The 105,674-nt window shown below is 37.9% G+C and overlaps 8 protein-coding genes across 9 annotated transcripts; 6 read left to right on the forward strand and 2 right to left on the reverse strand.

The window, feature by feature from the left end:
• The first annotated feature begins 2,265 nt into the window (after positions 1–2,265).
• On the forward strand, positions 2,266–6,161 carry LOC115921832 (tripartite motif-containing protein 45-like). The gene is made up of 2 exons (XM_030980071.1): positions 2,266–2,898; positions 4,995–6,161. Exons 1-2 carry the CDS (start codon positions 2,266–2,268, stop codon positions 6,159–6,161), a joined length of 1,800 nt encoding a protein of 599 aa, XP_030835931.1.
• A 5,669-nt stretch (positions 6,162–11,830) lies between these two features.
• Positions 11,831–16,412, forward strand: LOC105441987 (E3 ubiquitin-protein ligase Midline-1-like). The gene is made up of 2 exons (XM_030980072.1): positions 11,831–12,793; positions 15,159–16,412. The coding sequence occupies exons 1-2, from the start codon at positions 12,158–12,160 to the stop codon at positions 16,410–16,412; spliced, it is 1,890 nt and encodes a 629-aa protein (XP_030835932.1). The 5' UTR covers positions 11,831–12,157.
• A 6,764-nt stretch (positions 16,413–23,176) lies between these two features.
• Positions 23,177–26,897, forward strand: LOC763812 (E3 ubiquitin-protein ligase TRIM71-like). The gene is made up of 2 exons (XM_030980074.1): positions 23,177–24,020; positions 25,644–26,897. The coding sequence occupies exons 1-2, from the start codon at positions 23,385–23,387 to the stop codon at positions 26,895–26,897; spliced, it is 1,890 nt and encodes a 629-aa protein (XP_030835934.1). The 5' UTR covers positions 23,177–23,384.
• A 5,176-nt stretch (positions 26,898–32,073) lies between these two features.
• LOC105441986 (tripartite motif-containing protein 45-like) lies at positions 32,074–36,041 on the forward strand. Its single transcript, XM_011673665.2, has 2 exons — positions 32,074–32,914; positions 34,538–36,041. The coding sequence occupies exons 1-2, from the start codon at positions 32,279–32,281 to the stop codon at positions 35,795–35,797; spliced, it is 1,896 nt and encodes a 631-aa protein (XP_011671967.2). The 5' UTR covers positions 32,074–32,278; the 3' UTR covers positions 35,798–36,041.
• A 5,258-nt stretch (positions 36,042–41,299) lies between these two features.
• LOC755798 (synaptotagmin-5) lies at positions 41,300–49,632 on the forward strand. Its single transcript, XM_001191878.4, has 7 exons — positions 41,300–41,445; positions 44,288–45,046; positions 45,932–46,279; positions 46,856–47,011; positions 47,865–48,005; positions 48,723–48,861; positions 49,105–49,632. Exons 1-7 carry the CDS (start codon positions 41,410–41,412, stop codon positions 49,425–49,427), a joined length of 1,902 nt encoding a protein of 633 aa, XP_001191878.3. The 5' UTR covers positions 41,300–41,409; the 3' UTR covers positions 49,428–49,632.
• A 2,486-nt stretch (positions 49,633–52,118) lies between these two features.
• Positions 52,119–58,154, reverse strand: LOC100888917 (C-type mannose receptor 2-like). The gene is made up of 4 exons (XM_030980039.1): positions 57,978–58,154; positions 56,149–56,439; positions 53,596–53,724; positions 52,119–52,928 (listed from the first exon to the last, which is right to left on the reverse strand). The coding sequence occupies exons 1-4, from the start codon at positions 58,117–58,119 to the stop codon at positions 52,657–52,659; spliced, it is 834 nt and encodes a 277-aa protein (XP_030835899.1). The 5' UTR covers positions 58,120–58,154; the 3' UTR covers positions 52,119–52,656.
• Positions 58,155–68,958: 10,804 nt separating this feature from the next.
• Positions 68,959–70,086, reverse strand: LOC574595 (kappa-type opioid receptor-like). Its single transcript, XM_774911.2, has one exon. The coding sequence runs from the start codon at positions 70,084–70,086 to the stop codon at positions 68,959–68,961; it is 1,128 nt and encodes a 375-aa protein (XP_780004.2).
• Positions 70,087–74,713: 4,627 nt separating this feature from the next.
• LOC590057 (phosphatidate cytidylyltransferase 2) lies at positions 74,714–102,452 on the forward strand. 2 transcript variants are annotated; one of them, XM_030979329.1, is made up of 13 exons: positions 74,714–74,892; positions 88,534–88,652; positions 90,768–90,864; positions 91,705–91,884; positions 92,638–92,698; positions 94,392–94,450; positions 95,428–95,566; positions 96,401–96,501; positions 97,289–97,336; positions 98,546–98,650; positions 99,356–99,490; positions 100,350–100,453; positions 102,047–102,452. In XM_030979329.1, the coding sequence occupies exons 1-13, from the start codon at positions 74,797–74,799 to the stop codon at positions 102,162–102,164; spliced, it is 1,362 nt and encodes a 453-aa protein (XP_030835189.1). In that variant the 5' UTR covers positions 74,714–74,796; the 3' UTR covers positions 102,165–102,452. The 2 variants fall into 2 exon arrangements, with proteins under 2 accessions (XP_030835189.1, XP_030835190.1); XM_030979330.1 differs by lacking the exons at positions 74,714–74,892; positions 88,534–88,652 and adding an exon at positions 88,863–88,891.
• The last annotated feature ends 3,222 nt before the right edge of the window (positions 102,453–105,674 follow it).

Raw genomic sequence — 105,674 nt, forward strand, 5'->3', positions numbered from 1 at the left:
AAAAGTTCCTATTATTATCTAAGGTAAACAAGAGACATCCATGCCAAATTCAAAATTGAAACAAACAATACACCATGTTCGACGTAATCAAGGGCATACATGTACTTGTTCTGTTCACATTCAATAAACACACAGGCAATGTCCTCTATTAACCGGTATGTTGGCTCAGTCAGTAGAGCGTCCGCCTCACAACCGGGAGGTCGTGGGTTTGAACCCCGGCCGCATCATACCAAAAGACGAAAAAAAAAGACGGGTACTACCTTGTTTGTTCAACAATAAGGGATAGAGCAACGTCGATCTGGCGCTGCTCAGTGGCTGCCGGGCTCAAAAAGAATTTCCATTTTCTTTTTAACTTAAAGGTGAAATTCAAAGAAGATCACAAATATATCAACTAATGTATCACTAGAAACTGGTAAGCTAACAGATGGCCATCGTACAAGTTTTAGGTCAACTACATATCGGGTGATTTATAAAAATACAAATACAAGCAGTCTGCCCAAGCAGACGACATCCTATAGAGAATGAACATAATTGCAAAGCTATTATTTCTCAAATTATAATGAGTTAAGTGTAAATAAATGTAATGGCATGTTAAACCATTCAAAAGGGGATATGACCCGATTCTGATAACTAAAATCTGATGCTTGTAAATACACAGGGTAGGGGTTAATTAACAATCAAAGAAACCCGACTTTCAAATTGAAAACCCCCCGGAATGATATTAAGGACGGCATTTGTTCCCTCTTGAAACGCCGAACATACCCCGGTGTGTGCAGCTGAATATACAATGGCGTCTTATTTTGTTTACAAGCGACATATTCCTTTATTTTTGTATCGCTGCATTTGTCATGAAAATAAAACCATGCGCGGGGTTTAGAGTGAGGCAATAGATTATACATTTAGCCTGATGGTAGTGAAGTAAGAGAAAGAACTCAAGAGAAGATGAAAACACAGGCAATGAAAATGTGTGAGATGTCATGGAACATCGTCTGCTTGTGCAAGTCATGTCCATACTGTGATGTCACACATCTCAGCAGCGTTCGGAGAGCTCTTCAGGTGCTATGCCGGGGCTGTATTTAAGCGTTTTATAATTTATAATTATCAATACTTCGAATTTTTCGAAGCATTGAATTTCGATAACCTTGTCGAATCAAAGTTTCAACTTTGCAATAATGAAAATAAAGTTAGTTTTTAAAATCAATGAATATCTACTTTGGAGTAGACTTCAAAAGATTAATATTATTATTAGTACCACGTAGTACTTGGGGCGGTATCTGTCGTCTCCTAATCCCCATTTATAAGTATTGTTTCAAACAGGTAGTATATTGTATAGCAATTTGAAATTGAACGCTCTTAAACGATGTTCCCTTGTATAAATCAAATGGTTTTTAAACACGGAAGACTAATATTTGATATCACTTTTCTAGATATCAGCTCTTTGAGACAGACATGATTCACATTATCATTGTTAGAAGCCTAATCTACAAGATTTTGTATACAATGATTACGAGAGGAAGTGGAAAATATTTTGTTCAAGCGAATTTCGCATTGTAATAAGTGTCGCCAAGTAGGTTTACATACGTTAAGAGAGATTTTGACAGTGAAAGAGAAGAGAATGAGAGGCTGATGGAAGAAGATAAAAGAATAGTGGACAAAGAAGGATGAACTGTAAGTGTGGTTAACGACCTTTACCCTTCCAAACAAAGTGATAACAGCAATTAAAACCTAGGATTCTAATAAAGTGGATCTCCAACACAATGTATCCACTACTAAAACTAAACAAGTCGCCCTCTATAGATCAAAGTGATGAATACATGTACACCATTAAAGTTCAAAGGTGCATACGCTGGGAAAACCCACTTCTATTCATAGGAGTAGGACGCACAAACTGCATTATTTTCACAGACGATCTACTTCTTAATCAGTGTGAGCATACAGCATTGGAATCACATTTGTATTGATGTATACACTAGAATAGAGACTCAATACTTTTGATCAACGTTATTCGCACATCTTTTGACACAATTTTGTAATCAATGTGAAAAGTTGGTATAGAACTGCATGCAGGAAGCACTTGTTACGTAGACTCGGGATATTGGTACAATCTACTACATCATCACTGCATATAGTTTGTGCTTTTATTAACTGACTGTTGACTTTGAGTACACATTAGCGGATCACACTTTTAAGTTATATTGGACATCAATTGGATATAGGCGAATGCACTTGCGTTTGTAATTAGCCAGAAATCCTATATTTGTACAAATGGCTGAGAAGACTGAGAAAGAAAAAGCTCCAAGCTTTTCACAGGACCTGACGTGTCCACTGTGTCTTGGTATCTTCGACGAGGCAACCATCCTGACTTCATGTGGACACACCTTCTGCCGGAAATGTCTCAGGAACTATGACCTGTCCCATCAGAATCTTGATCACATGATCTGTCCTCTCTGCAGGGAGACCACCAAGTTATCTGCGAACCGTGTTGATGATTTCCTTACCAATGTGACGGTCAACGGACTTGTAGACAATTACCACGTCATGTGTGGAGGGGTGAACGCTGTCCTTGAGATTCGTTCAAAATGCACTGCTTGCAAGCTTCAGAAAGATGCCGTCTCATTCTGCTGTACATGTAATAACTACATTTGTGATAAGTGTCTAGAGTGTCATCAAAACCTTAAAGTCTTTGAAGGTCACGAGATTGTATCCATAGAGGACATCTTTAACGGGAAGGTCAGCATTGGTCATCTATCGGAAAAGTGCTGCATCCACAAACAAGAGAACAAAGAGATGTTTTGTGAGGATTGTAAGGTCCATGTCTGTTTCAAGTGCGTGATCGTCGGTCATCAAAATCACCACATCGAGAATCAGGCTGACTTCGAGCAGAAGTTACGTCTTAAAGTAAGTGGGGTCATTTAAAATATAATTGCGTTTGGCTAAGGCCTGTCAAGTTTATAGACTCATATAATTCTGATAGGGGAAGGTACCATATAGGTGCCGGAAAGGAGGGGGAGGGGGGTTGATGTCCCCGCATTATTCTTGTCAGGGACAAAATTGATTTCAGCTAGTCCTCTGCCCCCCCCCCCCTTCCACTCGCAAGGAAAAATAAAAAATAAAAATAACATTAAATTCCTTTGCATCAAAATGAGCTATCAAGCGCACCGAAAAGTAATTTTCAGGAGCCTAAAACCAACACTTTCTCAAGGCGGACGCTACATAAACTCCCTCGAATAATAAGGCCAAAAAAAAAATCATTTGGTTGTCCTCGACCGCCCGCTCGTCATTTTCCGGCCGCTCGCATTTTTAAAAAAAAATTTAATTTTTTTTTTTTGGGGAGCAATCTTAAATGCCAAACATATCATTTTATGCATTTGCAGGGATCAAAATGCGTCCCGTTGCCAATTTTGTCTTTTCAATACGCAATTAGGTATTTATTAAACTTGCCATTTTTATTTTTGGTCAAAATGCCGTTCATTCAAATCAGGTTCTGAGCATTCTTAAACTCATTTTAAAGCCCATCTGTACTAGTTTACAGGAGGGATTAGACCACCCTGCAAGGTCTCTGGACAGGTGGTTATCTCATCAAATCAGCTCTCAGTTAATATAAGATAAAGAGGATCATTGGGGACCAATGGTCACCGATTAGTCATTGTTTGCTACATAGAGGGCGCAAGTAGATATAAGTAGTACAAAGGAGATTTAAAAGGTGCTGCATTTCAAAGCCCAAAATACTTTCTGTGTTGGTCTTGATATTCATTGTACATTAAACTAGTCTTTTACCATATTAAAGTGTTTTATAGACTTTGTTTGTTTAAATGCTTGACAATCCCAATGATTGTTTTTTTTTTATGGAAAAAAAAATATTAAAAAAAAAAAAAAAGGGGGGAAAAAAAAAGACACACAAAAAATGAAGTAAAAAAAAAAAATAAAAAAAAAAATATCCGCCCGCCCGCCCCTACTCCAGAAAATCAATCGAGGACAACCAAACAATTTTTTTTTTGGCCTAAGAGACCCGTAGTTTACTATATGTAAACCCTGTCTACAATATTATAGGCACAGCAACCCAGGGAGCACATTTTCCAATCTATCAACGGGTGTGGTTAAAATAAAATCCCCCCGACAAGGATTGTAAAGTCCACGTATGTCTCAGTTGGTCATCGAAATCAAGAACCAGGCCTAGGCTGACTTCGATTATAGTTGATTAAAGGTGACAGAAGTGACTACCCCCTCACAGGTTTTTGAAGTTTTGTTGTATTAAAAATATTACAGTCCTTAGCAAAACTATAACTCAAGCAATATACTTTTTCACTGACACTCAACTTTTCTAAAATATTTACATGTATAGCTATCGAGCGAGAGGATTTTTGCATTTTGATTTGTCTAAACGCTGCACTCTTGTGCCCTCCAGAGCCCGAAGTCTTTAGTCAGTATTTGCTATACATTTTTGGGGGGTACTTTTTCAAATTTTCCGGTTGACGACCCCCCCCCCCCTACACAAATTAAAGGGGGACGTGTCCCCCGTCTCCCCGGGATCGCCGCCCTTTGGCCTATCTCCATTCTGTTTATCTGATATTACTGCTTTCATACAATTGGACTTATAACAAGGGCTGGATTCCCTTTTAAAGGCCCACTGTAATACTTGTAGCTACTTGCGCTCTCTCTATAAAAAAACAATACCTAATCGGTGCCTGTTGGTCGCCCATGATCCTCTTTTTCTTATGTTAATTGAGAGCTGAGTTGATGAGACAGCCACCTGTCAGTACCCTCGATGGGTGGTCTAATCCCTCCTGTCCACACTAGTACGGACGCGCTTTAAGAAAGGCCTTTTAAAGCAAAAGCAAAAAAAAAAAGTATTCAATTCCTTTGTCCTCGTATGATATATGTTGATGGGGGAGGGGGAGGGGGGGTGGTTCTAACTTTAATTAGAGCATGTAATTATAGCATACATATCACGCTAGAAAATGTTCTTTTCACTTCCTATTATCTGTTTTGCTTAGGTGAACGACCTTGTCCAGCGATGTGCCGCTAAGACGACAGAACTGGAGAAGAACATTCAGAACGTTGAAGTACAACGCCATGAAGTATACACTGCCGTGCAGAAACTACTGGACGATGTCAGTCAAGCCTACAGCATCAAGGCCAAAGAGCTTGAAGATAATCGTCGAAAGCTCATCGAGCAAATCAATGCAGTTAAGCGGAGTTTCGAGGACGACCTCAACGTCTTGACATCCAAGGATCGACAGACGATCAAGAGTATTTGTAGTTCGATAAGACTGGTAGCTAATGACAGACTGGGTCGTCTTGAGACAGACAGTCTGTCTGCTCATACCTTACTCTGTGAGGAGCTGGATGCCATGCTGAAGGAGGTAACTGATCACACTTCTGCGGCAGCAATTACGAAGAAAGCACAGGAGAAGAGATTCAAGCATGCAGATGACACTCGTCTTGACCTCGGGAGCATCTCGGGATCAGATCCCAAGTTGCAAGTCATGCAGTGTGTAGACCTACGGGGAAAGATGTATGGAATGACCCAGTACTCCAATGACAGTGTGGCTATCGGATATGGTGATACACATGGTATAGATACCATTGATTCAGCTGGTAAAAAGCACCAGTATGAAAAAATACCAAGTAACATGACATGTTCGGATCTTGTCTTTCAACAAGACAGGTCGTTATGCATATCGACTGGTAGCACAGAATTAGCACACATATATTCTCCCAATGGATCCCGGAAATCAAACATCCTCGTGAAAAACAATGGCTATGTTTATCTCACACTAAACAGAAGTCCATCGGATGAAATCCTCATCACTACCGGTAAAAAACAAGTCTACATTTATAATCCGACTGGATCCACTCTCAAACAAACTGTTCCAACACCACAAAAGGATACGAGGCAGGTATCTGCTACCAGGTCGGGTTTGATCGTCGCGAGTTCATGTTGTTACACCATTCCAAGCGTGGTGACGGTCTATGATAGGGATGGGAATGCTGGTAAGTCTCTACAAGCTCCAGACGATGTTCACCTGTATGCTGCCGTGGATGAGCACGACAGGGTGTATGTAGCGAGTGTTGATCGTAAGAAGGGTAACGTGGTGATCAGGCTCTATGACCTTGATGGTCTGAACCTGAAGGAGAGCAGGCGCGTAGCCAGAGTTTGATGTTTGGGGGGGCACATACATGTAATCGATCGAGGTCAAAAAAGGGGGTCTACAAAATTTCAACCGATCCTGGAAATTTTAGGGGGGGCACGTGCCCCCCCGTGCCCCCCCGTGGCTACGCGCCTGAAGGAGAGAGCTGAGTTCAATGCACTTAATCTGACGCTCGGTCGTGATTGGTGTTACTTGGTTTCCCTCTCACCTGACATGCTCGCGTTTGCTTGTTACAATAAGTTGTATTTTGTCAAAGTATCACTGTAGTCCAGCTCACACCCTGTATAACCATTCTTTGAAGTGTGTATACCTCTCTACACCAGATTTATAACAGGGGCCTATGTTTCATATTCTAAAGTTCAATATGCGATAACTAATCGAATGAGAAGATGTTTATTCTCTCAATAGATTTTAATTGCCTGAATACAATTGTCATTATCCAATAACATGAAAACTTCCCTCTATCGAAATGGTATGCTATAAACAAGTTAAAAATGCATATGCTTTTTTCATTCTGTACTTGTTTTCTGTTTGATATTGTAACAAATGATCGGTACTGCAAAATCGAACAACAATCATTTTTGAGATTTACTCTAATAAGTTCAAAATTAAAAATGTTAGTATGTCAGAATTTGTTGCTATATTATTTGTGATATTTTCCTTCCACTTGAAACGCAATAAATAGATGCAAGTGATATGATAATATATGTATAACTTGATAATTGAAAACAAATATTGATTTACTTCTTATAAGTGATATTTCTCTTGTGTCGTTATTTTTAATGTATTTTAAAGTTTATTTTGTTTATGTTTATATAACGTGATTTTTATCTTGGTTTCTTTGTATCTCTAATAGAAGAAGAAATAGAGAAATAAATGATACTGACTTTGTAAATACGACCCCTATTGTAACTAAGCTTTTCCGCTTTCGTGGTCATCCTATCAAGTTAATATGTTAACATGCTATTTAGTATTAAGGTTGCAAATTTGCCTAATTGTATATTTTTGATGGTACTGCCATTCAAAGGGCCAGATCAACAAAATTTTTGGGGCTAGTCATTGATGAAAAACTATCTTGGAAAACGCACATTGACAATATCTGCAAAATCATTGCTCGCAACACTGGTATCCTTAGCAAATTAAGACACTTCCTACCCCATTATAATATGTTATCCTTGTATTCTACGCTTATTCTTCCTTACTTGAATTACGGACTTATCGCCTTGGGCAGTGCAGCAACTTCCCAAATTAATAGACTCTCTATATTACAAAAAAGAGCGATTCGTATTATTAATAATGCAGATTTTCGGGCACACACGAATAATCTTTTTCTGAATAATAAAATTAATGGACAGTTAATGTACAAGCTCAACACTTAACAATTACCTTTACCTTTTAATGATATGTTCGTATGAAATGATTAGAATCATAGTTAATTCACTCGCCAGGCGAGCTCTTTTCATCTACCATTAAATAGAACATCTTTTGCACAAAAGGCATTTGTTTTTACAAGTCCAAAACAATACAGTGTAATTCGATACAAATGGTTAAAAGGCGACTTAAAAGCTTCTTCTGAATAGTTACTAACTAGGCTATTGCATTCACCAATCAAATATAATTTATTGTGTGACTTTATGCAACTTTGATTGTTTCTTTTTATAAACATGTATGTATTTATCAATGTTTTGCGTTTAAAAGTGATTTTTGTATTACTGAAGTAGTTATTGTTATTGTTTTTTTTTTTCTCATCAAATAATAATTCATAATAATTACTTTTACAAGGGGCCTACACCCTACAAGGTCTGCTTTGTAGTCGGCCCTCCTTCTCTTTCAATTTCATGTTAATTTTGTAAATGTATTGTATTGTGCAAATTGATCTATATGTATATGTATATGTGTGTGAATATGTTAACATGTACCATCGTTGTAATAAATATGAACAGTTGAAAGATGAAAAATAAATGAATTGAATTGACTTGAGAATTTTTTTTCTTTCTTTTATAATTATATCAATAATAATATTTCTGCTTATACAGCGCTTAATACATCGATAAGTCCTAGTTTCTAAGCGGTTTACAGTTATTAGCCCCGGTCATCGGATTCTGGCTAGCCCGCACACAATATATGCACTTTTTCCACTCCCTGGGGAGCATTCCAGCAAGAGCTACTAGGCTCAAATTGCTAAGCATACTACATTGGCTTTCGCGTCCTTCCGGGTACCCATTTAACCCCTAGGTGGAGAGTGGCAAATGTAGATCAATGTCTTGCCAAAGGACATCAGTGCCGCGGCGGGACTCGAACCGCGGACTTTGTGACGTATCCACTCGACCACGACACCTCTTATGATATCATTTTTACTCTTTATAGGTATGATACATTGAACTTGACTAATATGCCTACATCATATCAAATTCCACTAAGAAACCTTACAGGACCATGGTGAAAATATTGCTACATTCCATTACAAATTATTTCGTATTCATTTTGCACCCAGTCTGGAAATCCATTAAATTGACTGCTTTGGGAACTAATTAATGATATGACAGATGAGTTTGATACAGTATGATGTGGAGAAGAGCAATGCACTGACAAATATTAGGCGAAGGTTTTTTCGTGACTAATTATTCTAAGTTATGTAAGAATATTATGATGCATGATGTAAATGTTAAATGCAGTTCTTTTATAATTAGTAATTTCACTTTGAAAGTTTTTCATGTAAATTCGGCAGGTTGTCTTTTTCATAATAGTTAACACTTCAATTCAATTAAATTCAGTTTAAATAAATTCTATTCAATTCAATTAAATTTATACAGACTATCAATTTGTGACACGGAATTTGGAATATCTTAATCTGCATTTTAAAACGGTAGTAAGTGAATGGGGTATTAAGATAGGATTATGTTTATCATATACATTATATGATGAATTGTAGAAATGATGAGGGTTTTAAACCTGTCTCTGTTCACGCTAGTAGACATTCATGGCAAACCAAGGGGTGAAACCTGAGTAAAAATCAATTCAATGTTTCCCCATTGTTAATAAAACGACATACCAGTTGATATGTTTGCAAGAATATAACATCGTAGACATTCCTTGTGTGCATAGGCGACCTAGCTTGGGGACAATTTTCTTCATATCTTTCTTTTTAAAAAAATTATTTGGTTTTGTTTTTTGTTTTTAGCGTGTTTTGTTTGTTTGTTGTTGTTGTTGTTGTTGTTGTTGTTGTTGTTTGTTTGTTTTTTTTTTTGTTTTTTTTTTTTGGGGGGGGGGGGGTTTGATGACCGCATCTCGACGGAAACTGCACTTACTTTATGTTTTCGATCACAGAACGAAAGTCAATTCTTATGGGTAAAATGGCGCGACTGTTTTGATACATACATGGTCTTTCTACTGTTTTTGTACACAGTTTTGTTAATAAGTACCTTTAAAACACATGTCTCAAAGTTCGTATCTTGTATTTTCCTCTTTTGTTTCTTTTCTTTTTATAAAAAAATAGCTATAAAAAGTATATATATATGCTGTTAAACTAGCCTATATTTACATATACATTATTTGTGTTGAATGTACACGGTATTGTTGATTGACACTGGAAGAGTCATTTAATTGTTGAAAGAGAAAGAGGAAGAGAAAGAGAGAAATACATGTATAAGGAAATAACGGAAGCTTTGCGGAAAAAGATGGGCTGGAGAACAAATGTAGCGACCGTCCTTTACTCTTCTAATTATAGTAATGAAAGCACATGAAACGTCTTGCTCTATTTTCCAGGATTCTACTAAAGTGGATCTCCAACATAATGTATCCATCACTTAAAGCCTAAATAAGTCACCCTCTATATATTAAAAAAGAAATGGATACCACCAATAAGTTCAAAGGTGCATGCTTATAAATACGCTCTGAGGGAAAACCCACTTCTATTCTTAGGATGCACAAACTGCATGATAATAGGGACTTTTAGATTCTGTACGACGAGAACGTGGACTGCCCTTTTAAGGCAATGTGACGTCCTTTTAAGGCACTGGCAGTGACGTCACATTGCCTTAAAAGGGCAGTCCGCGTTCTAGTCGTGCAGAATCTAAAAATCCCTATAGACAGTCAATCTACTCAAGTGTGATTTTACCATTGTAACCACATTGATATTCAAGTACACACTTGGGAAGAGAATGCTTGTGTGTGTGCCTCAGTTGAGATGTCTTATTTCAATTCAAGTATCAAAATGAAGTTATGAGAACAAATATAACTGAAGTATCATATGTTATCAATACAAGACACATCTTTTCTCGCCTGTACAATATTTCACTACTTACCATTTAAGGTGTTTTTAACCATTTCTATGGGAACCTCTTGTCAGGATTTTTTAGCTCTTGATTTACGAGTAGTCTGTGTATTTTTTCTCTTTCAAATACGTACCTTACTTTGAAACGCTTATCATTAAAATCATACATGTACTTATTCCAGAAGACTAATATTTTGTACATACACCGGAATGCGATAGTTATTACAACGTCTACCTCTCTGTCATTGGTAATCATAGGCAAACAAAAGATATCCATGAAAATATCAATATTAAAAACAAACATCACAACCTGTTTGACATCATCAAGGAAAGTTTGTTCAGTTCACATTCAATAAAACACATGGACAATGTCCTCTATAACGTGGAACTAAGGGGCAGTATCTGTTTTCTGCTATTCCCAATTTTTAAAGATTGTTTCAAACAGGTAGTATATAGTACAGCAATTTATAATTTAACTCTCTTAAACGATGTTTCCTTGGATACGTCAAATTCCTTTTGAACCTGGAACACTAATCAATGTTTTTTTTCTTCAGTATACCCCCCAAGACAGCACATGTTGGAGCTTGCTGCTTACGTCACTAACATTAAATCGAGATTTTTTTTTTCTTCTTTCTGTATCATAATCTATTGTAAGAGCTGCGTTCACATAATTGTATAATATTCGAAGATATCTCCTGATATTAATCATCTCGCGGTATCTTAATTATTTTCCTTCATCTTCCTTTTTGTTGGGTGCCATTCGATTAAGGGGCACATACGTGTACACAAAGTGCCACCCCACCCTCCCCCCCCCCCAAAAAAAAGGGTCCCCCCTTCGTAGCTACGCCACTGCTCGTGGATATAGCTCGGCAAATAGCATTGTCTTGATGGCAAGACGTTAAAGGTTGAAATCACAAACATATATATATATACATTTTTCTCACAACGTACGACGTATTCTAAATAAATATGAAGGAAATGTGTTGAGATCATTACAGGCTCCAGTTGTGGTGGGGACGCTCCATAAATATATAGTCGACCATTACATCTATATTGACATGTGCTACGATCGCCTGGATAAGTAGTTTTGTTACACAAACCGAGTATAATATGTGGTCGACATAAAGTTCAAATTCACTGTAGTCAAGGCACAATAAGGTCTGCCCAATCACTATATTTAACATAGTTGACAAGGTGTTCATAAGTAAAACTATATAATAACAGGTACATTGTTAGTGAGGTGATAACAGAAACACTTTGAAGTAATTGCACATATCATAGACTTTGGTTATGTTTGGCCATTATTAAAGTTCAAAGGTCCTTAAACGCTGGGCGCGCTATCTGTGGGAAAACCCACTTCTATTCATAGGATGCACAAACTGCATTATTTTCACAGACGATCTATAGTGTGAGCGTATAGCATTGCAATCACAATTGTATTGCTGTATACACTTGAATTGAGACTCAGTACTTTTGATCAACGTTATTCGCACCTCTTTTGACACCTATTTGTAATGAACGTGAAAAATTGGTATAGAACTGCATGCAGTTAGGACGCACTTGTTTCGTAGACTCAGGATATTGGTACAATCTAGTACATCACTGCATATAGTTGCACTAACATCTGTTTAAGTACACATTAGCTGATCACACATAAGCTTCATTGGACATTGGATATATTTGTAGAATGAGCTCATTTTTGTAATAAGTCGGAAATCACATATTTGTACCAATGGCTGAGAAGACTGAGAAAGAGAAACCTCCAAGCTCTTCAGAGAACCTGACGTGTCCACTATGTCTTAATATCTTCGACGAGGCAACCATTTTGACCTCATGCGGACACACCTTCTGTCGGAAATGTCTCGAGAAGTACGACCTATCCCATCAGGATCTTGATCACATGATCTGTCCTCTCTGTAGGGAGGTCACCAAGTTGTCTGCGAACCGTGTCGGTGATTTCCTCCCCAACGTGGCTGTCAACAGACTCGTAGAAGATTACCACATCGAATGTGGAGGAATGAACGCTGTCCTTGAGATGCGTCCAAAATGCACTGCTTGCATAAGTCAAGGAGAGGCTGTGTCATTCTGCAAAACCTGCAACAGTTATTTGTGTGAGCAGTGTCTGACGAGTCATCAGAGTTTGTCTCTGATGTTTAAGGCCCATGAGATTGTATCCATGCAGGATATCATCAACGGGAAGGTTAGCATTGGTCATCTATCCGAGAAATGCTACATCCACAAACAAGAGAACACAGATATGTTTTGTGAGGATTGTAAGGTCCACGTCTGTTTCAAGTGCGTGATCGTCGGTCATCAAAATCACAAAATCAAGAATCAGACTGACTTTGAACAGGAGTTACGGCTTAAGGTAAACATGGTTTCATGTAAGGTACCGTATAGGTGCCGGGAGCAGGAAGGGGGCAGAGAGGCTGATGCAATAATTCGAGTAGGGGACGTACGGGGGGGGGGGGGGCGGGGAGGACTCGCAAAGGAAAACAGGACAATTTTATGTAATTTCTTAGTATTATAATAAGATAAAAAGTTGAAATGTAAATTTTCAGCATCCTAAAATCAACATCCTCGGTCATTACGCTTCTCGAATATTACTAGACCCAATGTTCTTTATGTTTGTAAACTCCCTTCTACAATATAGGCACCGCAAGCATGGGAGCAGATACACACCCCCCCCCCCCCCTCCTGACTAGAAATATTTTTCAGAAAAAGCCCTGTCAGCAGATTAGTTCTCTAAAATGCAACATTTAAACATTTCAAAACCTAAAGTTACTCACTTATTGGTCCATCCCCTGCTCTACAAATTATAGAGAGAAGTGCAACCTATGATTATACTGTAGACAGCCATCTCTATTAAGAGGAAGCAAAAGCTAGGGGCATATTATTCCCTCTATCTGGGGTTGAGCCAACTTGTCTCTGCCCCCTCCCTCTTACATCTCCAAATATCTTTACAAACAAATAATGAGGTTTGTTATTTCTGCCTCCCATGCCAGACAAACAAATTTGACATCAATAATTTTGCAAAGCAATAGAGGTTCTAAACAACAAAATGTAACCATTCCATATTTCAAAATTCTGTCTTGGTCGCTACGCTCCATCGCACGTACCCTTTCTGATATGTACGAAAAAAGGTCAGTGGGGAGAAGGCATACGATAATTTTATATTATAGCAGACTAGAAAAGCTTTTAAGTGCTCTGAAATACGGTTTTAAATTTCCAAAACGCTATCTTTTTCCTTTTGGTCTTTAGACTTCGTCACGATTTAATAGTCGGAAGGTTTCTTATCATTGCACCCTGTCTACTACATACGCGCTTGAAATGGATAGGGTACGAAGTTCAAAGCTTCTCTCTAGTAAAGGGGGTGAAACAACAATGTTGATACCCCTCTGAGAAAACATGAAGCTCTTCCTGTTGCCTGCTTTTTAATCACTGATATGCAAATCATCTTTTTGAAGTAGGCTGGGCTTTTCCGATGTGTTTCAAACTATACTTGATTACACTTTTCAATTTCACATAAACATTTCCCCCTGGGTCGCCACACTCACTAGCCAAACAATAACATTTCTATCGAGTTATAGATGAACCTTAGTATTATAGAAACTCTTTAATATTAGGTATCTTACGTCTTATGGAAATAATAACCTTGAATATCTTAAATCTGGCTCTACGCATTAAAACATATGTTTAAAGAGAGCTACATTCCAATACTACAAAAAAGAGGAATACAATGTATTTCTGTTTTGTTGTTTTTGAAACTTTTATACATTATTCTTTGTAATTATAAAAAAGGTGTTTGTTGCGGAGGAGGGGATGTATAATGACGGTAGTAAACGTAGCTACATTTCATAGCTAAATTTATCGAAAATCCCCTCGAGGTACCCCCCCCCCCCGCCTCCATACAGTTGAAACTCTTTCGGCACGCCTTGAAGGTACGAAGGGGTACCTGGTATCATCTTCATTTCTTCCTTTTCTCCCTGTTTTTCTGCTTCTCTCATTTCTCTCTGTGTCTTCGTTACTCTCCCCATGTTCGTAGTTTACCATTTAATAGGTAAAAGGATAGTTTACTTCGTACCTTGACGCCATTTTCGAAACGGAAAAAACAAACTCCAGGAAAATCATACTTTGTATATATATGTGAGAAAGGGCCTATAGCGGATTTTTTTTTTTTTTGCCAGCACTTTGCATCAAAGTATCAATACAACATTATTTAGAGGTATAAATGCCATTTTCATAATGATGATAACAATAATAATGATAGTAATAATGTAAATGAAAATCATCCTCATCATCATCATCATTACTATAAATGGTAATAGATGTAGTAGTATCATTATCATTATCATATTACTTTTCTTATAATCATTATTACTATTATAATTAGCATTCGTTTATTTATTATTAATCATTGTCATTATACTACTATTTTTCGCCTAAATCCATTTTGTTTATCTGATATTGCTGCTTCCATGCAAACGAAGTATTTGCAAGGGTTGGATTTCCTTTTCAGGAAGCCGGAAAAACAATGTGTTATATTCCTCATTCCTCATATGACATTTATGATGAGAGGGAGGAGGGGGAGGCGGAGGGGTCTTGGTTCTACATTTTGTGAAAAATCAGGCAACCCTAAACTCCCGTGTTTGATTATCATACCAGCTCTATGTAATTGGTCTACTCATTCTGCAAAATGTTCTTTTCAGTTCTCTATTTTTTGTTCTGTTAAGGTGAACGACCTAGTCCAGCGATGTGCCACTAAGAAATCAGAACTGGAGAAGAACATTCAGAATGTGGAAGTACAACGCCATGAAGTTTACACTGCCGTGCAGAAACTATTGGACGATGTCAGTCAAGCCTACAGCATCAAGGCTAAAGAGCTTGAAGAAAATCATCGAAATCTCATCGAGCAAATTAATGCACTAAAGCGGAGTTTCGAGGACGACCTCGACGTCTTGAAATCCAAGGATCGACAGAAAATCAAGAGTATTTGTAGTTCAAAAACACTGGTAGCTAATGATAGACTGGGTCGTCTTGAGACAGACAGTCTGTCAGCTCATACTTTGCTCTGTGAGGAGCTGGATGCCATGCTAAAGGAGGCTACTGATCACACTTCTGCGTTAGCCATTACGAAGAAAGCACAGGAGAAGAAGTTCAAGCCTGCAGATGATATTCGTCTTGACCTCGGGAGCATCTCAGAATCAGATACCAAGTTGCAAGTCATTCAGTGTGTAGACCTACGGGGAACGATGTATGGAATGACCAAGTACTCTGATGATAGTGTGGCTATTGGATATTGGGATACACTAGATATCATTGATTCAGCTGGTGAAAAGCACCAGTATGCAAACATACTAAGGTATATGACGTTTTATGATCTTGTGTTTCAACGAGACAGGTCGTTATGCATATCGACGGGTCTCACAGAAGCACACATATATTCTCATAATGGATCCAGGAAATTAACCATCCACTTGAAAAGCAATAGCTGTGGTCTTACACTTAACAGTAGTCCATCAGATGAAATTCTCATCGCTCGCAATGAGAAGAAAGTCTACATCTATGACCCGACTGGATCAACTCTCAAGCACACTGTTCCAACAAAGCACAACAAGACGAGCCAGGTATCTGCTACCAGGTCGGGTTTGATCGTCACGAGTTCATGTAACATCAAGCCAAGCGTGGTGATGGTGTATGACAGGGATGGGAATGCTGGTAAGTCTCTACAAGCTCCATACGATGCCTACCTGTATGCTGCCCTGGATGAGCAGGACAGGGTGTATGTAGCGAGTGTTGAACAAGAGAATGGTAACGTGGGGATCAGGCTCTATGACCTTGATGGTTTGAACCTGAAGGAGAGAGTTGAGTTCAATGTACTTAATCTAGAGCTTGATTATACTTGGTGTTACTTGGTTTCCCTCTCTCCAGACATGCTCGCCTTTGCTTGTCACAATAAGTTGTATTTTATCAAAGTATCACTGTAATCCATCTCACACTCTATATTACCATTATTTGAAGTGTGTATACCTCTCTGCTCCATATCTACAACAAGGGCCTATGTTTCATATTCTATGTTTATTGTGTGATAATTAATTAACCGAATGGGAAGATGGTCATTCTCTCCAGAGATTTTAATTACCTGAATACAGCTGTCATTATCCAATAACATGAACATTCCCTCTATCGAAATAGTATGTAACAAATAGGTAAATTATGCATATACTTTTTTAACAAAAGATCGGTACTGCAAAATCAAAGAATAACAACAAATACAGGCATTCTAATAAATTTGAATTTAAGAGGTTCCTACCTCTTGAGAAGCAATAAATAGATGCAAGTGATATGGTAACAAACATGTGTATTTTTATAAATGTAATGCTTCCTGGGAGAAGTTTCAATTATTAAATATATTTGTGGCATTCCACCCAGTAAATAAGATCGATTGATCGATCTTATTTACTGGGTGGAATGCCACAAATATATTTAATAATTGAAACTTCTCCCAGGAAGCATTACATTTATAAAAGTTACTGTCCTATGGCGGGCTAATGAATATTAATGAGTCAGAATTAATCAGGAGAGCTTAGGTATTTGTTTCTAGTTCATCGTGACTGTGCCATGGACCAGTGATGGCCTGGTGGTAGAGTCGCTGCCCGGCAAGCAGTAGATGGCAGGTTCAAATCCCGCTGGTTCCAAGATTTTTTTCTGACTTGTGTTTTTTCAATACAGGTCGATCAATCGACCTTATTGATACAGATCGATCAATCGATCTTATTTACTGGGTGGAATGCCACAAATATATTTAATAATTGAAACTTCTCCCAGGAAGCATTACATTTATAAAAGTTACTGTCCTATGGCGGGCTAATGAATATTAATGAGTCAGAATTAATCAGGAGAGCTTAGGTATTTGTTTCTAGTTCATCGTGACTGTGCCATGGACCAGTGATGGCCTGGTGGTAGAGTCGCTGCCCGGCAAGCAGTAGATGGCAGGTTCAAATCCCGCTGGTTCCAAGATTTTTTCTGACTTGTGTTTTTTCAATACAGGTCGATCAATCGACCTTATTGATACAGATCGATCAATCGATCTTATTTACTGGGTGGAATGCCACAAATATATTTAATAATTGAAACTTCTCCCAGGAAGCATTACATTTATAAAAGTTACTGTCCTATGGCGGGCTAATGAATATTAATGAGTCAGAATTAATCAGGAGAGCTTAGGTATTTGTTTCTAGTTCATCGTGACTGTGCCATGGACCAGTGATGGCCTGGTGGTAGAGTCGCTGCCCGGCAAGCAGTAGATGGCAGGTTCAAATCCCGCTGGTTCCAAGATTTTTTCTGACTTGTGTTTTTTCAATACAGGTCGATCAATCGACCTTATTGATACAGATCGATCAATCGATCTTATTTACTGGGTGGAATGCCACAAATATATTTAATAATTGAAACTTCTCCCAGGAAGCATTACATTTATAAAAGTTACTGTCCTATGGCGGGCTAATGAATATTAATGAGTCAGAATTAATCAGGAGAGCTTAGGTATTTGTTTCTAGTTCATCGTGACTGTGCCATGGACCAGTGATGGCCTGGTGGTAGAGTCGCTGCCCGGCAAGCAGTAGATGGCAGGTTCAAATCCCGCTGGTTCCAAGATTTTTTCTGACTTGTGTTTTTTCAATACAGGTCGATCAATCGACCTTATTGATACAGATCGATCAATCGATCTTATTTACTGGGTGGAATGCCACAAATATATTTAATAATTGAAACTTCTCCCAGGAAGCATTACATTTATAAAAGTTACTGTCCTATGGCGGGCTAATGAATATTAATGAGTCAGAATTAATCAGGAGAGCTTAGGTATTTGTTTCTAGTTCATCGTGACTGTGCCATGGACCAGTGATGGCCTGGTGGTAGAGTCGCTGCCCGGCAAGCAGTAGATGGCAGGTTCAAATCCCGCTGGTTCCAAGATTTTTTCTGACTTGTGTTTTTTCAATACAGGTCGATCAATCGACCTTATTGATACAGATCGATCAATCGATCTTATTTACTGGGTGGAATGCCACAAATATATTTAATAATTGAAACTTCTCCCAGGAAGCATTACATTTATAAAAGTTACTGTCCTATGGCGGGCTAATGAATATTAATGAGTCAGAATTAATCAGGAGAGCTTAGGTATTTGTTTCTAGTTCATCGTGACTGTGCCATGGACCAGTGATGGCCTGGTGGTAGAGTCGCTGCCCGGCAAGCAGTAGATGGCAGGTTCAAATCCCGCTGGTTCCAAGATTTTTTTCTGACTTGTGTTTTTTCAATACAGGTCGATCAATCGACCTTATTGATACAGATCGATCAATCGATCTTATTTACTGGGTGGAATGCCACAAATATATTTAATAATTGAAACTTCTCCCAGGAAGCATTACATTTATAAAAGTTACTGTCCTATGGCGGGCTAATGAATATTAATGAGTCAGAATTAATCAGGAGAGCTTAGGTATTTGTTTCTAGTTCATCGTGACTGTGCCATGGACCAGTGATGGCCTGGTGGTAGAGTCGCTGCCCGGCAAGCAGTAGATGGCAGGTTCAAATCCCGCTGGTTCCAAGATTTTTTCTGACTTGTGTTTTTTCAATACAGGTCGATCAATCGACCTTATTGATACAGATCGATCAATCGATCTTATTTACTGGGTGGAATGCCACAAATATATTTAATAATTGAAACTTCTCCCAGGAAGCATTACATTTATAAAAGTTACTGTCCTATGGCGGGCTAATGAATATTAATGAGTCAGAATTAATCAGGAGAGCTTAGGTATTTGTTTCTAGTTCATCGTGACTGTGCCATGGACCAGTGATGGCCTGGTGGTAGAGTCGCTGCCCGGCAAGCAGTAGATGGCAGGTTCAAATCCCGCTGGTTCCAAGATTTTTTCTGACTTGTGTTTTTTCAATACAGGTCGATCAATCGACCTTATTGATACAGATCGATCAATCGATCTTATTTACTGGGTGGAATGCCACAAATATATTTAATAATTGAAACTTCTCCCAGGAAGCATTACATTTATAAAAGTTACTGTCCTATGGCGGGCTAATGAATATTAATGAGTCAGAATTAATCAGGAGAGCTTAGGTATTTGTTTCTAGTTCATCGTGACTGTGCCATGGACCAGTGATGGCCTGGTGGTAGAGTCGCTGCCCGGCAAGCAGTAGATGGCAGGTTCAAATCCCGCTGGTTCCAAGATTTTTTCTGACTTGTGTTTTTTCAATACAGGTCGATCAATCGACCTTATTGATACAGATCGATCAATCGATCTTATTTACTGGGTGGAATGCCACAAATATATTTAATAATTGAAACATGTGTATGTTTAACTTGAAAATTGATAACAAATATTGATAACTTCTTATGAGTATTATTTCTCTTGTGTCGTTTTTCTCATGTATTTTAACGTTTATTTTGTTTGCACTGATATTTTGTGATTGTTACTGTTATTATTGTGTAACTTTGAAAGAAGAAGATATGAAGAAATAATTAATACTAACTTTGTTAATATGACCCATTGTTAATAAGTTTTTCAGTTTTCATGGTCATCCTGTCAAGTTATTATTATATTTTGTTATTATTTTGTGATATCATTTTACTCTATGTATGTATGTTACATTGAACTTGACTAATACATCATATCAAATTCTAATAAGAAGCCTTAAAGGATCATGGTGAAAATATTGCTACATTCCATTACAAATTCCTTTGTATTCACTTCGTTCCCTGTCTGAAAATTCAGTAAATTGAATGCTGTGGGAACTGATGGTATGAAAAATTAGTTTACTATATTGTTGAGAAGAACAATGTTTTTTAACAAATATTAGGCTTCGCTTAACAGTCGGAAGTTGTGTTGCTTGATTAAGCATTTTAAGTAAATGAAGAATATTACGACATCTTTGCAAAAGTTACTGTTGGTAATTTTACCTTGCATATTTTATCTGTATTTGGTAGTTGTATTTTCCATTTTATCTACCGCTTAAATTGATTTGAATTCAGTTTAACTAAATTTGATTCAATTTAATTATATCTAAACAGACTATCGATTTGTGACATTTAATTTGAAATATCTCATTTTAAACTTAGTAACGGTAGAAAGAGAATAGGGTAAGATAGCATTATGTTTATCATATGATAAGTTGGAGAAAAAAACTCATCCTCTTCTAAGATAATTTTTTCCCAGTGTTTGTGTCATGGTAATGTACCTTCAACTGCCTCCTGACAAAGTTTGGTGCATGGGTTTTCAATGCGGTGACCCAATGTGATCGACTTGGATGCCCTTCTCTAGGGCTCTCGGGAACAAACTCCAAGGGCATTCCCGACACTGACATTTTTTTTTCGTGAAATGCATGGATGGTCTAAGTCTTACCTTGTTTGGTCAATTCTTATGACTTTTTTGGATAGACTTCTGGTCTCTGTACTGTTTTGTTCAAAGTTTTGTAAATATATGATTAACCAAGTCTAAAAGTTCACATTTTGTATTTTAAATGAATTGTTGTCTCTTTTTATTTAGAACTAGATAGTTTGTATACGCTGTAGAGGGAGCTTATTACATGTTTTTTGCTGTTAGTAAGTACAAGGAATTGTTGATGGACACAGGATATTGCTGTAAGATTACTGTACTCGCTGATATCGCCATCTGTAATATATTCCTTCGTTATTGCTACAAGCATAAGCAAATTAAAATAACAAGAGCAGCATATTTTCAGATTATGAAATGATCGACTGCCTGAGTTGTTCATTGTTACTGAGTTGATAATTGCACATATCATAGACTTTCGTAATATTCAGGGGTTTATAGGAAAGTGAACGAGAGGCAAAGATAGAGAAAAGGAGACACGGAGATTAAGAGATTTGTTTCTTTAAAAGAAAACTAGAATATAATAATAAAATAAATGTATACCCTACAAATCTAGCCTATAATTACATGTACATTATTTTGTTGTATGCACACGGTTTGTTGATTGACACTGGAAGAGTCCTTTAATTGTTGACAGAGAAAGAGGAAGAGAAAGAAAGAAATAGAACTGAAAACAGGAAAATAGTGGAGAATGAAGCGGTGAAAATGAGTGTAGTTACCGTCGTTTACTCTTCCAATTATAGTAATGGAAGCACATGAAACGTCTTGCTCTATTGTCCAGGATTCTACTAAAGTGGATCTCCAACATAATGTATCCATCACTTAAAGCCTAAATATGTCGCCTATAGATTTAAAGACAAATGATTACCGTCAATAAGTTCAAAGGTGCATGCTTATACGCTCTGTTGGAAAACCCTCTTTTATTCATAGGATGCACAAACTGCATGATATTGACAGTCAATCGACTCAAGTGTGATTCTACCATTGTAACCACATTGGTATTCAACTTCACACTTGGAAAGAGAATGATTGTGTGTGTGAGTGCCTCAGTTGAGATGTCTAATTTCAATTCGAGCATCAAAATAAAGTTTTGAGAACCAATATAATTGAAGTACTATGTTATCATTAGAAAACACATTTTTTTTCTCGCCTGTACAATATTTTGCTACTTACCATTTAAGGTGCTTTTAACAATTTCTCTAAACTTTTGTCTGTTTTTTTAAAGCTCCTGATTTACGATTAGTATGTGTGTTTTTTCTTTTTTAAATACGTGCTTTACTATGAAATAGTTTTCATTAAAATCATACTTAAAAGTTCATGATGATTAACATTTTATACATAGGCCTACACCAGAATGCGATAGTTCTTACAACATCCACTTCTCTGCCATTTTTTATTCTAAGGTAAACAAGAGATATCCACGCAAAAATCTACACAAATATGGCAACTTATTTGACATAATCAAGGACATTTTGATTAGTTCACATTTAATGAACACATGGACAATGTCCTATATTACCTAATACTGGGGGCAGTATCTGTCGTCTGCTAATCACCATTCGTAAAGATTGTTTTAAACAGATTATTTAACTCTCTTCAACGATGTTCCCTTGTATACGTCGAATGCCTTTTGAACACGGAAGACTAATATTTCAGTGCAATATGGCCTACATATTCTATTTGATATCACTTTTCTTGATATCAGCTCTTTGAGACAGACATGATTCACATCATCATTTGTTAGAAGCCTAATCTAAAATATTTTGTATACAATGTTTACAAAAGGAAGTGGAGAAATATTTTTTACAGGCGAATTTTGCATTGTAATAAGTGGCGCCAAGTAGGTTTTGATACGTCAAGAGAAATGTTGACAGTGAAAGAGAAAAGAATGAGAGACTGATGGAAGAAGATAAAGGAAGAATTGTGGATAAAGAAGGGGTGAAATGTAATTGTGGTTACCGTCCTTTACCCTTCCAAACAAAGTGATAACAGCAAATGAATCTAGGATTATAATAAATTGGATCTCCAAAACAATGTATCCACTACTAGAAACTAAACAAGTCGCCCTCTATAGATCAAAATGATGAATACCGCCACTTAAGTTCAAAGGTGAATACGCTGGACGCGCTCTCTGTGGGAAAACCCACTTCTATTCATAGGATGCACAAACTGCATTATTTTCACAGACGATTTACTTATCAATAAGTGTGCGCGTAGCATTGCAATCACATTTGTATTATACACTAATGAGAGACTCAATACTTTTGAACAATGTTATTCGCACCTCTTTCTACACATATTGTGATCAACGTGAGACATTGGTATAGAACTGCCTGCAGTTAGGACGCACTTGTTACGTAGACTCAGGATATTGGTACAATCTACTATACATCACTGATCACTTCATATAGTTTGTGCTTTCATTAACTGACTGTTGGCTTTAAGTACACATTAGCTGATCACACTTTTAAGCTTCATTGGACAACGGATATATTATGTGTAGAATAAGATCATTTTTGTAATAAGCCCAAAAATCCTATATTCGTACCAATGGCTGAGAAGACTGAGAAAGAGAAACCTACAAGCTCTTCAGAGAACCTGACGTGTCCATTATGTCTTGATATCTTCGACGAGGCAACCATCCTGACTTCATGCGGACACACCTTCTGTCGGAAGTGTCTCAAGAACTATGACTTGTCCCATCAGGATCTCGATCACATGATCTGTCCTCTCTGCAGAGAGGTCACCAAGTTGTCGGCGAACCGTGTCGATGATTTCCTCACCAATGTGACTGTCAACGGACTCGTAGAAGATTACCACGTCGAATGTGGAGGGATGAATGCTGTCCTTCAGATGCGTCCAAAATGCTCTGCGTGCAAACGTCAAGAAGAGGCTGTGTCATTCTGCAAAACCTGCAACAGCTACTTGTGTGAGCAGTGTCTGATCTGTCATCAGGGTTTGTCCTTGATGTTTGAGACCCATGAGATTGTATCCATACAGGATATCATCAACGGGAAGGTCAGCATTAGTCATCTATCCGAGAAGTGCTACATCCACAAACAAGAGAACAAAGATATGTTTTGTGAGGATTGTAAGGTCCACGTCTGTTTCAAGTGCGTGATCGTCGGTCATCAAATTCACAAAATCAAGAATCAGGCTGACTTTGAGCAGGAGTTACGGCTTAAGGTAAACATGGTTTCATTTAGGCAGGGACTTGGGATACTTTAAGGTAACGTAGGTACAAGTGCTCTGAAATGTAAATTTCGCTCATTACGCTCCTCGAATATTACTAGCTGGACCCGGTGTTTTATTATTGTAAACCCCTTTCTACAATATAGGCACCACAAGCATGGCATCAGATACACCCCCCACTTGACAAGAAATATTTTGCAGCAAAAGCCCTGTCAACAGATGAGTTCTCTAAAATGCAGAATTTAAACATTCCAAAACCTCAAGTTACTCAGCTGTTGGTCGCTAACCTGCTCTACAAATTATAGAAAGAATTGCAATCATAATACTTTAGACAGCATGTCTCTATTATTTTGAGGAAGCAAAAGCTGGGGGCATATTATTACCCCTCTCGGGGGTTGAGGCAACTCGTCTCTGCCCCCTTCCGCTCATATTTCCAAATATCTTTACAAACAAATGTGGATTTGTTATTTCTGCCTCCCAAGCCAGACAAACAAATTTGACATTAATAATTTTGCAAAGCAATAGACGTTCTAAACAACAAAATGTAACCATTCCATATTTCAAAATTCTCTCTTGGTCGCTACAATCCATCGCACTTTAATAGATGTACCCATGCAGGCGCGTACGCAGGGGGGGGGGGGGTTAAACCCCCCCCCCCTTTGATTTTTTTTTTATGTGTGTAGGTTGGAGGAAACCCCCCCCCCCCTTTGGTATGTTTTCCTTCCCCCCCCCCCCCCCCCCGCCGCTTATTCAGCGGCGGGCTGAGTCGTTGCGAAATTTTTGGCCCGATTTCAAAATGTTAAACCACCCCCCCCCCTTGAAAAAATCCTGCGTACACCACTGGATGTACCCTTTCTGATCTGTACAGAAGAAGAAAAAAACATTGGGGAGAAGGCATATGATAATTTGATATTATAGCTAGAAAAGCTTTCTTAAAGTCCTCTGAAATACGGTTTCAAATTTCCAAAACGCTATCTTTTTACTCTCGGTCGTTAGACTTCGTCGCAATTTAATAGTCGGAAGGTTTCTTATCATTGTACAAACCCTGTCTACTGCATTTGAGCTTGAAACGGATAGGGTGCGAAGTACAAAGCTTCTCTCTAGTAAACAACAATGAGACAACAATGTTGACACCCCTTTGAGAAAACATGAAGCTCTTTCATGTTGCTCGCTTTTTGATCACTGATATGCAAATCATTTTTTTGAAGTAGGCTGGGATTTTCCGATGTGTTTCAAGCTATACTTGATTACACTTTTCAATTTCACATAAGCATTATCGAGTTATATATGAACTTTGGTATTACAGAAACTCTTTAATATGAGGTATCTTATGTCTTATGGAAATAATAACTTTGAATATTTTAAATATGCTTCTGTGCCTTAAAACATATGCTTAAGAGATCTACATTCCAATACTACCACCAAAAAAAGGGAGGAATACTATGTGTTTTTCTTTTGTTGATGTTGTTGAAACTTAAATGCATTATTCTTTGCAAATATCAAGAAAGGAGAAAAGGTGTTTGTTGCGGAGAAGGGGGTGTATAAAGGCGTTAGTAAACGTGGCTACATTTCATAGCTAAATGTTCTTTTCACTTCTCTGTTTTTTGTTTTGTTTAGGTGAACGACCTTGTCCAGCGATGTGCCACTAAGAAATCAGAACTGGAGAAGAACATTCAAAATGTGGAAGTACAACGCCATGAAGTATACATTGCCGTGCAGAAACTTCTGGACGATGTCAGTCAAGCCTACAGCATCAAGGCTAAAGAGCTTGAAGAAAATCATCGAAATCTCATCGAGCAAATCAATGCACTAAAGCGGGGTTTCGAGGACGACCTCGACGTCTTGAAATCCAAGGATCGACAGAAAATCAAGAGTATTTGTAGTTCAAAAACACTGGTAGCTAATGATAGACTGGGTCGTCTTGACACAGACAGTCTGTCAGCTCATACTTTGCTCTGTGAGGAGCTGGATGCCATGCTAAAGGAGGCTACTGATCACACTTCTGCGACAGCCATTACGAAGAAAGCACAGGAGAAGAAGTTCAAGCCTGCAGATGATATTCGTCTTGACCTCGGGAGCATCTCAGAATCAGATACCAAGTTGCAAGTCATTCAGTGTGTAGACCTACGGGGAACGATGTATGGAATGACCAAGTACTCTGATGATAGTGTGGCTATTGGATATTGGGATACACTAGATATCATTGATTCAGCTGGTGAAAAGCACCAGTATGCAAACATACTAAGGTATATGACGTTTTATGATCTTGTGTTTCAACGAGACAGGTCGTTATGCATATCGACGGGTCTCACAGAAGCACACATATATTCTCATAATGGATCCAGGAAATTAACCATCCACTTGAAAAGCAATAGCTGTGGTCTTACACTTAACAGTAGTCCATCAGATGAAATTCTCATCGCTCGCAATGAGAAGAAAGTCTACATCTATGACCCGACTGGATCAACTCTCAAGCACACTGTTCCAACAAAGCACAACAAGACGAGCCAGGTATCTGCTACCAGGTCGGGTTTGATCGTCACGAGTTCATGTAACATCAAGCCAAGCGTGGTGATGGTGTATGACAGGGATGGGAATGCTGGTAAGTCTCTACAAGCTCCATACGATGCCTACCTGTATGCTGCCCTGGATGAGCAGGACAGGGTGTATGTAGCGAGTGTTGAACAAGAGAATGGTAACGTGGGGATCAGGCTCTATGACCTTGATGGTTTGAACCTGAAGGAGAGAGTTGAGTTCAATGTACTTAATCTAGAGCTTGATTATACTTGGTGTTACTTGGTTTCCCTCTCTCCAGACATGCTCGCCTTTGCTTGTCACAATAAGTTGTATTTTATCAAAGTATCACTGTAATCCATCTCACACTCTATATTACCATTATTTGAAGTGTGTATACCTCTCTGCTCCATATCTACAACAAGGGCCTATGTTTCATATTCTATGTTTATTGTGTGATAATTAATTAACCGAATGGGAAGATGGTCATTCTCTCCAGAGATTTTAATTACCTGAATACAGCTGTCATTATCCAATAACATGAACATTCCCTCTATCGAAATAGTATGTAACAAATAGGTAAATTATGCATATACTTTTTTAACAAAAGATCGGTACTGCAAAATCAAAGAATAACAACAAATACAGGCATTCTAATAAATTTGAATTTAAGAGGTTCCTACCTCTTGAGAAGCAATAAATAGATGCAAGTGATATGGTAACAAACATGTGTATTTTTATAAATGTAATGCTTCCTGGGAGAAGTTTCAATTATTAAATATATTTGTGGCATTCCACCCAGTAAATAAGATCGATTGATCGATCTTATTTACTGGGTGGAATGCCACAAATATATTTAATAATTGAAACTTCTCCCAGGAAGCATTACATTTATAAAAGTTACTGTCCTATGGCGGGCTAATGAATATTAATGAGTCAGAATTAATCAGGAGAGCTTAGGTATTTGTTTCTAGTTCATCGTGACTGTGCCATGGACCAGTGATGGCCTGGTGGTAGAGTCGCTGCCCGGCAAGCAGTAGATGGCAGGTTCAAATCCCGCTGGTTCCAAGATTTTTTTCTGACTTGTGTTTTTTCAATACAGGTCGATCAATCGACCTTATTGATACAGATCGATCAATCGATCTTATTTACTGGGTGGAATGCCACAAATATATTTAATAATTGAAACTTCTCCCAGGAAGCATTACATTTATAAAAGTTACTGTCCTATGGCGGGCTAATGAATATTAATGAGTCAGAATTAATCAGGAGAGCTTAGGTATTTGTTTCTAGTTCATCGTGACTGTGCCATGGACCAGTGATGGCCTGGTGGTAGAGTCGCTGCCCGGCAAGCAGTAGATGGCAGGTTCAAATCCCGCTGGTTCCAAGATTTTTTCTGACTTGTGTTTTTTCAATACAGGTCGATCAATCGACCTTATTGATACAGATCGATCAATCGATCTTATTTACTGGGTGGAATGCCACAAATATATTTAATAATTGAAACTTCTCCCAGGAAGCATTACATTTATAAAAGTTACTGTCCTATGGCGGGCTAATGAATATTAATGAGTCAGAATTAATCAGGAGAGCTTAGGTATTTGTTTCTAGTTCATCGTGACTGTGCCATGGACCAGTGATGGCCTGGTGGTAGAGTCGCTGCCCGGCAAGCAGTAGATGGCAGGTTCAAATCCCGCTGGTTCCAAGATTTTTTCTGACTTGTGTTTTTTCAATACAGGTCGATCAATCGACCTTATTGATACAGATCGATCAATCGATCTTATTTACTGGGTGGAATGCCACAAATATATTTAATAATTGAAACTTCTCCCAGGAAGCATTACATTTATAAAAGTTACTGTCCTATGGCGGGCTAATGAATATTAATGAGTCAGAATTAATCAGGAGAGCTTAGGTATTTGTTTCTAGTTCATCGTGACTGTGCCATGGACCAGTGATGGCCTGGTGGTAGAGTCGCTGCCCGGCAAGCAGTAGATGGCAGGTTCAAATCCCGCTGGTTCCAAGATTTTTTCTGACTTGTGTTTTTTCAATACAGGTCGATCAATCGACCTTATTGATACAGATCGATCAATCGATCTTATTTACTGGGTGGAATGCCACAAATATATTTAATAATTGAAACATGTGTATGTTTAACTTGAAAATTGATAACAAATATTGATAACTTCTTATGAGTATTATTTCTCTTGTGTCGTTTTTCTCATGTATTTTAACGTTTATTTTGTTTGCACTGATATTTTGTGATTGTTACTGTTATTATTGTGTAACTTTGAAAGAAGAAGATATGAAGAAATAATTAATACTAACTTTGTTAATATGACCCATTGTTAATAAGTTTTTCAGTTTTCATGGTCATCCTGTCAAGTTATTATTATATTTTGTTATTATTTTGTGATATCATTTTACTCTATGTATGTATGTTACATTGAACTTGACTAATACATCATATCAAATTCTAATAAGAAGCCTTAAAGGATCATGGTGAAAATATTGCTACATTCCATTACAAATTCCTTTGTATTCACTTCGTTCCCTGTCTGAAAATTCAGTAAATTGAATGCTGTGGGAACTGATGGTATGAAAAATTAGTTTACTATATTGTTGAGAAGAACAATGTTTTTTAACAAATATTAGGCTTCGCTTAACAGTCGGAAGTTGTGTTGCTTGATTAAGCATTTTAAGTAAATGAAGAATATTACGACATCTTTGCAAAAGTTACTGTTGGTAATTTTACCTTGCATATTTTATCTGTATTTGGTAGTTGTATTTTCCATTTTATCTACCGCTTAAATTGATTTGAATTCAGTTTAACTAAATTTGATTCAATTTAATTATATCTAAACAGACTATCGATTTGTGACATTTAATTTGAAATATCTCATTTTAAACTTAGTAACGGTAGAAAGAGAATAGGGTAAGATAGCATTATGTTTATCATATGATAAGTTGGAGAAAAAAACTCATCCTCTTCTAAGATAATTTTTTCCCAGTGTTTGTGTCATGGTAATGTACCTTCAACTGCCTCCTGACAAAGTTTGGTGCATGGGTTTTCAATGCGGTGACCCAATGTGATCGACTTGGATGCCCTTCTCTAGGGCTCTCGGGAACAAACTCCAAGGGCATTCCCGACACTGACATTTTTTTTTCGTGAAATGCATGGATGGTCTAAGTCTTACCTTGTTTGGTCAATTCTTATGACTTTTTTGGATAGACTTCTGGTCTCTGTACTGTTTTGTTCAAAGTTTTGTAAATATATGATTAACCAAGTCTAAAAGTTCACATTTTGTATTTTAAATGAATTGTTGTCTCTTTTTATTTAGAACTAGATAGTTTGTATACGCTGTAGAGGGAGCTTATTACATGTTTTTTGCTGTTAGTAAGTACAAGGAATTGTTGATGGACACAGGATATTGCTGTAAGATTACTGTACTCGCTGATATCGCCATCTGTAATATATTCCTTCGTTATTGCTACAAGCATAAGCAAATTAAAATAACAAGAGCAGCATATTTTCAGATTATGAAATGATCGACTGCCTGAGTTGTTCATTGTTACTGAGTTGATAATTGCACATATCATAGACTTTCGTAATATTCAGGGGTTTATAGGAAAGTGAACGAGAGGCAAAGATAGAGAAAAGGAGACACGGAGATTAAGAGATTTGTTTCTTTAAAAGAAAACTAGAATATAATAATAAAATAAATGTATACCCTACAAATCTAGCCTATAATTACATGTACATTATTTTGTTGTATGCACACGGTTTGTTGATTGACACTGGAAGAGTCCTTTAATTGTTGACAGAGAAAGAGGAAGAGAAAGAAAGAAATAGAACTGAAAACAGGAAAATAGTGGAGAATGAAGCGGTGAAAATGAGTGTAGTTACCGTCGTTTACTCTTCCAATTATAGTAATGGAAGCACATGAAACGTCTTGCTCTATTGTCCAGGATTCTACTAAAGTGGATCTCCAACATAATGTATCCATCACTTAAAGCCTAAATATGTCGCCTATAGATTTAAAGACAAATGATTACCGTCAATAAGTTCAAAGGTGCATGCTTATACGCTCTGTTGGAAAACCCTCTTCTATTCATAGGATGCACAAACTGCATGATATTGACAGTCAATCGACTCAAGTGTGATTCTACCATTGTAACCACATTGGTATTCAACTTCACACTTGGAAAGAGAATGATTGTGTGTGTGAGTGCCTCAGTTGAGATGTCTAATTTCAATTCGAGCATCAAAATAAAGTTTTGAGAACCAATATAATTGAAGTACTATGTTATCATTAGAAAACACATTTTTTTTCTCGCCTGTACAATATTTTGCTACTTACCATTTAAGGTGCTTTTAACAATTTCTCTAAACTTTTGTCTGTTTTTTTAAAGCTCCTGATTTACGATTAGTATGTGTGTTTTTTCTTTTTTAAATACGTGCTTTACTATGAAATAGTTTTCATTAAAATCATACTTAAAAGTTCATGATGATTAACATTTTATACATAGGCCTACACCAGAATGCGATAGTTCTTACAACATCCACTTCTCTGCCATTTTTTATTCTAAGGTAAACAAGAGATATCCACGCAAAAATCTACACAAATATGGCAACTTATTTGACATAATCAAGGACATTTTGATTAGTTCACATTTAATGAACACATGGACAATGTCCTATATTACCTAATACTGGGGGCAGTATCTGTCGTCTGCTAATCACCATTCGTAAAGATTGTTTTAAACAGATTATTTAACTCTCTTCAACGATGTTCCCTTGTATACGTCGAATGCCTTTTGAACACGGAAGACTAATATTTCAGTGCAATATGGCCTACATATTCTATTTGATATCACTTTTCTTGATATCAGCTCTTTGAGACAGACATGATTCACATCATCATTTGTTAGAAGCCTAATCTAAAATATTTTGTATACAATGTTTACAAAAGGAAGTGGAGAAATATTTTTTACAGGCGAATTTTGCATTGTAATAAGTGGCGCCAAGTAGGTTTTGATACGTCAAGAGAAATGTTGACAGTGAAAGAGAAAAGAATGAGAGACTGATGGAAGAAGATAAAGGAAGAATTGTGGATAAAGAAGGGGTGAAATGTAATTGTGGTTACCGTCCTTTACCCTTCCAAACAAAGTGATAACAGCAAATGAATCTAGGATTATAATAAATTGGATCTCCAAAACAATGTATCCACTACTAGAAACTAAACAAGTCGCCCTCTATAGATCAAAATGATGAATACCGCCACTTAAGTTCAAAGGTGAATACGCTGGACGCGCTCTCTGTGGGAAAACCCACTTCTATTCATAGGATGCACAAACTGCATTATTTTCACAGACGATTTACTTATCAATAAGTGTGCGCGTAGCATTGCAATCACATTTGTATTATACACTAATGAGAGACTCAATACTTTTGAACAATGTTATTCGCACCTCTTTCAACACATATTGTGATCAACGTGAGACATTGGTATAGAACTGCCTGCAGTTAGGACGCACTTGTTACGTAGACTCAGGATATTGGTACAATCTACTATACATCACTGATCACTTCATATAGTTTGTGCTTTCATTAACTGACTGTTGGCTTTAAGTACACATTAGCTGATCACACTTTTAAGCTTCATTGGACAACGGATATATTATGTGTAGAATAAGATCATTTTTGTAATAAGCCCAAAAATCCTATATTCGTACCAATGGCTGAGAAGACTGAGAAAGAGAAACCTACAAGCTCTTCAGAGAACCTGACGTGTCCATTATGTCTTGATATCTTCGACGAGGCAACCATCCTGACTTCATGCGGACACACCTTCTGTCGGAAGTGTCTCAAGAACTATGACTTGTCCCATCAGGATCTCGATCACATGATCTGTCCTCTCTGCAGAGAGGTCACCAAGTTGTCGGCGAACCGTGTCGATGATTTCCTCACCAATGTGACTGTCAACGGACTCGTAGAAGATTACCACGTCGAATGTGGAGGGATGAATGCTGTCCTTCAGATGCGTCCAAAATGCTCTGCGTGCAAACGTCAAGAAGAGGCTGTGTCATTCTGCAAAACCTGCAACAGCTACTTGTGTGAGCAGTGTCTGATCTGTCATCAGGGTTTGTCCTTGATGTTTGAGACCCATGAGATTGTATCCATACAGGATATCATCAACGGGAAGGTCAGCATTAGTCATCTATCCGAGAAGTGCTACATCCACAAACAAGAGAACAAAGATATGTTTTGTGAGGATTGTAAGGTCCACGTCTGTTTCAAGTGCGTGATCGTCGGTCATCAAATTCACAAAATCAAGAATCAGGCTGACTTTGAGCAGGAGTTACGGCTTAAGGTAAACATGGTTTCATTTAGGCAGGGACTTGGGATACTTTAAGGTAACGTAGGTACAAGTGCTCTGAAATGTAAATTTCGCTCATTACGCTCCTCGAATATTACTAGCTGGACCCGGTGTTTTATTATTGTAAACCCCTTTCTACAATATAGGCACCACAAGCATGGCATCAGATACACCCCCCACTTGACAAGAAATATTTTGCAGCAAAAGCCCTGTCAACAGATGAGTTCTCTAAAATGCAGAATTTAAACATTCCAAAACCTCAAGTTACTCAGCTGTTGGTCGCTAACCTGCTCTACAAATTATAGAAAGAATTGCAATCATAATACTTTAGACAGCATGTCTCTATTATTTTGAGGAAGCAAAAGCTGGGGGCATATTATTACCCCTCTCGGGGGTTGAGGCAACTCGTCTCTGCCCCCTTCCGCTCATATTTCCAAATATCTTTACAAACAAATGTGGATTTGTTATTTCTGCCTCCCAAGCCAGACAAACAAATTTGACATTAATAATTTTGCAAAGCAATAGACGTTCTAAACAACAAAATGTAACCATTCCATATTTCAAAATTCTCTCTTGGTCGCTACAATCCATCGCACTTTAATAGATGTACCCATGCAGGCGCGTACGCAGGGGGGGGGGGGTTAAACCCCCCCCCCCCTTTGATTTTTTTTTTATGTGTGTAGGTTGGAGGAAACCCCCCCCCCCCCTTTGGTATGTTTTCCTTCCCCCCCCCCCCCCGCCGCTTATTCAGCGGCGGGCTGAGTCGTTGCGAAATTTTTGGCCCGATTTCAAAATGTTAAACCACCCCCCCCCCCCCTTGAAAAAATCCTGCGTACACCACTGGATGTACCCTTTCTGATCTGTACAGAAGAAGAAAAAAACATTGGGGAGAAGGCATATGATAATTTGATATTATAGCTAGAAAAGCTTTCTTAAAGTCCTCTGAAATACGGTTTCAAATTTCCAAAACGCTATCTTTTTACTCTCGGTCGTTAGACTTCGTCGCAATTTAATAGTCGGAAGGTTTCTTATCATTGTACAAACCCTGTCTACTGCATTTGAGCTTGAAACGGATAGGGTGCGAAGTACAAAGCTTCTCTCTAGTAAACAACAATGAGACAACAATGTTGACACCCCTTTGAGAAAACATGAAGCTCTTTCATGTTGCTCGCTTTTTGATCACTGATATGCAAATCATTTTTTTGAAGTAGGCTGGGATTTTCCGATGTGTTTCAAGCTATACTTGATTACACTTTTCAATTTCACATAAGCATTATCGAGTTATATATGAACTTTGGTATTACAGAAACTCTTTAATATGAGGTATCTTATGTCTTATGGAAATAATAACTTTGAATATTTTAAATATGCTTCTGTGCCTTAAAACATATGCTTAAGAGATCTACATTCCAATACTACCACCAAAAAAAGGGAGGAATACTATGTGTTTTTCTTTTGTTGATGTTGTTGAAACTTAAATGCATTATTCTTTGCAAATATCAAGAAAGGAGAAAAGGTGTTTGTTGCGGAGAAGGGGGTGTATAAAGGCGTTAGTAAACGTGGCTACATTTCATAGCTAAATGTTCTTTTCACTTCTCTGTTTTTTGTTTTGTTTAGGTGAACGACCTTGTCCAGCGATGTGCCACTAAGAAATCAGAACTGGAGAAGAACATTCAAAATGTGGAAGTACAACGCCATGAAGTATACATTGCCGTGCAGAAACTTCTGGACGATGTCAGTCAAGCCTACAGCATCAAGGCTAAAGAGCTGGAAGAAAATCATCGAAATCTCATCGAGCAAATCAATGCAGTAAAGCGGGGTTTCGAGGACGACCTCAACGTCTTGAAATCCAAGGATCGACAGAAAATCAAGAGTATTTGTAGTTCAATAACACTGGTAGCTAATGACAGACTGGGTCGTCTTGAGACAGACAGTCTGTCTGCTCATACCTTGCTCTGTGAGGAGCTCGATGCCATGCTGAAGGAGGCTACTGATCACACTTCTGCGACAGCCATTACTAAGAAAGCACAGAAGAAGATGTTCAAGCCTGCAGTTGATACTCGTCTTGACCTCGGGAGCATCTTAGAATCAGATCCGAGGTTGCAAGTCATTCAGTGTGTAGATCTTGGGGTAATGATGTGGGGAATGACCCAGTACTCTGATGACAGTGTAGCTATCGGATATTCTGATAAACATGGTATAGATATAATTGATTCAGCTGGTAACAAGCACCAGTGTGCAAACATATCAAGTCAAATGAAGTGTCTTGATCTTGTATTTCAACAAGACAGGTCGTTATGCATTTGGCCGGGTGGCAACCAAGCACACATATATTCTCCCAATGGCTCCACGAAATCAACCATCCGCGTGAACCGCAGTGGCTTTCTCAGACTAAACAGAAGTCCATCAGATGAAATCCTTATCGCTACCAATGAGAATCAAGTCTCTATTTATGACCCGACTGGATCCACTCTCAAACACGCTGTTCCAACAAAACACAACAATACGAGGCAGGTATCTGGCACAAAGTCGGGTTTGATCGTCACGAGTTCATGTAATTACCCCGATCCAAGCTTGGTGACGGTCTATGACAGGGATGGGAATGCTGGTAAGTCTCTACAAGCTCCAAACGATATATACCTGTTTGCTGCCCTGGATGAGCAGGACAAGGTGTATGTAGCGAGTGTAGATCGTATGAAAGGTAACGTGGTGATCAGGCTCTATGACCTTGATGGTCTGAACCTGAAGGAGAGAGTTGAGTTCAATGCACTTACTTTGACGATTGGTTCTGATTGGTGTTACTTGGTTTCCCCCTCTCCAGACATACTCGCGTTTGCTAGTCACAATAAGTTGTATTTTATCAAAGTATCACTGTAATCCATCTCACATCCTATATAATACCATTATTTGTAGTGTGTATACCTCTCTGCTCCAGATCTATAAAAGGGGCCAATGTTTCATATTCTAATTTTTATTATGTAATAACTATAACCGAATGAGAAGATGTTCATTCTCTCAATAGATTTTCATTACCTGTATACAGTTGTCATTCTCCATTATCCAATAACATGAAAACTTCCCTCTATCGAAATAGTATGTAATAAATAAGTAAAATATGCATATACTTTTACGTTGGGTACTTGTTTTCTCTTGAATATCTAAACAAATGATCGGTAGTGCAAAATTAAAGAATAACAACATATACAGACATACTATTAATTTGAATTTAAGAGGTACCTACCCCTTGAAAGGCTGTAAATAGATGCAAGTGATAGCATAATATACTGTATGCATAACTTGAAAATTGATAAATTTTTAAAGCTTTTCAGTACTCATGGTCATCCTGTCAAATTATTATTATAATTTTGTTTTTATTTTGTGATATCATTTTACTCTACGTATGTATGTTACATTGATCTTGACTAATACATCATATCAAATTCTAATAAGAAGCCTTACAGGACCATGGTGAAAATATTGCTACATTTCATTGAAAATTCCTTCGTATTCACTTTGCACTCTGTCTGAAAATCCAGTAAATTGAATGCTCTAGGAACTGATGATATGAAAAATTAAACATCTGTATTGTAGAGAAGAACAATATATTAACAGAAATTAGGCTCCGCTTAACAGTCGGAAGTTGTGTTGCTTGATTAAGCATTTTAAGTAAATGAAGAATATTATGATATCTTTGCAAAAGTTACTGTTGGTAATTTTACTTTGCATATTTTATCTGTATTCGGTAGTTGTATTTTCCGTTTTAATTACCGCTTCAATTGAATCAAATTCAGTTTAATTAAGTTCGATTTAATTCATTTATATCTATACAGACTATCAATTTGTGACATGTAATTTGAAATATCTCGATCTGAATTTAATAACGGTAGAAAGAAAATGGGGTAACGTAGGATTATGTTTATCATATGATAAGTTGAAAGAACCCATCCTCTTCTAAGATAATTTTTTCCAGTTTCTGTGTCATGGTACCTTTAACTTCCTCCTGACAAAGTTTGGTGCATCGGTTAATGCGGTGTCCCTATGTGATTGACTTGGATGCCCTTCTGGAAGGCTCTGGGGAACAAACTCCAAGGTCATTCCCCAGACTGCATTTCACGAAAAAAAATGTATGGATGGTCTAAGTATTACCTTGTTTGGTCAATTCGTATGACTATTTTGGGACAGACTACTGGTCTCTTTACTGTTTTGTTCAAAGTTTTGTAAAGTATTTTAAACACAAGTCTCGAAGTTCACATTTTGTAGTTTAAGAAACTCCGATCATTTGTCCCTACCACGTTGCAGAACCCAGCGCTACAAACAATCGACAGTTCCCTCTCTTGTTCGTTTGCTAATTTCAATCAACTGAAATCTTGTTAGACCTGTTTACAATGTATTGTCATTTTCGAACTCTCTCCCTTTCTCCGTCTCTCTCTCTCTCTCTCTCTCTCTTCCTCCCTTTCTCTAGCTTTTTCTCTCTCCTTCTCCTTTCCCTTCTCCCCTCTCCCACTGTTTCTCTATGTCTGTCTTGTATTTCCTTTTCTCAATTTTCTGACATTATGATAATTACTCATTAATAATTTTCACCAATATGTATAGGTCATTGACATTCATCAATTTTAAACAGTATAATAACAATTCCATAATGGCATTCGTATTAATGTATCATTTGACATTTCCGTATTATGTGCATTTTACTTTTACAATGCTTCATTAAGCTGAATCAACTCAATTCTCGTTCATTTGCTTACATTTTGTTGTCATAAATTGAACTCTCTTTTATTTTTTCTCGTTATCCTTTCCCTCTCCCTCTCTTCCACTTTTAACTCTGATTATCACCATTTTATAATTTACAATAATTTTTTGTCATACTTTAAGTTATTACTGAATCTTTAAATCAACTGTTTTTTAATGCATTTTTATATGATACAATGTGAGCAATGTACTTTAACTTATTACTGAATTTTTAAATCTACTGTTTTTAATGCATTTTTTTATGATAATTGTAAGCCAATTATTGTTAGTCTTTTGACTTTTTATTTGGTATATTTGTAACAAAACCTAAATTGAATTAAATTGAATTGAATTAACTGTTGTCTCTTTCCATTTAGAAATAGACAGTATGTATATTTGGTAAGTACGTGGTATTGTTGATGGACAAATTGTACTCCCTATGTTTTTGCTACAAGCATAACCAAATTAAAATAACAAGAGCAGCATATTTTTCAGATTTTGTTTTTCTGAATTTGTTTCATTGTTATTGAGGTTATAAAAGAAATACTCTCTGACTGAAGGACTTACACATATCAAAGACTTTGGTAATATTCAGGGGGTTATATAGGAGAGTGAAAGAAATAGAGAGAGAAAGAGAGACAGAGAAAGAGAAGTGGAAACAGAGAGATAGAAAGAGAGAGAGAGAGTGAGACAAAGTGGGTGAGGGCACAAGATAGAGTGTATGTGTGTGTGTGCGTGTATGTACGTGTGTTGCGTGTGTGTGCGTTTGCGTGTGCGTGCGTGTGTGTGTATTTTTGCCAGAAAGTTTACATACACCTGGAAGAAAATCTTTTGTTTCACATTTCCACAACTGCATACATTCTCATGAGGAAGTCACGTTATATACATGTAAATGTGTCAGAGTCGGGTCAGAGTGAATACTGGTGTATATATGCGATTATAAATTAATCAGAGACCACACTTGTCTATCTTTCTAAATCAAATTTGCAGGAATGAGTGAAGTTACGATAATGTAAATTGATTTTCTATCGGGTGTATGTAAACTTTCAGGCCCAACTGTAGATCTATACATGCATATATTTATATATACATAGGATATATATATACCTCTGGCTGTTAAATTTTTAAGTTTACCAGATATATCTGTTATGTTTAAGCAGCCTTAATTTCACATTTAAATCAATATGAGTATGAAGTATAAGTAGCCGTATTAGTAAATAGTTTATTGTCCATATCCAAAGATTTGTCTTCCACTCGTACATACAAATGTTACATGATAAACATACACGTACTGAGTAATAATAGTAATGACAACAAGGAAACATGATAAACAAAGGTATTGGGAAAAATATTCAAAAATATGGTAAGAGACGATATAATAATATGTACAATTAATTCCATCAGAAATGTTGTCAATATTAGATTTGTTGGTATTATTATTATTATTACTATTATTAGTGATCACTTTCACTATGAACATGACAGACAAAGAAAGCGGACAAAATATACAGTTCCTCAGGTAGACAAAGGAACATCCCTTCACTGCTATTAGGCTATTATTATTATGTAAAAAGGTGAATATGCATGTGACACCTGTTCTACACATTTTTACATAATAGCAGTGAAGGGATGTTCCTTTGTCTACCTGAGGAACTGTATATTTTGTCCGCTTTCTTTGTCAGTCATGTTCATAGTATACATTTTGACTCATCAAACAGTACAACTAAATAATATGTATTTACGCCCCCCCCCCCCCCCACTCAGTGTTATTTAGGGTACGCGTATGCATGTTCCCTCCCTTTGAAAGCACCCCCTATGCAAGTCCGGTGTGTAAAGTCAATACAGGCCAATAAAGACATATTGTAATAAATAAAAACCGTGTTAATTTTAGACACTGGAATCAAAAGAGTGGAAGATTTGTTTGTAAATGAATTAATTGGAGCAGACTGTCAAGTTTTAAGCAGACAACAAATTATTGAAACTTACAATATTGGTATTGACTACCTAACATATTTCATTATAAAAGGGGAGATTGGTGAAAAATCGGAAAGTTTTTCACTACCTATCAATGCGTTTATGAAGTTAACCAACCCTTAAGTGTTTTGATGAAGCAACGAATAGTAAAAATATTTTCGTTTCAATGTAGAACGAAGGGTATCAAATGATGTAAAAAGGAAAGAAAGATGGGAAATGCGATTTTCAAATTTTCGAGAGCCAACAACAAATTTTAAAAAATTAGTGCTCACTACCTGAGCTGCGCGACGTCTGCACGCTCCAGTAACTCGTAGTAGCCGACTAGCTCGCTATTCACGTGCGTGCAACATACGCGAAACCGAAGCGTGAGGAGAACTTCGGTCTGTTTCGCGAACGCTAGCGCGCGCCGACCTTCAAGTCCATTCGTTTATGTACAGTTTTCCAAAAGAAGTCGTAGATGGCGTTAACCAGTATTTGCCATGTTCTTGTTGTTGTTTGGTATTATCGGCGTTTCATTTTTTTAAAGAATATTTACTCCACGCTACACAATGCTACACCCCCTTTAATTTATACTAGGACTCTCGCTTAACAAGCCTAGCTTTTCTGAGATTCCCTTTTTTACCCTCTCAGTTAAAGCAAGCAATATAAAATATTTTGCCTTATTCTCAAACTTAAATGTACTTCGTAAACTGATTTCGTTACTTGTATTACAATATATAATAATATTGTAATACTGTATTGTTTATATATCCCATTTTAATTTGTGGATATTTGAGTGGGAAAATGAATAAAATCAAAAATCAAAAAATCAAATCAAAAAAAATATCAAAACCACTTCATCTGTGCGAATCTAAAATTGGCAATTTAGTCAGTGGAATTTTAACGAAGTCGGGGACATCTGTCCCACTGTTCCATTTTGCCGCGCACAAAAATATCATTATTTTATACGGGTTTGTTCTTTTCTTAAGCGCCTTCTCCCTTCTGTCACAAAGGCCTACTCAAAATATATTATGGGTTTCATTTTATCAGAGATCCTTTAAAAGGAAAAGACCCTCCTGGGTATAATATATTTTAAAAAATTGACATTTAAGTAATTTTTTGTTTGTTTGAACAAATGGGAGAGTTTCCGCCACGACATCACCGGGACATGTCGATTCGGCCAATTCGAAATGCCCTTCCGTATTTAAACAATTATAAATTTCAGGTTATTTGTTCGATTTTTTCAAACTTTCAACAATTTCGCTTCATCTATAACTTTTTTTCTGCAGTCTTTCAGATTTCAGAGCAATTTTACTAATAAGGTTGGATTTTATAGCTATTCAGTATTTTTACCCTTCAGTAATTTCATAACTTACTCATCTTTTTGTACTGTAGAGGCGTAGGGCCCTACTTGTGCCACCCCTACTCCCCCCTTTCTCGGAAAAATTGAGTACTAGTGACCGCCACCGATCCAAAATGGTTGACTTTCTTTTCAGAACCAGAGTTGACTAACTATTTAATTCGCCCGATGGAATAATGGAAACCAAATCGAAGTCATTTGTCGTTGCTATGAAAGGCACATCTTTGGCATGCCTACTGGATGTCGGGAGAGTGTTTTGTTCATGAGGTATGCATAGAATTTGAACACAATAGGTAAAGTGGACTATTGAAAGAAGATACATGTGAATGGGTAATGGATGACTCCCCCGCGTGCAGGTACATGGCGTTTTTGGAAATGTAACCAGGACTTTTCCACATAATTCAGATCCGTTAAAACTGGCAGCAGTAGAACTTAACTCCGGAAGATCATGGATTTTTTTAATTTGTTGCTGGATCAAACTAAGGTAAGAATTAGAACTGATAAATATTTACTTAGCATTTAGTTAGTGATTGAAGTGTTTAACTCGCCAGTAACCGTATGCTCTGCTTCGCTAGTGCACTCGGATGCCGGCGAGCCTAGTCCGTGTAGCAACTAGCAATCGCCAACTGTTGCACTGGTATCTTTACGACGATTAACTTGACGCTGTCGCCTGTTTTCATGTGGACTTGTGCAGTTCTAATCATATATAGTCGTGACGAAACAGAGAGTTGTGTTTCAAGCGAATTCATTGAATGTTAAAAATATTTTCACAGTTTGAATTTTAAGTATTATTTCCCTATTGAAACTAAGGTTTGCACAAAGTCGAGTAAAAAATGTAAATAGAAAAATTCTGGAGTGATTCATAACATTTCTTTGTACACCAGTCTTTAACATTAATGTATGGAATACGAATAGATTATGCACATTATTTAGTGACTTGCCCAGACTCGCAGATATGTATATGGAGTTCATTGAAGTTTAGGAAATTGATTCGTTTATGAGTTTTTGAACAAATGGGGCGGGAATTAACCTTCAGTACATGATTGCGCATGTGGATTCTTTGTGATTGCGGTCGTATTATACATGCAATAAGGGATCAATGTTTTTTTTATTGTTTTTTTTTTTAAATCTTTGTGAGTGCTTTCCTTGGATGCATTGACGTCTGGAACTAATTGCAGTTATATATGTTGGGGTCCTCCTTATTGGAAACCGTATTGTATTATTATTATTATTACGTCGATCTGGCGCTGCTCAGTGGCTGCCGGGCTCACGATCAATTGGGCAAAATGAATTTCCGTTTCGGTTTAATAAAATTTGGAGTGGACTATTAGGCAATTATTATTATTATTATTATTATTATTATTACTATTATTATTATTATTATTATTATTATTATTATTGTTTATTTATGTTTTAATTGAATCGTAAATACACCCATGTATGGCGTAAATATTCACTTCTGAATGACAAACGCCTATAAACTAAAACAACAACAACAACAACTTTTTTTGAGAAAGTTCTCTTTGTTTAAAGTAATGCTTTCCATAATTGTATTTAACTAATCCGTTCCACTTACAGGCTGTCTGCCCTAACAACAAGCCGAAAGACTTCATGCATGGCTGATCGTCAACGAAACGGAGTTTGTTCTTTGTTGCTACGGCAGGCAGCCAGTGCAAATGAATTCGTTTAAGCAGACGATGTCCATTACATCTCACACATTTTTAGTGCCTGTTTTTTCATCTTCTCTTCAGTCAATTCTCTTACTCCACTACCGTCAGGCTAAATGTTTACTCTATTCTCTATTGCCTCACTCTAAATCCCGCGGATGGTATTATTTTCAAGGAAACTGCAGCGAAGAAACAAAGGAATCCGTCGCTTGTAAACAAAATAAGACGCCATTGTATTTTCAGCTACATTTACCGTGGTATGTTCGGCGTTTCAAGAGGGAACGAATGTCATCCATGATATCATTCCGTTTTTTTTTTTTTTTTTTTTTTTTCAATTTGAAAGTGTGGTATTTTTTAACCCCTATCTTGTGAATTTACAAAAAAAATATTTTAGTTATTAGAATCGGTTTCATATCCCCTTTTGAATGATGTGAATACCATCATATTTATATACACTAAAGTTATTACAATTATAGAAAGAATAGCATTGCAATTATTTTCATTCTTTATAGGATGTCGTCAGCATCGTTCGGTGAGCTCTTCAGGTGCTATGCCAGGGCTGTATTTAAGCGTTTTGTAATTATTAATAATCATTACTTCGAATGTTTCCCAGCACAGTGTGTGCGGGCAAGCACTGAATCCAATGACCGGGGTAATAATATATTTGTAGAGCCCTTATGCTATGGTCACATTACCAAAAAGTAGCCTGCTCGGCGAGTTTTTAGCCAATTTTGCCCGGCGACCGAGCGGCGGCCGCTCAGGCACCGCTTGTCTTTAAGGCATCGCTCGGTCGCTGCTGAAGTTTTAGCGCGGAGTTAAAATTCGGGCGGCGCCTGCTCACTTTCACTCGCCGCCCAAACTACGCTCGGTGTCGAGCAGTCGCCGCCCGGTCGCCGCTGGGAGATCAGTCGGTCACTGGTCGGCAGCCTTCGACCTATCGGCTTCGATTTTTGACCTAAATCGCTCGGCGGCGAACGCTCGATTAGTTCGGTGCCCGGGCGACGAACGACCGGGCATCGATCGTATTTTGGAGCCCCGCCGATCACTGGCCGGCCGCCGTGCAATATCTTTAAAAATCAGCCGGCGGCCGGTGGGAGACTGCTCGGGAATCGGTGGGTCACCGGTCGGTCCCTGCCTGGACACCCCACGGAAAAGCTCCACGATTTCGCCCAGTTTTAACCTAAAATCGACCGGCGACCGACGGGAAATCGACAGGGCATCGCCCAGGCATCGCTGGGGCTCTACAGCCTGCTCGACTTCTCCAAAAATCGCTGGGCGATGCCTAAATTCCAGCGGTGACCGAGCAGGCTATTAATCGGTCGGTCGCCGCTCTGATTTGTGACCATAGCTTTAGAGACATTGTATTAAGCGCTTTATAAAAGCTAAATATTATTATTATTATAAGCAATTAGATTAAAATCTAAAAGCAAAATCAAATGGGTCAAGATTTGATAGACGATTTCATTTTGTTCACTTCCAAATAGGGCCTACTTTATTTAGACTTTCTGATTATTTCATGGAATATGACAAACAAATATCTCTTCATATTATGCGGTTAACACGAGAAAGTTAGTATCATTCTCATTTTACACAAAAGAGATGGCAGTGTGACTGTGTGACCATTTTGCATTGTCAAATGTTTTTATTTTATCCCAACAGACAACTGAAAATGATGAAAGTTTGCGGTATATGGAATATATCCTACGTCAAGACTTGATCAAATATGGAGAAACAGGAGGTGACACCACTGCAACTGAAACTCAATCTTCTTACATCTCTCCAGCAAGAGGACGCTTAGGTGAAGTTTTGGGGGAAACATCTTACAGTGATTTTGAGGGTGTCGAAGATGAGGGGGATTTGACGATTTACCATAGAGGAGACACAGGCCCAACCTCTTCCCGAGCAAACACCATGGCTTCGGTTGTGCCAAGCACCGGTTTGGTAACGTACAAAGCACGCACAACCACTGTGCCTAGCACCGAAGCCTTACACTCCGCAGTACCGATGAAGGCAACACCGGGGAAACCTGACACCGGAGGTCCGAATCACGTCGTGCGTGTGCCAGTTGCCAGTGCGGTCACAATCTGCATCTTTGTCGAAGTCTTTGTCTTTGCCTTCATGCTCGTCTTCGTGATCGTCCAAGTCAGGCGTATGATGAAAAACCGCGGCGATGTACCGGAGAAAGTCGTAGATGACATCGAGAAGGGGAACGGGAGTGATGATTTTTCGTCCGGTGTGAGCTGCAGCACCTCGACGCCGAATTCTCGTCGAGGGTCGGTCTATCCAGGTTTGTGCAGCGCCCTCTCGGAAAACCTTCACTACATGCTGTCTCCTATTGATTCTCAAGGGCAGGGCATGAGGTCTTCCTTTTCATGTTCTCACAGCGTCCCAATTGATGTCAAGCCTAAACAGATCCAAGTAAGTACAACGAGCCAACGGATGGATCCAGAACTTTGTAGAAAATAGAAGAACAAGAAAGAAAAAAAGAAAGAAAGATAGAAAATAATATTTAAAGGCCGGCTGTACTAGCTTGGCCAGGGGGATTAGACCACACAGCAAGGTCACTGACAGTTGGCTATCTCACCCACTTAGCTCTCAATTAACATGAAAAAGTGGATCATGGGGGACCAACAGGCACCGATTAGGCATTGTTTTCTATATAGAGGGAGCAACTAGCTAAAAGTAGGACAGTGGGGCTTTAAATAAAAACAGGGAAACGATGCCTTAAAATACCACAATTAAGTAATTGTTTTAATATGTTGTGTACTGAGTTATGCCAATTATGCTTGTAGGGGGCACAAGGGCAGGTTTTTGACTTCTTAAATCTACAACATGTACACTAAAAACTATTATATCGATATTTAAAAGGGTCGAGAAGTTACCTTTTTGTCAGAATGCCAGATTTAACACTTTTAATATGATGCCGCTAGATACAACTGTGACGTTGTTGGATCCAGCATGTTTAAAGTATTTATCTAACATTTTGATAAATCGGTCCCTCATCGGCCCTTTGATACGGTGATTTAACTTATGTGTTTTTAGAGTGTAACATTTTTTTCCATGCGACGGACGTAGATGCTCAAAAGTAGAATAGAACAAAATGTATTTGATTGCATTGGCTGGGTACGTACGTAGCATTGGAGATCAATAACAGAGCAAAAGTTTGCGAGTATTCTATGATCTCTTTTTTCTTTCTAAGTGGAGGTTTATAAACAATTGAGGTACGACAACGTAGATCATGTGTTTTGTGTTTCATGACTTACCTCATCTCACAATCACAGAACTCTTATCTATGTTTTGAAGGGCTGCTTGTCGGAGGAGAGACAACGTAGCAGCACCTGGCTCGATTTCTCCCCCGAGTCGAAGAGGGCGTTATACTCCATGTCGAGGTCACGGTCAACCCCTGAGCACCTCGCCGCCCGGGCATCGATGAGCTCCAGCAGTGACGTGGTTGAGACCCACATCGGCAGGCTTAACACGGGCATCTACAAGCGAGAGGAGCTGGCGGCCAAGTTCGTCGGCAAGTGGAGACAGAAGAAGGGCAAGAAGGAGATCAGCAAGCTCACCTTCAAGGTCACCTACGACTCGGAGATCGAGCTTCTGACCGTATTCGTCGACAGCGTACTCAACCTGCCTCAACCAGTGAAAGATGTAAGACGTCAAACATGGTTATTATTGCTTGCATGAGATGTGATTAAAGTGGTCTTCAGCTGTCATTGACAATACGACGTGTTATAATAATTTTCTACCAGGTTTGCCGTTAAATAAACTATACATTCGAATTCCTGGCTTTGTACAATAACTCTACATTGTAATTTTGTATCTGTTATTCTGACAAATTAATGAGCCACTAGTAACTAGTTATTTGTTGTCCGACATAATAATGATAATAATCACAATAATGATAATAATAATAACAAAAAAAATAATAACATGAAAATGATAACAATGATAGTAACATTTATATAGCACTTAATACTGATGTTTCTAAGTGTTTCACATCACCTGGGTGGAGAGTGGCAAATAAAGGTTAATAATGTCTTGCCAAAGGCCATTAGTGCTGCAGTGGTACTCGGACCGCGAGCCATGCGATTCACAGTCTGATGATGCGTATTCACTAGACCACGACAACTCTACGAAAAGAAATTACTTGTTTCACTTTCACATAGTAGCATTATATTCTAGACATTCTTTTCTTTGAGACATTTGCATTTCTATTTCGACCAGGGAAACGGAGATGTCTTCGTCAAGATCGCCCTCGATCCAGACCACAAGCGGAGGTCGATGAACTCGAGTATCCGTCATGGCACCCGGAGTCCCGAGTTCAAACAGAACTTCTCCTTCCGCATCGCTCGCGGTGCTGTTAGTGAGATGCGCATCAAGGTAAAATATACACGGACCTTGTCGAGGCAACACCGGAGAATGGCAGAGAAATGAAATCTTGTGTCAGCCATAATTTTTAAGGAAGGGATATTTTTCCTCAAATATGTAAATCTATTCTTCACCTGACAAGATCATGAAAATACACAGTGCATAAATGTCGGCGATTTACACAACAAATTTAAAGGGGGAAATAATATTTGGGTATCTCCGAGACACCCAATAATTTGAGTGCCAGATGCATGCCCTCAGACACCCCCATAATATTTTGTATATTGAGGACTTTTGAAATGATTCTCCTTTGATTACCTAATCCAGTTCACGTTTTTCTTTTATCTTTCCTTTTTTCTTCTTTCTTTCTTAGTTTCTTTCGTTAGTCTTTCTTTCTATCTTTTTCTTTCTTCTTCTTCTTCTAATCCTCCTTCTTCTCCCTCTTTTTGTTCTTCTTCTTGTCCTCTTTTTTTCAATTTTCTTTTTTTCCTATTTTCTCTCAAAATTTGTCCATATAATTATAAGACAATAACTACACCATGGCAAACTTCACGCTAAGAAACACGGCAAGTTTGAAAAGAAAAAACATAAGGAAGTATATACAAACATTTCCATGGTCTCCTTTCCTCCACATCCTCCTCCTTTTCCTCCTCCCCTTCTTTCTCCTCCTCCTCCCCTTCTTTCTCATTCTCCCCTTTCTTCTCCCCCTCCCCATCCTTCCCACAGTCTGCTTTAAAAAAAATGGTTATTTTCTATTTCTCTTTCGTCTTTTCCTGTTCTTGGTTCTAAGTTCATACCATCGTATGGTGTCATCTTGTACCTTAGAATTTCATTTTCTTTCAATCCCCCCCCCCCCTCACTCTAGTTTACTGTGTGCGAATATGACCAGTATTCTCACCCGATCGCCGTCGGGTGCGTCGACTTCGCGCTATCCGAACACGAGCTCGACCATGGAGCTGATGCCGACGACAAGGTCATTCAGCGGGATCTCGAGAAACCAGAGAAGGTATGACTACGACAATGAATTGTATAGATGTTATTATAACAGTTTTGTTATCAAGATCACGATGCATCACCCTGCTACTCGTTCAACCAGGAGATCACAAAGTAAGTCTTATAATGAAATTAGTTCAACCAAAGATTACTTCAAGTAGTCATTCCATTCGAAAACAATTATAGATTGAAACTATTTACCACCATCCATAGAGTTCACCTTTTAGATCCCGATGCGGCAACAGCATTTTTTAAAGCATTTTTCAAAAATTATTTTAATATTTCATGGGCACTCCCAGCCCGACTTGTTTCACTCTACAAGCAATGTTGAGCCAAATTATTTTAGATTCAGATACTGTTCTTTCCTTCCAATAAACATGTTTAAGAACCGTACTTTTGTATTTACAAAGTACATTATTGTATCAAGTATATGTAATAATAAATTGTGTTTCTTTAATGTACAAAGGCCCTTTATAGTGGTAAGTTTCTGTCAACAACAAAATTCTTCCCCCTTTGGAAACGACCCTTTACCCAATATGCACACACTGTACCCGAAATTTTTTCCTAGACAATCCCCCGTGACCTTTCAAATGACCCAATCTCACCTCAGATAACATAGGAGGAGGAGGGGGCGGGGGCTCATTACCATAGGGGCGATTGCCCAAGTATCAATTCCCGGGCAAATGTTTGAAGTATTTCGTTGATTTTCCTTTTTTGTTTGTCTATGTAGGAAGAAGACGAGGCATTAATGGGAGACCTCATGATCTCACTCACCTATCTACCCAATGCAGAACGCGTCAACCTTATCATCATGAAAGCACGCAACATACGACTACCAGAGTGGGGCGACATGGAGGTCGGACGATCAAGTAAGAATGAAGTATTAAAGGCCCCACTGCACTAGTTTTGCCAGGAGTGATTAGACCTCCCTGCATGGTCACTGACAGGTGGTAATCTCATCAAATAAGCTCTCAATTAACATAAGAAAAAGGGGATCATGGGGACCAATGGTTACCGATTAGGTATTGTTTGCTGTATAGAGGGCGCAAGTAGCTATAAGTAGTGCAGTGGGGTCTTTCATCTGTATTTTCCAACCTTCCATCAATTCACAGTTCTTGACACCTTCGTGAAGATAACCATCATGAGATGCGGCAAGGTGATGAAACACAAGAACACCAAAGTAGTACGACGCTCCTGCTCTCCGGTTTTTAACGAAGCCTTCTCCATCGACCGAATGCGTCTCTCGGAAATGCCCGAATGCTGCTTCGTGCTCTCGGTCTGCACTCGGATCAATCATTTCCGAAGCCACCGCATCATCGGGCGGTGCGTCTTAGGCGGAAAGGATTGCGCCGTCGGTGACGGACTGGCGCACTGGAACGAGATGTCTGATACGCCCCGGAGTATCGTGGCAAGGTGGCACAAGATTCAGCGATAGTCGACCAATGGCGTTCTCAAATTATGTCTAGTTTTTGATCAAGAAAATGCATTAATTTGCTCAGTATATTTTAATATAGAGTTGATGGCGTTCTGGCTCTCAATTAACAGACAAAGATTAATTCGTAAGCCATCTATGCCTCCTGTAATTTAATGCTACTAAAAAGAATGTCGTTTAAGCTCTCGTTATGAAACTTTTCGGGGCATGAATGGGAGGGGGTGGTATGAGGGGGAAGGGGATGCGGCCCTGATCGGTCCATACAGTATTATCATATACCGTGTTGAAATCACCTCATTTCTGTATAAGGTAAAAGATTTGTCTCACTTCAAGAATCGCGAAGAGTTTAGAATAACAATGATGATACACAGGCCCTGTAATTCCACGCTTGTACAGTAAAAGATATTATATATATATATATATATATATATATATATATATATATATATATATATATATATATATATATATATATATAAAGAGAGAGAGAGGGAGAGAGAGAGAGGAATAATGTGTATTATGTCAATAAAGCTCTTTGGATTTGAGGCCCTCATGATTATTTATATGAATGTAAGGACTCTGTGTAACGATGAAATCTTGCATATCCAACGGATTGAAGGTGATTTTCTTCCTATGCCCTGCCAATGATCTTTGGCTCTGCTTTATTTAAATTCATTTTCTTTCTTTTGAAGGTTTAAACAATGTTGTAGAATGTTTAAATGTCATTGCCCCTTTACAAACTCGTATAATAAAAACCATTTCTTTCACCTTCATTATTTTGTTGAAAAAAATAAGTATTTTCTGAAAGATATGAATATACAAATAATTACATGGATGTTTATCACATTAATTTTGTAAAAGAAATAAGTGTGCACATTAAAATGTACGAGCTGACAGGAATAGAGCTATGATGAATTGAAATAAAGCCCAAAATGTGACACATTACGCATGTCTCCAGTCTTCCTGTTTAAAACGCAATGGTCATCTTTTTTTTTTTCTTTTTTTTTACTTTTGTTTGAGAAATATTTGTAATATGGAATAAAACCATTAACATAAGATTTAATCATCTTTAACATAATCCACGTTTTGCCGACGCAAGTTGGTGAGAGTGGGGGAGAGAGAAAGAGAGAGGGAGAGAGAGGAAGAGGGAGAGCGAGAGCGAGAGAGACGGGGTGGAGAGAGAAAAAAAGAGAGAGATGGGGATAGAGAGAAAGAGAGAGAGGATTATGTTAATGATATAATACGATTTAATTATCTTTAACGTAATCCATGTTTTGCCGACGTAGGGTTGAGGGAGAGAGAGAGGGAGAGTGAGAGGAAGAGAGAGGGGGGAGAGAGAGGGGAAGGGAGGGGGAAGGGCGAGAGGGCGAGAGAGAGAGAGAGAGAGAGAGAGAGAGAGGGGGAGAGAAAAGAGAAGGGGGAGTAAAAGATATTACGACGTATATCCATCATTTATATTAATTCCTTCTTTTCTTGTTATATCTCTACGTCAGAGTTGACGGATCGTCCATTACTAAACAAATGCGTGTCTAAATAAAGGAAATTGAATTTCCAAAATGTTTACATGGTGGTATTGGCGTTTCCTAGCGAGATAACAAGCGGGAGTACGTCTTTTCACCCGGACTCTCGATGGAAAATAGCCATTTCTTTACAATCGCCGGTCTCCATGACTGATTATAAGTTTGTGATAAATTGGAGCAATATATATGTTTGTTTTAACGATTGATTGTACGTGTGTGCAGCAGGATGTTAGACATTTTTTAAGCAGCTGGTTATCATGTTTGATGCAAGAGCTGCAGGGGAAGTTTACAGTATAGTTGAAAATACAAGAAAGAAAATTGAATTTTAGTTTACTTGCATCATGCTTTCTTGGCGGATTTATTCGTCATCTTTTAACTAATCATGCAGTAATTCGTGATATACTTCGGGTACTTTTAGCTGGTAAGCCTTAAGCTACCTGTACATATCAGAGATTATTATTAAAAGCAAGTTTAATCCACAATAGAGTACCGAAGCTGTGACATCATAAAAATCTATTTTTGGAAATTCTCAATTTTTCTTTCAATTTCCGAAAAAGCATCAAAAATAATGTCCAAATGTCGAAAACCAATTGAATATGTTAAGTATTGGCTGATATATGACGTTCTGAATAAATAGATTTTCTATAGGAACTCAGATTATATTGCTCTGGCTCTTGATATTATGAACCAGAGTGTTGGCTCAGTCAGTAGAGCGTCCGCCTCACAACCGGGAGGTCGTGGGTTCGAACTCCGGCCGCGCGCGTTGTACCAAAAGACGTTAAAGGATGGGAGTTTGTTGCTACCTTTGTTTGACGTTCAACAATAAGGGGATAGAGTAATGTCGATCTGGCGCTGTTCAGTGGCTGCCGGGCTCACGATCAATTTGGCAAAAAGAATTTCCGTTTCGGTTTAATAAAATTTGGAGTGGACTAATTAGGCTATTATAATTATTACTATTATTATTATTATTATTTAATATAACACTGAGTTCCCATGGGAAATCTTTTTATTCAGATGGTCATATCTCAGCCAATTGGTTTTCGACATTTGAACATTATTTATGGTGCTCTTTCGGAGAATGAAGAAAAAATTAAGAAATTCCAAAAAGGGATTTTTTTTTTTTTTTTTTTTTTTTTGATGACGTCACAATTCACTACTCTATGGCATGATCAGCTTCATCGGCAATTTCATTTATTGATAGATAAGACATAAAGTGACATTATTTATAAGCTATACTGGGATGGTAGGAGAGGCATGCTCCAATGTGCAGGAAAAGGCGTCATGATTAAATTATGTTCTTTTATTTATTCCATTATTATCCAGAAACAGCGCACACATGCCCCCCCCCCCCTCTCTCTTAAATACCTGCGCGAAGGCGTTTCAGTCTATGATGACAGTAAAATACAAATTTAGTCGTCACTACTATAAGGGTAGCACTCGAAATTATATGATTATGATGATGTACTCACGGGATGATAGAAAACTCAGTAATTGGAGAGGGAGGGGTAACATAATTCAATCCAACATCACGGGGGAGTAGGGGGCAAAAAAACGCAATAAGAAAGTAAAAATTGGAGATGTGCCCCCCGTGTTCCCGTTCTGATCAGCAAAAATAGGCGAATTCACCCCCCCCCCCCCACAATAAAAAGACAGAGAATGCACCCGCCCCCTCATCGCCTTCATCTACATTCTTAAGTGGTTAACATACATGCCTACGTGTGATAAATTGGCTCAAAATACTGAGCACCGATCTCTGTCGCAAACACACCATCTCCGGCATGTCTCCAGTCCATGGTATTCAATTCGCACGTCCCGTCCGCCCGAAGATTGAACGATACGCATTCTGTTGTATCCAGGCAGAGCGCGCTGCACACCAGCCGGCTAGAGGGCTGTGGTGTAGCCAGGATGGAGTGCCCCTTTATGATGAAGTTTTGGATAACGCGATGAAAGCGAAGCGAGATCGATTTCATCGACGAGCCGTGTACTGAAAAGATGATAAAAACGATGATGCCAAATAAGAGAATAGATAGAGGGGGTGACCCAAGGATTATAAACTGCACGATTATTTTGTTTTCAAAGAGAAGGTAACGCTGTTGTGCCTTATAACGCTAATATCATACCAAAATTGTTAAAGACAGCAAACAAAAACAAAGAAATTAAAATACGAACTAAATTACTTTTCTATGCGTAACCAGGTGTGTCATTAGAGAGGTGTGTATGTGAGGGGGGGGGGGTGAGACGTCGACATGAAAGTTGGACAAATTTAGCATTTCTATAGCCTTTCGACAAATTGAATAAATAAAAGGGAAATGATCGGCCCACATCCCATTCTAATGGATTTTTTTGGTCAAAATCGACGTGCTTGGGGGTTTGTTTCGGGAGCTTTGAGCCAAAACCGAATGGCAAAATCGTGGAGGGGGGAAGGTGGAACTGGATTACCTGATAACCTCGCAAAAACCCAGTTTGGCATATAGGCCTATATAGAAGTACATTGAGTATAGATAGAAAATGTGCCTCTCACCACTGTGCGCCCCTCCAAGAAAATAAAGGTACTTGGAAACGTGATAAATATCTTGTTGTTGTTACTTATGTTGTTGCTACAGTTATATTGACAAAATACCGAGATTATTTTGTTTTGTCTTTCCACTTACATATCAATCTCTGACACATGGAGTAATGATCATCGGTTGGGCTGGTGTCCATCGTTGTTCCTTCTCTTGTCTTCAAGACGACTGCAGCTGGTAAAGATTCGTTCAAATGAGGCTCGTCATCTCCCCATACTGTAGGGTTATAGTATATTCCAAAGCATAAAATCAAAGCAAAAGCAATTGTAACTTTAAAATACAAATTTAACTTGATCAGAATATAATTCAAAGAACAGGGTCCTCATTAATAAAACCTTACTAATACAGTAGGCTTGCGGTTGTACCATGTGAGAGAGAGGGAGGGATTTAGGAGTCCAGAAAAGGACTCTCGGTAATCTTTCTTGAGGGCGTGTAGTCCTGAAAATGACTGTTGGTTATCTATTGGTTATCTTACTACGCTAGTTGTCAATTAATTGCATAGACTGTTACTATATAATGCATAGTTAGTTGGCAACTAGGCTTTATTAGTAAGGTTTTATTGATATGAGCCCTGGGGTGTTTCACAAAGGCTACGATCGACTTTAAATTTGATTTAAATATGGCAGGCCGTTCATGCCACTGGTTCCTCTAACCATTCCTGGCATTGGTTTCTCAAGGGACGTATAAATCGTGGTCTCAAATCCACAGAATTTACATTTGTTGGTAGTTCATTATTTGAGGGAAAAATAGTATCTAAAGATCATAATTGAGATTTGAGAGACCAATAGTGAGAGCAACCAGTGGCACGAACAGCCTGCCATAGTTATGCCAAACTTAAAGTCGATCTTAGTCTTTGTGAAACACCCCCCCCCCCTGGTTGATAAAACTATATCTAATAAATTAGATTACTTTGGTTAAAGTAAATTTTTGGGGCTGTCCCTAATTTGACACGCTCCAGCCCAATTCACTTTCCGTAAGGGCAGAACGGCATTTCTCATCTATTTTGCCAAGACGTCTTTCAGATGCTTGGGTAGTTCACACTATGTATTAAATCATAGTTCTGTGTTGCACGTGAAAGGGAAGTCTAGATTCTGTCAGTTTTTTTTTATATGTCCTCCCTTCAACTCATCTTGCGCAGATCGCGCGACCCCTGAAAATACACCTGCGATGGTAAAAATGAAAGGCAAGGACTATCTAACGGTTGTTATTTTCCCACAAAAACGACATTTGCAAGCCCTTCTGTTTCGAGGAAAGTTCTTAATTAGTATTATCTTTTAAATGCCATTTTAATTTAACCTTTTCCATTTGTTTGGCCTACAAATGGGACATACTTTACCTCTAGATAGAGATTTCATCAGATTTTGTCCTTTCATCTTAAAGGGATCCAGTAACTTTAACTCAGATTCTGAAACAAAATTCTGGATTTAGCTCATGCTGCAATGATAATTATAAACCTTAAGGTCATTTAGGAACCCCGTGGCTTTTACAAGCCGATAGCTTGTCTGATTATCAAGATATCTACGATTGGAATTACAAATTTTGAAAACCGTTTGCCAAACGGTTCTCATAAAACTACAGTCTATTGGGGAAAATGAGTATGGTAAAACCGGTCACTCAAAGATTTTTACTTTTTGAGGCACTTCTTGATCCTTTTGAAGCGCAATTTTTTTTAGGACTTCAATATCACACCATATCACAGACACTGATAACAAGTATGACCGAGTATCCCAGATTTAACATTGTTAAACGATCCCTTTAAAGAAAATATGCACTTATTTTCGTCAGCCCGATCCACTGTAATTATTACAAATTATTGTCCATGTACACACACTTTGCACATTATTATAGGTGTAGGCCTATGTAGATTCACATACGGATTCGATATTCAGATATTGGGATTTCTTTCTCTTTTAAAAATTCTGATCTTTGACCTGTGGACTAGGTCGGAAAGTAGGGCTACTTGGGACAGGGGCGTACGCAGGATTTTTTTTTTCGTTGGGGAAGGGGGTAAGGTCACTTTACGTTAGCCGTGGGCATATTTTTTTTTTTTTTTTTTTTAATGAAAAAAAACAAAAAAACAAAACAAAACAAAACAAAACAAAAAGGGGGGGGTTTTAGTTTTTTTTAGGGGGGTTTACACACATAAAAATACCAAAGGGGGGGGGTTGAACCCCCAACCCCCCCCCCCCCCCCCATGCGTACGCCCCTGACTTGGGATGTGGAAATGTGTGACCAGGCCTGGGTGTGACATCTATTCCCTATTTATAAGTTTAGTCTCCAATACCGAGTTCTGGTATGCTAAATGAAAACTTTTTTCGGCATTTGTCGACAAGGTTGAAATGTAAAATGAAATGGAGGCTGGTAGGGGTGAACTTTCGGACTCTAATTGGTGCCAAGTTAATAGGCAACAATATAAATGTTGCTAAATATATTACTCATTGCGGATGTAGTATCGATTATCACCTGACGAAGTGTTGCAGCTGCGCACGAAACGTCGTGATCTTTTAGATCCCTTGTTGACCTTACATTGCGAGACAAACGAAAATTACTACCAATAATATTTTCAATACAAATGTTGTTCCCTAAAAATTTCCGAACAACACCCCTACTTTTAGGTGGCGCCCATGATGTCATTATTACCATGATCATGCTGATTGCCGTCATAGAGAGGCTTCCCATCCAAGCAATACCAAAGCGTCTGGTCCTTCTCCCTCTTGCATCCGAGCCAGAGAGTCCCCTTGGGCGTGGTGGTGGGTTGGTCTTCCACAAAACGGCTCAAGAAGTGGAGCTGCCGTCGGGAGCTGAGGGTGACCAGTCCGCCGCCGTTGGTGATGCAGTTGGTCTGAGCTTCTTGCCACGGGGTTGTGCGCTCCTGCAGGAGGTAGCAGAAGCCTTCCCAGCGAGTCCATGGTTCGGGGCACGCGGATGGGTCTACAACAGAGCGAGAGAAAAAGAGAAAGAGAGAGAGCGAGGAGAGAGAGAGAGAGAGAGAGAGAGAGAGAGAGAGGGGGGAGGAAGAGTCGAGGGAATTGACGGAAGGGAGAGTGGAGGGAAATGACAGAGGGTAAGAGAGAGAAAGAAGAGAGATAGAGAGGTAGAAGAAAGTTGGAGGGAAGTGAGAGGGGGAGGGAGGAGGGAGGGAGGAGAGAAGGAGAGAGAGAGAGAGAGAGGGGGGAGAGAGAGAGAGAGAGTGAGAGGGGGAGAATGCATTCTCTCATTTAATTCTAGCATAAAACTCAACAATGATAATGGTGGTGGTGATGATGATGATGATGTTGAAGAAGACCATCAAGATCATTAGTGGCTGTAGTGAAGATCAAATATTGACAACACGGACAAAATGGAGATGATGCCGACGATGATGATGGTAATGATGATCATGATAGTACTGATGATGATGGTGACTTTGCCATGGGGATGTTTTTTTGTTTTCCTGCATGACATAGCAGAACCCTTCCCACATCATGTTCTAATTGGTCTAAGGTTCAGGCACGATGCATGGTCTTAAATAGGAGGAGAAACTTATTTTCGATGACTCTATTAAACACCATAAGAAGATGCATCTTCTTAAAATTTGATGATAGTAGTAGTAGACTTTATTGGACAAGTTGTCTGACACAAGGCTAATTATACAGTAAGGACGTAAACATTCACAAATGAATGATACACGCCATAACAACTAAAACAACAACAACAAACTATGAGTCTATGAAGATATGATGTTGATGATGATGAAGATGGGTATGATTATGATCTTGCCATAAACATTGTGTGTTGCTGTATAACATAACAGAACCTTACATTGATCATAAATGTGTGTCGTTATGATTATTATAATAGTAGATATGTCTATGTACATAATGTAGATATATTTTGTGAATAGATTTTCTTTTCTATTTTTATATGGATCTTCGATAGTTGTAAACACATACATTTCAGCTTTTTAACTGAAGCATGTGCATCAGTGTATTCTATATTTTTCGAAATAAACCTTCAATTGAATCGAATTGAGCGTTATCATCTTTGTGTACAAAATAGAAGTTAGAATATGGATAAATTCGCACTCTGATTAGGACGAAAACAATAATTATGACCGACTTTCCAATTAAATTATTTTGGATTTAGTCAGGAATCAACAAATTGCTTTAAAAACACATTCTGGTCACTGACGTAATTTTTGATGCTTTGACCCCCCCCCCCCCCCCCCATAACCCTCATCAAGCAAAATGCTACTCTCTAAAAAAAAAATCGAGTGATCACGGACGTCACTCCTCTGGAGAGTGAAAATGTAGTGAAAATAGAGTGAACATTCACTCTTTTCTTCTTAGAGAGCACTCTAAAATCAATCAATTTTCACTCCTAAACAAGTGATCACGGACGTCACTCCCAAGAAAGTGAAAATAGAGTGAGAATTCACTCTTTTTTTAAAGAGAGTAAATAAACTATAAGAATACGATCATATACTTTACCATTGGCGTAAGCAGGTGAAAATGGCAGGAAAGAAAAAAGTAGAAACGGTAAAGCAGCGATCACTGATGAACGCAACATGATTTTCTTGATTCCTTCTCTGGAAAGAATAGTCTCGGAGCAACAACAATGTATGACTATCATAGACCGTTGTCTACATTAATGATCACTTTAAGGAATACTCAAGTGTCTGCCTCTATAGGCCTGGGATAATATAATAATGAACGACATAGAGAAGTTGATGGCGCTCTTCATTTGTTCATGCGATCGTGAGTTGCTCTTGTCTAACAATAGGGACTTTTAGATTCGCACGAAGGCAATGGGGATTGCTAAGATCGACGTCCTTTTAATGCACTGCCTTGAATGGACGTCACACGTATCAGTCCACGCAAATCTAAAAGTCCCTACTGTTAAATCTGAGATGCAGGGCCCTACGTGTTTTCAGTGTCTGCATGGTGTAAGATTGAACCCCCCCCCCCCCCCCCAATTCGTGCTTCAAAATTATCATGAAGTGCCTCAAAAAACTAAAAATCTTTGAGTGACTGGTTTTACCATACTCATTTTCCAAATAAATATCTTGATAATCAGACATGCGATCGGCTTGTAAAATTCATGGTGTCCCTGACTTACCCAAATGTTTATAATTAATATTGCAGCATGAGCTAAATCCAGGATTTTGTTTCAGAATCTGAGACAAAGTTACCCAATTCCTCTAAATAAATCTTTTAAACAATCTTATTGGGGAATGTGATATTATTCCAATTTTACCAAGCCGCGTACAGCCACTGCTTTCAGTTTTTGGTAGGCACATGCTTCTCTTTGATTCGGTTAATGTCTTTATTCCTCCTCTTTCTATTGGGTACTTTTAGATTTGCACGACGAGAACGTGGACTGCTACATGCAGGTGCGTACGCAGGGGGGGGGGGGGTACTCCCCTCTCATGTTTTTGTATGTGTGTGTGTTTTGGAGGAACCCCCCCCCCCCCTCAATTTAAAAAAAAAATTATTATAATTTTCCAAAAAATAAATATGTGCTCTAACTAGAAATTGCGAACATGCAATGCTTACGCTTCAATCTGTTATTTATCATACAATGGGTTTCGTGTTCGTTTTGTTCCTACGCACCTTAAACATACTATGAATTCAGCTTACAATGGCCTGACATGCATCAGTGAATCCTTATAATTTAGGATCATGTGATATACATTGCCATATTTTTGTAATACACAAGTCATGTAAATAACGTGTGTGTATACTATACAGATAGTAAACTGACATGTAAGATATATGGTACATGTACTTTCTTTGGTATTCTTTTTTGCATTTGTATGTATAGCGCCATGGGCGTCATGCCTGACAGATCTGATGCGCTTCATAAGAAGCCATCATTTTTATTATTATTATTATTACCCCCCCCCCCCCCCACTCAGTGTTATTTAGGGTACGCGTGTGTAAAGTCAATACGGGCCGACTTTTTTGTTGTGCATTATGAGCCCGACTTTGTTGTGTGAAAAGTACCCCTTTACCGGAGATTTTGGGATTATTATTAAGTAATGGTTTCTTGTTTTTAATACTTATATGTCATTTATTTTTGTAATTACTTTTATATCATTTGAATCAAACCCAATATAACTGAAATCAATTCAAGATGGTATTTATTATTATTCAAACATACGTCTCTACACAATGTTAAATCGTGTATAATTAACAATAATGAAAAATAATAATCAACACAGTTTCGTCAAATTCAATTCGAATTAGTCATCCTCGCCCGTTCAATTAAATAAAAGCCTGGTGGCAACACGCCTACAGCCAATTTCCTGCGTTTAATATCCTGCTTTTTCCTTTCGAGTTGAAGGGGGCGAGGGGGGTGGGGGTGGATGCGCAGGCGTCAAAATTAAGAACATCTTACAACGTTAGTCTGATAGTAATGCTTTAAGATTTCAAATACAAAATAATAATTGAAAAAACAATCAACAACAAAAGACACTTGAAGTAAAGGAAAATTAAAAGGTTCATGAAATAATAATAATAATAATAGCTCACATTTATAATCCGCCTCATACTTTGTTCCTAGGCGCAGCACATATTATTACCCCGGTCATCGGATTCATGCTTACCCGCACACAAGGTATGCACATTCTCCACTCCCTGGGGAGCATTCCAGCCAGTCGCCATTTTACAAGCGCCATTGCTAATCAAACCACATTAGCTTTCGCATCCTACCGGGTACCCATTTAACACCTGGGTGGAGAGTGGCAAATGTAGATCAATGTCTTGCCAAAGGGCATGTGGACATTGTGATCCACAGTCCGCTGACATATCCACTCGACCACGACACCCCTACATAAATGCAAAGAATGCTCTGATTTAAAAGAAAAGGTTCATTCTACACTTAATTCTGTGTTGCATTCGTATTATGTGTAGCGCCACCGTGTACTTTCGAAAGAACGTTTACGTTTCACTGATCCATACACTTTTCAGCATTTTGTTCCCACTACATATGAACATGCTGAATATATACCCAAAATTTATTCATATTTCATGATATCAAAAGCTAAACCATTCATTACAATAAATCATAACTGTTTGTTAAAATGAGACGGCTGAAACGGATTATAATAAACTGTTTATCGGCCTTAGCCGCCAAACATTTGTAATATTAGGCAAACATGTTTCATAAAAAAGTAACTCATTTATTTAAAGTGGAAATTCAAAGAAAATCACAAATATGTCAACTAATGTATCACTAGAAACTGGTAAGCTAACAGATGGCCATCGTACAAGTTCTAGATTTATACAAATACAAATGCAACCACCTCCATAGCATCTGGGATATACGAGAGATTCGCCAGAAAAATAATGATGTTTTAATGACGTCACATAATGGACCAATACTGCCCAAGCAGACGACACCCCAGAAAGAATGAACATAATTGCAAAGCTATTTTTTCTCAGATTATAATAAGTTTAGTGTATATAAATGTGATGGCATTTCAAACATTCAAAAGGCGATATGAAACCGATTCTGATAACTAAAATCTTTTGTTTATTAATACACATGATAGGGGTTAATTAACAATCAAAGAAATCAGACTTTGAAATTGAAACCCCCCCGGAATGATATTAAGGACGACATTTGTTCCTTTTTGAAACGCCGAACATACCCCGGTGTGTGCAGCTGAATATACAATGACGTCTTATTTTGTTTTAATAATGAAACTAAAGTTAGTTTTTAAAATCAATGAATATCTACTATAAAGATACTATATATTTAAACAAAATTAAACAAATCTGGAGGTAATTTTACTGGAACAATCCCGACTCCAACTTTAAGAAATGAGATCTCAGCTTTCCCATTTTAATTGCTATTTTCTTTTCCTCATCCCTATACTTAAATTTTTTTTCTTCATCTTTTCTAAAGTTGGTACTCGCCCCCCCCCCCCGATCTTGACATAATGTAACATACTTCACCATGAAAATGATAGTATTACACATTTTTATTTTATATGAACTACCTACCAACCCAACAAATATATCTCGCCATTCTAAATCTTTAATTTTATCTAACTCAAAAAGTTGTATTAAAGCCTGCCATATCCTTTGAACGCTCCCGCAAGATATGTTTGTATGTTTCTATTTCCTGCTTACAAAACGAACATAAATTATCACCAACAAAACCAAATCTATGAAGATGCTCATTAATGTATATGGCTCCATGCAATAATTTAAATTGAAATTCTCGTTGTTTTCCAATGAGTATAGTAATTCTTGGTCTAACAAATATTTCTTTTAATTCTTTATCTATAAAATCGTAATCATTTTGCCCATCCCTTACCTGCAAATCATACGTTTTGGCAGTGCTTTGATAAAATAATCATAAATTGTTCTTGAACCCACATCCACAAACTGCATTTTTACAGTTACACACACACCCTGCATATTTGTTATTATGCCTGAAGCTTGGCTTGAATGGTTCAAAATGATTATTAAAAGTTTCGAGCAAGGAATGCATGAAATTTATTATGACAATATTCATTTATATTCTTACGATTTCATTTTCTATTCATCCGTGTTTACTGTTTTCATTGCCATTAAAATGATATGGTGTTTGTTTCAATTCCTCGAGTCAGCTCAAGGATGGTCACCCTTCACATGATAGTAGTAGTAGTAGTAGTAGTAGCATTGGCGCCGAAGATGGGGGCAGGGGGGCGCTCGCCCCCTTACATAAAAAAAAAAAAGAAAAGCAGTAAAGCAGTAAGATGGTTTGTATTTTGTAACAAAAAACGTCATTGAAATAATAACACTTGAATTGAATCAAATAAAAATTATATTCCATTCAAAGAAAAGGAAAATTAACAGGAATTAAATTTCCTAAACATTCCGCATGCCACCTATATCTACCAATGGAGATTTTTATAATAGCTATACGCGCATATCGTGGAAATATTGTGAGAGGGTGGGAAAGCGTGTGTGTATTTTATTAAAGAGGTGAGAAGACATGAGCCCCTGAAAATGGCGTACTGCTGGGGGTATTTCTAATTCGATACCAGTGATTTACAAATATTTCTGAAATGACATGATTTTCAGGTATTTTTTCTCAATTTGTGTGTAAGTCATATCTTTTTATGCGTTTGTTGGAAAATTAGAAATTTCTGAATTTACAGTCGGGCGAAAAATACGCTTAGGCCTATTTAAAAGCCTTCATGCCAGGGCCTGTAGAACGTCGAGCCCCCCTCACTTTTTTGAAAAAGTATTTTAAAGAGAAAAAGAAAGAAAGAGAAAGAGAAAAATAAGTGACCTGTCAATGTCAAATATGCTCATCTGACCGTAATTAAATGCCTAAAACCGCTGAGATTCCGGGGGCTCTTCCCCCCCTGGTCCCCACCAAGGGCCCGAAGGCGGGCCCCCGGATACTCATCTGACCGTAATAAAATATCTAAAACCTCTGAGCTTCCAGAGGCTTTGGCCCCTGGACCCCATCAAGGGCTCTAAAGAGGGCCCCTGGATGCTCATCTGACCGTAATTGAATACCTAGAAACCCTGAGCTTCCGGGTGCTCTTCCCCCTGGACCCTACCAAGGGCCCTAAGGCGGGCTCTTGGATGCTCATCTGACCGTAATAAAATATCTAAAAACCTCTGAGCTTCCTGGGGCTTAGGCCCATGGACCCCATCAAGGGTCCCAAAGAGGGCCTCTGGATGCTCATCTGACCGTAATAAAATATCTAAAACCTCTGAGCTTCCCGGGATTTTGGCCCATGGACCCCATCTAGGGCCCCTTGATGCATATCTGACCGTAATTAAATACCTAAATACCCAGAGCTTCCGGGGGTTCAGTCCCTGGACCCCACGCCAATTTACACTCCACTTTGAAAAACGTTCCATTAAAAAAAAACGTAACATGTAAGAGTGGTGGTGATGCAAATCTTTCTTCTGCACACATGACGCCACTGCCCCTGGAAGGTGAGCCCTCCTGGAATGCTTGCCCCCCCCCATCCCAAACTGCTTCCAGCGCGTCTGAGTAGTAGTAGTAGTAGTAGTAGTAGTAGTAGTAGTAGTAGTAGTAGTAGAAGTAGTAGTAGAAGTAGTAGTAGTGGTAGTAGTAGGAATAATAATAATAATAATAATAATGAAAATAACAATAATAATAGTCACAATAATAAAAACAACACCAACAATATTAATAATAATAATAATAATAATAACATCATCATCACAATCATTATTAAGGACACTAGTATTGATGATTATTATAATAACACGGACCTCCAAATGAAATTCAACAGCAATTTGTTTTTATAGTTTAACTTTTAATGTAATTTGCATCAATGCAGCAGTTTAAATATAGTATTTCTACAAACTAATATTCTCTATGTTCTATAAGTAAAATACAATGCAGAATGCAGAGTGAATTACAGAAGAAAAAGGAATGTTTCATTCAAACCGAATACATGGAATCGTATGCAAACATGATATTAAATATTTTAGTCATATTCTGTCTCTTCATATATAGGCTACGCGAAATACAAAGCGAAACACAAATAAAAAATAATAAAACATTAACAATTTCTTCAAACACATCAAATACATGGATTCGTCTGCGAACATGAAAATTAATATATGTGTCATGTACAAAATTAAAAAAAATGACGAGAACTTTTTCCCCTTTGTACCTTTTCAATATAGATAGATGATACCGCAGTAAATACTTTGTATTTGTATTCAGGCTTGGTTGGGTTACTGAATGCATGAAACAAATCGGGTCGATTTGTTGACCATTCATGAATTTGATATTCAGTATCATTCTTTACTATACGCTTGCAAACATTTTACTAGAGTCTCCATTAACCATAAGAACATTTCTGTTTGCAGTAGATTGACAATTGAAAATAGTGGGGTTGCTATCATTTGCGACCGGTAATGGTTAAATTTGACATGATGATGTCTTAAAAGGTTTTTTTTTTTTTATCCAGCTCATGTTTCTCTAAGTCAAATACAGGCAGTGGATAGATCGAAGTTAATGGTTCAAGATTTCAAGATTTCAAATTTATTCATGTTTCCAACAAAACATTACAAATCAATTATAAGCATTTAAAACAAATTTAAGAAATACATGTTGGAAACAGAGGGGTCCACTAAAAAGCAATGCTTGTACAAGTGTGAACACCTCAAATGAAACTTAGGAATAATGACTAATTAAATTAACTTATCTGTAACTACAAAAGGAACTACAAAATAGAGGAAAGAAAAAGGGGGATGCCAAAAGAGACGAGAAAGGTACAAGACAATACTTTACACGACAAAGATAGAAGAACACGGACATAATACAAAGAGTAGACAATGACAAAAAGAAGTGAGAGATCGAGGGTACAGAAAATAATACTAAATGATTGGAATCACACTGTCACAATATTTTGTTCCTCAACCTCTTGTCATAAAATGAATATGATTTATTATTACTGATCACTCTGAAAATTCATATAGGTTGATCAATAAAGTTCTGAGAAGGTATAATAAGGTCTATCTGATTAAAGTAAGCCATTATTGCCTCAATCATTTCGTGAAAAGGGGTTAGGAAAATTATGCCGACTATTTCTTTCAATTATAAAATATTATTTTCATTCCAACAACTAATCAAGTAAGTGAGTTAATCCAAACAGCTCATTTTACATATATCAAACTGAAATAACAGATAGATATTATTGGTTAAAAGGAAAACGATTGAGTTCTTTCACATGCGTGATTTTAAAATTGTTATTCCCACAACTGTACAGCTAAATTTATTTTGTATTCAGCTTATTTTCCCTTTTCAAACCAAGACGGCAATACTTCAAAATGAAAGTGTTATGTACATAATTATTGGCCCCATCAGTGGACAATTATAATACTTGAGGTCCAGGTCATGGAGTATAATAATGATTATTACAAAGGTTTTTTATACACCCTTTTCCATATTTAAACTGAGTAGTTGCTCGACCTACTCAGGTTTCTTTATACAAACACTATATTATACGTATAATTCGTCCTTGTTTTCACGAAGTGACGGTAGTGAGGAAAATCGTAACGCAAAGTGAATGCAATTTTGTTTCACTACTGTCACTTCGTGAAAACAGCGACGAATTATGTGAACTACCCCGCTCAATGCAAATATAATATTGGGCATTGAATTGAGTAGTAGAATCAATTACGTTGCTACTAATGGAGAGGGTTACTTCAACATTCTAAATCAAATCTAAATAGAAATTGAAGAACTTAAGTGGGTGGCTCTTAGTTTAATTTAAGCCAATATCTCTTTTTCTGATTGATTTTAAAAACATTTAGGCAATACCTCTATTTTACCTTTTTTATAGTCAATATGTTTCTTTTCTGAATGATTTGATTTCTTTTCATCTTCAAAATCTTAAATGGTAAGGTAAAAATAACAGAACATATATTTGTTTTAATCCATTGATGGCCTACACAACGTATATACTTGCTGAGGAACTTATATTGACAGCAAGGATTTTGGGTGAAAATCGTGTTTGCATCAAGACGAAAAATTAACTGGATAAGAAGAGAGAGAGAGAGCCGGAGAGAGAAAGATAAATAGACTGAGGGGTTGGGGAGAATGAATGAGAAAGAAAGAGCTTATTGTAGGTAAGGGAGGGAGGAGGAGTAAAACGAATGGCGAAGAGGAAGAGAAAGAGAAATAGAAAGGGGAAGTGTGACGGAGAGAGAGAGAGATAGAGAGGTGAGAGATATCGACAGAGGGGGAGAGAAAGAGAGGGGGAGGAGACATAGAGATAGAGAGAGATAGATAGATAGATAGAGAGAGAGAGAGAGAGAGAGAGAGAGAAGGGAGTGGGTAGAAGAAACAAAGTAGAAAAGACTTCAACTTGCATTATATTGTTATCAGCTATGCGATAAACTGATAAGTTGCCCGAAGAAGTATAAGAATTTTTAAGTTGCAGAAGTTATAGAAATTGCTTTTTTGTATAAATGACAATCCATTGAAAGATGGCACAATAATACGATTACGGGACGTCTAGTCATCTGGTTGCGAATGGAATTAACATATCCCCCCCGGCCCCCTCTGTTAAAAAAAATATACCACATCTCCCTCATGATTTGTTTTTAGATGCATATCAGATACATTAAGTAGCACATGGTGACAGTAAATTTAGTTGGCAATTATTCATGGAATAAAACTGTTTTGCAAACGCTAACGACTGTTTTGCAAACGCCTGCAACTGTTTGCGGAAAAATAAATTCGCAAAGAAATTTTGAACATGTTCAAAATTTCTTTGCGACAAGAAAAAATGTTTACAACAAAGAAAACTGTTTGCGATCTTTCTTGCAACCTTTTACAACATTTTACAAACTCTGGCGAAACCCCAAATTCGCTACGTTCGCAAGCATTCGCCGCTCAGTGAGATAGGCCCTTTAAGTCGTTAGCGTTTGCAAAACAGTCGTAAGCCTTTGCAAACGGTTGTTAAACGGTTTTGCTCTTTGTTTTCGTCAGTTCTCTGTGTTTCGCCAAAGCTAGCGACCACGTTACCATATGGTTCCTTTATAAAATCGACCCATTGAGTACCAGTAGTTAGCAAAAGGTCTCAAACGTTCACAAATAGTGGCAAAGGATTGGCAAATAGTTGCTAATCTTCGCAAAAGGTGTCGCTAACATTTGTTTACAGTCGCTAATAGTCACCAACTGCCTTTCGCAAACACTTTCGGAGACATTCGCTCAAATGTTGCTAATTGTCGCTAAACGTCACTTAATGTCGCTGATTTTCGCCAACATTCGTCAGAAAAGTTGGCGAATCCAAATTCGCAACGTTCGCAAGCATTCGCTGCTCAGTGAAAACAGGCTCTGGGGTCTCAGTCATGTAGTAATAATGTAGGCATGCGTGACCAAAGGTTTTCCAGACACCCCCTAAACGAGGATTTCTCCTGAAGCCAAAATACACCCTAAATGAGGATTTCGCGAGGTTTTCCCCCAATTCATACCCTAAACGGGTATTTCACAAAAGTGTACTCCTAAACAAGAAATGTAAATTGTAACCCCTAGAGCATTTTGAAGTGCGATAGGGATTAACATTTAAGTTGTTGACAATGTTGAATAAATCGAATTGCACTAATGATGTAAAATTCGTAATTGCAATAACATCAACCTGTACACTACGAAATGGGTTTAATGAACATCAATCATAAGTCCTTTCTTTGAAGAAAAAAAAAGAATTACATTTCGTCGTTGTCGTAAACCCCAGTCGTAAACAAGCAATTCACATGCTGGTACGCAAAGTATAGGGGCTTCTTTATGTGTTTTTACATTATCACGCTGACGTAAACGAATGTTATAGACAACTGGCTTCCCGACCAGCTTTTAGTTCAGAGTCTAGTCGGGATCTAGAAAGATACCTCTAGACGCGTACAGCAGGATTTTGAAGAAGAAAAAAAAACCTTTTTTTTGAAAATGGACGTTTCTTTACCCCTTGACGCGGCACCTCATGGACCGCGTTCAATCTTTAAAAAACACCCCTTATACGCGTTTTCTTGGTCACACATGCTTACATCATTCATATTGACTGAGACCCCTGGGGCACATAACGTTATAGCGCCTCCGCTGTGGTTCGAATCGCATACCAAAGGATCAAGAATCCAGCAAAGTGTCCGCTGAACCATATCACCTATTCTATTGCAGGCAAATCTTAAAATATAACGGATTTGAGAACTCTTTTTTGTGTTGCCATTGGTTGTTTTTTGAAAACCTTTCTCTGTTGTCAAAGCTTTGAACCTAGTCGAGAATGTGTTACTTGGAGCAGGCGCGTACGCAGGATTTTTTCAAGGGGGGTGTTTTAACATTTATAAATCGGGCCAAAAATTTCGCAACGACTCAGCCAGCCGCTGAATAAGCGGGGGGGGGTAAGAGGACACTTTTTTGTCAGCCATGGGAATAATTTTTTTTTTTTTTTTTTTTTTTTAAATAATTAAAAAAAAAAAAAAAAAAAATCCAAAGGGGGTTTTTTTTTTTTTTTTTTAGGTGGGTGGTGGAGAGGTTTACACACATAAAAATACCAAGGGGGGGGGTTAACCCCCAAACACCCCCCCCCCCCCCCCCTGTGTACGCGCCTGACTTGGAGTCATTTCGGCAAACAGGGCAAATGACGATAGTCGTCCAATGCAAGGGGTGGATCCAGGATGCTCTGGCACAAAATTTCCCTAAATGGGGTATATCATTGAATGGCAAATGCTCGCGAACGTTGCGAATTTTGGCAGTTGCAATTGGCGACTATTAGCGAAATGTTAGCGAATCCTTTGCCACTATTTGTGAATGTTTGGGACCTTTTACGAACCCTAGCGAAACCCCAAATTCGCTACATTCGCAATCATTCGCCGCTCAGGGAGAAACCCCCTTAAGTTCATTAAAAAATTAATGTTCATTTTCGTGAACTCAAAGTTGGATCCGTATATCAAACACTATTACCGTGCTATATTTTGAATCGGTTCATTTACGACATATGCATCGGGACAGGGTCTCCTTGAGCCCTTGTTTAAATGCTTTGTACCTGAACGCGTATACAAACGGGTTCACGCAGATATTAAAGGTGGCCAAAATAGTTGTGTAGAGGTGCAGACTGCTGCCTAAGTAATTACGCGGTACCCCGAAGACGTTGTAGAAGAAAAACGTCACCTGGTTGGGTGTCCAACAAACCAGGTATGTTACGTAGACGATCAGGAGGGTGATGGTGATGTTGCGTCGTCGAAGGTCTCTCCCTTCTTCTGCAGAGGACTTCGCGACCGGCCGTGGACCCTCGACGTTTTTGTTGCCATCAGGAGGCGCAGATAACTGTGGACCGCTTGTCACAGGTCTTTGGGAACCTGCTGCCTCTTGCAAGGGTAACCCCTCTGTAGTGCTTGAACATGTTGGATTCCCTACCGAATTGGTGACGGGTCCAGGTCTAACGCGCCTCAACGTGCGGAGCTTGGCCGTGATGCATACGAAAGAAAATCCCGTTACGATAACAGGGATTAAGAACTCGAAGACGAAGGCGGCAACACCCGAAAAAATGTTGAAAGCAGGGCTTGTTTCTACGACGATACAGTCACGGCTTGATTTTTCGTCGTAATCAAAAAATGCCGCGGCGAAGATGATTTGTATTGTCGGCGCAGTTAGCCAGGCGATTACCGCGATGAGATACAGCGTTCTCCGTTTCAACCGCGTCATGTAGAGTACGGGGTGTACAACGGCGATGTAACGCTCGATGGAGATGATCGTGAGATTGAACGTCGAGATTGCAAAACCGCTGAAGGTAGCCACCCTGGAGTTCCAGACCCGACAGAAGAGCTCTGCGCCGAGTCCTTTACGGCTTGGTGAGAAAGGATACCAAGTCGCCTGGACGGTATAGATGATGAGGATGACAGAGGTGACGAAGTCGATGAAGGACTGGGTGACGATGAGCCAATTGGTGTTGTTCTCCCTTGACTGACGTCGAAGCACGGCAAAGCAGAGGGCGTTGCCCAACACGCCTAGCACGCCGAAGAGGATTTGAGAAGCAGTAGCGATAGCGAGATCAATCGACATCGTCTCAGGATGATCTCGCATTGACAAAGTATCGTTTGCTGTTCCCGCCATTTTAGTCAATCCGAAAGCAACGTCTGCGTGTAAATGATTCACATTATCGTCGCAGGGTCGTTTTATGTAGGATGGTTCAAGAGATAGAGTAGCTCCGCGCTTAATTGTCGATTGCCAATTTTATCTTACAATTCATTTCAATGTAAATAACACTAGACCGAGAGTCAATAATTGAAATGGTTGTAACCATAGAAACCACTCTACAGTTACTGCCAATACACTCAAAATGATTCAAATATTGAGATATGTGATCATCTAAATGTCGGTTCAATTTAAAGTATATGTTTGAGACATAGATAGGTGGCGGATCATCTCCAAAATTGTGGGGGGGGGCACTCCCTGGCAAAATGGGGGCTCCTACAAAGGAAAACCTCAAAGCGAAAATATACAACTTTTAGACATTAGTACACTGTCACTCATATAGTTGGATAGTTTTTGTTTACCCCAATAATTTGCCAGTGTTTGTTTTGCGTGACTGCTAAAGCATGTGTATGGTAATATGCTTATCAAATAAGGGGACCTACGCCTTTAAGTCATAAATGACAATAATGAGGATTAATGCCCCCCAAAATGGCACTTATATAGCATATCGACACGGTTTTGATCATGGGGCCTCACAGTTACGAAGCCATTGCTTTGTCACTGAACCATGACTGTACGCAGCGGGGGCTAGGGTAGGGGGCAGTTCCCACAAATAAAATAAAAAACAAGGAAAATGCACTAAAAGTTCAATAATTCATTGAATTCCCCCCGGTCCCCAACGTAACAAAATCCTCTGTACGGCCATGCATTATGGCTCAAGGCATGGGCACACAGAGGATTTTTCTCATATTGGGGACCGGGGTAAAATACAATGAATCATTGAAAAATTATTGCATTTTATTTATTCATTTTGTTTGTTTGTGGGAACTGCCCCCTACCCTAGCCCCCGCTGTGTACAGTCATGGCTCAGTGACAAAGCAATGGCCTCGTAACTGTGAGGCCCCAGGATCAAAACCGTGTCGCTATAAATGCTATATTAGTGCCCTTTGTGGGGCATTAATCCTCATTACTGTCATTTATGACTTAAGGGTGTAGGTCCCCCAAATGTATACTATTATCTAGATATATAAGGAATAAATCATTGTCAAAATAATTCCATAAATTGGGGTAAAAAATAGAATTTGTCCAACTATATGAGCGACAGTGTATATACCCCTACATTGCGGTGAATACATCATCAGGACGATTTCAATATTTGTTTCTTTCTTTACATGGTCCAAAACACTGCTTGAGCATCATACTTTGAAGTTGGGCATGCTTGTCTGAAGATTAATTTGCAATCGAGCGAAGCAAATATTTCACCATTTGTTAGGTCGCTATATGACAATTACATCTTATAAAGAGGGGAAGAAAAGTAGTCCTGATGGGTAAGGGTATACAAGCATAGGTGCACTTGCAGAGGTGATAGGAGGCACTATGGAACGGGCACATAATTACATGTATTAGCAAGAAAAAGGGGCACTTATCTGGAATCTGAAGTCAATATGGGCACTTTGGGATACTTGACAAAAAAGTGGGGTGATAATGCCCCCCCCCCCATCCCCACCGCCGCTTCCGTTAAAGACATTTATTACATTTACTACATTGTACTTGAAAACGGCCGGAAATTTAAAAAAAAAATCGATATCAATTTCTTTGTAGGTGAAATTGAAATCTGACACTGCACATGATGCAGCGATGTGGTGAAAAGTTTTGAGGTACTTAATGTTTTGAACGTCTTTGCACAGAACTTTCAAAAACGTCATTATGATATTTATGTTCATGCTACTAAATACTGGATGCAATTTTGTGGAGTGAAAAGGAACGAGGGCACCATTAACAAAATGTTAGAGTGAATACAAATTAAAGCTCGCCGTTCGATCGTTCTTAGCCTTGGAATGCAATCGAAATAGAATCATGTGATTGTACCATGAATTTTGATTTTAATGAGGCGCACCAATTTAGTGCTCAAGGTTCAATCATTGTAAGGGTTTTCTTGAAAATAATTCTGATTTTGGCGCTGATCGTTTTTTCAAAGTTTGCAATTTATTTAATGTTCATTCGAATAGAAAACCGTAAATCAGTACTTCATCAATTATCTATATCAAAATAAAAGTCCACCCTGAAATTAAGTTGTTCTTAATAAAAAGCTGAAAATGAAAGGAAAAAACCGTCAGTGAAAGTTTGAGCAAAAAAAGATTAAAAAAGAGAAAGTTATGAAATGTTGACGGTGCGACTAATCAAACTTAAATTGGCAACTTTGTGACGTAATCTTGCGAGATCCCCTCCGATTCACCCTGTACTAAACAACTTTAAAATGTATGTTTTCCCTTAAGAATGTTTCAATCATACATTCACCCTATATAATTTATGGCAAATATGTTTTTATATTACCCCTATAAAATATGAAACAAATCTATTCCATCATCAATAACTAAGCAAATTACAGTTTATAACATTTTCTGTACAGAGCAAATTGGAGAGGAGCTCGCAAGATACATCACAGAGTTGCCAATTTGTTTTTGATTTGTCGCAACTTTATAATTCATAACTTTCTTTATTGTATCGGATTTTGCTCTCACCTTCACTGTTCTGTTTTCTCAGTTTTCTGCTTCTTTTAAAGATATCCCTTTTGCAGCCAACATCAAATTCTGTAGAGCTTTGCAGCCTGGATATGTCATGTAGGTCCTATCTGTGAAATTTAAACGTTAACAGTGTCCTAATATTATGCAAGGAAACCCGTTTACTTGCTAGACTTCACTGTCAGACGCTATTGAGGGACTGACTGGCCTTTTTTCCTTCTTTGGTAATAACATACATAAAATGAGCTGTAAATGGTACATGAGCATTTGTCTACAACAATAACCCACTTCTTGTAATGGCCAAAATTAAACTGACCGAATCTTTGCGCAGCACAAAACGTACGAACATTCGGTACAATGGTCTGAAAATCTTACTGACTTGGTAGCACTTAAGTCGATTCGACAACACTAATAGTCGTTATTTTCCCACTTAAAGACATTTTCAAGCCCCCTTGTTAGGGAAGTTCTAAATTAGTATTATCTTTCAAATGCCGTTGGAATTTAACCTTTTCATTTTTTGTAATATGTTTCACATGAAATTATTTGATGACATGATTTTCATAAACTATTCTATGTCCATGACTTTGTCAAATAAGAATATTTGTTACTCTGGTGTGAAGTGTGGGGACCCGGATGCTTGGTGTCGTTCCCATTTTCCCTTTCAATTTTCAAATACTCCATACTTCCAAAGTGTCTCTTTTAACATATAAGGAGCACCCTTTTTCACCTCTGACAATTAGCGTCATCTTTCTTTATATAAACAAATTCCTTTCACTTTGGGGATGCAGGGGAGGAGGGGGGGGGGGTCACAAATGGGAAGAAATACAAATTTAAAACAAATTAACAAAAGCAATGTTCAGGTTGAAAAAAATAAACTTTCTCTTGGTCACGTGAGGACAGTACAGGAGGATCCAGAATTGTCAGAAAGAGGGCGCCAATTTTTCCCCCGAAAGTAACTGTTGATAAATATAGTTCTCATAGCCTATTGGCCCGTGGGGAGGGGAAAGGGTGATTCTTTCCTATAACCTTCTCCCTCTCCCTCTCCATCTCTCTCTCTCTCTCTCTCTCTCTCTCTCTCTCTCACACACACACAAACGATGGGGGAGAGGTAAAAAAAAACACAGTAAAATTAACTTGTCTATAGCCCTTTTGCAGAGGATACATAGGTGCTGCCCCCCCCCCCCGGCCCCCCACTCCGGGAACGAAGGGATACCATGCGTGTTCCCAAAATCTCCGGCTCGTAACAAAAGAAAAAAGTCTACCCGTCTTGACTTTAAACACCGGACTTATGGGGGTGCTGAAAAGGCTCGTATAACAAAAGAAAAAGATCTACCCGTATTGACTTTGCACACCGGATTTATGCTGAAGGGGGGGGGGGGGTCGCTTGGAACACGCATATGCGTACCCTAAATAACACTGAGTTGGGTTGGGGGCGGGTTGCTGTCCCTTAGACTTGTCTAAAGACAAATTAAGAATTGCAGAGATAGTCCTATGGGTGGTTGCAGATGCTTTTCGAAAGTTCAAGTGCAGTAGTTTATTTTTATTTCCTTATTTTTTTTTTTTTTTTTCCCTTTTATACATTTGGAAATTAGTTGGATGATGTTTATTATTTTTCTTGTTATTGTTTACAAAATAATTAATCTTGTATGGCTTTCTTACTCAAAATTATTACTCTGACAAGAACATGTCCTAAAGTTATTATGGATTTCGAATTATAGTAGGCCCTATACCACAGTAAGGGTGTCTTATTATGCCCACCACTGAGGGGCCCAGTAATTGGGAAATATGGGGATGGACTGTTTTTCTCCCTATCTCCAGGAGCTGGTTGGTATTAAAGTTTTGGTAAATCACTCAATAAAAAACGATGATTAAACGGGACACCAATGCACCATTATTGAACCATCTACGAGAAAGCGGCCTTTCTATACAGGTTGGTCCATGCCCAGACTATTTAGATCGACTTACTAACGGTAATGGGTCGAATTTAGCTGTAATTCGCTTGTTGTTGGCGAATGTTATTTATTTCGTTAGGCCGAAATTGATTTGGCTCAGAAGCTGAAAAGGGTGTGTAAACGGGCAAGGAAATTCACTATTTTTTGCCGTCATCATGAGTGAAATTCGCCAAAGGGAAGGTGAACAGATCAAGAAAGAATCCAGTGAAGATGGGAAACCCGGAGATAAAGAACTGAATCAGGAAGAAGAGGTGAATAATGCATTATATTTTTTTGTCGCACTTTTCCAGCAGTGACAGCTGTGCATCGGAGCCGAAACCTCCCCGTTCATTACGTGCGAGCTGTTGGTATAGTTATGATGTTATGGTTGTGTAAACTCAAAACTGTATGTAGACTCTAGGCCTAATCCTATGGCTATGAGTATGACTGCGCAGTACGCACCTACAATTTCACTCGAAATTGACAAGAATGTCTCTATTGGTTTCTGCTTAACCTTGATCTGATCTTCTTCCTAATATTTTAGAGTATAAGTGTGCTGAAAATGTTGTCAAAATTTGAGCAAGGAGTCGAAGAACAATGTAATTTTCACAAAAGACACAAGAAAAGAAAAGACAGCAGTGTCATTTTGGCATTGGAAAAAGAAATGCTCCAATATCTACCCAGTACCCACCCTTCACTTTAGATGCAATTCAGGATTTTTTATGCGAAAGATAACATTTTGAGGCTTGAGGATAAAACTAAAAGTATTACAGTGTGTATTTAAAGCTAAAGTCAGATATTTCTCACTGTCTTTACATGTTTTCTGAATGCATACAAATCGCTATAAATATAAAAAAGACCTAGAGGTCTAGACCTTGAAGACCTTGACCTTAACGGCCACACTTCGCCATCATGGTGATGAAGAGGCAAACATTTTGTGTTGGTTGCATGTTTTGTGTGATCAGAATCACGCGGTTACACGTATTTGCAGCTACATGTAACTCAGACATGGGCCTGGGCACTGTACTCTGTAGCCACATTTGACCGATTTCGTTCTTCAGAGTGGGGTTTGTGATGTGCCCAGTGGCTAATTGCATGTACCGGTAAATTGTAAGTGTGTGCGTTGAGGTTTTTACAGACGTGTGATCAATCAAGTGTGTTAAACACCTGGTATCATTGATGTACATTATGACCACTGGAGGTTTTAATTGGTGTGAGTACATGTACGTGCACTGTACATATACATGTAAAATCATGGACCTTGGTCCGATCGGGATGTTTTTGTGGTTTCATTTGTAAATGTAGCCAAAAAAATAGAGAGCCTGTTTCTCAAAAGCAACGACAAGACAGTCATAACTAACCCTGTAAGTTGGGGCTCTGATCGGATCGGAAGATAGGAGCGACACCCTTGCACCTTTGATCGGTATGTTGTAGACCATGTTTGTTGATATTTAGTGCCTTTTCATGACTTTGAAATTAATAATATTGGTCTAAGAGAAGAGGCAAAACATGCGGGCCGCCATCTTGGATTATATTGTCGGCATGCATTATAATCCAAGATGGCGGCCCGCATTTTTTTCCGATCATTTTTATTGATCGGCGATCAGAAATTATTATCCGATCACCCCTGATCGGCTCAAAATCGGCCCCTGATCCGATCATCTGTTACAGCACTAGTCATAACTTTATCACCAAACTACTGTATGGCACTCTAGCCATATATGTTTGACCGATTCTGTTCTTGAGAGTGAGGTTGTGATGTGCCCAGGAGGCCAGTTGGCTCAGTCGGTAAAGCGCCTGCCTGTCGAACCAAAGATTGTGAGTTCAAATCCAACCCAGGTGGATGACTGAAGCCTGCGTTGTGTGTTAACGTGCCCCTCCTCTGTTTCATAGATGCAGGCAATGTTAAGTGAAAAACGCTCTGTTCCTCGGATAGGACGTTAAATTGAGGCCCTACATGTATGTAGAGGAGAGTCACCACCTGAGCACTTTAAGAACCCACTGCACTACTCGCATAAGAGTAGGGGGAAATCCTGATGTACATGTAGTGGTCCATCTGCACACCCCCAATCGGTTACCGGGAGATACAGTGTATAATGCTTTGCGTAATCATCTTTGCACAAAGTAGCACTTAATGAGGAAGAAGAAGAAGGAGGTATCTCTTTTTGTGACATTACTATACAGTACATGTAGATACATGTGCATTGTGCATTTTGTTTCCTTTCATAAAGACTTTACTGGACTTACCCTTCCAAAATGAACATTTACAGTGTAAATGTGTTAAAAGCTGTACATTGTACATACACATGTACATGTAGGTTACAATTTCAGAAACACAACACAAAACAATGAAGTACAAAAAAAGACCTAACAAGCATCATGTCAGAGCAGATATATATGGGTAGACTAAGGTGATTGTGGCCCCCCTTTTTGATTGTCCAGGTCAGATTGATGTTGGTCAGGGTTATTGTGGCCCCTTTTTGTCATGACTAATTGATATTATAAATTTAGCAATAATTTGTTATAGTTATCATTAATGTCACTCAGGTATTGCTAATATAAATTGACACCAACCAATCAACAGTTTACTAAATATTCAAATTCGATGCATACTGTACTGTTTAAAGAAAGTTTATTCTTGATAACCCAAAAGCTTGCTACGGTCACAAAGGTTCGTACGAACGATAATTTTGTAGGAATCTCCGTTTTTCCATTGTCTTCCCGAATTTCCATTGTCTGAAAATCGTTCGTACTGCGTTCGTAGCAGTTCGTAATGGCATTTGTGACCGAGGCTTAAGGCTTGCCCAACAGAGCAACAACTTTCAAGTAATGTATGCAGACTGGATTCCAAGTATTCTAGTTCATTCACTATACCTGTTGGTCCCCAGGATAGACACATCCATAAATTTGAATGTTATTAAATTGGTCCAGCCAATTTCAGAAATAAGAAATCATATCAGTATATCAAAATGTACATTGAGTGATGCTATCTGAAGTATAAGCTCTCGAAGACAAAGTGACCACAATTACCCTATAGAGTACCGAAGCTGTGACATCATAAAAATCCATTTTTAGAATTTCTCAATTTTTTTTAAATTTTCTGAGAGAGCATCAAAAATAATGTCCAAATGTCGAAAACCAATCAAATATGTTAAGTATTGGCTGAGATATGAACATCTGAATAAAAAGATTGCCTATAGGAACTCAGTGTTATTTGCCCTGGCTCCTAATGGTTAGGAGCTAGGGCAGCACTAGCTGAGTTCCTATGGGGAGTATATTTATTCAGATGGTCATACAGTTGTATCTCAGCCAATACTCGACATATTCAATTGGTTTTCAACATTTGGACATTATTTTTGATGCTCTTTTAGAAAATGAAGAAAAAAATTGAGAAATTCTAAAAATAGATTTTTGATGACTTCACACTTCACCACTCTATAGGGTATTTGTGGTCTCCCCTACATGAACTGTGTCTAAGAGGCTGTTCACACCGGCATCTCTGCGCTATCTCTGCCGGTGTGAACCCGAGCTACGATAGCACGCCGGAAGTCATCGTTCTACACGCGGGGAATTTTATACTCATTCTATTTTGGTGCGATCTGAATCTGAATCGGTACAACTCAACACTCCGGGTTCGTGATAGCGCGCAAAATCTTTGACCGCTCTGACCTCATGACGTCACGCGTCATGGCAACAGGACCTCTCAAAAAAGGGGGTGCTACGATAGACCGCGCTATTTCACTGCGGTGTGGATCCGGCGAATGCCAATGGGCGGACCGTGGGTCGCACTACGGTCCCCCCTTGCAGTGTGAACACGCCCATATAGTCTTTAAAATTAGACACATCTCATTATCCGTTTCCATGTTTTGGTCAACATCAACTACAAAAAACATGGAAAAAAATACTATAGGCAAAAAAAATTGGTGGGCAGGGAAAAAACAAGCAAATAAACAATCAGACAGAAGACTGCATTATATGCACAGTGCAGAGACTACAGTCAGAATTTCCCCATGTTGTACATGCACAGTATGTAGCGTCTATGATAGCGTACATAATAATAATAATAATAATAATAGCCTAACAAGTCCACTCCAAATTTTATTAAACCGAAACGGAAATTCTTTTTGCCCAATTGATCGTGAGCCCGGCAGCCACTGAGCAGCGCCAGATCGACGTTGCTCTATCCCTTATTGTTGAACGCCAAACAAGGTAGACACATTACCACCAAGTCACACCAAGGTCTATGGGATAATGCAATTTTCAGACAAGGCATCTTTTTCATTAACGAACTTGGAACATATGTACATGCAGCACCTACAGTGTATATTTTTCGGAATCCGTCTTTGCAAACAAGGATCTGACTTAAAAGACTACTCCTCTTACATGTATGTTTTCCGATGGAGGCTATTTTTAGATGCTTGCCTCCATCTCAGTGTGAATACATTACCAGTTTGCCTTCCCATCTGTTTTTGCTTGATATGCCTGATGTACCCTAAAATGCAGGTGATTATTAAAAGGTACAAGTGTAGTGTCATGTCCACTTACATGTACATTTAAAGTGATAACCATTACTTGGACATTAAATAACAGATTTGATTAATAGTACCTTGTACCTTGTAGTTGTAGAACGAGACTTCTACATGAAAAATATTTGCTGGGGTGTGCAAAGTGCATCCACCTCAATGTGAATACATTTGTTATTTATTTATTTATTTCTGATGATATTTAGACAGGATGAGTCATCACCAATAATGATGGCCTTCCATGAGACCCTGTTAAACATAATAAAGTACAATCGTTTAAAAAAAAAAATATAAATATAAAATAAAAATAATAATAACAAAATCATGAACATAAATTTATAACATAAACAAAGAATAAGTAAGAACATGTATAAACATAAAGTATTTGGTATCGTTGTATTGAATGAATGGTTTATTAGTTTTGTTTTGCTTTGCTTTTTTGTTCAAGAAAACGTTTTTGCACATTTACAATGTATAATATCTTAATATAACATTATAATATTAAATTACATGTATCTGGATGCCTTCCCATTTATTTTGATGAATGAAACGCCTGCTTTAGACGAGCCTGATATCCCAAAATACATTGATCTAAAAGTACATATATACATGTAAATAATGTGCTAATATCATGTTCACCAAAGTTGATTGGTTTTTAGTACCAGTACATATTGTACTTTTACATTGAATTGCAATGAAAAAACAATAACACTGAAGACCGTAAGTACATTGTTGACATGGGCTCTTCCTGGAGGTTATTTTTAGATGCTTTCATCCATCTGTTTTGATGAGTGAAATGCATTTAGAAGAGCCTGATACCCATGCATGGATACAAATGCATGGATCCACAAGCACAATGTGCAAATATCATGTTCACCACAATTGATGGGTTTTTACCAGTACTTTTACATTGAAATGCAAATTTTAAAAAAAAGTTTACAATGAAGTAGACAAGAGTTCCCCATGGCAGCTATTTGTAGATGCTTGCATTCATCTCAATGTGAAATTCATTACCACTACATGTATGTACCGTACAGGGCAATTCCACGGTAACGGAAGGACACTCAGACAAGATTTTTGAACTTCAGGTTCATACTAAAAGAAATGTTTTATTAGTATGTATTAAACTATGGGGAACAAAATGTGTTTCAGTCAAGTGGAAAGCTTCGTCAACTTCACAAAGTTTGGATAAACACTAATTAACTGGAAAAACCATGTCCATTTTTATGTCCTTCCGTTACCGAGATAATTAATATGCACATTCTTAAACTACTTAACTATAATGACAATTTTTTGGGGGAGAATTAAAGGCACTTATATAGGTATTATATCTGCACTGTTTCACATCTTATACTAATAAAACAGTTCTTTTAGTATGAACCTGAAGTTCAAAAATCTTGTCTGAGTGTCCTTCCGTTACCGTGGAATTGCCCTACAGTAGGTCTTCCGATCTGTTTTGATGAAATAAATATATTTTTAGGACCCTGTTAGTAAAATGACACTAAAAATTGAATCCATTGTACATGTGTAAAAAAATGTGTAATATCATGTTCACCAAAATGTAGTTTTGATTAGTAATGAAGAATGCAATGTTTTTTCCTGGCGCTTAGACTTAGATGTAGAGGCTGTTTCTAGATGCTTGCATCAATCTCTCTTTGAATACATTACCAGTACATGCATGTCTTCCTGTCTGTATTGATGAAATAAATGGCTTTTGACCCATTGTATAGGCCCCTGGTAGTAGACATGCTTCCTAAAATCTCCACCGGTGCAATTATTTGCAATTATACAAAATTGAATTTGATGGAGTTTACTGGTAATAGGAAAATTGTGATATGAAGTGGAAGACACTATTAAAAGGTATTTTTATTTTCCGTGGACTTGGAGGCTATTTCTATGCACGTGCATCCATCTCAATGTGAATACATCACCTACATGTAGTACATATGTACAGTATTACCAGGATGCTTTCCCAATCTGTTTCTAAAGATTAAATGCTGCTGTTAAAAGAACCTAATAATACATTATATTTCTTTAGCGCTTATTACAATGTTTCTAAGCGCTTTACAAAGTTGTACTTAGATAATAATACATTAAATAACTATAATTAATATGTACTAATCAACCTACAATTAATTCAAAATACATACATAAGAACAGATACATCTAGTCAATACTGTACATATAGATACAATAGAATACAATTAATTTGGGGGCAAAACATTACAAATTCAAATTAAGGCAATTACATTACATCTACCGTGCAAAACACATTAAAGCTACAGGCTAACAGGGAGAATTAAAAAGGATTTAAAAGAATCTAATGAAGGAGCTTTCCCAAATCTCTAGAGGAAGTCTGTTCCAGAGCCTCGGAGCAGCTACGCTGAAGGCACGGTCTCCATATCGTGTTCGAGTTCTTGGACCCGGGGCCAGTTGCAGATGAGCATAGGTGGATGAGCGAAGTCTTATAGAGGTTGTCTGGGTCTTTGGTGAGATTAGTTCTGTGATGTAAATTGGAGCAAGTTCATGTTGGGCTTTGTAAGTTAGGATCAGGATTTTGAAGGTAATGCGTTGAGAGACGGGAAGCCAGTGAAGAGAGCGGAGGACAGGGGTAATGTTATCGTATTTTCTGGAACGGGTTATTAAACGAGCTGCAGCATTCTGAATTCGTTGAAGAGGTAGAACATGAGAGTCTGGTAAGCCGTAAAATAAACTGTTGCAGTAGTCAAGGTGTGATGACACAAATGCGTGGACTAATCGTTCAGTTGCGCTGGCCGTCAGGTACTTTCGTATTTTACCTACATGTATCTTGGAGATTCCAAAAGCTGCTGCTCGAGACTTTGAACGTATGTGGTCAGCCATGGTAAGATTCTTATCAAGAATAACACCGAGATCACGAGAGGCCTGAACACATCCGATAGACGTAATGGCAATAAAGGTACATTAGGAAAAAATACATGGGAGCGATGAGCTCAAACAGTAAGTGCTCTAGTAAAAACAATTAAATACTTTAATATCACTGTGAGGAAATCACACTACTACCACATCCAGGGAAAAAACACTTACACATTTTGAGGGTCTACTTTTCATGCTTGCTTGCATGAAAATAACACTCTTTATTTTGTTTTGCATTGAACTCTATGCAAATTTGGGGGGCTCTTTTATGACTTTCGGGGCACTTTTGGGCATTTCGGGGGCTAATTTGCCCTGAGCCCCCGTGTATTTTTTTTCCCTGACCACATCCTAAAAAAGCTAGGGAACAGAACAGAACAGTATTTTTACACTGGTGTATATGGCAAGTTTGATAATGTGTATTAAAAATATAAAGAAAACATGTGCGTTTCCAAATGGAGGTTATTTTAGGCCAGGGAGGTGTTTATAGGCATCTAAATCTTATTGTACATTTTTGGGGTTCTCCCTGTGGAAAGACAATGTACAGTATTAAATGGCAATCCAACCCTTGTAATAAAGTTATTTATAGGGTAGGGTAGGGAAATGTCACTATTAAATTAAGATGTGCATGGATCCATATCTTGTATTTGTACAGACAGTGTAATGGATACTGATAATACATGTACCGTGTATGTATGGCCTGGATAACACAATCAACCGCACTAGTTTCTGTTTTTGTTTTATCAGAATCAGACTTTTAAGTGTACATGTATGTGCAGATAAGGGCCCTGCATGCACAGACAATGTCAGACATGGGCTCGCGATCTAGCCTAACATGCAACCATAAACCATTTAAAGGTAAAGACCAGGCAGTTATGGTCATGCGATTGCATTGTGAAAGAAACGTTGTGGAATCGATCAGAAAAGGTTGATCATCTAGCATATAAGTATTGGTGTGTACTGCGTCTGCAAGGTTCTGGAATCATCAAAATGATACGAAATTTGGCCCAGTCTTCGTAAAGTTACAAGCACTGTACACAGAAAGATGTATATGGGACTATACGCACATGTGCGCGACACGTGCGTTTATCTCTCACAGACCATGTAGGTAAACTAATTTACAAAATATATCAATTAGTAGGCGGTTTCCCGGCAAAATTTTTATCATCATGTATTAGTCAAAGCACATTCTTTCACATGATTGGTAATAAGAGCTTCCATTTAATTTTTTGAAATTGGGGCGTTTCCAGTACTGGTCTTTACCTTTAATAGATTCTAGAATATTTGTACGTATATCTCACCAATGTATTTATAAGAGTAGGGGCAAGGGGGCGGGGGGCAATTTTTAACTCCTGACATATTCTTCTTCTTCTGGTATTAATCTTCAAAGGGCTATGCAGCCTTTCATGAAGATGAACTCAAAATTGCAAGTGGTGTGAGGAAGACAACAAATGGGGTAACTTCGGTATTAGATGCCTCAGGAGTAGGCCATGGAAGTTTTCTGATCAAGAAGAAAAGACAAATGCCAATTGTACATACATGTATGTACATGTAGTTAGCAGGTTAGGGAATCATTTGTGATTTATATTGTGGTAAGATTACTCTTGAAAACTAGACACATCCTCAAAAAACAAAAAAAAGAAACACAAAAATTACTGCTCTACAGTAAACAGCATTAGTTATTTGGCATATGTAATTATATTTCTTATATTATGTAGGCATAGGATATTGCAGGTACTGTATATGTATGAACAGTGCGTATGTAGTGGGGTAGAGTTCTGTACAGTGTATTTTTTTTGTAAGTTTACCATCATTTTTTTTCTTTCCAAGTTCATATGACAGAAATTAGAAATATATTTTGTTGTTATTTGTTTCTACTTGTTTGTACAGGTGTACACCTCAATTTACTTTCATACACATGTACATGTACAATGTATGCACTCAAAGTCTTGAGGGCTGATGCATAAATTATGTCCATGATCCAAATTAACCCACAAGTTCAATGCAGTTACTTTAATATCATTAAATTTATAGATAATTAACATATTTCACATATTCACAAGAGTTGTTGATCAGATCAAAGAGATGTTACTCCTTGATCAGATCAGAATACGTCACTTTGACGTCATACAGAGTGGGGCTTTCTTTTATATTTTTGGTTTCCATGGCAACTGATAGCCCCTTTTGTCCAGCATGAAGTGGCTCAAAGCAAAGTACATGCTGCAGCGCAATGCAGTTCTGTACTACAGGATGTTGAATTTCAGCATTTTAGAAAAGAAATAGCTAGGACGGCAAATGCATCCTATAGAGTGCAAATACATTTTCATACATTATTTATTATATTGCAAATTTACCAGTCATGTGCATGTGCAACTTGCATTTGCTTTCTTGCAAATATTATTTGATAAAGCTGCTGTACGTATACTATACAGGTCGGATCTGATACAGGTACAAACGTATTTCAAGAAATTATTATTAGTACTGGTATGGTGTATTTTGAGCACCTGAAATTAAGTTTCATGTAGAATTATGAAGAAAATGGTAGGCCTTCCAAAGTATCTGACATGTACATCTCATCTACAGCTGTACGTCATTTAATTATTTAATACATCTTTTAATAATTTAACAGAAATTCTCTTTTTGAAAAGGTTTGTTTTGCAAATCCAGAGGCATTGAATTCATACACTACAAATGTACATGTGATGATGAAGAATTCCTGTATGTAGTTTATTCAAGGGTTCTTTAAAAAAAAAAAAAATCACTTTGGTTGACATATTGCATAATTGTGGGCTTCTGACAAATTCCCCAGATTTGTGCAAGTTTACAGTCTCCTATCTCTTATGTACATAGTTATGATTGATATCATTCGCAAATAAGTTACGATTGATATCAACTCTTTGTAAGACGGGGCCCTGAGCTACATGTATATGTACACAAATTTTTCTAATGCACTCAGAATACTACAATGTAGTAATGTTAGTGGTACAATGTACAGTACCTGTTAGTCAAAATAGTGAAGAGCACATTAAATAATCCAAGGAAAGTAATCTTTAATGTTTCTGATCGATTGTATTACATGTACCTTGCACTACTACAATTATTATTGCCAGAAGTATTTACTTTTACCACAGATATACATGCAGACGCGTACGCAGGGGGGGGGGGGGGGTTAACTCCCCCCCCCCCCCCTCAATTTTTTTTTTAATTGTAAAATTATTTAGCATCTGGCTGAGTCATTGCGAAATTTTTGGGACCCCCACCCCCCAAAAAGTGTGCTCTTACCCCCCCCCCCCCCCCCCCCCCCGATCGATTGTAATACCTTGCACTAGTACAAGGCCTAAAATAAAAACTTGTTGCATTGCCCTTTGGGTGCCAAAACATGGGTCTGTCGGTCGAAAAAAATTTAATTTTTTAAACTTTTTTTTTGTCGCCCTCTCTGGACCGACATTTTTTCAGATTTGAATGTTTTTTGTTTTTTTTCCTTTTTTCCCGCCCTCTTTTGGCTGATATTTCTCAGTTTGTAATGCTTTAATACATGTGTTTCAGCGTCATCATTCCATTGATATCTTGTTCACCTTATAATTATCCATGGTTTGCACGAGTGAGAATTTTGGAATAATTTGATTTTATGCATTTATACCTATTTAAACAAACAAAATACATATTTTTTATTCATTAATATAAAAAAAATCTAAAAAACGAATTTAAAAAAAAGAAGCTTTTTTAAAATGCTGACCATAGATTTTCAGATGTTTGAGTCGGTCGCAAAGGGCAATGCAACAAGTTTTTATTTTAGGCCCAATTATTATTGCCAGAATTATTTACTTCAATCACTTTTACCACAGATATACGTGTACATGTACATGCAGACGCGTACGTTAACATTACTTGTAAGTCACAAACTCACAATAGTTTGATACTGTAAAAGTAATTATTATTTCCATCCCTCTGTGTCTGGTCGATTCTACTTACATTGTAGTGTTATTGGCATCAGTGCTATTGATAGAATGGCCGAGAATTCTTCGCTAAGTTTATAACATACAAATGTACGTACTGTACTATGTACACACTATACACTGTGGTCGTCTGGTTGACCACTTATTAAGTATAATGTAATTTTGGTCAGAATTCATGTACATGTACTTGCATGGCTTATCGAATACTTGTAATCCCTAAACCACACTCCAGAGATGGATTTTTCGATTTTTTTTTTTTTTATCGTGACGAAACACCGGATTGTGAGAAATATCGATGAATTTGCTTGCAGTGCAAATGCCACTACAGTATTAATGCCATTAACAGAGATTGCTCTGGCCGCCCACCCACATCAAGATAATGTAAATACAAGCATTGGCTGACTCTTGTTTGACCGCTTCAATCTGATAAGCATTCAAATGAATAAACAATATTTCCCCTCTGTCATTGAGCTGTTCTCTGCGGCTTTGAAGTGCCATACTACTGAACATGTACCAACTGGTATTTCAAAAAATACACAAACATGTTCATGTACATATGAACACGTTCATTCACATACAAGAAACAACTCAAAATATATATTTTTTCAATGATGCGTTTAATTTTGTTTAATATTTTTAAATATATATCGTTTTGTATCTTACTGTACGTTGTAAGTGTAGAATAAGGTATTGATATTGTTTCGTATTTAAGGTATTATCTTGGATGTACAGTAAAGTGCATTGAGAGTTCTGTCAGTTCTGAAATGCGCTATATAAAAATGTACTGTTATCATCATACATTGCACATATTACAAGTTCAGATGATTTAATATCACATCATGAATTTATGATCTCATTCAATGATTGAATTTCTTGAAACGAATCAAGTAAAGAAATCCTTGGAATTCAGAAATATTTAGTTATTTATTTTATTCATTAGTTTGTCACCAGGGTAAAACAATGGTTGTTCCATAGAGCCTGGAAAATACAATACAATTTCATGTCTATATATATTATATGAATACAGATAAAATTGTATGAAATATTATCAAAGTACTGTACATACATGTAGCATAAATCCTGCAAGTAGTGTGTTAGACCCCGTTCTCACTCACTTTGAAAGTGGTCTTAGTTAGACCGCTCCAGAGGAACGGGTCTTGAGGAACGGTTTGCGAGCGTTCACACTCCGAGCAGTTTTTATGGCTCAAACCGCTCCACGAGTCAAAGTGGTCTTGTTGCTATGGCAGCTCAGGTAGGCGGGTCAATTTTTTCGCGCGCGGAATACAAACCGTATGTACCGTACTACATGTTTCGCACGGAACGTCACTAGCTCACTTCCGCTCAAAGTACGCTTTCCGTTCACATTGCACGTTAGAGCGCTCTGGAGCGCTCTTAATAAGACCCGCTCCTCAAGACCACCTCGGAAGGTGGACTTCTGGAGCGGTCCAGAAGTCCGCTTCCTGGACCACTTTGAGCGTTCTCACTCACCTAAGAACCGCTCCTGAGGAGCGGGTCTTAGTTAGAGCGCTCCAGAGCGCTCCAACGAAGTGAGTGAGAACGGGGTCTTACATGAGCATGTGTAAACAATTTCAAGAAAAGTGAACTGAATTTATGACACAAAATGATTAGTTATTATTATTTATCATAAATACAGAATGCAATTTGTCAAGATGTTTGAGGTCAATTAGAGCACAATTCCATTTATATATAAAAAAAAAAAAAAGGTAAATTAGTTTCTATGCAAACAAAATTCTTGTACTCTGATACTGTTAATATTCATGCACTTTGTTTGATTGTTTTCTAAAACAAACACAGGATAGATCATCGGTACCAGTACATGTACCTGTTCAAAAGATAGACATTGTGAACAAATCTTTAAGTACCTTTTTTCTCTGACCAAATCAAAATTTGAAGATGATACATGTAGTAACATTTTTTGTGGAATAATATATTGGTGACATTTCTTATAAAAAAAAAAATTGAAGAAAAAATAATGCATGCACAAAGCATTTGCACATCTGGACCATGCTTTTCATCCGAGATAGCAGTTCATATATATGCAGCCCCTTCCCTCCCCTGCTCTTCTCTAAGATCAAATGAATGTTATTATTATTATTATTTTATTTATATATTTTGTAATTATTTTGTGATTATTATTATAATTATTGATGTCATTATTCTTATTACAGTGTACCGTATAGTTTTATTCAACTCCAATTGATTCATTAATGCGTTATTGGTAATTCACATACTGTACATTACATGTATAAAACATGGTGTTTTACATGAAAGGCAGCTCAGGATAGACTGGTACATCATGCATCGAATAATAACACATTTTACCAAACAAATGCAATCTTATTAAAAGACACACGTATTTGAACAGACATGAACAAGTAAATTGACTCATTGAGTGCATACACAGGTGAATAAAATAAATTGTAACGAGGCACGTAACAAAGATCTGTGCATTGAGTTTGGTTACAACACTGTACATTACGAAATGGCCAATTATCAGTTTTGTTTTGTTGTATCTTGTCAGAAACCCGTAGCAGCGGGATGTGTTCCTCCTGAGAACCTGGGCCTACCGGAGATCCAGGAACCGCCCATCCCACCTCAGAAGGACAACATCCCACTCTTCTTGAAAGGACTGCCTCCGAGGTTTGTCTTAATTGCACAGTGCACATGTAGTCTGTTCGGAGCCACAAGGACGTTACTCATCTCACTATACGTGTATTCAGGGTTAACGTCCTTCTGGCTCCAAATAAATGATATTTAATGAAAGTAAAAGTAGTCTAGTGGATGTTATAATACCTCAGAGGAATAATAGTTGAGAAAATTATAGTTTAGAGTTTAAATAATTTTAACATCCCACTCTTCTTGAAAGGACTGCCTCCAAGGTTTGTCTTAGACAATGCACATGTCGTTTTTTCGGAGCCGGAAGGGAGTTAAAACTCATCTCACTGTATACAGGGTTAACATCCTTCTGGTTCCAAACAGCCAATATTTAACAGAAAATGACAGTAGTCTAGTAGTAGATATTATGATAGCTCAGATGTATAATAGTTGAGAAAATTATAGTTTAGAGTTATAAGAGTTTACACTGCCTCTGTCTTGCACAATGCACATGTTCGGAGCCAGAAGGGCGTTATTACTCATCTCATTGTAGTTTACATCCTTCTGGCCCCGAACAGACACTATTCAACGGAAATGACAGTATAGTCTAGTGGATGTTATTATAGCTCAGAGGTATAATAGTTGAGAAAATTATAGTTTAGAGTTGTAATAGTTTAGAGATATAATAGTCCGGAGATATGATATGATAAGAGATATGATTGTTTAGAGGTATAAAAGTTTAAAGGTGTAGACCCATTCTGGTCTTGCAATTGCATTGTGAAAGAAACGTGGAATCGATCAGAAATGGTTGATCATCTAGCATATAAGTATTAGCGGTACTGCAAGGTTCTGGAATCATCAAAATGATAAGAAATTTGGCCCAGTCTTGGTGAAGTTACAAGCACTGTACACAAAAAGATGTATATGGGACTAAGCGATATCTATCCAGTCTGGCAAAATTTGTATTAAAGTGTATTAAAGATATAGTCCGGCAAAATTTGTATCATCATGTATTAGTCAAAACATATTCTTTTACATGATTGGTAATAAGAGCTTCCATTTCATTTTTTGAGAGAGGGGCGTTTCAAAAAACTGTATCATCACATACATTAGTCGAAACATATTCTTTTACATGATTGGTAATAAGAGCTTCCATTTCATTTTTTGAGAGAGGGGCGTTTCCCAAGATAGTCTATATCTTTAATACACAGCTTAGATATATAGAAACTGCCCCCCCCCCCCCCAGAAGGATAATGTCCCAGTTTTCTTGGAAGGGGCTACCGCCAAGGTGTGTCTTGCACATTATACACATGAACATGTACATCTCGAAGAAAACAAAAATAGTTTGGTGAACATTATTGCCCCCCCCCCCAATACAATAGATCATTTCTTCTTATTCATCTCAAATGCATGTCACTGTGTATTCAGGGGCATCGCTATCCACTATGCAATTTCTTTTAGGGGGATGTACAAGTAGGATCACAATTTTCCAACAAGGCATCTTTTTTATGAAGGTACATGTACTTGGAACATATTATACAAATTATACACAACAGAAAAATTATTCATGGATTTGTCACACCCTGACACCCCTCTGTCAACGAACCTGTATACAAATAGGTTCGTTGTTGGGATGATTTGTGTGAAAAAACTGTGAATGCAGTCGGCAAAGCAGGAGTGCAATGTTTCAGGACATGGACATGTAGTACTAGAAATGTATATGTTTCAAATGTATGGGAACATGTCATTACAGGTCTTTTATCTGTTGCAAATACACATGCAATTGTTTATTCTCTATAATATCTGCTGTACATTTTTATATGTACCTGTCTTTCCTCTTTCTTGTGTTTGTGTGTTCTCGTTTACCTGGCTATACCAGTTGTTATATTTTTGGTTTAGTATTCCTCCATATGTGTTATTTTGCTGCTTTTTTATCTTTTTATTTTCTCCAACCTTTTTTCATTCTCTCGTTTCTTTTTCATTTCTATACAATATTTTTATATTGTGCTATTTACTTTTCTGTTAAATATGCGTTCAGCTGATCGCTGTTCTAACTTTAAAATTTCTCTCATTCCCCAAATTTCCTCCACCGATGATGTTGCCTGTCATAATTCATAGGCAAGTTTTTATCATTGCTCTTATCCTTTCTTATCCTTTCAGATGGCAGAATTATGTTATCCGTACAGCGGTATCCTTTGCCATGGTGTTTGGGTATGCTCTCATCATCTACGCTGGTCCTGTAGGGCTCACTGGATTGGTAAGCCCCAGCTGTTAGGACCACATCTTTCTAAAGGCGACCCCCCCCCCCCCCCAATTGAAAAAGTCCTTAATTTTGTCTATTTGTTGAGCAATATTGTTTATCATGGTGTTTGGATATGCTCTCATCATCTATGCTGAACCTATATGTCTCAGCTCCGTCCCTCACAGATAAAGTATGGAGGTATCCTCTTTTTTCTTTTGGTTTAGTGGAGAAATACTGTTTGCCTTGGTGCACCCAAACTGATTTTTTTTTAAAATCTGATGGACTTACATGTACTTGATATGTAAATTCCAAATGTTATGTTAAAAACGAAGAAAAAGAAGAAGAAGAAGAAAAAACACTCTTCTTCTGAGCAAGTTGACTTTTTACGTGAAAATGGAACCAGTGTTTATAAAGTAAACATAATTTTTCATGAAGATTATTGTTAGTCTTGCCACATTCCAAAGACACATTCATATAAGTGGGGGTAATTCCATTGTAATCAAGTGACACAAAACATGTTTTTCAACTTTAATCAAATACTGGTTCAACTTCAAGATGATACCTTTATGAAGTTATGATCATGATAATTAACCGCCCCAACAAAGTCATGTAAAGAATTCTTGGACTCTAAAATACTTTAAAACCCCACTGCACTACTTATACATTGTAGCTACTATATGGCAAACAATGCCTAATTGGTACCTGTTGGTCCCCATGATCCTCTGTTTCTTATGTTAATTGAGAGCTGATTTGATGAGATAACCACCTGTCAGTGACCTTACAGGGAGATCTAATCCCCCTGGCCAAACTAGTGCAGACAGGCTTTAAACATGAATTTGCACCTTTCTCATCCAGATCCTACTGATCGAGGTGATGTGCTTCAAAGAGATCATCAGCATCGGACACGCTGTCTATCGTACACAGAACCTGCCCTGGTTCAGGACGCTCAGCTGGTACTTTCTTGCCTGTGCCAACTACTTTGTCTACGGACAGAGTCTCAAGGATTACTTTGGCATCGTGCTAAGAAGAGAGTTGGTAAGTAGAGGGAAATAAGGGAAATAACTTGTTTTAAAGGCAAGAAAGCTTAGCCAAATGTAATTTAGCAAACACACACGTCCGGGACAGCAGTGGTAGCGATGTTGGTAAAATAACCTGCCTTTTAAGAGAAAATCTTGGATATTGAATCCACATGTATGATATGGTGTATGACATTTTCATATCCTTCAGTTTGTGTGCCTATCTTTTAACCATTTTTTTTTCACATCAAAATGGAGATTTTTCTTTATATGGTACTAGGATGCCCCAGTAACACATATTATAAGATGATGACATGGATCCTAATCAAATGATTGGCTGAAAGCGTACACGTGACCAGGCATTTATTTTGCCTGACACGTATTTGGATAATGGCCGGTCATTATCCAATTCTAATGACCGGTCATTAGTAAAATCATTTTATAAAACATCATTTTATAAAACATAATCTTATAAAACAAATAATACACATCATTTTCTTTGAGCATTAGTAAAATTACCCACACTTGGTACCTTCAAAACAGGCCAAACACCCTTGGCTATTGACTTGGGCGTGTTAGACTGTTCTAAAGGTACCATGGTGTGGGTAATTCTTTAAAATGCCCTCACTGCTGTGTATTATTTGTATACTGTATGATTGCCCCCATTGTAAATTGTTTGATCACTGAAAGCTATCATAAATCTTTTAAGCTGAATCATTCTTTTGATATGGACAAAATGTGATATTCTCTTTTTGTTTCCCTTATTTTGCAGCATGTCTTGCAGCCCTTCATTGACTATTACAGATTCCTCTCCTTCTGGCTGTATGTTATTGGTAAGTGACAATAGTTTGAAGGGTTTATTGTCGTTTGGTCTACAACCAGTTCATCTACTACCCAATTGGTCTAATCCCATATGGTCTACACCCAGCCTGTCTACTATCCACGTGGCCTAATGATCACTTTGTCTACTTATCGTTTAGTCTAATGACACTATGCACATGACTGACAAAGAAAGCGGACAAAATATACAGTTCCTCAGGTAGACAAAGGAACATTCCTTCACTGCTATTATGTAAAAACTTGTAGAACTGGCTACCCCCAGGGGGGTGTTTCATAAAGCTGTTCGTAAGTTACGCACGACTTTATGCACGACTGGTGATAAGTTCTTGTGCTACATGTAAATGATTGAGAATCTGATTAGCACCCAAGAACATGTTCCAGTCGTGCGTAAAGTCGTGCGTAACTTACGAACATCTTTATGAAACACCCCCCAGGTGTCACATGCATATTCACTTTTTACATAATAGCAGTGAAGGGATGTTCCTTTATCTACCTGAGGAACTGTATATTTTGTCCACTTTCTTTGTCTGTCATGTTCATAGTGTGACCATTTAGGCTAATAGTCATTGGTCTAATTTCTGGTTGGTCTAATCTTCGATAAGTGTACTACTCATTTGGTCTATTGCTCATTTAGTCAAATTTCAAGTATGTCTAATTTCCATATGGGGTGGCATTCTCATAAGTCTCGGGACTAAGTCCAGACTGAACAAGAATTTTAGTTCACACTTCTATGGAATGCTAGGTTTCATCTTCCTCCTTCAATATTCATGACAAATATAATCTACCAAAGACTTTGTTTAAATTCAGTTCATTCTCATATTATCTTTTTCTTCCCATTTCATTGCAAGATTAATTTTTTGGACACTTTTCATTGAAGGATTAGAATAATCTGTACAGGGTAAATGAGTTGGCAACAGGCACTCCATAGAAGTGTGGACTAAGTTAGTACGCGCTAACTTGGTACGCACTACCGGAATACCACCCATGGTCAAATAAACATGTAATCATAAATAATAAAAATCATCAAATTGGGTAGGAGACAAACTTGTTGTAGACCAAACGACAATTCACTGTTTGAAGGAGCATTCATCCAGGTTGATTGCGTTCTTCTCTACTAACTTAAAATGAGCTCAAATGAGTCTGGTGAATGTCAATGTAGACTAGCCCAACTGCCCCAAAGTCTACCAATGGTAGAGTAACATGTAGTTACATATTAGATCAGGCTCATATCCAATTATTGTCATGGAAACGAGGGAATATTCAATATTATGATGTGTGGAATTTGTTAACTTGTGTGGAGGCTTAGCTATACAGGAGTCGAGCTTAAATTTTGAAAGTTAGCATTTAATCCCAAATAAATATGTTAGTAAGACTCTGACGAACATGTGTGAGTCAATAACTAGAAGGTTGGAAGAAGAGAAAAGTTTTCCTTTGACGATACCTTGAATGTCATTTTCATGAATATGTAAGACATTTACTTTATATGTTGCCATCACAATCAAAATGTTATAAAAGTTGTAGTGTACATGTACATGACTCTTCTTTTCGACTGAAAAGTCTTTGGGATCATAAACATTTATCTCTTTCATTAATTTGTATTAAGATGTGATTGAATTCATGAGAAGTTCTATTGTTTTTTCCTCTCTCTCTCTCTCTCTCTCTCTCTCTCTCTCTCTCTTTCTCCAGGCTTTATGATGTTTGTCCTATCACTCCAGAAGAAACAATACCTTGTGCAATTTACTCTGGTAAGTTTGGTTCATTCCTTTCTCACTCTATACCCTATACACACTACGGCTAGTACTTCTAGTAGTGTATTACTCACAATATTATTCATTTTCATCGTACATGTATTTCTATGAGCATGCAGAAAATAGACTACGATATAGTTTCTTTTTTTCAAAGCTCCCCATCTGAAGCTTCATACTTCAATTGCACTGTGTGCCTTTTTTGCTGTTATTATCGCCATATCCTAGTCATTGTAAGGTTTAAAGCGGGACTGCATTTGTAGCTACTTGCGCCCTCTATACAGCCAACAATATCAAAGCGGTATCTGTTGGTCCCCCATGGTCCCCTTTTTCTTATTTTAATTGAGAGCTGATGTGATGAGATAACCACCTGTCAGTGACCACGGTGGGAGGTCTAATCCCTCCTGGCCAAACTAGCGCTGATAGGCTTTAAATCTTTGTGCCTTTGTGTGAATTGGATTAGCTCCTCTTGAGGCCATCCTAAGAAAAGTTTCATAAGCGATTCAGGGCTGTAAAGTAGTATTGATTTCAGTATTAATACTAAAAATTGATAGGTTTACTTGTATGATTTCATGCCAAATATCAAGTGTAAGTTGTTAAGTTCTTCATTAAAAAAACAAAATTACTGGGTACATTCAGATGTGTTTTGTAAACATGGATTGTTAATTTTTTTGTTTTTTTGTTTATTTGTTTTTTTTAAATGGATTGTCAATTTAATATGGGCTCTTCAAAAGGTACATTAAAAACAAATCATATACATTTTTTAATTACAATTCAAGAGAAAATTATGACTTTTTTTTTTAATGTCAATTTAGTTTGTCGCTACTCTGCATTTTTCTATTTTGCATGCATGCTCTATGTCCTTCTAGGAAGAAATTAATGGCTTGGAAGTGTAGACATATGTACCTTTTATAAATTTTGAATTAAATTAATGTATTTCTTAATTGCCATTGAACATTTCTCCTATCCTGCTCTAGTTTGGCTGGACCCACATAGCCCTACTGATCGTGGTCACTCAGTCCAACCTCATTGTCCAGACGCTCTTTGACGGCATGATATGGTTCCTCCTCTCAACCACCTGCGTCATCTGCAATGACATCATGGCATACATGTTTGGTAAGTCCTCAGGATTCTTGGTACAGTCAAACCTGCTTTAGTGACCACCTGTATAGAAAGACCACCTGTAAAGAAAGACCACCTTTCAATAAAGACAACATTTTTAATTTCCCTTGAACATGGTTTCTCATTGAAGTTGTCCTAAAGGAACCTGTACATAAAGTCCACTTGCCTATAAAGATCACTTCTCTTGTCTCCTTTGAGCTGTATTTATATACAGGTTTCACTGTATAATAATTTGTTACTTTTAACTAGATGAAATTGACCAATCACCCAGAATTGTTTCGCTCTCTTGGCCTATAATAATATTAGGCCCTTGTATAGCGCATATATCACTATACAACGTCACTATACACTTCCAAAGAGCTTTGGAAATTATTACCCTAGCTTTAGCTCGGGCAGCCGTAATCAGCACACAGTGCATTTTAAGGAATAATCCGACCAGGTACCCATTTACCTCACCTAGGCTGAGTGTGGCAAATGTAGATTCATATCTTGCCAAAGGGCACTTGAACTGCTGACCTTGTGATCCACAGTTCAGTGACATATCCAATGTGACAAAGTGCATACAGACTACTTAATAGTAATATCATATAATCTGGATTTATATAGTGCCTTATACGAAATACTGTCTCTATTTAAAGCCCTTAACAGATAATATTATCCTAGTCATCGGATTCCTTCACGCACAATGTGCACCATCTCCACTCCCTGGAGAGTATTCCTACCATTCGGTCACTGTGAAGGCATATGGAATTTACTAACACATGATGTCTTGCACTCTCTCAGTAATCTTTGCAATGTTGAATTCTCTCTCTCCCTCTGGTCTTGCAGGTTTCTTTTTTGGGAGGACATCACTGATCAAGCTTTCACCTAAGAAGACATGGGAAGGTTTCATTGGTGCCCTCTTCTCCACCGTTATCTACAGCTTCTTTGTGAGTACATCTGTGCATCATAAATGATACATATATAAGATCTATGTTTGAAAGAAAATGAAGAAGTCCTATGCTAATCATCTAAACCTACAGAAAAACAATTCTATGAAAGCCACCCTAGTAAAATTCTGTTTTGTTTTGTCTTAGTATTATTTTATTTTGCAAAGAAAATATATAACAAAAAGGAAAAGGTATATAATGCAACCACCTCGATGCCACTCATAAAAACCCCACATGACAGTGAAATATATCAGTACAGATTTCTTCATTTTTACCTTGGATTATACGGTAACTGGAAATATAAAAAGTTCTTTGTAATGGCCATCAAAGGTAGATTGTGATTTTTCAGAGTTAAATTCATGAGCAATAATTTACATTTGTTCTTCATTTTCTCCTATTTTTTTTTATACATGCAATAGATTTATACCTTTTCCGTTGTGAGCTCTTAGTTTTATCCAGTTTTAACTGGTATGTACAATGTCAGGGTTAGGCAAGTTAAAAGGCAAAAGAACATCCAAGATTGTGTTAGTTCAATTGTTAAAAAAAAAAATTGTGGACAAAATATTTTCAACATGCACGCACTAACCTGTTGAAAAACCTACAAGTTTACCACGTTGAAAGGGAATTAGAATCAAATGAATAAATCAATAATCCAGGACTCTACTATTATATTTGTATTCTTTGTGTATTTAATATGCAGATAATTTTATGTACACCCTATTGCAGATGCTTGTCTTTATTTAATTTTCTTTTCTTTTCTCCCTGTTCGCAAAATCTTTGTGTTTAGTTGACGAGATTTCTCGCACAGTTCCAGTTCTTCACTTGCCCAGCAGAGGTAAGCTTGTGTAATTATGTGCCTGAGTGTGTATGAGAGGGGTGGCAGGGGATGTAAATGTTACTTCCCCTTTTCTCCACCTCAATATTCCAATATTAAAGGCATCGTTTAACAATGTAAAATCTGAGATGCATGGCCCTACGTGTTGAAATTTCGATTTCCAATCATAAATATCTTGATAATAAGATACCAGTAGGCGATCGGCTTGTACTGTACAAGTCACAGGGTTCCTGACTGACTTAAAGGTTTTTGCCGCATTTATTTATGTGTACATGAATGGCATCTGAAATGACCCATATGTTACCTACTCTGTACGATATCTACAATTCTATTTTTTCCTGCTAACTGGATTAATATCCCCAGACCAAATATATTAAGGAAAATTACAATTTCAATGTCATTTGTTCTTCAGTTTCCATCATTCTTGGTACCTTTGGGGGCAGCATCAGAGTCTTTAGGAACGCATAGGGAAAGCCCAAAGTATTTTCTTAAAAAGGCTACATTCATCATGTTTTGAAATCTATTACAAGATTATTTACAAATTATTGCACTTGATGGAATTTGAGATAAAAGACAACCAATAAAACTTGCCCATGCACAGATGAGTTTATTTGAACGAAGACATCCCCTTCGAAAACATTTTTTATGCCTCCGCCACCGAAGGTGGTGCCGGAGGCATCATGTTTTCGGGTTGTCCGTCCGTACGTCCGTACGTCCGTCCCGTTTGACCGTTATCACAATATCTCAAGAACCATTTAAGATTTAAACTTAAGACTCGGGAATAGTATTTATCACCATAGGAAGACGATCTGATTAGATTTTGGAGTACGTAGGTCAAAGGTCACAGGTCACAGAGGTCAACTTATGAAATTCCTTGTATTGACTTTGTTAGCGCGATATCTCAAGAACCATTTGAGATTTAAACTTCAAACTTAAGGATAGTATGTATCACCATAGGAAGACGATCTGATTAGATTTTGGAGCACGTATGTCAAAGGTCAAGGGTCACAGAGGTCAACTTATGAAATTCCATACATTGAGATTGTTATCATGATATCTCAAGAACCACTGGAGATTTAAACTCCAAACTTGTTTAAATTGCTCTATGGCGGAGGCATCATTTTCGACTGCGCGCAGTCAAAATTCCATCTAGTTTTAATTTCATCATGATGTTATTTTCCACTAATCTCAATGTATAATCTTTGCTAGTATGATGAAGACAGCATGGTGTTTAGAATGGAGTGTGAGCCGAGCGCTACGTATCAAGTCCGAGAGTACATCCTGCCAGGATTCATGCAGGCTCTTCTGGGATATGTAAGTCATTTTTGCCATTTTTATTCTTTGTTCCTTTATTTGAAAAGGCCTCATTTCTTTCTACTCCACCATACAATACAGAGCTACGTGCACATCCACCATTCACTACACACTTTCTTCTTTTTTTCAATAGTTTTTTTTATTGATTCCAAACAATACAAATCAGTCTTAGAAATAAAATACAATTGTTTTTCCTTGACATGAATTCAAAACATTATCATTACATAGATTGTACGATTGATGAAAACAATAATAGAAATCAGTTGTAACATAAAACAAATAACCCCATCCAACCAAACACACTACTACCCCCCTCCCCACCACATTTCCACCACACACTGTTCCTAGCCTCCTCGGAATACCCCAACACACACACAACACGCACGTACACCAACCCACAATACACTCATAAACTCCTACAAAAAGATTGTATGAATACTTTTTTCATTTGAATTTCACCTTAAGAACATTCTTTTGAGGCTGCCGTCCTAGTCAAGTAAGTCCCCCATGATCCCCCTTTTTCTTATGTTAATTGAGGGCTGTTTTGTTCTCAGCCAATCAAATGCCGTGATTTCATAGTAGCTTGTAACAGTAATTGTAATTTGTTATCGATAAAGATTTGTATGAAACAGGTCCCTAAAACGTTGCAGTCTTTTCTTGATGTTTATAAACCCCTAAGATTGTGTTCATTTGTCATGTGTGTAGGGTGGTGTTCATTGGGAGACGGTGAACCTGATGCCGGCCCAGATCCACGCTCTAGTCATCGCTCTCTTTGCTTCTCTGGTCAGCCCATTTGGAGGATTCTTTGCCAGCGGGTTCAAGAGAGCTTTCAAAATCAAGGTGAGATAATAAACTGTCCTATAGTATAGATAATAATCTGCATTTGCCACTCTCCACCCAGATGTAGCAAACGGGTACCCGGTAGATGGAAATTCCTTGAAGGCTTGAGGGCCATATCACGGTAGATCGGCTAAAGCTTAGGTAATATTATGATTGCAGGGCCCTTAGGGAGAACAGTATTAATACTGATGAGGCTACCATGTACCAATTAACCATGTTATTATTAGTATTATTATCATAGACATCCCCTTGAAGTTTATTTACAGACATGTAAAATTCAAAGTTTGCCTTAAACTTATCACTTCTTTTGCAGGGTTTCATTTACTAGTATCAAAAGGGTACTTTAATACTATCCATGCTTGTACACCGCACCAGACCCATTAAATAATACACAATATCCTGTATGGTGAACTGTACATTATGAGGAGAAGAAGATGTTATTCAGGACAAATATCTCATGTGAGAGTGTCGTGGCCAGGTGGTTTAAGATGTTTGACTGGAGATGTGAAGGTTGAGGGTTCGAATCCTGACAGGGCACTAATATCCTTTGGCAAGATATTTACCTGCACTTGCTACTCTCCACCCAGGTGTTGAATGGGTACCCGGTAGGATGCGACCGTCATTGTTGGTCAACAGTTTTTGAGCATCAAGTAACGCCTGGCTAGAATTCTCCCCAGGAAGTGGAGATTGTGCACACATTGTGTGCGGGCAAGCAATGAATCCACTCCCTGGGTAATAGTATATCTGTAAAGTGCTTCGAGACATTGTATTAAGCGCTATATAAGTGGAATATTGTTATTATTATTATGTGACAAGGGCTCCAAATCATCAATTTGTTGGTTATATTTCACGTTTGCAGGATTTTGGAGATGTTTTCCCCGGCCATGGAGGCATCATGGATCGGTTCGACTGCCAGTTCTTAATGGCTTCATTCCTCTATGTCTACATCCAGACTTTCCTCAAGTAAGCATAAAAAGTCCTCTCACTTTAACTTTAGCTGTTAAAGATACAGTTGAGTTCTGGTCATGCGATTGCATTGTGAAACCAAACGGTTTGGAATCGATCAGAAAAGGTTGATCATCTAGCATACAAGTTTTGGTGTGTACTGCAAGGTTCTGGAATCATCAAAATTATAAGAACTTTGGTCCAGTCTTGGTAAAGTTACAAGCACTGTACACAAAAAGATGTGTATGGGACTACACAAATTGTGTCCGGGGTTACCTACCTTGAGTTCCTTATATTTCTATGCTCATTGCTCAGTCAGTACACATTTTCTACCAAAATTCAGTGTAAGTTTTGTTTGATTCTGTGAGAATTCATTTTCTTTTTTGTACCAGAACTCAAGTTTATCTTTAACTCTTTATATGCCACACAAATAATCTCCCTGTGCCTCATTGTATTCATCATGGGATAGATACACTAAAGACTTCAAGATTTTAACTGTGTTCAGTGCAAGATTGATCTATACCGGCGTTTCAAGGGTCATCAAGGGGCGTTGTGGCGTGCGCCTGTTATCCAGCCACCAATGGAAGGTACAAACTGATTCAGCAGAGGACGCAGGTTCGAAACTGAGTCACGTCTTTCGAATGATGACGTTAAAGGTCGTTCTAAGACGTGAATAATCATATCTGATTGATGCACGACTGTAAAAAATCCAATTACACACACACATTATCAAGGCTGAAAATTGATGATTTCGCAAAGCTATTGTGTTCCACAAAGCAATCTTCCATCAATTATTGCTTATTGTTTTGTTCAAATATGCATGTGTGGTAAACAAGCGACCGAGCCATGTGGAAAGGTGAAGAAAGCAATCAAAGTGTTGAGATTTTCCTTACATTCATGCAGCTGAGCCGGTGTAATATTAGAGCACCTAGGGCACCTAGGGCTATAAAAAATATCCAGTATCCAAACAAAACATAACATTAGCCCGAATGACAAAGAACTGGTCGGAATCTAGTTGCAGTGACTGCGATATTAAAAGTTTATAAACCTCTCTTTAGAAATCTAGCCATCTGATTGGTCGAAATTGGAGTCGTGATTTTAGCCATTCCCGTAAAGAAACGAATGATGCCAGTAACGGTTAATAGTTCATGAGTGAGATTCCTGAAAGATTCCGGGTACCGGGGAAATAGTAAAATTTTGATGAGATCCCCATTGGTTTACGTGTTAAAACTTACTTTGTGCGAGCGCGGACACAGTGCTTTTTGTCTGCGATTCCCAAATGATTGTAAAATTCTATCATCTTTCCAGCGAAGATTAACAGACAGTGTCTGATTTTTCTGTGATGTTTTAACCAATCTTTACTCAAGAAAAGGATAAGGTAAGAATTCTAGGTAGATTTTTGTGTCAATTCGGCATATACAAAATATTTACTGCTTTAATATTCGAGGCCTGGTTGTTTCTATACTGGCTGTCGGGGTTCCAGGCGCGCCTCGGATCATGGCAGGATGTAACGTCCCCTTGAGCCTATAGAAACAGTGATGCCTCTCATAGTAGTCAATATACCTATATTATATTATTATTTCATCTCTCCTCCCTTCTGTTGCCTTCCAGAACTGCCAACCCGACAAAGATTACGCATCAGATACTCAACATGGCCCCGGAGCACCAACTCTACATCTTCAACCAATTAAAAGACAGCCTCACCAAAAGTGGAGCCATAGAAGCTTGAATCCCAGTCTCAGACAAGAGAGGGCGCCCTAATCAATAATAGTTTCAGCTAGATCCTTGAGTCACAGTCATTGTATATTTGTATACTATTCAACTCAACACAGTCAGATGGTAATTTTGTATCCATTGTGATATCTGTGTAACCCTTGGTGAAGTCAATTCCGCTTTCCAAAAAGGACACAAAGAATATTCCTTTTCCTTTTGTTTTCCTTCTTTTTTAAAAAGCCCATCTGCACTAGTGTACAGGAGGGATTAGACCACCCTGCAAGGTCACTGGACAGGTGGTTGTCTCATCAACTCAGCTCTCAATTATCATTCAAAAAAGAGGATCATGGGGAACCAATGGTCACCGATGAGGCATTGTTTGTTATATAGAAGGCGCAAGTAGCTACAAGTAGTGCAGTGGGGCTTTAATGGTATCTATGAACCTCATGGACCATTACGCAAGATTGGAAGTTGACCAGAGATGTTTCAAAATTATTGAATCATGATTATTTAGTTTTCAGTGTAAAATTGGGATATGTTTGATAACAGTGGAGCTGTTCATGTTTATTAATTAATTTTAATTAATTTTATCCTTTTGGAAATATTCATGGTTTACTTGCTGTAAAAATAACAAGAGAAGTACATGTATATGTATATACATATGATAAAGTGTTATTTATTGTTTGCACAATTTTATATAGATGTAGACTAATTAGACCTTTCCCAGTGTAAGGTAGAGGTGATGTGTTGACTAAATTTCAGGTAAAATAGAACTATTTTTTTTGTGTTACTGAATGAATTATTGGAGCAGAGTGGAAAGAAGGATGTCTAATAATTGCTGAAAATAGGAAAAAGGTACTACATGTTTAGATAATACTGCAAGTGTGCTGCAAAGTTTATCTTAAAGGGGGTGTAGCATGACAAGACTAAATGTCTTTCCCGTGGCCTGACTCGTGGCCAAACGGGTATAAAGACTACGGACGACACGACCGCAGTATTCACATGCGTGCAATATACGTGAAACGGAAGCGTGAGGAGAACTTTGGTATGTTTCGCGAACGCTAGCACACGCTGACAGTTAATCAAGTCCATTTGTTTAGGTGCAGTTGTCCGAAAGAAGTCGTAGATGGCGTTAACCAGTATTTGCCGTGCTACACCCCCTTTAAGCAGAGTAGAAGTTCTTGGTTCTCAAAATGTAGAATGTTTGGAAAAATGTTAAATTCATGAAGCTTGTTTAAGTTGTGGTATTTGCTTGGAACTTGTCCTGAACCATATTTTTAACAAGATAGAATGCTGCTTTATTAACAAGTGGAGAAAAAAACTGTAAAATGTGTCAAACATTAAACACTATTGACTCATAATTGAATTGAACAGTAAAAGGAAAAAAGGAGCCCATATAAATATTATCTTTGCTGAGAAATCTGCATAGAAATAAGTAGTGATGCTGGCATCATATATCATATATTGAAGAAACATTTATGTATAAAACATGATCTCATCTTGAACATTATATTCAAGTATATGTATAAACTTTAGAAAAAAACAACTATTGTACATTATGATAATGATGATAATAACTTCTTTTATCAGAAAATACATATATATGTAGAGAGTGCCATTAGAGATAATTTGCTGCATACATTGATACCCGCAACCATGCACATGCAATCCTTTCTCCATAATTTACAAATTTTCCTGACAAATCAGATTAATGTAGCACAAATTAGAAGCCAAGAGAGATTGAATGTCATGTAAATCTATTTAGTTGCATTATGTTTTTAATTTTTTAGCTTTCATATATAAATTATTATTTTTACGCTTAAACTCATTGATAATGACATACTCATTGATAATGACTTTGCCAAATTATATATTTTGTACCATTTAATAGATAAATCATGCATTTTTCTCCAGCTTAGATGTCAGTGATAATGTAACAATAATAATCGAGGTTAAAGGTGCTGCACTCGATTTCACCGTATAACAATGTACTTTCCCAATTAACTGTCCAGATTAAAGACTAAGTCCCACGAATGTATTTTTATGTCATTTTTTGTAGGGTAATTTTTATCTTTTTAACCTGTGTAGCATATGAAGTCATTGTGTATGTATATATTGTGAGTTACTGCATGGTAGTGGGGCCAGTATTAAATGTCTATAAAAGGGTATTGTACATATATAAGGGGAAAAAAAGTGAAAGGGTAAATATTCTCAAAAAGAATAAATGCTGACAATACCAAAAAGCAACAACAAAAACATACAGCATATCATTTTCATGTTGCTGTGCATTATATTGTGCGGCTGCGTTATGATTTGCCATACATAGCACTGGCAGATTGATTGGGGGGGAGGGTGGGAGGGTGGGGGGCACAATCAGCACATACCCCCCCCCCCTCCCATCCTCCTTCTAAAAACCAATCATGCAAATTTTAAATGTACGCAAAATAAATGTGCCCCCTTTATATTAAGGAAGACCAAAAATCCAGCTGAAAATTATGATAACCTCTTTTTTTTCCCCCTACTGTTCTGCTTGTCTGTGGTTTTGTAGGAATTGTGCCTGCCCACTTTTTGTATAGACTGAATCTGCCCATGATAAATAGAATGGTATTAAACATTTGTCTACCGGTGTTTTTGCTGCTAGCAAATTTGTGGACATATTAAATGAGATTAACTTCCGTCTTTTCTGTTGTAGATGTAGGTGCACCGTGGCACATTGCTTGTTCATTGTATGAAATCCTGTACTGTAATACAATCTGCAATTGTCATCTAACGTTTCTCATGAATGCTCAGTTTTTAAAACGCTTTGATCAGCTCTGCTTTCTTTATTGGAAAGTGTTCTAAATATCAGTCTTGCTGTGTCCTACCATAGCACATCCTTCTTGTAATAGAATGCAGCTCAGGTAACAGGGCTCAACAGCCAATCAAAATTAAAGGTAAAGACCAGTTATGGTTATGCGATTGCATTGTGAAAGAAACGTTGTGGAATCGATCAGAAAAGGTTGATCATCTAGCATCTAGCATCTGCAAGGTTTTGGAATCATCAAAATAATAAGAAATTTGGCCCATTCTTCGTAATATTACAAGCACTATACACAGAAAGATGTATATGGGACTACCCTATATCTCTCACAGACCATGAGAGAAACAAATTAACCAAATATATGAATTAGTCGGCGGTTTCCCGGCAAATTTTTTATCATCATGTATTAGTCAAAACATATTCTTTCACATGATTGGTAATGAGAGCTTCCATTTCATTTTTTGAAATTGCGGCGTTTCCAATACTGGTCTTTACCTTTAAGGTTTCCATGGTAGGGCAAAGTTACCATCAATGGTAAGTTTGGTGCAACAGGGGGCCTGGGTCATTAAATGCATTTCAAAGAATTCTAGAAGTAAAACTATTTTCTAGAAACTTTTCAAATTCACTTTCAGATATCTTCATGAACATCATAAGAGGCTTTGTATTCCAATGATACGGCATTCTATTTACCTCATAATATTTTGTGCTTTCTTCAAATGGAATTGT

The sequence above is a fragment of the Strongylocentrotus purpuratus genome, unplaced genomic scaffold (assembly GCF_000002235.5).
Source record: "Strongylocentrotus purpuratus isolate Spur 01 unplaced genomic scaffold, Spur_5.0 spur5_scaffold_10, whole genome shotgun sequence".
Lineage (NCBI taxonomy): Eukaryota > Metazoa > Echinodermata > Echinoidea > Camarodonta > Strongylocentrotidae > Strongylocentrotus > Strongylocentrotus purpuratus.

Excerpts from the sequence above, each read along its gene's own strand:
- LOC590057 (XM_030979329.1), top strand. The coding sequence starts at position 74,797 with ATGAGTGAAATTCGCCAAAGGGAAGGTGAACAGATCAAGAAAGAATCC. Across the intron at positions 88,653-90,767 it reads TTGAAAGGACTGCCTCCGAG|ATGGCAGAATTATGTTATCC; the intron begins GTTTGTCTTAAT and ends TTATCCTTTCAG. Across the intron at positions 92,699-94,391 it reads CTTCTGGCTGTATGTTATTG|GCTTTATGATGTTTGTCCTA; the intron begins GTAAGTGACAAT and ends CTCTTTCTCCAG.
- LOC755798 (XM_001191878.4), top strand. The coding sequence starts at position 41,410 with ATGGATTTTTTTAATTTGTTGCTGGATCAAACTAAG. Across the intron at positions 47,012-47,864 it reads TTAGTGAGATGCGCATCAAG|TTTACTGTGTGCGAATATGA; the intron begins GTAAAATATACA and ends CCCTCACTCTAG. Across the intron at positions 48,006-48,722 it reads ATCTCGAGAAACCAGAGAAG|GAAGAAGACGAGGCATTAAT; the intron begins GTATGACTACGA and ends TTGTCTATGTAG.
- LOC763812 (XM_030980074.1), top strand. The coding sequence starts at position 23,385 with ATGGCTGAGAAGACTGAGAAAGAGAAACCTACAAGCTCTTCAGAGAAC. Across the intron at positions 24,021-25,643 it reads AGCAGGAGTTACGGCTTAAG|GTGAACGACCTTGTCCAGCG; the intron begins GTAAACATGGTT and ends TGTTTTGTTTAG.
- LOC100888917 (XM_030980039.1), bottom strand. The coding sequence starts at position 58,119 with ATGATAGTCATACATTGTTGTTGCTCCGAGACTATTCTTTCCAGAGAA. Across the intron at positions 53,725-56,148 it reads CGGCAATCAGCATGATCATG|TATGGGGAGATGACGAGCCT; the intron begins GTAATAATGACA and ends ATAACCCTACAG. Across the intron at positions 52,929-53,595 it reads CATGTGTCAGAGATTGATAT|TACACGGCTCGTCGATGAAA; the intron begins GTAAGTGGAAAG and ends TCATCTTTTCAG.
- LOC115921832 (XM_030980071.1), top strand. The coding sequence starts at position 2,266 with ATGGCTGAGAAGACTGAGAAAGAAAAAGCTCCAAGCTTTTCACAGGAC. Across the intron at positions 2,899-4,994 it reads AGCAGAAGTTACGTCTTAAA|GTGAACGACCTTGTCCAGCG; the intron begins GTAAGTGGGGTC and ends TGTTTTGCTTAG.
- LOC105441986 (XM_011673665.2), top strand. The coding sequence starts at position 32,279 with ATGGCTGAGAAGACTGAGAAAGAGAAACCTACAAGCTCTTCAGAGAAC. Across the intron at positions 32,915-34,537 it reads AGCAGGAGTTACGGCTTAAG|GTGAACGACCTTGTCCAGCG; the intron begins GTAAACATGGTT and ends TGTTTTGTTTAG.
- LOC574595 (XM_774911.2), bottom strand. The coding sequence starts at position 70,086 with ATGGCGGGAACAGCAAACGATACTTTGTCAATGCGAGATCATCCTGAG.
- LOC105441987 (XM_030980072.1), top strand. The coding sequence starts at position 12,158 with ATGGCTGAGAAGACTGAGAAAGAGAAACCTCCAAGCTCTTCAGAGAAC. Across the intron at positions 12,794-15,158 it reads AACAGGAGTTACGGCTTAAG|GTGAACGACCTAGTCCAGCG; the intron begins GTAAACATGGTT and ends TGTTCTGTTAAG.